Here is a 107,063-nt window from a genome sequence, read left to right as displayed (position 1 = left end):
AACTAGTGATGAGCGGGCACTACCATGCTCGGGTGCTCAGTACTGGTAACTAGTGATGAGCGGGCACTACCATGCTCGGGTGTTCAGTAATGGTAACTAGTGATGAGTGGGCACTACCATGCTCAGGTCTTCTGTACTGGTAACTAGTGATGAGCGGGCACTACCATGCTCGGGTGCTCTGTACTCGTAACTAGTGATGAGCGGGCACTACCATGCTCGGGTGCTCAGTACTCGTAACTAGTGATGAGCGGGCACTACCATGCTCGGGTGCTCTGTACTGGTAACTAGTGATGAGCGGGCACTACCATGCTCGGGTGCTCTGTACTGGTAACTAGTGATGAGTGGGCACTACCATGCTCAGGTACTCAGTACTCATAACTAGTGATGAGCGGGCACTACCATGCTCGGGTGCTCAGTACTGGTAACTAGTGATGAGCGGGCACTACCATGCTCGGGTGCTCAGTACTGGTAACTAGTGATGAGCGGGCACTACCATGCTCGGGTGCTCAGTACTGGTAACTAGTGATGAGCGGGCACTACCATGCTCGGGTGCTCTGTACTGGTAACTAGTGATGAGCGGGCACTACCATGCTCAGGTGCTCAGTACTCATAACTAGTGATGAGCGGGCACTACCATGCTCGGGTGCTCAGTACTGGTACCTAGTGATGAGTGGGCACTACCATGCTCGGGTGCTCAGTACTGGTAACCAGTGATGAGCGAGCACTACCATGCTCGGGTGCTCAGTACTGGTAACTAGTGATGAGCGGGCACTACCATGCTCGGGTGCTCAGTACTGGTACCTAGTGATGAGTGGGCACTACCATGCTCGGGTGCTCAGTACTGGTAACTAATGATGAGCGGGCACTACCATGCTCGGGTGCTCAGTACTGGTAACTAGTGATGAGCGGGCACCACCATGCTCGGGTGCTCAGTACTGGTAACTAGTGATGAGCGGGCACTACCATGCTTGGGTGCTCAGTACTGGTAACTAGTGATGAGCAGGCACTACCATGCTCGGGTGCTCTGTACTCGTAACTAGTGATGAGCGTGCACTACCATGCTCGGGTGCTCTGAAGTGGTAACTAGTGATGAGTGGGCACTACCATGCTCGGCTGCTCAGTACTGGTAACTAGTGATGAGCGAGCACTACCATGGTCGGGTGCTCAGTACTGGTAACTAGTGATGAGCGTGCACTACCATGCTCGGGTGCTCTGAAGTGGTAACTAGTGATGAGTGGGCACTACCATGCTCGGGTGCTCTGAAGTGGTAACTAGTGATGAGTGGGCACTACCATGCTCGGGTGCTCAGTACTGGTAACTAGTGATGAGCGAGCACTACCATGCTCGGGTGCTCAGTACTGGTAACTAGTGATGAGCGAGCACTACCATGCTCGGGTGCTCAGTACTGGTAACTAGTGATGAGCGGGCACTACCATGCTCGGGTGCTCAGTACTGGTAACTAGTGATGAGCGGGCACTACCATGCTCGGGTGCTCAGTACTGGTAACTAGTGATGAGTGGGCACTACCATGCTCAGGTGCTCAGTACTGGTAACTAGTGATGAGCGGGCACTACCATGCTCGGGTGCTCAGTACTGGTAACTAGTGATGAGTGTGCACTACCATGCTCGGGTGCTCAGTACTGGTAACTAGTGATGAGCGTGCACTACCATGCTCAGGTGCTCAGTACTGGTAAGTAGTGATGAGCGGGCACTGCCATGCTCAGGTGCTCAGTACTGGTAACTAGTGATGAGCGGGCACTACCATGCTCGGGTGCTCTGAAGTGGTAACTAGTGATGAGTGGGCACGACCATGCTCGGGTGCTCAGTACTGGTAACTATTGATGAGCGGGCACTACCATGCTCGGGTGCTCAGTACTGGTAACTAGTGATGAGCGAGCACTACCATGCTCGGGTGCTCAGTACTGGTAACTAGTGATGAGCGGGCACTACCATGCTCGGGTGCTCAGTACTGGTAACTAGTGATGAGCGGGCACTACCATGCTCGGGTGCTCAGTACTGGTAACTAGTGATGAGTGGGCACTACCATGCTCTGGTGCTCAGTACTGGTAACTAGTGATGAGCGGGCACTACCATGCTCGGGTGCTCAGTACTGGTAACTAGTGATGAGCGTGCACTACCATGCTCAGGTGCTCAGTACTGGTAACTAGTGATGAGCGGGCACTACCATGCTCGGGTGCTCAGTACTGGTAACTAGTGATGAGTGTGCACTACCATGCTCGGGTGCTCAGTACTGGTAACTAGTGATGAGCGTGCACTACCATGCTCAGGTGCTCAGTACTGGTAAGTAGTGATGAGCGGGCACTGCCATGCTCAGGTGCTCAGTACTGGTAACTAGTGATGAGCGGGCACTACCATGCTCGGGTGCTCTGAAGTGGTAACTAGTGATGAGTGGGCACGACCATGCTCGGGTGCTCAGTACTGGTAACTATTGATGAGCGGGCACTACCATGCTCGGGTGCTCAGTACTGGTAACTAGTGATGAGCGAGCACTACCATGCTCGGGTGCTCAGTACTGGTAACTAGTGATGAGCAGGCACTACCATGCTCGGGTGCTCAGTACTGGTAACTAGTGATGAGCGGGCACTACCATGCTCGGGTGCTCAGTACTGGTAACTAGTGATGAGTGGGCACTACCATGCTCTGGTGCTCAGTACTGGTAACTAGTGATGAGCGGGCACTACCATGCTCGGGTGCTCAGTACTGGTAACTAGTGATGAGCGTGCACTACCATGCTCAGGTGCTCAGTACTGGTAACTAGTGATGAGCGGGCACTACCATGCTCGGGTGCTCAGTACTGGTAACTAGTGATGAGTGTGCACTACCATGCTCGGGTGCTCAGTACTGGTAACTAGTGATGAGCGTGCACTACCATGCTCGGGTGCTCTGTACTGGTAACTAGTGATGAGCGGGCACTACCATGCTCAGGTGCTCAGTACTGGTAAGTAGTGATGAGCGGGCACTACCATGCTCAGGTGCTCAGTACTGGTAACTAGTGATGAGCGGGCACTACCATGCTCGGGTGCTCAGTACTGGTAACTAGTGATGAGCGGGCACTACCATGCTCGGGTGCTCTGTACTGGTAACTAGTGATGAGCGGGCACTACCATGCTCGGGTGCTCAGTACTGGTAACTAGTGATGAGTGTGCACTACCATGCTCGGGTGCTCAGTACTGGTAACTAGTGATGAGCGGGCACTACCATGCTCGGGTGCTCGGTACTGGTAACTAGTGATGAGCGGGCACTACCATGCTCAGGTGCTCAGTACTGGTAACTAGTGATGAGCGGGCACTACCATGCTCGGGTGCTCTGAAGTGGTAACTAGTGATGAGCGGGCACTACCATGCTCAGGTGCTCAGTACTGGTAACTAGTGATGAGCGGGCACTACCATGCTCGGGTGCTCAGTACTGGTAACTAGTGATGAGCGGGCACTACCATGCTCGGGTGCTCAGTACTGGTAACTAGTGATGAGCGGGCACTACCATGCTCGGGTGCTCTGAAGTGGTAACTAGTGATGAGTGGGCACTATCATGCTCGGGTGCTTGGTACTGGTAACTAGTGATGAGCGGGCACTACCATGCTCGGGTGCTCTGAAGTGGTAACTAGTGATGAGCGGGCACTACCATGCTCGGGTGCTCTGAAGTGGTAACTAGTGATGAGTGGGCACTATCATGCTCGGGTGCTCAGTACTGGTAACTAGTGATGAGCGGGCACTACCATGCTCGGGTGCTCAGTACTGGTAACTAGTGATGAGCGGGCACTACCATGCTCGGGTGCTCTGAAGTGGTAACTAGTGATGAGTGGGCACGACCATGCTCGGGTGCTCGGTACTCATAACTGACACACCCGCGCCGGGGCTGTGGGGCACTCGTTACTGGGTCGCGGTTCTGCTTCTGGGACACTGCGGTGGTGGCAAGGCCCGGTTCCTTGACGGGATAAAGCCTCTGGGGCAGATGGTGACGCAGCTTGGTTGGTAGAGCTCTTCACAGGTAGAGCTGTGCCCCAAGGCGGATGGGGGTAGTAGTGGGCGATGGCGGGGGTGAATAACGGAGCGACACAGGGATGCAGTCTCAAGGTGTTTCCTCACTGTAGCAGGTTCCAAGGTAACACGACTAGTCAGTGACCGCCTTTGGAGCGCTGGGTTACACAGTGATGGGCTCCAGTCGATCCCGGGTAGTTCGGAGATCAAGACCGGTGCACCTTTATGTACCTTTCCTGGTCGTCTTCCTGCGCTGACTTCTTGCCCTCCTGGCTGCAACTTTGGAACTGGTGTTTGTCCTTTTTTGTCTACCGTGCCTTGTGAAAGTATTCAGCCCCTTAATTTTTTCAACCTTTTCCCACATTTCAGGCTTCAAACATAAAGATAAAATGTTAATGTTCTGGTGAAGAATCAACAACAAGTGACACAATTGTGAAGAGGAAGGAAATTTATTGTTTATTTTACACTTTTATAAACAATAAATAACTGAAAATTAGTGCGTGCAATATTATTCATCCCCTGTAAGTGAATACTTTGTAGCGCCCCCTTTTGCTGCGATTACAGCGGCAGTCTCTTGGGGTATGTGTCTATCAGTTTTGCACATGGAGAGGTGAAATTCTCGCCCATTCTTCCTTTGTAAACAGCTGGAGCTGAGTGAGGTTGGATGGAGGCGTTTGTGAACAGCAGTTTTCAGCTCTTTCCACAGATTCTCGATTGGGTTCAGGTCTGGACTGTGACTTGGCCATTCTAACACCTGCATACGGTTATTTGTGATCCATTCCATTGTAGATTTTGCTTTATGTTTGGGATCATTGTCTTGTTGGAAGACAAATCTCCGTCCCAGTCTCAGGTCTTTTGCAGACTACAACAGGTTTTCTTCAAGAATGGTCCTGTATTTGGCTCTATCCATCTTCCCATCAATTTTAACCCTCTTCCCTGTCCCTGCTGAAGAAAAGCAGGCCCAAACCATGATGCTGCCACCACCATGTTTGACAGTGGGGATGGTGTGTTCAGGGTGATGAGCTGTGTTGCTGTTACATATCGTTTGGCATTGTGCCCAAATAGTTTGATTTTGGTGTCATCTGAGCAGAGCACCTTCTTCCACATGTTTGGTGTCTCCAGGTGGCTTGTGGCAAACTTTAAACAACACTTTTTATGGATATCTTTGAGAAATGGCTTTCTTCTTGCCTCTCTTCCATAAAGGCCAGATTTGTGCAGTGTACGACTGATTGTTGTGCTATGGACAGACTCTCCCACCTCAGCTGTAGATCTCTGCAGATCATCCAGAGGGATCATGGGCCTCTTGGCTGCATCTCTGATCAGTCTTCTGCTTGTGAGAGATGATAGTTTGGATGGACGGCCGGGTCGTGGTAGATTTGCAGTGGTATGATCCTCCTTCCATTCAATATGATCGCTTGCACAGTGCTTCTTGGGATGTTTAAAGTTGTGGAAATCTTTTAGTAACCAAACGTCTCCACAACAGTATCACGGACCTGCCTGTTGTGTTCCTTGGTCTTCATGATGCTCTCTGCGCTTTACACAGAACCCTGAGCCTATCACAGAGCAGGGGCATTTATACGGAGACTTGATCACACACAGGGGATTATATTTATCATCATCAGTCATTTAGGACAACATTGGATCATTCAGAGATCCTCAATCAACTTCTGGAGGGAGTTTACTGCACTGAAAGTAAAGGGGATGAATAATATTGCACAACACAATTTTCAGTTTATTCTTTTTTACAAAAGTTTAAAATAAGCAATAAATTTCATTCAATTTCACAATTCTGTCCACTTGTTGATTCTTCAACATAAAATTTAAATTTTTATCTTTATATTTGAAGCCTGAAATGTGGGAAAAGGTTGAAAAATTCAAGGGGGGCGAATACTTTCGCAAGCCACTGCATGTTCCCGTCTGTCTTCTTTCCCGTGTCTTATTATTCCAGTGGTGTCGTTTAGTGCACTCACCGGCCATTGCACTATCCAGGGAAAGTGGAGGGACAGCTAGGGACTAGGCACGTGACGGCAACGGAGGGGAAGGACCCGTATACAGACGTTGGGGAGCTCAGGGTTCAGACACAGGTTAGTGTCAGGAGGTGACCCGTGCCGGTGATCCCTACCGTTAGGGCCTTCCTCTCCATTCCTGTTGTAACCTCTTAGTTGCGCCACGTGCCGGCGATCCCTACAGTTATGTCTTCCTCTCCATTTCTGTTGTAACCTCTTAGTTGCGCCCCGTGCCGGCGATCCCTACAGTTATGTCTTCCTCTCCATTTCTGTTGTAACCTCTTACTTGCGCCACGTTTCGGCGATCCCTACCGTTAGGGCCCTCCTCTCCATTCCTGTTGTAACCTCTTAGTTGCGCCCCGTGCCGGCGATCCCTACAGTTATGTCTTCCTCTCCATTTATGTTGTAACCTCTTAGTTGCGCCCCGTGCCGGCGATCCCTACAGTTGTCTTCCTCTCCATTTATGTTGTAACCTCTTAGTTGCGCCACGTGCCGGCGATCCCTGCCGTTAGGGCCTTCCTCTCCATTCCTGTTGTAACCTCTTAGTTGCGCCCCGTGCCGGCGATCCCTGCCGTTAGGGCTTTCCTCTCCATTCCTGTTGTAACCTCTTAGTTGCGCCACGTGCCGGCGATCCCTACCGTTAGGGCCTTCCTCTCCATTCCTGTTGTAACCTCTTAGTTGCGCCCCGTGCCGGCGATCCCTGCCGTTAGGGCCTTCCTCTCCATTCCTGTTGTAACCTCTTAGTTGCGCCCCGTGCCGGCGATCCCTACCGTTAGGGCCTTCCTCTCCATTCCTGTTGTAACCTCTTAGTTGCGCCCCGTGCCGGCGATCCCTGCCGTTAGGGCTTTCCTCTCCATTCCTGTTGTAACCTCTTAGTTGCGCCACGTGCCGGCGATCCCTGCCGTTAGGGCCTTCCTCTCCATTCCTGTTGTAACCTCTTAGTTGCGCCCCGTGCCGGCGATCCCTACCGTTAGGGCCTTCCTCTCCATTCCTGTTGTAACCTCTTAGTTGCGCCCCGTGCCGGCGATCCCTACCGTTAGGGCCTTCCTCTCCATTCCTATTGTAACCTCTTAGTTGCGCCACGTGCCGGCGATCCCTACCGTTAGGGCCTTCCTCTCCATTCCTGTTGTAACCTCTTAGTTGCGCCCCGTGCCGGCGATCCCTACAGTTATGTCTTCCTCTCCATTTATGTTGTAACCTCTTAGTTGCGCCCCGTGCCGGCGATCCCTGCCGTTAGGGCCTTCCTCTCCATTCCTATTGTAACCTCTTAGTTGCGCCACGTGCCGGCGATCGCTACCGTTAGGGCCTTCCTCTCCATTCCTGTTGTAACATCTTAGTTGCGCCACGTGCCGGCGATCCCTTGCCCGAGCGTCACATTGTGAAGGCACATATGATGTTGTGATCTCCTCTGATTGCATATTGTGTGCGCGACGCGGCACCAAAAAAAAAGCAATTTTGGTGTTTTCAATTTTCTTCTTTGGTGTTTACAATTTACTGTGTGAAATTGATCACGGATTTCACCCTTTGTAATGCAAAAGGAGGCAAATCTGCACGTGGCGTGTGGCACTTCTGTGTGTGTGCTGGGCTGCACAGGACGGGGGTTCACTAGAGAAGAAGCCGAGGTGACAGGAAAGACACGTCTACTTTTGTAATTGGAAATCCACCTCTAATAACTCGTATCTATTTTTTAAGAACCACAGGACCCAGAATTTCCACAACATTTTAATTGATATTTGTTTATGTCAAACACAGTAAATGAATAATATCTACTAGTAAGAAGATGTGTATTGTATAGTGGGGGAGGGGCGACAATGCAAAGAGGCCGATAAATAGAGAGTAACGAGAACCAAAGGCTCAAATCAAAGAGTACAGACAGCAGCGGAGAAAGCCGTATCTGGAAGAAGCCCACCACCACAGAAGGAACCGGAATCTACAAGGTGGCCACCACAGAGCAGGACTCCTACACCTGAGGGTGGCCACCACAGAGCAGGACTCCTACACCTGAGGGTGGCCACCACAGAACTGGACCTTTATATTTTATGGTAGCCACCAAAGAAGAGCACCTTTATATCTAATGATGGACATCACACAACAGAACCCTTATACCTGATGGTGGCCACCACAGAACATGACCCTTATACCTGATGGTGGCCACCACAGAACATGACCCTTATACCTGATGGTGGTCACCACAGAACATGACCCTTATACCTGATGGTGGCCACCACAGAACATGACTCTACCTGATGGTGGCCACCACAGAACATGACCCTTATACCTGATGGTGGCCACCACAGGACATGACCGTTATACCTGATGGTGGCCACCACAGAACATGACCCTTATACCTGATGGTGGCCACCACAGGACATGACTCTACCTGATGGTGGCCACCACAGAACATGACCCTTATACCTGATGGTGGCCACCACAGAACATGACTCTACCTGATGGTGACCACCACAGAACATGACCCTTATACCTGATGGTGGCCACCACAGAACATGACCCTTATACCTGATGGTGCCCACCACAGAACATGACTCTACCTGATGGTGGCCACCACAGAACATGACCCTTATACCTGATGGTGGCCACCACAGAACATGACTCTACCTGATGGTGGCCACCACAGAACATGACCCTTATACCTGATGGTGGCCACCACAGAACATGACCCTTATACCTGATGGTGGCTACCACAAAACATAACCTTATACCTGATGGTGGCCACCATAGAAAAGGACCCTTATACCTGATGGTGGCCACCATAGAAAAGGACCCTTATACCCAATGGTAGTCCAAACAAAACAAGACCCTTATACCTAATGGTGGAGACCACAGAATGGAGTCTTGATACCTGACAGTGGAGACCACAGAAAGGAACCTTTATATCTGATGGTGGCCATCACAGAAGAGGACCCGTATATCTGACGGTGGACATCACAAAAGAGGACCTTCTTATCAGATGGTGGCCACCATAGAACGGGATCTTTATATCTGATGGTGGGGTCATTGTATCTTATGGTGGTCACCACAGAAGGGGATCTTTATATCTGATGGTGGCCACGACAAAACATGACCCTTATACATGATTGTGACCACCACAGAACGGGACCCTTATACTTGATGGTGGCCAGCAGAAAACAGGACCCTTATACCTGACAGAACGGGACCTTTATATCTGTTGGCGGACACCACAGAATGGGACCCTTATACCTGATGGTGATCACCACAGAACGGGACCCTTATACCTGACAGAACGGGACCTTTATATCTGTTGGCGGACACCACAGAACGGGACCCTTATACCTGATGGTTACCACCACAGATTAAGATCTAGATATCTGATGGTGGCCACCACAGCATAGGACCTTTATATCTGATGGTGGCCACCATAGAACAGGACCCTTATACCTGATGGTGGCCACCACAGAACAGGACCTTTATATCCCATTGTGGCCAACACAAAACAAGTCTCTTATACCTTATAGAGGCCACCACAAAAAAGGACCATTACACCTGATGGTGGTCACCGTAGGGGCTATGATATAGGGAGCTGTGGTCTCACACATCTTAAGGGTTCATATATAATGTTGATGCCACCAGACACAGGATCCATATTGTACAGTGACCACCGCAGGAGACGAGGCGCGAACTCTACACTGAAAAGGGACAAGATCCAACGTCCACAGTGAACACAATATAGGTGACATAGCTTACATCGAAACCCCCTGCAGGACCAGATCCATGGTCAGAGATGACCACCCCAAGAGAGGAGATCCACACACCACAAAGGCTACAGTTCAGCTTTTTCTTGTGTTTTTCAGACCTAAGTTTTTTCCATAAATTATCATCAAGTGTCCAATTCTTAGGACGACTGCAAACATGGCTGCTCTTTAGTGTTATGACAGAATGGGGGGGTAGGTGTGCTGAGAAACCCCTGCACTGAGTCCAGCTCTATAGTTTAGGTTGACCAATACAGTATATATCTCATAAGGCCCAAAAATACAGATTGGTGGTCCAGACAGAAAATCAACTAGAGCCCATGGCAACTGCAGCTCATAGCAATCACAGCCCATAGCAACCAGAGTTCTAAGCAACCGTATCCCATGGTAATCAGATCTCCTGGCAACGACAGCTTATAGCTATCACAGCCCATAGCAACCAGAGTTAGAAGCAACCTGATCCCATAGTAATTAGATTCCATGGCAACCACAGCTTATAGCAATCACAGCCCATAGCAACCAGAGTTCGAAACAACTGGATCCCATAGTTATCAGATCCCATGGCAACCACAGCTCATAGCTACCACAGCCCATAGCAACCAGCGCACAAAGCAACAGGATCCGATAGTAATCAGATCCCATAGCCATCACAGCTCAAAGCAACCAGAGTCTAAGGCAACCCAAGTCCATAGCAACAAGAGCTTATAGCAACCAAAGCCAATAGCAATCCAAGTCCATAGCAACCAAAGCCGATAGCAATCCAAGTCCATAGCAACCAAAGCCGATAGCAATCCAAGTCCATAACAACAAGAGCCCATAGCAACCAAGTCCCATAGCAATCCAAGTACATAGGTACACGAGCCCTAACAACCAAAGCCGATAGCAATCCAAGTCCATAGCAACAAGAGCCCATAGCAGCCAAAGCCCATAGCAACTAGAGTCCACAGCAACCAAATCCCTTAGCAACAAGAGCCCATAGCAACTACAGTCCATAGCAACTAGGATCTATAGCAATCAAGATCAAATTAATCGGAGTTCAATGCAACCAGTTACCACGGCGACCAAAGCTCAAAGGAACCAAAGCCCATAGCAACCAGAGTAATGCCTCAAGCTGGACCGGTTGATACGGTTGTCGAAATGATGAATCTGATCTCTTTAATCTACAAGGAAATGTCTCCTACTTGGAATGGATTGATTCTCTTCCTTGCCCTGACTATTGACAAAAAATACACATGAAGTGAAAAACCGTCACAATCACGGCCCCCTCAGGTATCGTAGTGTAGTACTGTGTAGTGTGAGGTTGTAGTTGTTCTTTCCCAACATAATAAAATGGAAATGTTAGTGGACCTTTTTTATTTACACGACCAGAGGGGATAACTGACCTTGCGCCCGTAGCAACCTCTTAGAATTTAGTGTTCGGTTGCTATGGACAAAACCAGATGACGAGCATAGCAACCCATCGCTCCGATGACGGTGATTTATTTTTGCTTTTAGTGTATTTCCCCGTTCACTAATAACTTAAATAAATTAGGAAGATAATAAATTTAGGGGAAACTTTTTAAGCCACTCGTTAGGGAAACACTCGAGGAGGAGGAGAACGAAGCGATGAAGGAGCAGCGCCGGACTCTGGAATCTACGGATGAGAGGTGAAAACCTTGATATGATGTGGCGGCAGCCATTGTTCTGGCGGCTTGAAAGGAAGGAACGCACAAGTAAAGACGAATTTTCCTAAAGGACCTTTGCGGGATAAAGGACCTCTACGTCTTACCTACTCTACACATGTTCTGTAGGAGTCTCTCCTGAAGGCACGCTGCTTAGTCCACCTATCCCGTACTCGTGGTAGGAGGTCCTCTCCAAAAATATGGGGTCATTGAAAGGAGCTAATTTCCAGTTTTCACCACTGGAACGTTTTGTTTTTTTTTCTATCCTGAGAATTTAAGTTTTATGATATCTGTACACACAATAACATAAGATATAAGACGAAACGAGCAGCTTCCGAAACGTAAACCCATGACCACCACTGACCTACGGGACCAGTGAATGATTAATCATATTGTGAGGGAATGTGAAAACGCATGGGTAATGTAAACATTTCAGGGAGGATTTCTGTTTACGTGGCGGCAGGTTGACGTTCCACCGCAAAAAAAATGAACGTGGAATCTTGAGGATTGAAAAAAAAAAGGGTAAATGGAAGCTTTAACCATTTGTTCCCACATCCTTCCCTTACTGTGCCTCCTCCATTTCCAGCGTTATCGCAAGCCACCGTTCCCCCGGACATGCTCGTCTAAACCTTTCCTTCCATAAAACCCTAGTTGTTTTATCAGTTTTACCTTACTGCTAACCCACCCACCCCCTGCGCCGACATCCCCCCTCCCCGCGTTCACTGGTCGTCTTCTCCGTAAACGTCGTTCTGCTTGCGCTTCATGTTCTCGAAATCAAAGTCTGTTCCGGTCATTCTCTTGTAGATGTCTTTGATGTCGTTGCACGTGGTCTCGAAGTGCGTGGTGGCGTCGTAGGAGCGGGAGCAGAACACCTGTGATAGAGAGGATAAGAGCTGATGACAAAAAAATAGGACAGTATCCACAGCCCCCTAGTAAAATGCCACTTTTCTACCCCTTCCCCAAAAAAAAATCTATACAGTCCTATTGGTCAATGTTTTCCCTGTTGTGAATACGTTTTCCAGTTTGAGGCTCCCTCTTGTGGTCAGTGGTGGCGGTGCAGTTGACTTGTGGAATGAAAGCCACACACCTGTAGAGGACTGGCATTCAGGGTCAGATTGGGCTATATAGCTGTTACTTGCCGGTGCTCAATGTATCTCCTGTGTGTTAAGGACATTCTGTAACCAGCCCTGCTCTCTACCAGAACTCCTCTCTGATAAGTTGGTCTTGTACCTCTGCTGATTGTTTCCACTTTCTTGTTGTTTTTTCTGCTTTGATACTAATGCTTGATTCCTATTTTGCCTGTGTGGAGTTCCTGGTGGAATTGGATCATTCCCTGCTGGGAGTGCCTGTATACCCAGCTCCATGATTGTGCAATGTATTGTGTTTTGTCATGCTTGGTATTAATTCAGTTCCTCATATATATTAGTGTTTTTGGATCCCAGTAACATCAGAGTGCTGATATAGTGGGGGAGAGGCCGTTTGGTCTCAGGGTTATTCTATATCAGACGTGCTGGTATTTATTAGGGTTTTTACGGCTGCAGACAGTGCTCTTTCCTATCCTTTCCTATATGGATAGTTTAGGCCTCATCTTTGCTGAATCTGTTTTCTAGCTTTGTATTGTGTTTTCCTATATCACCATAGTTTTTACATGTGGGGGGGCTAGCTATATCTTTGGGGATTGCTCCGAGGCAGATTAGCTTTTCTTATATTGCTATCTGTAAGAATATTTAGTTCTCCGGCTGTGTCGAGACGACCAGGTCATCGTAGGCTCGTCCCACGCCTACTTCTAGTTGTGTGTCAGGATTAGGTCTGCAGTCCGTTAAGGTTTTAGCCACTCTGGTTACTTTTTTCATTTACATTTTTCGATCCTCCTCGGTCCCTGAATCATAACATTCCCCCCACATATTTTTGGTCCGTGCTTCCTCCATGTGGAAAACGGAAAGCGCATGGTCCCAATGCTAGCTGATATGCTACGTTTCATATAGAACTCAGGTCCTTGTGAAAAACAATTGCAGCGAGATTTTGCCCGGCGATGTTGATGAAGTGGGTGATGTCATCCACATCACCAGGCAAAATCTTACGCCTTGGTTATGTATCCACAAGGGGTGGGTTGTGACCTATGTCCCCTCTTTTTATAGGTATTATGGTCTACTTTCCTTCACTATTAGGGCACAAAAAAAATGTCACCGTTTTCTCATTAGGTTAAGGTCTTTTTTGACAGTTGTTTTGGCAATTGCCCTTTATTAAGATGGCGTTTTTGTCTTGCGCACGCATACTGTATATGGCCTCTACATTATCTATGTTTTTGTGACTATTTTGCGGGGGTCATTAGCTTATGTCTTTTCTTGACATGGCCTTCTGCCCCTCACTATAATGTTTTTATTTTTTCCCCTACCATTTAGCAGCTGGGTGGTTGCCTGCTGTCCTATCCGGGCTATGGGCATTTGCCCTTCTGTAAGATGGTGGTTCAGCTGTGTGCATGCGAGTTGGAGCATATATAAACTCAATGTGTCACACAATGTGTCATGGTTCCCCGAGGAAGCCCTACGCGAAACGCGCGTTGGGGTCGGTGACTCACTGAACGGTACAGGGACAGCAAGAAAAAAACTTGTTGATACTTTGTATTACCATTTTACCAGCTGCTTTACTTTATCCTTAAGAAATAGGAGATCTTTGGAGCTCTTGTGGCCATGTGGAGGTCGCCTGAGCTGTAGTTTGTTTGTTTAAACGTAATAAGAATATCTGTGTATGTAAATAATCAAAATGTAGATGTAGTTGTATAATAATCTGTCTGTCTATGTAGCAATTGCACAGATCTATAATACTCCCTGTTCAAAGATGTATAGTCATGAAGGGGTTACCAAGGATAAGTGAACAGATGTACAAATAATGGAAGTTTTCCAATAATGAGCAAAAGTCTTATCAGTAATGTTCACACAGAAAGAATATGCAAGGAACAAAGATGTGTTTTACAAGATGCTGTGAGAAATTAAGGAGTGGAGAACTCCCTGTTTAGCTTCAAGGCCGAAGTAGCTTTTCTGTATAATTGGGTGTCTTCCAATACACAAGTTCAGTTGGTGATGCTGGCTCAAGGAGAACATGTCTTATGTATTCATTGTCTGATACATTGATATATCGGCACTGGTATACAGCTAATACGGCACCGTCTCTGGATATCCCAAACGAAGACTTCATTAGCAGTCTTCACCCAAATTCCTCCCTTGACAGCCATATTAGGATCAACTGTATTGTCAGCAGCATTGGTATTATACTCAATATGTAATGATCAGCTCTTTGTGGCCATCTGCTTCACATTTCCCCTTATTATATTTTGTACCCGTGTCATGTATTTCATCTTTGGTGTATCACACCTGTACCTCCATATGTATGGTTATATCACTTTTTAGAATCCTTTTTCTGATTTAATAAAGCTAAATATATTTTCACATTCATAATGGATTGTGAACTCAGTTTTTTTATAGGATACAAAATCTCGCGCCTACGCAGAGAACTCGCCGATTCACACAGACGCAACTATGTTTTCGGCTTTGCCCGCAACAGGGCAGAGCAAAGTGTGCCTGTGCTAGCCGGGAATATTGAGATTTTGCCCGCCTACGTGTATGGCGTCCGAAGCGTCATCCATGTCAGTCAGCACAGGAGGAGCGCAAAAGGAGGGACAGGAGGCGCAGATTAGGATGCCCATCGGACTGGACAATTTACATACAGGGCAGGAGATTTTATAAAGGTATTTTTGGGGGGGGTTAATGTGCACCTTTATAGAATGCAGCACAAGCGCTAGTTTTAGCTTAGAAGGCCAAAACCTAATGACAGGTTCCCTTTAATGAAAAATGATCATTTGGGTGTTTTTTGTGATAAAAAAACAAAACAAAAACTGGACGTCAGGATGAAGCCTTGGTTGGTCCGTGTGAGGTAAATCCGGAGATATGACGATAAATCATGATATTCAAGTTATGTCAGGAAGCCCTCTCCTGGTGTCACCCCCCCTTTCCTTCACACAACTCCTTCAATCAGAAAATTTACCACAGGGATAAACGGTTTGTTTAGCAGATAGGTGTCAAAGGAACTGGTCTGTGTTCCACTTACACCTCCATGGCCATCTCCTGTGATATGGAGATTAGATGATGTGGGAACAATGGACACAGGATGACTCCCTGCCGTGACCCTGTGGTAGGGGCTGCTATCTAATTAGCAAGCTTGGAAGTATCCAGACAGAACGACTCCAGTAAAATATGGTTCATATCTCGCAAGCCATATTTCCGATAAATATGGCAACCATAAAAATGGTGTCTCTGCATGCGGACGATGCTGGCACACCTTTTTTATGGGAGTAGGACATTGGGAAGTACCCCAGGCGTGATATCTGCCAATGGGGAACTAGTAGACAAGTCATGAGTCCTCTCGTTCTGTAGCTAAATTCATAACTGTCACAATGAGAGCGTTGGCGTCCGCCTACGACGCTCCCAGGCAAAGTTATGGCCCATATTCCATGTTGTGGATATTGTCCATAACTCCAGCCAGGGGTGGAGCAGTGCTCCCTCTGAGGTCACTAAGGTAGGAGGGGACCTGGATTTGCCCAGGTTGATAACCCTACTTCGGCCATTTTCCAGTGTTCTTTCGCCGGGGGTCACGTGCAGGAAACATCTGTGGGAAGGATCCTAGAAACCTGGTCTACAGCGCCCCCCTGTGGCCAGACGCACAAGGTAACTGCTGGAACTGTGTATGCCTGTTTGTAAACCATGCTTTATCTGTAACTGTACTCTGACATATGTATATTCTGTAGATTCCCTATTGTATATATTGTAGTTCTAGTGTGCTTTAGGCTGATTAAATTATATAATTAATCTTGGGCTGTTCTGTTATCTCGATCTTGAATCCCACGTCCGTGTGTTCGGCTAATAGTTACCGTGAAGCGGTTGGTAGCAGCGAGTTGTGCCAAGGATTATTGTGGGGAGGCCAGTGAGATTCGGGGAGGTTTTATATATTCCGCCCGCGGAGGTCGGGGGAATATATACCCTACTCTCACCGGGGACCCTTCAATAATCGGCATAAGTAGTATAGCGGCCTCCTTGCTTATTGTCGGGCAATTCCATAATTGGCCTGACTATAAGAGGGGCGCTAGAGAGCGCGTCACGTGCTCTGTCTGTCGGTCGGGAGGTATAAAGGAGGGGTGACCCCCACTTGTTACCCCCCGATTGTGACGTACTGGTAGCCAGCGCGGGGGATTTCTGAGGGACCCCCCCGGTGGTTCGTGACATATTGGTGGCATAGCGGTGGGATCGAGATAATAGTGTGTGTGAGTGTGAGACCCATACTCCCAGACACTAAAGACTGCCTGCAGCAGCTGTGGCTGCTGGGATCTTCAGACCAGACCAACACTAGAGTGTCAGAGTGCAGATACTGTAAGGTGTGTGGGTGCATCAGGTGTCAGTTCCGTGTCAGTGACCAAAAGTCTGCAAGAATGGCTGATGGCACCAGGAGCAAAGCCAAAGGAATGGCCGATGCTCAGGCCAGAGACGATGAGGAGGTTGTCCACGAGCCCTCCAAGAGCCCGACGCCAGAGAACAGCTCTGCAGAGGACATCGCACAACCTGGCACTGCTGGACAAAATGAGGAGGAGCTCGCCCAAGGGTCCTCAACGAGCCAGATGCCAGTCCTCTGCTCTGAAATGGACAGTGAATCACCTGGCTCTGCAGCGTGCCGCAGATCACCACTTGCCAATCCCTCCGGCCTGAGAGGTGCAGAGGCCCTCCTTCAAGCTGCCTTGGCCAGGCTTATGGCTGGAGACCGGGATACCTACGAGATACTCATGGCCGAGCGTGAGCGACAGGCAGCGCGTGACGCTGAGGCTGCGGAGCGGCAAGCAACGCGTGAGGCTGAGGCTGCGGAGCGGCAGGCAGCGCGTGAAGAGCGACAGCAACAGGCAGAGCGTGACCACCAGCTGCAGCTAGCTCAGCTCCGGCCCTCATCAGCCACACGTGACCTTCAAGACACCAAACTTCCAAAGGTCCGTGTTGAGGACTTCCCAGTGCTGGAGAAGGATGGAGACTTGGACTCTTTCCTGACTGCTTTTGAACGGACTTGCTTGCAGCACCATCTGGACAAGGAGCAGTGGGCCAAATACCTGACCCCCCGTTTAAGGGGTAAGGCCCTGGAAATCCTTGGGGACTTGCCTACTGAGGCAGATCAGGGCTACGACACCATCAAGCGGGCCCTGATCCAACAGTACAACCTCACTCCGGAGTCCTACCGCAAGAAGTTCCGGACCCTGCAGAAGGGACCAAAGGACTCCTGGGCTGACCACCGGCGGGCACTTGCCCGAGCTGCCGACCACTGGACCCAGGGCCTGCAGCTTTCCACCGGACCGGAGATCCTGGACTTGTTCATCACGGAGCAACTCTTGTGGAACTGCCCTGAGGATCTCCGCCAGTTCATCCGAGACCAGAAGCCAAAGGGGTCCACGGCTACAGCTGCCCTGGCCGATGACTACACCAACAATCGGGCTCCTGAGGCCAGGAGAGCAGCCACCAGCAGCACCTGGAGAGGGGGTAAGATGAACTCTGCGACTGCCCCACCTGCCCCTAGACTGCAGGGGGTGTCCCCCTCACCTCCCCTCTCCAGGCCCGTGGCAGAACCAAGACGGTGCCACCAGTGCAACTTACCTGGACACTTCAAGGCCATGTGCCCTCAGCGTCCCAAGGCCCCGGCTCCGTCCCCGTCCCAAGGGCCGCCCAAGGTGTATTGTGTGGGTGGGGGTGGTGGTAGGTCCCTGGACAGCTTCCAACCTGTCACCGTCGGCCAGTCTGTGACCATAGGACTGCGAGACAGCGCCTCGGAGGTGACTCTGGTGCGGCCTGAGATGGTGTCCCCCCAAGACTTGATCCCTGGAAAAACCCTCGCTGTCTCCGGGATTGGAGGCATTGACCCGGCGCTGCCTGTTGCTGGCATTTATGTGGACTGGGGCGCAGGGCGAGGGGTGAGAGAGGTGGGGGTAACTGATCGGATCCCTGCAAATGTGCTACTTGGGACAGATTTGGGGCAGATAACCTCCCAGTTTGGGCCCCCCCCAAAGGCTGAACCTTCAGCCAGTACTGACATGACTCCTGACAATGTTAATGTGTTCTCTATGAATGATGTAAGGGAGGAGGGAGTGAACTCTGATATTTCTGCTTGCATAGACACCATAGACACACACTCAGCTGCAGCTGTGACAGGGGAGGGGGTCAGAGAAAGGTGTGACAATGCCTCTACAAGTGATCAGCCAGTGAGCTGGGATCTGTTGCCCTCTGCAGGGATAAGCAGAGAGCAGGGTGCTGCAGGGGGAGGACCAGTGTGTGGGGTGGGGGCTACCACAGCAAATGTGGGGTCCCCAGAGATTTCACAGCGGGGTTCTGTTGCTGCAGGAGGGGAACAGGCAGGTGAGATTGGGGCCGGTCCCGGAGCGGAAGTGCTCCCAGGTAAGATCTCGGTACATGGTTCCCCCACAACCGGGGTGTCAGGAAGCCAGGTAGGTCTGCCTGAACCGGCGACTTGGTCAGGAACGGAGGAGGAGCAGGCACGACCCACGGTCGCAGCGGCTGTGGCCGCTGTCACCCGCAGTGGGAGTGCTGGAAGCCAAGGGGCCTCCCGGAGGTCCGATAGCTCTTCCCCTTCTGACCAAGTGGCAGCCGAGTCGATTCTGGCCACATCTAGTCAGGGGTTTCAGGCAGCGTTAGAAGCTGACGACAGCCTGAAAGCTCTAAAGGAGCAGGCGGCACAGCCTCCCTCGGACCCGGAGCGAGTGGTCTGGGACCAAGGACGGCTGTACCGGGTCACGGTCCAGCAGGGTTCACCGGAGGCGTGGCCCAGGGACCGACAGTTGGTGGTACCCTATCCGTTCCGGACGGAGTTGTTGCGGATCGCACATGAGATTCCGATGGCCGGACACCTAGGGATCGCTAAGACCAAGGCCAGGTTAAACCAGCATTTCTACTGGCCAAAAATGGGGGCCGATGTGGTTGCCTACTGCCGTTCGTGTGAAACCTGTCAGAGAGTGGGGAAGGCGGGGCCACACCCCAAAGCCCCACTGGTATCTCTGCCAATCATCGATGAGCCTTTCAGGAGGGTGGCTGTGGATCTGGTCGGCCCGCTGGCCATCCCCAGCAGCTCCGGGAAACGCTTCATACTAACGGTAGTGGACTATGCCACCCGGTACCCAGAAGCAGTGGCCTTGTCGTCCATTCGGGCTGACAAGGTGGCCACCGCATTGCTGGAGATTTTCTCCCGAGTGGGTTTTCCCCAGGAAATGCTCACTGACCGGGGGACCCAATTCATGTCCCAGCTGATGGAGGCCCTCTGTAAGCAAGTCCAGGTGCGACATCTGGTGGCCAGCCCGTACCATCCACAGACTAATGGCCTGTGCGAGCGGTTCAATGGCACCTTAAAGCAAATGCTTAAGATGTTGGTCGACTCCCACGGGCGTGACTGGGAGCGGTATCTCCCACACCTGTTATTTGCTTACCGGGAGGTTCCACAGGCCTCAACAGGATTCTCACCGTTTGAGCTCCTGTACGGGCGACGTGTGCGGGGCCCCCTGGCTCTGGTGAAAGAGGCTTGGGAAGGGGATTTAGCCACCCCTGGAGTGTCGGTTATCGAGTATGTCATGCGCTTCCGGGACAAAATGCAGGCCTTGACGCAACTGGTACACGACAATATGGCTCAAGCCCAGGCCGATCAGAAGCGTTGGTACGACCAGAACGCTTGTGAGAGGACCTACCAAGTGGGTCAAAAGGTGTGGGTACTGGTCCCCGTACCACAGGACAAGCTTCAGGCAGCCTGGGAAGGCCCATACCTCGTGTACCAGCAGCTCAACCCTGTGACGTACCTGGTCACCCTGGACCCTGCCCGTGGAAGGCGGAAGCCCTTCCATGTGAACATGATGAAGGCACATCATGAGCGGGAGGCATGTGCACTCCCTGTGTGCAACCTGCCCGAGGAGGGAGAAGCGGAAACCCTCTTGGATATGCTAGCCCAGGTTAGGGCAGGCGGATCCATTGAGGATGTGGAGGTTGGCCACCAGCTCTTGGAGGACCAACGGTCCCAGCTGTGGGCCACCCTACACCCCTTCCGGGGGTTGTTTACCAACCAGCCCGGAAGGACTGACTTGGCTGTCCATCACGTGGACACTGGGGATCATCCCCCGATCCGGCGTTCAGCATATCGGGTCTCCCTGGAGGTGCAGCAACACATGCGCCAGGAGATTGACGAGATGCTGAAGCTGGGGGTGATCCAGGCATCCAACAGCGCTTGGGCCTCGCCTGTAGTCCTCGTCCCTAAGAAGGACCGAACCACTCGGTTCTGCGTGGACTACAGGGGGCTCAATGCTGTCACGGTCGCCGATGCGTACCCAATGCCACGCATCGATGACCTGCTCGATCAGTTGGCCGGGGCTCAGTACCTGACCATCATGGATCTGAGCCGGGGATATTGGCAGATCCCCCTGACTCGCAAGGCCAGGGAACGCTCTGCCTTTATTACCCCATTTGGACTGTACGAGTCCACGGTGATGCCATTCGGGATGAGGAATGCCCCTGCCACTTTCCAGCGGATGGTCAACACCCTGCTCAAGGGACTTGAAGGGTACGCGGCCGCGTACCTGGATGACATTGCCGTCTTCAGTCCCACCTGGGAGGACCACCTAGAGCATCTAGCACAGGTGCTCAGGCGGATCCACCAGGCAGGTTTGACCATCAAGCCGGGAAAGTGTCAGCTGGCCATGAGCGAGGTCCAGTACCTCGGTCACCGGGTAGGCGGGAGAACACTGAAGCCCGAGCCTGAGAAAGTGGAAGCCATCGCATCCTGGCCCACCCCCAGGACCAAGAAGCAGGTGATGTCCTTCTTGGGGACCGCTGGGTACTATAGGAGGTTTGTTCCATGCTATAGTAGCCTGGCAAAGCCCTTGACGGACCTCACCAAGAAGAAGCTGCCCTCTGCAGTCGATTGGACAGTGGACTGCGAGACAGCCTTCCGGGCCCTAAAGGACGCCCTGTCCAGCCCGCCCGTGCTACAGGCAGCCGACTTCACGCGGCCGTTTGTAGTACAGACCGACGCCAGTGACTTCGGCCTCGGTGCGGTGCTCAGCCAGGTGGACTCTGCGAGCCAAGAGCACCCAGTCTTGTACCTGAGCAGGAAGCTGTTACCAAGGAAAGTGGCCTATTCCACGATGGAAAAGGAGTGCCTGGCCATAGTGTGGGCCCTGCAGCGTCTGCAACCCTATCTATACGGGCGCCACTTCATCGTGGAGACGGACCACAATCCCCTCAGCTGGTTACACACTGTCTCCGGGACGAATGGCAGGTTGTTGCGATGGAGCCTGGCGCTCCAGCAATACAACTTCACCATTCGACACAAAAGGGGCCGTGACCACGGTAACTCAGACGGGCTGTCCCGACAAGGAGAGGTCGCGGACGGGCGCACGGGGGAACACCGGAGTGTGCTGCCCCCTAGCGCCCTCAAAAGGGGGGAGGTGTGAGGTAAATCCGGAGATATGACGATAAATCATGATATTCAAGTTATGTCAGGAAGCCCTCTCCTGGTGTCACCCCCCCTTTCCTTCACACAACTCCTTCAATCAGAAAATTTACCACAGGGATAAACGGTTTGTTTAGCAGATAGGTGTCAAAGGAACTGGTCTGTGTTCCACTTACACCTCCATGGCCATCTCCTGTGATATGGAGATTAGATGATGTGGGAACAATGGACACAGGATGACTCCCTGCCGTGACCCTGTGGTAGGGGCTGCTATCTAATTAGCAAGCTTGGAAGTATCCAGACAGAACGACTCCAGTAAAATATGGTTCATATCTCGCAAGCCATATTTCCGATAAATATGGCAACCATAAAAATGGTGTCTCTGCATGCGGACGATGCTGGCACACCTTTTTTATGGGAGTAGGACATTGGGAAGTACCCCAGGCGTGATATCCGCCAATGGGGAACTAGTAGACAAGTCATGAGTCCTCTCGTTCTGTAGCTAAATTCATAACTGTCACAATGAGAGCGTTGGCGTCCGCCTACGACGCTCCCAGGCAAAGTTATGGCCCATATTCCATGTTGTGGATATTGTCCATAACTCCAGCCAGGGGTGGAGCAGTGCTCCCTCTGAGGTCACTAAGGTAGGAGGGGACCTGGATTTGCCCAGGTTGATAACCCTACTTCGGCCATTTTCCAGTGTTCTTTCGCCGGGGGTCACGTGTAGGAAACATCTGTGGGAAGGATCCTAGAAACCTGGTCTACAGCGCCCCCCTGTGGCCAGACGCACAAGGTAACTGCTGGAACTGTGTATGCCTGTTTGTAAACCATGCTTTATCTGTAACTGTACTCTGACATATGTATATTCTGTAGATTCCCTATTGTATATATTGTAGTTCTAGTGTGCTTTAGGCTGATTAAATTATATAATTAATCTTGGGCTGTTCTGTTATCTCGATCTTGAATCCCACGTCTGTGTGTTCAGCTAATAGTTACCGTGAAGCGGTTGGTGGCAGCGAGTTGTGCCAAGGATTATTGTGGGGAGGCCAGTGAGATTCGGGGAGGTTTTATATATTCCGCCCGCGGAGGTCGGGGGAATATATACCCTACTCTCACCGGGGGCCCTTCAATAATCGGCATAAGTAGTATAGCGGCCTCCTTGCTTATTGTCGGGCAATTCCATAATTGGCCTGACTATAAGAGGGGCGCTAGAGAGCGCGTCACGTGCTCTGTCTGTCGGTCGGGAGGTATAAAGGAGGGGTGACCCCCACTTGTTACCCCCCGATTGTGACGTACTGGTAGCCAGCGCGGGGGATTTCTGAGGGACCCCCCCGGTGGTTCGTGACAGTCCGCCTATTTCGGGGGGCACTTACCTGACTTTCCGATCCATCTTCAGTTGGTTCAAACAGATCACTGATCGCGACAAACCTGAAATGAGAAATAGCAGTGAGAATTCAAGAGCAGCACATATGGATCTGTGACTCTCCGGAGTTTTCCTATAGAAGTGTTGTTCAGGGTCCAGGATCTCCTTATCCTCACAATGGTTAAGTTTAAAAAGACTCATTTTCACCCATTTATGTGCACAATTTGCAACCTAAAATTCCTACATTTATGTCCTTCCGCACCCCTATACACATACAGTTGATTGTGCCATCCCTTACTTCTGATCTATAGGCTCCAGGAGCTCCAGCGCCGGCTCAATCTCCTTCTCGGGCTCAGTCGTCTCCACTGTGGTGCTGATGATAGCAATGTACTTGCCTTGTGCCGCCACGTTGTGTGCATATGAAATCATGCAGACGTAGATATCTATGCGGGGAGATGTACGCAGGGTTAAAATCATCACCAATAATGAGATATTCACAGTTCCACAACCAGTCAGATACCATGGTACTACCGTATATAACATCCCCACGTTTTTCTTATTTTTGTCATGTCCCTCTCACCTGATTTTCTATTGACCTGGTTCTGTGGAATGATAATTTGGCAGGAGTTGGCATCGTTGGTGTTCTTGATGGGATGGCTGAGGATGCAGATGACGCGGATCACCTGACCAGCCTTGCGCACTCGGTCGGGAATATAGCTGGGGTCACAGATTAGCTGCTTGCAACGAGCCACCTGAGCAGGGAACAGAAGAGGAAGGGCATAAGTGGAAAAAAAACAGGACCTTGTTCTTATCAAAAGTTTATTTTAGGCTTTGGAAGGAATTTGGGAACACGGCAGACACCATATTGCAAAAGAAGGAGAAACATATACACCGTGTGCAGAATTATTAGGCAAATTGTATTTAACCCCATAGCGACGGCCTAACGTCTCAAGACGTCGGAAAAACAGGGTACTTATTCTGTTTCGACGTCTTGAGACGTCAGGCCGGAAAAAGCTTGTAGCGCCCCACAGTGACGGAAAATCACGGGGGTTTCAGCTACCGTGGGTAGCTGAGACCCCCAAGATTATGAATCGGGGTGGTTTTTTTGGACCCCGATAATGTGATCACCGGTATACACCGTATACCGCCGGTCACATTAAAAAAAAAAAAAAAAAAAAGGCAAATAATACTGATTTCTTTCTCATATGACATGATCAAACATGTCAGATGATAAAGAAATATAAGCCCCTAGTGCCCCCAAAGCCCCCTGTACCGGAGAAATCAACCCCCACCACCCCCACCGGACATCCAAAATGGCGCCGACGCGCGCCGAAAACTGCCGCCGCCGCCTCTGCATTAATTTCCCTCTGATCTGAAATGATGAAACATTTCAGATCGGAGGGAAATGTCCTCCCTCTGAGCCCTCCTCCGGTACACCGGAGATCTCTGGTCCCCCGGAGCCCCATCCAGTTCTCCAGAGCAATCCCCCCTCCCCTCCGGAGCATCCAAGATGGCGACGCGCACAGTAGCGCGCGGCCGCATTTATCCTCCTCTCATTTCTGTCGCATGTGACACGTCACATGCGACAGAAAAGTCGTCCCCACGTCCTGCCAGGTCAACCCCCCCCATCAGCCCCAGCCCCCGGTCTTCCCCGGTACCTGGCTGCCGCTCCGTCTCCGCGATCACTCCGCCTCCCTCTGAAAAGCGGGAAGCGCATGCGCAGACAGCGGCTGTCAGCTGGCTCCCTGCAAGCAGGGACGCTGAGCTCACTACCGCAACTGCTGTACTGTGGACCGGGGGAGTGTGAGTGCAGTAATCTGCAGCCACACTCCTCACATGGAGGGCCTGCTGTTCCAGAAAATGGGGGATACATTCTCTCAGCGTGCCCCTCATATTCTGGAATGAGGTTACTGCAGGTCACTCTGCCCTAGGTTGGACCGGGGCAGTGTGAGTGCAGTATTCTCAGATTACTGCACCCACACTGCTCACAGGAAGAGCTTGCTCTTCCAGAAAATGGGGGATACGTTCCCTGAGCGTGCCCCCCATATTCTAGAAGGTCCAGAACCTCCAAAATGGATTACGGTGGACCGGAATTTTTTTTATTTTCAATAAATTGGTGAAAGAGGGAAAGTTTTGGGGAGTGTTTTTTCAAATAAATTTTTTTTGTCGTCTTTATTTTTTTTCTATTACTGACTGGGTTAGTGATGTCGGGTATCTGTTTAGATGCTGTGACATCTCTAACCTCTGGGCTTGCTGCCAGGTGACATTACACATCTAGCATCAACCCCATTTATTACCCCGTTTGCCACCGCTCCAGGGCAACGGGATGAGCTGGGGCGAAGCGCCAGAATTGGCGCATCTAATGGATGCGCCACTTCTGGGGCGGCTGCGGCCTGCTATTATTAGGTTGGGAAAGGCCAAACAACTATGGCCCTTCCCACCCTGATAATACCAGGCCACAGCTGTCTGCTTTACCTTGGCTGGTAATCCAATTTGAGGGGGATCCCACTTTTTTTTTTAATTATTTATAAATAATTATAAAAAAAACAGCTTGGGGTGACCTCCAAATTGGATCACCAGCCAAGGTGAAGCTGCCAGCTGTGGTCTATAGGCTGCAACCGTCTGCTTTACCCCAGCTGGCTGTCAAAAATAGGGGGGGACCCCACGTCATTTTTTTTTAATTATTTATATTTGGGCTAAATACAAGGCACAACACAATGAAAGTCACTAACGGGCATCAGCTTAGAATATGCAGGGGGTAGGACATTATATATGTGTTAAGCCCACTTTACACGTTGCAATTAGTTGTACAATCGCATTTGCGATGTGACACGCCCAGGTTGCATACGGGATCTATGAGATTTCACGTTGGTCGTTCATTTGCTGTCACACGAGCGTTAGTAGTCTATGTTAAATTGGTCAATTTTGTGTGCGATCCTTTAGATCATGTGTTCTGTGACGTATGCATTGGGCACCTTTTTTTTTTTTATTTATTGACTTGCCAGGCGTGTGTAATGTGTAGGGATGCGTTTTTACTATGTCATCTGCCATTCAGCTCTGCTACATGGCCGCTGACAGCAGACACAGACAGCCATGTAGCAGCGGTGAATGGCAGATGACAGCAGACACAGACAGAGCCGCACTGTCAGAATGAACTCGGGTGAACTTCACCCGACTTCATTGTGATGCTGCGGCTCTGTCTGTGTCGCGTCCTGATTAGCGGTCACCAGTGAAGACTCACCGGTGACCGCTAATCTCCTGAGTAACTGAAGTTAGCAGCCCTCTCTCATATACTCACCAATCCCCGATCCCCGGCGCTGCACGGCTTTCTCACTGCTCCGGCGGCTTTTACTGTTTTGAAAAAGCCGGCCGCCCATTAAACAATTTCGTATTCCCTGCTTTCCCCGCCCACCAGCGCCTATGATTGGTTACAGTGAGACACGCCCCCACTCTGAGTGACAGGTGTCACACTGCACCCAATCACAGCAGCTGGTGGGCGTGTCTATACTGTGTAGTGAAATAAATAATTAAATAATTAAAAAAAACGGCGTGCGGTTCCCCCCATTTTTAAAACCAGCCAGATAAAGCCATACGGCTGAAGGCTGGTATTCTCAGGATGGGGAGCTCCATGTTATGGGGAGCCCCCCAGCCTAACAATATCAGCCAACAGCCGCCCAGAATTGCCGCATACATTATATGCGACAGTTCTGGGACTGTACCCGGCTCTTCCCGATTTGCCCTGGTGCGTTGGCAAATCGGGGTAATAAGGAGTTATTGGCAGCCCATAGCTGCCAATAAGTCCTAGATTAATCATGTCAGGCGTCTATGAGACACCTTCCATGATTAATCTGTAAATAACAGTAAATAAACACACACCAGAAAAAAATCCTTTATTAGAAATAAAAACACACACATATACCCTGGTTCACCACTTTAATCAGCCCCAAAAAGCCCTCCTTGTCCGGCGTCATCCAGGATGGTCCAGCGTCGCATCCAGCTCTGCTGCATGGAGGTGACCGGAGCCGCAGCAGACACCGCCGCTCCGGTCACCTCCACACAGCAAATGAAGACAGCCGCGCGATCAGCTGAGCTGTCACTGAGGTTACCCGCGGCCACCGCTGCATCCACCGGTGGCCGCGGGTAACCTCAGTGACAGCAGCTGATCGCACGGCTGTCTTCATTTGCTGCATGGAGGTGACCGGAGCGGCTGTGTCTGCTGCGGCTCCGGTCACCTCCATGCAGCTGCGGTGGAAGCGACGCTGGATCATCCTGGATTACGCCGGACATGGAGGGCTTTTTGGGGCTGATTAAAGTGGTGAACCAGGGTATATGTGTGTGTTTTTATTTCTAATGAAGGGAATTTTGTTACTTACCGTAAATTCCTTTTCTTCTAGCTCTTATTGGGAGACCCAGACAATTGGGTGTATAGCTACTGCCTCCGGAGGCCACACAAAGTATTACACTAAAAAGTGTAAGGCCCCTCCCCTTCTGGCTATACACCCCCGTGGAATCACGGGTTCTCCAGTTTTAGTGCCAAAGCAAGAAGGAGGAAAGCCAATAACTGGTTTAAACAAATTAACTCCGAATAACATCGGAGAACTGACAAACCGTTCAACATGAACAACATGTGTACCCGCAAACAAAACCAAAAATCCCGAAGGACAACAGGGCGGGTGCTGGGTCTCCCAATAAGAGCTAGAAGAAAAGGAATTTACGGTAAGTAACAAAATTCCCTTCTTCTTCAGCGCTCTATTGGGAGACCCAGACAATTGGGACGTTCAAAAGCTGTCCCTGGGTGGGTAAAGAAAAACCTCTTGTCAGAGCTGCAAGACAGCGCCCCCCTACTGGGAAGCCACCGCCGCCTGCAGGACTCTTCTACCTAGGCTGGCATCCGCCGAAGCATAGGTATGCACCTGATAATGTTTGGTGAAAGTGTGCAGACTGGACCAGGTAGCTGCCTGGCACACCTGTTGAGCCGTAGCCTGGTGGCGTAATGCCCAGGACGCACCCACGGCTCTGGTTGAATGGGCCTTCAGCCCTGATGGAACCGGAAGTCCAGCCGAACGGTAGGCTTCCAGAATTGGTTCTTTGATCCATCGAGCCAGGGTGGCTTTAGAAGCCTGCAATCCCTTGCGCGGACCAGCAACAAGGACAAAAAGTGCCTCGGAGCGGCGCAAGGGCGCCGTGCGGGAGATGTAGATTCTGATTGCTCTGACCAGATCTAACAAATGCAAATCCTTTTCATACCGGTAAACCGGATGAGGACAGAAAGAAGGTAAGCAAATGTCCTGATTTAGATGGAAATCAGATACTACTTTAGGAAGAAATTCTGGAGTGGGGCGCAAAACCACCTTGTCCTGGTGGACCACCAGGAAAGGAGCCTTGGATGACAGTGCTGCCAGCTCAGACACTCTCCGAAGAGACGTGATCGCCACTAGAAACACCACTTTCTGTGACAGGCGAGAAAAGGAAACCTCTTTCAAAGGCTCGAAAGGCGGCTTCTGTAGAGCAACTAGTACCCTATTCAGATCCCATGGATCTAACGGCCGCCTGTACGGGGGTACAATATGACAAACCCCCTGTAGAAACGTGCGCACCTTAGACAGACGCGCCAGATGCTTCTGAAAAAACACTGATAGTGCCGAGACTTGCCCTTTAAGTGAGCCAAGCGACAAGCCTTTTTCTAACCCCGATTGTAGGAAGGAAAGAAGAGTAGGCAATGCAAATGGCCAGGGAGACACTCCCTGAGCAGAGCACCATGATAAGAAAATCTTCCACGTCCTGTGGTAGATCTTGGCAGACGTGGGCTTCCTAGCCTGCCTCATGGTAGCAACAACTCCTTGAGACAATCCTGCACACGCTAGGATCCAGGATTCAATGGCCACACAGTCAGGTTCAGGGCAGCAGAATTCTGATGGAAAAACGGCCCTTGGGACAGTAAGTCTGGCCGGTCTGGAAGTGACCACGGTCGGCCGACCGTGAGATGCCACAGATCCGGGTACCACGATCTCCTCGGCCAGTCTGGGGCGACGAGTATGACGCGGGTGCAATCGGATCTGATCTTGCGCAACACTCTGGGCAAGAGTGCCAGAGGCGGGAATACATATGGGAGTCGGAACTGCGACCAATCTTGGACCAAGGCGTCTGCCGCCAGAGCCCTTTGATCGCGCGACCGCGCCATGAATGCCGGGACCTTGTGGTTGTGCCGAGACGCCATGAGGTCGACGTCCGGCACCCCCCACCGGCGACAGATTTCCTGAAACACGTCCGGGTGAAGGGACCATTCCCCTGCGTCTATCCCTTGGCGACTGAGGAAGTCTGCTTCCCAGTTTTCTACGCCCGGGATGTGTACCGCGGATATGGTGGATGCTGTGTCCTCCACCCACGTCAGAATCCGCCTGACTTCCTGGAAGGCTTGCCGACTGCGCGTCCCTCCTTGGTGGTTGATGTATGCCACCGCTGTGGAGTTGTCCGACTGGATTCGGATCTGCCTTCCTTCCAGCCACTGCTGGAAGGCTAGAAGTGCCAGATACACTGCTCTGATCTCCAGAACATTGATCTGCAGGGTGGACTCTTGCTGAGTCCACGTCCCCTGAGCCCTGTGGTGGAGAAAGACTGCTCCCCACCCTGACAGACTCGCGTCTGTCGTGACCACTGCCCAGGATGGAGGTAGGAAGGATCTTCCCTGTGACAATGAGTTGGGCAGAAGCAACCATTGCAGAGAGTCCTTGGCCGCCTGAGAAAGGGAGACTTCTCTGTCCAGGGATGTCGACTTCCCGTCCCATTGGCGAAGAATGTCCCATTGAAGAGGACGCAGATGAAACTGCGCAAAGGGAACTGCTTCCATGGCTGCCACCATCTTCCCTAGGAAGTGCATGAGGCGCCTCAAGGAGTGCGACTGGCCCTGAAGAAGCGACCGCACCCCTATCTGTAGTGACCTCTGCTTGGTCAGCGGAAGCTTCACTATCGCTGATAGAGTATGGAACTCCATGCCAAGAAACGTTAGAGACTGAGTTGGTGACAGATTTGACTTTGCAAAGTTGATGATCCACCCGAAAGACTGGAGAGTCTCCAGCGTAACATTCAGGCTGAGTTGGCATGCCTCCTGAGAAGGTGCCTTGACAAGTAGATCGTCCAGATAAGGGATCACGGAGTGTCCCTGGGAGTGCAAGACTGCTACCACTGCCGCCATGACTTTGGTGAAAACCCGTGGGGCTGTCGCCAGACCGAATGGCAGAGCTACGAACTGAAGATGTTCGTCTCCTATTACCAAACGTAGAAAACGTTGGTGCTCTGTAGCAATTGGTACGTGGAGATACGCATCCTTGATGTCTATTGATGCCAGAAAATCTCCTTGAGACATTGACGCAATGACAGACCGGAGGGATTCCATCCGGAACCTCCTGGCGTTCACATGCTTGTTGAGCCTTTTTAGGTCCAGAACAGGACGGAAGGAGCCGTCCTTTTTTGGAACCACAAAGAGATTGGAGTAAAACCCTCGCCCTCGTTCCTGAGGGGGGACAGGGATTACCACTCCTTCTGCTCTTAGTGAGCTCACCGCCTGCAGAAGGGCATCCGCTCGGTCGGGATGTGGGGAGGTTCTGAAGAACCGAGGTGGAGGACGGGAACTGAACTCGATTCTGTACCCGCGCGACAAAATGTCTGTCACCCACCGGTCTTTGACCAGTGACAGCCAAATGCCGCAAAAACGGGAAAGCCTGCCACCGACCGAGGATGCGGAGGGAGGCGGCTGAAAGTCATGATGAAGCCGCTTTGGAAACGGTTCCTCCGTTTGCTTTCTTGGGTCGTGAGTGAGCCCGCCATGAATCAGAGCTCCTTTGTTCTTTCTGCGTCCCTTTGAATGAGGAAAATTGGGCCTTGCCTGAGCCTCGAAAGGGCCGAGACCTCGGCTGCCACTTTTTCTGCTGAGGTTTGTTTGATCTGGGCTGGGGTAAGGACGAGTCTTTACCCTTGGACTGTTTGATGATTTCAGCGAGCTGCTCGCCAAACAGTCTATCTCCAGATAATGGCAAGTTGGTTAAACATTTTTTGGAACTAGCGTCTGCTTTCCAGTCCTTTAACCACAATGCTCTGCGCAACACTACGGAGTTGGCGGACGCCAACGACGTACGGCTCGTAGATTCCAGAACCGCGTTGATAGCGTAGGTCGCAAACGCAGACATTTGTGAGGTTAGGGTCGACACCTTTGGCACTGCTGGCTGCATGACAGCCTCTACCTGTGCCAACCCAGCTGAAATAGCTTGGAGTGCCCACACGGCCGCGAATGCAGGGGCAAACGACGCGCCGATAGTTTCATAGATAGACTTCAACCAAAGGTCCATCTGTCTGTCGTTGGCGTCTTTAAGTGAAGCGCCATCCTCTACCGCGACTATAGATTTTGCCGCAAGCTTGGCAATAGGGGGATCCACTTTTGGACACTGGGTCCAGCGTTTGATCACGTCAGGGGAAAATGGATAACGTGTATCCCTAGCGCGTCTGGAAAAACGCTTGTATGGCTGAGCGTGGTGTTTCTGGATAGATTCTCTGAAGTCAGAGTGGTCTAAAAAGGCACTCAATTTACGCTTGGGATACAAGAAATGGAATTTCTCCTGCTGTGCAGCAGCTTCCTCTGCTGAGGGAGCTGGGGGAGAAATATCCAACGCACTATTGATGGCCGAAATAAGGTCATTGACCATAGCGTCACCATCAGGGGTATCCAAATTGAGAGTGGTCTCATGGTCCGAAACCTGACCACTTTCTTCAGTCTCATCATAGAGAGACTCATCCCTGTGAGACCCTGAACAATGTGATGATGTGGAGGGTCTGTCTAAGCGAGCTTGCTTGGGCTGGCTGGGGCCGTCATCTGAGTCAGAGCCATCAGCCTGTGATACATGAGAGCCCCTTGAAGTACAGACTCGCTCCAATTGAGGGGGACCAGGGGGCAAGGACACAGCCGTGTCCGGAGCCTGAGTAATTGGCCTGGTTTGCAAGGCCTCAAGGATTTTTGTCATAGTGACAGCCATCTGACCAGCCAAAACTGCAAAATCTGTCCCTGTTACTGGGGCAGGACTTACAGGCGTCTCTGCCTGGGTTACTACTGCCACCTCCGGCTGACGAAGCGTTACAGGCACGGAACATTGCACACAATGGTGGTCAGTGGAGCCTGCCGGTAGATCAGTCCCACAAACAGTACAGACAGTGTACACAGCCCGCGCCTTGGGACCCTTGCGTTTTGTGGAGGACATGTTGCTGTCTCCTCAGCGCAATATGGGGTCTATAGCCAAGAAGCGCCCTACAGTGCAAATATATATACAATATCTATATGGCACCAGAAGAAAGTACACAAATAGAATCACTGTGGCACAAGAGGGGCTTTCAGCCTGCTTACCGCCCGCCTCAGAGCGGGTGTGTGGCCGCCAGACGCCCTGTCTGAGTCTCCCAGAGCCTGCCTGCCTGTCCCCAGCCGGACCGCATGAATAATGGCTGCCGGCGTCCTGTGAGGAAGAGGGGCGGCTCTGGGCGTTCCTAAACGAAGAGCGGGAAAGCGTGCTCTCACTGTGCCTCGTGAGGGGGCTGGAGCATGTAAATCAAGCTCCAGCCCCCGGCGCTGGCCATTGCACAGCGTCTCTCCTCCGCCCTGATTGACAGGGCGGAGGCGGGAACGAAGCGGCGCTAGGCCGCAAAAGCCGGGAAGTAAAGTTAGGAGCGCCGCCGCCGTAAAAGCGCGGTCGGCGCTCTGTCCCCGGCGCCCTGCATGTCGCAGTTGCGCCCCGCCGCCGGAGCGGTCGGCGCTAGTTCCCAAACACATAACCCGTCACCCAGCCATAACTAAGGTGACACAACCCCATTGCTTATGTCCCCGGCGCACTATAACGCCCAGCAAGTCTGGAGCGTTCTGTGCCTGCCGGGGACACCGAGTACCTGACAGATGCAGGGCCATGTCCCTGACTGTACCAATGCTCGACATCCATCAGGTTCGTTCTGGGTCTGTGGATGGAGCCCGGCCTCAGGGCTTTGTGGCCGGAAGGATCCCACTTCCACAGAGCCCTCCAGGGGGATGTGGAAGGAAAAACAGCATGTGGGGCTCCAGCCTCTGTACCAGCAATAGGTACCTCAACCTTTCAAGCACCATCTGGTGAGAAGGGAGCATGCTGGGGACACTATATGTGCCCACTTTTCTTCCATCCGAGTAGTTAGCAGCTACTGCTGACTACACACCGTGGAGCTATGCGTGGATGTATGACCTCCTTCACACACAAAGCTAAAACTGGAGAACCCGTGATTCCACGGGGGGTGTATAGCCAGAAGGGGAGGGGCCTTACACTTTTTAGTGTAATACTTTGTGTGGCCTCCGGAGGCAGTAGCTATACACCCAATTGTCTGGGTCTCCCAATAGAGCGCTGAAGAAAAAGGATTTTTTCGGGTGTGTGTTTATTTACTGTAACTTACAGATTAATCATGGAGGGTGTCTCATAGACGCCTGACATGATTAATCTAGGACTTATTGGCAGCTATGGGCTGTCAATAACTCCTTATTACCCCGATTTGCCAACGCACCAGGGTAAATCGGGAAGAGCCGGGTACAGTCCCAGAACTGTCGCATCTAATGTATGCGGCAATTCTGGGCGGCTGTTGGCTGATATTGTTAGGGTGGGGGGCTCCCCATAACGTGGAGCTCCCCATCCTGAGAATACCAGCCTTCAGCCGTATGGCTTTATCTGGCTGGTTTTAAAAATGGGGGGAACCGCACGCCGTTTTTTTTAATTATTTAATTATTTATTTCACTACACAGTATAGACACGCCCACCGGCTGCTGTGATTGGGTGCAGTGTGACACCTGTCACTCAGAGTGGGGGCGTGTCTCACTGTAACCAATCATAGGCGCCGGTGGGCGGGGAAAGCAGGGAATACGAAATTGTTTAATGGGCGGCCGGCTTTTTCAAAACAGTAAAAGCCGCCGGAGCAGTGTGAATGCCGTGCAGCGCCAGGGATCGGGGATCGGTGAGTATATGAGAGAGGGGGATAGACTGACATGGACTGAGAGTGAGGGACAGAGATAGTGACGGACTGACAGAGATTAGTGCATGACAGACATTGTGAGGCGCTTCAGAACGCAGCTTTTCAGCTGCGCTCTGAAGCAGACCTTTTTTAAGCTGCGGTGCAGAGCGCACACCTGCGCACATAGCATCAGACAACAAAATCGTATGAGGGATGTCACACGTTACAATTGACTAGGTTCGTGCAACAAAACGCTCAATTCTAGAGAATGATACGATGTGTTTGCGATCAACGGTTTTGCGTTCAATCCTGATCGCATGTAGCTGTCACACGCAGATACCTCACAAACGATGCCGGATGTGCGTCACTTACAACTTGACCCCAACGACGGATTGTGAGATATATTGAAGCGTGTGTAGCGGGCTTTAGACATCTATCCATCCATCGATCCTAGCTCTTTAGGCTATGTGCCCACAATCAGGATTTGCAGCGTTTTGGAGGCAGAGTGTTTTCCCTGCATCCATAGCGCTGCGTTGTGCAGTACAAGCACAGTGGAAGGATTTTTAGAAATCTCCTGACCACGTCACTTCTTTTCTCTGCAGCATAAACTGACCTGCGGTGCGGCTTCCTGAGCAGCAGGATGTCAATTTATGCTGCAGAGACTAAAGTGTTCTTCGAAGGAAGAATAAAGTCTGCAGCGGTCTGAACCCGTAGTGTATACACAGGTAGCTGCGTTCTCCCGTGGACAACACTCACATCTCTGCAAGGAGGGCTCGCACTGCATCCTAGACAGTGTCGCCAGATTGTGGGCACATAGCCTAAAAGTGAGAAATTTGGCGCAACAGCAACATTTTTGCGAAGTATCTGTAGATTTAAAATTCTCACTATACACCTGAATAAAGTGCTTGAAGGGACTAGTTTCCAAAATGGGGTCACTTGTGGGGGTTTCTGCTGTATAGGTGACCTAGGGGCCCTGCAAATGCGACATGGTGCCCACAATTTGTTTCAACTTTTACAAAATTCAAATCATGCTCCTTCCGTTCAGAACCCTACTGTTTGTCCAAACAGAGCTTTTTTCACCACATATGGGGTATCACTGCGCTCATAAGAAATTGGATAACAAACTGCGTGCTCCATTTTTTGGTATTTCCTCTTGAAAAAGTGAGGAATTTTGTGCTAAAGCAACATTTTTCTGAAAAAAAAAAAAAAAAATCAAAATTTTCAATATGACTACCTAAGGTTATGAAATTCTATGAAGTATCTGTGGGTTCAAATGCACTATACCCCTAGATAAAATCCTTGAGGGATCTAGTTTCCAGAATGGGGTCACTTGTGGGGGAGCTCCACTGTTTAGGCACCTCAGGGGGTCACCAAATGCAACATGGCGTTCGCTAATAATTCCTGCCAATTCTGCAGTCAAATGGTGCTCCTTTCCTTCCGAGCCTTGCCGTGCACCCAAACAGTTGATTTCCACCACATATGATGTATCAGCGAACTCAGGAGAAATTGCACAATACATTTTATGGTGCATTTTTTTCCTGTTACCTTTGTGAAAAAAAAGCTACCTGGTTAAAGAAGGGAATTTTGTTTACTTACCGTAAATTCCTTTTCTTCTAGCTCCTATTGGGAGACCCAGACAATTGGGTGTATAGCTTCTGCCTCCGGAGGCCACACAAAGTATTATACTTTAAAAAGTGTAACCCCTCCCCTCTGCCTATACACCCTCCCGTGCATCACGGGCTCCTCAGTTTTGGTGCAAAAGCAGGAAGGAGGAAACTTATAAATTGGTCTAAGGTAAATTCAATCCGAAGGATGTTCGGAGAACTGAACCATGAACCAAAAGAACAATTCAACATGAACAACATGTGTACACAAAAGAACAAACAGCCCGAAGGGCACAGGGGCGGGTGCTGGGTCTCCCAATAGGAGCTAGAAGAAAAGGAATTTACGGTAAGTAAACAAAATTCCCTTCTTCTTTGTCGCTCCATTGGGAGACCCAGACAATTGGGACGTCCAAAAGCAGTCCCTGGGTGGGTAAAAGAATACCTCAATAAAAAGAGCCGAAAACGACCCCCTCTTACAGGTGGGCAACCGCCGCCTGAAGGACTCGCCTACCTAGACTGGCGTCTGCCGAAGCATAGGCATGCACCTGATAGTGTTTCGTGAAAGTGTGCAGACTAGACCAGGTAGCTGCCTGACACACCTGCTGAGCCGTAGCCCGGTGCCGCAATGCCCAGGACGCACCCACGGCTCTGGTAGAATTGGCTTTCAGCCCAAAGGAAGCGGAAGCCCAGAAGAACGGTAGGCTTCAAGAATCGGTTCCTTGATCCACCGAGCCAAGGTTGACTTGGAAGCCTGCGAACCCTTACGCTGGCCAGCGACAAGGACAAAGAGCGCATCTGAATGGCGCAGGGGCGCCGTGCGAGACACGTAGAGCCGAAGTGCTCTCACCAGATCTAACGAGTGCAAATCCTTTTCACATTGGTGAACTGGATGAGGGTAAAATGAAGGTAAGGAGATATCCTGATTGAGATGAAAAGTAGATACCACCTTAGGGAGAAATTCCGGGACCGGACGCAGAACCACCTTATCCTGGTGAAACACCAGGAAGGGGGCTTTGCATGACAGCGCTGCCAGCTCCGACACTCTACGGAGCGATGTAACTGCCACTAGACATGCCACCTTCTGCGAAAGACGTGATAAAGAGACATCCCGCAGCGGCTCGAAAGGTGGTTTCTGAAGAGCCGTTAGCACCCTGTTAAGATCCCAGGATTCCAGCGGACGCTTGTAAGGTGGGACTATGTGGCAAACTCCTTGCAGGAACGTGCGGACCTGCGGAAGCCTGGCTAGACGCTTTTGAAAAGAAGGGAATGTTGTTACTTACCGTAAATTCCTTTTCTTCTAGCTCCTATTGGGAGACCCAGACGATTGGGTGTATAGCTACTGCCTCCGGAGGCCACACAAAGCATTACACTAAAAAGTGTAAGGCCCCTCCCCTTCTGGCTATACACCCCCAGTGGGATCACTGGCTCACCAGTTTTAGTGCAAAAGCAAGAAGGAGGAAAGCCAATAACTGGTTTAAACAAATTCACTCCGAAGTAACATCGGAGAACTGAAAACCATTCAACATGAACAACATGTGTACCCGAAAACAACCAAAAATCCCGAAGGACAACAGGGCGGGTGCTGGGTCTCCCAATAGGAGCTAGAAGAAAAGGAATTTACGGTAAGTAACAAAATTCCCTTCTTCTTCGGCGCTCCATTGGGAGACCCAGACGATTGGGACGTCCAAAAGCTGTCCCTGGGTGGGTAAAGAAATACCTCATGTTAGAGCTGCAAGACAGCCTTCCCCTACGGGGAGGCAACTGCCGCCTGCAGGACTCTTCTACCTAGGCTGGCGTCCGCCGAAGCATAGGTATGCACCTGATAATGTTTGGTGAAAGTGTGCAGACTCGACCAGGTAGCTGCCTGGCACACCTGTTGAGCCGTAGCCTGGTGCCGTAATGCCCAGGACGCACCCACGGCTCTGGTAGAATGGGCCTTCAGCCCTGATGAAACCGGAAGCCCAGTAGAACGGTAGGCTTCAAGGATTGGTTCCTTGATCCATTGAGCCAGGGTGGATGTTGCAGCCTGCGATCCCTTGCGCTGACCAGTGACAAGGACAAAGAGTGCATCCGAGCGGCGCAGGAGCGCCGTGCGGGAATGTAGATTCTGGGTGCTCTACACCAGATCCAACAATGCAAAGCCATTACATATCGATGAAATGGATAAAAGGAAGGTAAGGAGATATCCTGATTGTGATAAAAAGGGGATACCACCTTAGGGAGAAACTCTGGGATCGGACGCAGCACTACCTTATCTTGGTGAACACCAGGAAGGGAGCTCTGGATGACCGCGCTGCTAGTTCTGACACTCTCCGAAGAGACGTGACCGCTACCAGAAAGGCCACTTTCTGTGAAAGTCGAGAAAGTGAAAACAACCCTCAGAGGCTCGAAGGGCGGCTCCTAGAGAGCAATTAATACCCTGTGCAGATCCCATGGGTCTGACGGCCTCTTGTACGGAGGGACAATGTGATAATCCCCCTGCAGGAACGTGCGTACCTGAGGAAGTCGTACTAGGCGCTTCTGAAAGAATACCGACAGCGCTGCGACTTGTCCTTTAAGGGAGCCGAGCGACAAACCTTTTCCCAATCCAGATGCAGGAAGGGGGGAAAAAGGAGACAATGCAAATGGCCAGGGAGACACTCCCTAAGCAGAGCACCAAGATAAGAATAACTTCCACGTCTTGTGGGAGATTTTGGCAGACGTCGGCTTCCTAGCCCGTCTCATGGTGGCAATGACGTCTTGAGATAATCCTGAAGACGCTAGGATCTCGGACTCGATGGCCACACAGTCCAGATCAGGGCCGTAGAATTCAGTGGAAAGAACGGCCCTTGGGACAGTAAGTCTGGCCGGTCTGAGAGTGCCCACGGTTGGCCGACCGTGAGATGCCACAGATCCGGGACCACGACCTCCTCGGTCAGTCTGGGACGACGAGGATGGCGCGGCGGCAAGCGGAGCTGAGCTTGCGTAGCACTCTGGGCAACAGTGCCAGAGTAGGATCCTGAACTAGGACGCCTGCCGCCAGAGCTCTTTGCTCGTGAGACCGCGCCATGAAAATCGGGACCTTGTTGTTGTGCCGAGACGCCATTAGGTCGACGTCCGGCATCCTCCAGCGGCTACAGATTTCCTGACACCATACTGGGTGCAGAGGCCATTCCCCTGCGTCCATGCCCAGGCGACTGAGGAAGTCTGCTTCCCAATTTTCTACGCCCGGGATGTGAACTGCGGATATGGTGGATGCTCTGTCCCCCACCCACATCAGAATCCGCCGGATTGCCTGGTAGGCTTGGCGATGCGTGTTCCGCCTTGGTGGGCGATGTCTGCCACCGCTGTGGAATTGTCCGACTGAATTCGGATCTGTTTTCCTTCCAGCCACTGCTGGAAGGCTTGCAGGGCAAGATGCACTGCCCAGATTTCCAGAACATTGATCTGAAGGATGGACTCCTCTGGAGAGAGTCCTTGACCGTCTGAGAAGGGAAACGTTCCTTTCTAGGGACGTCGACTCCCCAACCCATTGGCAAAGCATGTCCCATTGAAGTGGACGCAGTGAAACTGCGCGAAAGTGACTGCCTCTGCATGAGGCGTCTTAAGGGGTGTGACTGGCCTTGAAGGAGAGACTGCACCCCCGTCTGTAGTGAACGCTGCTTGTCCAGCGGAAGCTTCACTATCGCTGAGGGAGTGTGAAACTCCATGCCCAGATATGTCAGCAATTGGGTCGGTGCCCGATGTAACCTTGAAAAGTTGATGATCCACCCGAAACTCTGGAGAGTCTCCAGCGCCACGTTCAGGCTGTGTCGGCATGCCTCTTGAGAGGGTGCCTTGACAAGTGGATCGTCCAGTAAGGATCACAGAGTGACCCTGAGAGTGCAGGACTGCTCCCACTGCTGCCCTGAACTTGGTGAAAACCCGTAGGGCTGTCGCCAGACCGAAGGGCAGGGCTACGCACTGAAGATGCTCGTCTTCAATAACGAAACGTAGCAAACGCTGGTGCTCTGGAGCAATCGGCACGAGGAGATAAGCATCCTGATGTCTATTGATGCTAGGAAAATCTCCTTGAGACATTGAGGCAATGACGGAGCGGAGGGTTACATCCGGAACCGCCTGGCCTTCACGTGCTTGGTGAGCAGTTTTAGGTCCAGAACGGAACGGAAAAAACCACCCTTTTTTGGCACCCCAATAAGATTGGAGGAAAAAACCGTGTCTTGTTCCTGAAGAGGAACAGGGATTACCACTCCTTCTGCCTGCAGAAGAGCATCGGCTCGGTGGGGGGGGGGGGGGGGTTCTGAAGAATCGAGCCGGAGGACGAGAACAGAGCTGTATCCTGTACACGTGAGACACAATGTCTCTCACCCACCGGTCTGTGACCTGTGACAGCTAAATGTACCCAGAAGCGGGAGATTCTGCCACCAACCGCGGATGCGGGGAGAGAGAGCTGAAATACATGAGGAGATCGCCTTGGTAGCGGATCCTCCTGCTGCCTTCCTTGGGCGTGAATGAGCCCGGCCGGAATCTGAGCCCCTCTGAGCCTTTTGAGCCCTTTTAGACGAGTACAATTGGGACTTGCCCGAGCCTGGGAAGGACCAACCTCGACTGTCCCCCCAGGACAGCATTACTAGGGTAAGTCGCAATGCAGACATTGCGAGGTTAAGGACACCACCTGCGGCACAGATGTACATGTGCTCAAGACCAGCTGCGCAAGACCAGCTGAAATAGGTTAGGGTGCCCATATGGCTTCGAATGCCGGAGCAACCGACACGCTGATAGCTTCACAGACAGATTTCAACCAGAGGTCTATCTGTCTGTCAATGGCATCTTTAAGTGAATTCCCATCTCCACTGCAACTATGGATCTAGCCGCAAGCCTGGAGATTGGGGGATCCACCTTTGGACCCTGGGTCCAGGGCTGTACCACATCAGGGTAAAGGGATAACGTGCATCCTTAATACGTTTGGAGAAAACGTTTATCTGGTAAGCGTGGTGTTTCTGAACTGCGTCTCTGAAGTCAGCGTGGTCAGAAAAAGTACTCAATCTACGCATGAGTACTGAAAAAGGATTTCTCCTGCTGTGAAGCTGACTCCTCCACTGGGGGAGCTGAGGGAGAAATATGCAACATTCAATTGATGGACGCTATAAGATCATTCACTATGGCGTCACCATCCGGTGTATCCGGATTGAGAGCGGTGTCAGGACCAAAGCCCTGATCAGCTACGTCTGCCTCATCATACAGAGAGTCGTCCTGCTGGGACCTTGACCAGTGATGAAGCCGAGTGTCGTACCCAGCGAGCTAGCTTAGGCTGTCTGGGACTGCCGTCCGTGTCAGAGCCTTCACCCTGGAATGCCTGGGACCCCCCCGGAGTACTGAGTACGTTCCAAATGAGGGTGGCCAGGGAGCATTAATCAAGATTGCCCATGGCCTGTCTGGAGTGCAAAGTCTCCATCCCATGACAATCTCCGTCCCTGTCCCTGGACAGGGTTCACAGGTGGTTTCTTTGGCCACTTCTAGTAGAGACCCCGGCTGACCAAGTGCTACAGGGGAGCATTGCCCACAATGGGGGTCAGTGAAACCTGCCGGTGGAACAGTATCTGCAGGAAAAAGCAGCATAGAAAGCCTGTGTTGCTTTTTTGCTGCTGTATTCTAGTCATCTATGCAATGTACAACATACAAGCATAAACACTTCAGCACATGCAATACAAGCAGCATAGAAAGCCTGTGCCTTGGCACCCTTGCTTTTTTGCTGCTGTTGTCCAGCCATCTAGGAGAATATATCCCAGAGTAGCGACCGTACAGTGCAATGTATAGCATACAAGCATATATACAAATGAACACTTCAGCACATGCAGTACAAGCAGCCTATAAAGCCTGTGCCTTGGCACCCATGCTTTTTTGCTGCAGTTGTCCAGCCCTCTAGGAGAATATAGCCAAGAGTAGCGACCGTACAGTGCAATGTATAGCATACAAGCATAAGTACAAATGAACACTTCAGCCATGCAATACAAGCAGCCTATAAAAACTGTGCCTTAGCACCCTTGCGTTTTTGCTGCTGTTATCTCGCCATCTAGGAGGGCATATAGCCAAAGATAGCGACCTACAGTGCAGTGTATAGCATACAAGCATAAAATACAAATGGACACTTCGGTATTTAGTGGGGTCAGCACTTCAGGTGCTGCTTACCGCCCGCCTATAACGCGGGTGTGTGGTCGCCAGAGCCCTGTGTTGGTTGCCCAGAGCATGTCTCCGTTCCCCAGCTCGGACGGCGTGCAGGAATGGCTGCCGGCGTCCTTCTCCAGCTCGTGTGACGAGGGGCGGGCCGTGGGCGTGCCCCAGACAAGAGCGGGAAACTGGCGTCCCACTGTGTCCAGTGAAGGGGGCTGGAGAATGCAAAGCAGACTCCAGCCCTCGGCGCTGACTGTCTGTACAGCGTCCCGCCTCTCCCCTGACTGGCAGGGCTGGAGGCGGGAACGAAACGAAAACTAGGCCGCAAAGCCGGGGACTCGAGTAATAAGCGCGGCCGTCCATGTGCACGGCCAGCGCGGAAGTCCCCGGCGCACCACAAGTCCCAGCCGCGCCACAGTGTAAAAAACACCCAGCAACGGCCGGCGCGGCAGTTCCCAATACATAAAGTCACTCAGCAAAGCTGTAGTGACTAATAGCACGAGCGCTCTGCGCTGTTGCCCCCGGCGCACTAACACTCCCAGCAATGCTGGTGTGTGTGTGCGCGCTTGCCCGGGGACACAGAGTACCTTAATGTAGCAGGGCCTGTCCCTGACGATACTCAGCTCCATATCCAGCAGGTTCTCTGGGTCTGTGGATGGAGCCCGGTCTCAGTGCCTGGAGACCTGTAAGATCCCACTTCACCCAGAGCCCTGAGGGGGGATGGGGAAGGAAAACAGCATGTGGGCTCCAGCCTCCGTACCCGCAATGGGTACCTCAACCTTACAAACCGCAAGTGGGGAGAGAAGGGAGCATGCTGGGGACCCCATATGGGCCCACTTTTCTTCCATCCGACATAGTCAGCAGCTGCTGCTGACTAAACAGTGGAGCTATGCGTGGATGTCTGACCTCCTTCGCACAAAGCAGAAAACTGGTGAGCCAGTGATCCCACTGGGGGTGTATAGCCAGAAGGGGAGGGGCCTTACACTTTTTAGTGTAATGCTTTGTGTGGCCTCCGGAGGCAGTAGCTATACACCCAATCGTCTGGGTCTCCCAATGGAGCGCCGAAGAAAATACAGATAGCGCCGATACTTGTCCCTTGAGAGAGCCGAGAGACAAACCCTTGTCCATTCCGGATTGAAGGAATGAAAGAAAGGTGGGTAAGGCAAAGGGCCAGGGGGTAAAACCCTTGTCAGAGCACCAGGATAAGAAGATCCTCCAAGACCTGTGATAGATCTTGGCGGACGTTGGTTTCCTGGCCTGTCTCATAGTGGCAATGACATCTTGAGATAACCCTGAGGACGCTAGGAGCCAGGACTCAATGGCCACACAGTCAGGTTGAGGGCCGCAGAATTCAGATGGAAAAACGGCCCTTGAGACAGCAAGTCTGGGCGGTCTGGGAGCGCCCACGGTTGACCCACCGTGAGGTGCCACAGATCCGGGTACCACGACCGCCTCGGCCAATCTGGAGCGACGAGAATGGCGCGACGACAGTCAGACCTGATTTTGCGCAGCACTCTGGGCAGCATCGCCAGAGGGGGAAATACATAAGGCAGTCGAAACTGCGACCAATCCTGAACTAATGCGTCCGCCGCCAGAGCTCTGTGATCTTGAGACCGTGCCATGAATGCCGGGACTTTGTTGTTGTGCCGTGACGCCATGAGATCGACGTCCGGCGTTCCCCAGCGGCGACAGATCTCTCGAAACACGTCTGGGTGAAGAGACCATTCCCCCGCGTCCATGCCCTGGCGACTGAGAAAGTCTGCTTCCCAGTTTTCTACGCCCGGGATGTGAACTGCGGAGATGGTGGAGGCTGTGGCCTCCGCCCACAGCAGAATCCGCCGGACTTCCTGGAAGGCTTGACGGCTGCGCGTGCCGCCCTGGTGGTTGATGTACGCGACCGCCGTGGCGTTGTCCGACTGTATGCGGATCTGCCTGCCCTCCAGCCACCGATGGAACTCCTTTAGGGCTAGATACACTGCCCTTATCTCCAGAACATTGATATGAAGGGAGGACTCTGTCGGAGTCCAGGTTCCCTGAGCCCTGTGGTGGAGAAAAACCGCTCCCCACCCTGACAGACTCGCATCCGTCGTGACCACAGCCCAGGATGGGGGCAGGAAGGATTTTCCCTGCGACAGAGAAGTGGGAAGAAGCCACCACTGAAGAGAGTTTTTGGCTGCAAGGGAAAGAGAGACGTTCCTGTCTAGGGACGTCGACCTCCTGTCCCATTTGCGGAGAATGTCCCATTGGAGTGGGCGCAGATGAAACTGCGCGAAGGGGACTGCCTCCATTGCTGCCACCATCTTCCCCAGGAAGTGCATGAGGCGCCTCAAGGGGTGTGACTGGCCCCGAAGAAGAGATTGCACCCCTGTCTGCAGCGAAAGCTGTTTGTCCAGCGGTAGCTTGACTATCGCTGAGAGAGTATGAAACTCCATCCCGAGGTAAGTCAGTGATTGGGTCGGTGTCAACTTGGACTTTGGGAAATTGATGATCCACCCGAACCGCTGGAGAGTCTCCAGAGCGACGGTCAGGCTGTGTTGACACGCCACCCGGGAGGGTGCCCTGACTAGGAGATCGTCTAAGTAAGGGATCACCGAGTGGCCCTGAGAGTGTAGGACCGCCACAACGGATGCCATGACCTTGGTGAAGACCCGTGGGGCTGTCGCCAGGCCGAAAGGCAGTGCCACGAACTGAAGGTGTTCGTCCCCGATGGCGAAACGCAGGAAGCGTTGATGCTCGGGTGCGATCGGCACATGGAGATAAGCATCCTTGATGTCGATTGATGCTAGGAAGTCTCCTTGTGACATCGAAGCGATGACCGAGCGGAGAGATTCCATCCGAAACCGTCTGGTTCTCACGTGTCTGTTGAGCAGTTTGAGGTCCAGAACGGGACGGAATGATCCGTCCTTTTTTGGCACCACGAACAAGTTGGAGTAAAAACCGCGACCACGTTCCTGAAGGGGAACGGGGATCACAACTCCTTCTGTCTTCAGAGTGTCCACCGCCTGAAAAAGTGCATCGGCTCGCTCGGGGGGCGGAGATGTTCTGAAGAAACGAGTCAGAGGACGAGAGCTGAACTCTATCCTGTAACCGTGAGACAGAATGTCTCTCACCCATCGGTCTTGGACATGTGGCCACCAGGCGTCGCAAAAGCGGGAGAGCCTGCCACCGACCGAGGATGCGGTTTGGGGAGGCCGAAAGTCATGAGGAGGCCGCCTTGGGGGCAGTGCCTCCGGCGTTTTTTTGGGGACGTGACTTAGACCGCCACACATAAGAGTTCCTCTGGCCCTTCTCTGGCCTGTTGGAAGAGGAGGATTGGGACTTGGCTGAGGGCCAAAAGGACCGAAACCTCGATTGTATTTTCCGTTGCTGAGGTCTCTTCGGTTTGGACTGGGGTAAGGACGAGTCCTTTCCCTTGGATTCCCTAATAATTTCATCCAATCGCTCGCCAAACAATCGGTCGCCAGAAAACGGCAAACCGGTTAAGAACTTCTTGGAAGCAGAGTCTGCCTTCCATTCGCGTAGCCACATGGCCCTGCGGACTGCCACCGAATTAGCGGATGCTACCGCTGTACGGCTAGCAGAGTCCAGGATGGCGTTCATGGCGTAGGACGAAGAAGCCGACGCCTGAGAAGTCAAAGACGCAACTTGCGGAGCAGAGGTACGTGTGACCGCATTAATCTCAGACAGACAAGCTGAGATAGCTTGGAGTGCCCATACGGCTGCAAAGGCCGGGGCAAAAGACGCGCCCGTGGCTTCATAGATGGATTTCACCAGGAGCTCTATCTGCCTGTCAGTGGCATCCTTGAGCGATGAGCCATCTGCAACTGATACTACAGATCTAGCTGCCAGTCTAGAGACTGGAGGATCCACCTTGGGACATTGAGCCCAACCCTTAACTACGTCAGAGGGGAAGGGGTAACGTGTGTCATTAAGGCGCTTAGTAAAGCGCTTGTCCGGAAATGCTCTGTGCTTCTGGACAGCATCTCTGAAGTTAGAGTGATCGAAAAACGCACTCCGTGTACGTTTGGGAAACCTAAACTGGTGTTTCTCCTGCTGCGAAGCCGACTCCTCTATAGTGTCAGGGCCGGGCGGTCGGGCAGACCCAGGAGGTGGATCCACTGGACCGAACTCTAAGATGGTGGTAGGGAGTCCGGTAGCTGAAGCACTGATGGGCAGCAGAACAGTCCGTGCAAGTGAAGGTAGCGAAGGAGTCCCTGGGACCACGGAGTCACAGATGGTAGTCCGGGTGACGTAGCTCAGGTTCGGAGGCCGAGATGATGTCAGGCGGGGTCCGGAACCTTGGGAGCGAGATGACAGGTCACCGCAGGGATCCGAGATGGTACGGACTGTCAGATGGCAGACGGACAGCGTGCGGGGCTCGGGATTCAGCAGGACTGGATGGCGAGGCGAGATCAGCTCTAGAAGAGAGATACGTAAGTATGGCAGGAAAACACAAGGAGACCTGACTCCTAGCTCAGAAAACACGAAGATCAGGCCCCGCCCCCTTGGACAAGAACCCCCTTTATACCCCGTACCTGTCTAACCTCATTTCCTGTTAATGGGCGCTGGCCCTTTAAGAAAGGGTCAGTGACCGCGCGCGCGCCCTAATGCGCGTGCGCGCGGCCCGGGTGCCAGAAGCCAGGGAAGGAGGCTGAGAGGAGGACGCAGGGGAGCCGAGCAGGGCCTGGGAGGCCGTCGGGCGCCGGGATCGGCGGCCAGGAAGCCCAGGAAGGACGGGCACAAGGGACTGGGACGCGGGGAGCGTGGCAGGTGAGCCGGGAAGCGGGGCAGGGGACCCGGGAAGGGGAGCCGAGGACCCGGGGAGCGTGACAGTACCCCCCCCCCCACGCCCCCCTCCCCGCAACCGAGACATGAAGGCACGGATCAGAGGAGTGCCCACATTCTCCCTGGGTTCCCAGGATCTATCCTCAGGACCATACCCCTCCCAGTCCACCAGGAAGAACTGCCGGCCACGAACAGTCTTCATGGCCACGATATCTCTTACCGCGTAGATGTCGTCCTCAGCAATAGGAGGAGGAGCCGGGCTGGCAGCAGCGGAGAAGGGACCAAGGAATACCGGCTTGAGGAGAGAGACGTGGAAGGAGTTGGGTATTCTCATCGTGGCCGGAAGCTTCAGTTTGTAGGAGACCTCATTGATCTTGCTGAGGACCTTAAACGGCCCGATGTAGCGAGGACCCAGCTTGTAGGAAGGAATCTTCAGTCGGATGTACTGGGAAGCAAGCCAGACCAGGTCACCAGGAGAGAAACACGGAGGGTCTAGACGCCTTTTGTCAGCGTGTTTCTTCATCCGCTGGGAAGCGCGCCCAAGGGACGCCTTGACAGAGTCCCAAATGGTAGCGAAGTCACGGGCTACAGTATCAGCAGCAGGGACATCCGAAGAAGGGGATATAGGCAACGGGACGGAAGGCTGTAGTCCGTAAACGACATGGAAGGGAGATTTGGAGGACGACTCACTGACGTGGTGGTTATGGGAGAACTCAGCCCAAGGCAGAAGCGTGGACCAGTCGTCGTGATGGACGTTGACATAGTGACGTAAGAAGGATGTCAAGATTTGATTGACCCTCTCCACTTGGCCATTAGACTGAGGATGGTAAGCGGAAGAAAAGTCCAGAGTCACTCCCAGATGTTTGCAGAGAGCCCTCCAGAAGCGGGAGGTGAACTGAGTTCCTCTGTCGGACACGATGTGGGAAGGAAAGCCATGTAAGCGAAAGATGTGTTGTATATAGGCTTCCGCGAGTTCCTGAGCAGAGGGCAGTCCGGGCATAGGGACGAAGTGAGCCATTTTGGAGAACCGATCCACCACGACCCATATGACTGTGTGTCCGGAGGATACTGGCAAGTCCGTAATAAAGTCCATCGCTATGTGTTGCCATGGAACTGAGGGTATCGGCAGAGGCAGAAGACGGCCATAGGGCCGGTGTTTGGGCTACTTGTTCCTGGCACAAGAGGGGCAGGCAGAGACAAAGGCGGCAACGTCCGTGCGAAGGGATGGCCACCAGTAATGGCGTACAATCGCACCCCATGTTCTCTTCTGGCCTGCATGGCCGGCTGTTTTCGAGGCATGACCCCAGTGTAACACTTTTTCCCTGTCGGTCTCAGAGACATAGGTCTTCCCGGGTGGTATCTGGGCCAGAGTGACAGGAGCCACCGGAACAATCTTGTTAGGAGAGATGATAGGTTGGATAGTCTCTTCCTCCTGCTCCAGGGGCATGAGAGACCTAGACAAGGCATCAGCGCGTATATTCTTGTCCGCGGGTCGGAAATGAAGCTGGAAGTCAAACCTGGCAAAGAATAAGGACCACCTGGCTTGCCGTGGGTTCAGTCGCTGAGCGGACCGCAGGTATTCCAGGTTCTTGTGGTCCGTGTAGATAATCACGGGGTACACTGCTCCTTCCAGGAGGTAGCGCCACTCCTCCAGAGCCAGTTTGACCGCTAATAGCTCTCGGTCACCGATGGTGTAATTACGTTCAGGTGCTGAGAAGCTTTTAGAGAAGAAACCGCAAGTCACCATCTTCCCGGAGGAGGATTTTTGCATGAGCACTGCTCCGGCTCCTGAGGAGGAAGCATCCACCTCTAAGGTGAACTGGCGGTTTAACTCTGGTCGGTGGAGTACAGGAGAGGAGGCGAATGCTCGCTTCAGGGAGCAAAATGCGGCGTCGGCCGCAGGTGACCAGTCCTTTGGATTAGCCTCCTTTTTGGTCAGAGCGGAGAGAGGAGCAGTCAGGGCGGAGAAGTGAGGAATAAACTGGCGGTAGTAGTTGGCAAATCCCAGGAACCGTTGGATTGCCTTCAGCCCAGCAGGGGGGGGCCAGTTGAGAATGGCGGAGACCTTCTTGGGATCCATCTGCAGCCCAGTCCCCGAGATGATGTATCCCAGGAAAGGAAGAGAAGACTGCTCAAAGACGCACTTCTCATATTTGGCGTAGAGACGATTCTCTCTCAGTCTTTGTAGAACCAGCTTTACGTTCTCTCTGTGGGTCTGGAGGTCCGGAGAGAAAACAAGAATGTCATCCAGATAAACTACTACACATACGTAGAGGAGGTCCCGAAAAATGTCGTTCACCAGTTCTTGGAATACGGCAGGAGCGTTACACAGACCGAAGGGCATCACACAGTATTCATAGTGCCCATCGCGAGTATTAAACGCGGTCTTCCATTCGTCCCCAGAGCGGATACGAACTAGGTTGTAGGCACCCCGAAGATCCAGTTTGGTGAACACACGGGCTCCTCTGAGCCGATCGAACAGTTCGGGGATGAGCGGTAGGGGGTACTTGTTTTTTATAGTAATCTGATTCAAGCCCCGGTAGTCAATGCATGGGCGAAGGTCACCCTCTTTCTTCTTAACGAAGAAGAAGCCTGCTCCCGCAGGAGAGGAGGATCTCCGGATGAATCCCTTTGCCAGGCTTTCCATGATGTAGGTGGACATGGCCCTGGTTTCGGCTGGAGACAACGGATATATCCGTCCTCGAGGTGGTGTTGTTCCTGGGAGCAGGTCGATGGCGCAATCGTAGGGACGATGTGGCGGAAGTACCTCAGACTCCTTCTTGTCGAAAACGTCCGTGAAGGACCAATAGGCCGAGGGCAGACCCGGTAGGTTCTCAGGAACCGGAGGTCGTCGGACTGGTTGTATAGACTTTAGACATCTCTCATGACAGGCAGAGCCCCAACGGGTGATTTCGCCAGTACCCCAGTTGACTGAGGGTTCGTGTGTTCGCAACCAAGGAAGTCCCAGCAGGACTTGGTGGGACATGTGTGGAAGGACGTAGAGAGCGATGTTCTCGGTGTGCAGAGCACCGATACGCAGTTCCACCGGCTTCGTGATCCAGGAGATGGTATCAGAGAGGGGTCTCCCATCCACCGAGGCAATCAGTAGGGGCTTCTCGAGTAGAGTAACAGGCAGCTGGTATTTGTCCACCGTGGCCTGCTGGATAAAATTGCCTGCTGCTCCGGAGTCGAGGTATGCCTCAGCCGTGAAGCGCGTCTCTCCTGTTGATACTTGTACCGTCCACATAACTGGGTCGGAGAGAGTCCCAGCACCTAGGGTGGCCTCTCCTACCAACCCTAGGCTTTGGAGTTTCCCGGCCTTTCCGGACAGGAGCGTAGGAGATGTGTGTCCCCTCCGCAGTAAAAGCAGAGGCCCTTGGCGAGCCGCTCTGCTCGACGTTGGTCAGACTGTCGTACTCGATCAACCTGCATGGGTTCGTGGACAGGAATCCCAGCTGTAGATGACTGTGGCACAGAGGACTTCTGTGGCGGAGAGGAGTGCCTTACCGCACGTCGCTCACGAACCAGCTCTTTGGAGCGCTCCTGAAAACGAATGTCCACTCGCGTGGCTAGGGCAATCAGGGCATCTAGGGTGGAGGGCATGTCACGACCCGCCAACTCATCTTTGATGCGACTTGACAGTCCTTCCCAGAAGGCGGCTGTCAGGGCCTCATTATTCCACCCGAGTTCAGAAGCCAAAGTGCGGAAACGGATGGCGTATTGGCCCACCGTCAGTGTTCCTTGACGTAGGCGGAGAAGTGAAGAAGCAGACGCAGAGGCGCGTCCCGGCTCGTCAAAGGTACTGCGAAAGGCCTGCAGGAACTCTTGAAGATCCTTGGTCATGGGGTCCTCCTTCTCCCACAAGGGGTTCATCCACGCCAGTGCCTCGCCCTCCAGGTGAGACATTATAAAGGCGACCTTGGCTTGGTCGGAGGCGAACAGATGGGGCAGCTGCGTGAAGTGAAGGGAGCATTGGTTTATGAAGCCCCTGCAGGTCTTGGGATCTCCAGCATAACGAGGAGGTGACGCCAAACGGAGTCGGGAAGCATCCGACGCGGCTGCCACTGGTGCGGGAGCCGTGGATTGCCTAGTGGGAGACCTGGGTGCTGCAGGCGTCATTGATGCTTGTAATGTGTACAGGCGAGTGTCCACGGAGGTCATAAATTGCAGCATGCGGGTCTGGACTTCACGCTGGCGTTGGAGTTCCTCTTGCAGGGCCAATAGTGCTGCAGCGGGATCCATGGCCTGATCTTACTGTCAGGGCCGGGCGGTCGGGCAGACCCAGGAGGTGGATCCACTGGACCGAACTCTAAGATGGTGGTAGGGAGTCCGGTAGCTGAAGCACTGATGGGCAGCAGAACAGTCCGTGCAAGTGAAGGTAGCGAAGGAGTCCCTGGGACCACGGAGTCACAGATGGTAGTCCGGGTGACGTAGCTCAGGTTCGGAGGCCGAGATGATGTCAGGCGGGGTCCGGAACCTTGGGAGCGAGATGACAGGTCACCGCAGGGATCCGAGATGGTACGGACTGTCAGATGGCAGACGGACAGCGTGCGGGGCTCGGGATTCAGCAGGACTGGATGGCGAGGCGAGATCAGCTCTAGAAGAGAGATACGTAAGTATGGCAGGAAAACACAAGGAGACCTGACTCCTAGCTCAGAAAACACGAAGATCAGGCCCCGCCCCCTTGGACAAGAACCCCCTTTATACCCCGTACCTGTCTAACCTCATTTCCTGTTAATGGGCGCTGGCCCTTTAAGAAAGGGTCAGTGACCGCGCGCGCGCCCTAATGCGCGTGCGCGCGGCCCGGGTGCCAGAAGCCAGGGAAGGAGGCTGAGAGGAGGACGCAGGGGAGCCGAGCAGGGCCTGGGAGGCCGTCGGGCGCCGGGATCGGCGGCCAGGAAGCCCAGGAAGGACGGGCACAAGGGACTGGGACGCGGGGAGCGTGGCAGGTGAGCCGGGAAGCGGGGCAGGGGACCCGGGAAGGGGAGCCGAGGACCCGGGGAGCGTGACATATAGGTGGAGTTGGGGGAGAAAGATCTAGCACCTGGTTGATGGACGCTATAAGGTCATTTACTATGGCGTCCCCTTCAGGTGTATCAAGATTGAGAGCAACGTCAGGGTCAGAGCCCTGAGCTGCGACCTCCGCTTCATCCTCCAGATAGTCCTCAAGCTGAGACCCCGAGCAGCGTGAGGAAGTCGGGGAAGATTCCCAGCGAGCCCGCTTAGCCGGTCTGGGACTGTGGTCCGTGCCGGAGTCCTCCACGTGAGACCTAGGGGCCACCCCGGGAGCACGCTGCGGCGCAGACCGAGAGGGGCCTGGAGGCGATGATCCAACAGTGCCCGGGGCCTGTGTAAGGACCGATCTGGACTGCAAGGCTTCTAGTAGCTTAGCAGACCATTTGTCCATAGACTGAGCCATGGATTGTGAAAGCGACTCAGAGTTTCTCAGCAAAAACTGCAAACTCTGTCCCTGCCACCTGGACAGGGGGAGCAGGCGGTTCTGCCTGAGCCGAGGGTCCCACTAGTGCCCGAGGCTCCGGCTGAGCGAGTGCAACAGGGGCCGAGCATTGCTCACAGTGAGGGTAGGTGGAACCTGCAGGTAACATAGCCGCACAAGAGGTACAGGTTGCAAAATAACCCTTTGCCTTAGCGCCCTTGCTCCTTGCGGACGACATGCTGTTGTCTCCTAGGAGAGTGATCACTGAGGGTATATAGCCAAAAGCAAAACAACTCGTCCGAACAGAGAAAATATATACAAATATATATATATATATATATATATACTTCGGCACCCTAGGGCATACCTCCCAACCGTCCCGGATACAGCGGGACAGTCCCTCTTCTGAGCCTTTGATCCCAGGTCCCGCCCGTGAGGCTGTTTGTCCCGGCTCCACCCACCCACTGTAGCCCCGCCTCGCTGTTTCTCCCTTCTACTATTCATTACAGAGTCGAGCGCGCACCTACTCCTGTGACTGCTGCTGAGGTATGAATCACCCCCTGCAGCAGAGCGACCCCCCTGCAGCAGAGCCGCCCCCCCCCTGCACCAGAGCCGACCCCCCCAGTCCCGGAGCCTGCGTTTGTCTGCAGCTGTTCTCTGATTCCCTGTGTGCGGCTTCTCACTGCTGCAGACACGCGGGGAGTCAGGAAGCTGAGGAGACCGTGCAATCAGCACTTCTCTCTCCTGCAGATAGCACTGGCCAGTAATAACCTATGCAGAGTGACATCTGCAGGCTTCTATTAGCTTACCGATCAGTGGTCTCCTGCCTGTGGAGCACAGCTGCTGGGTCCTAGCTTCCCAACAGCTTCAGCTCTGCTTTATCCTGGCTCCCCTACCAGTTAAAGGGAAACTGTCAGCAGAAATTTCACAATAAAAATAAAAGATTCCCCTCTGCAGCTCCTGGGCTGCTTCTAGAAAGGTTCCTGTTGTTATTGTGCCCCCTTTGAGACCTACAAAAATACTTTATGAAGTCTTACCTTTTTGTATGCAAATGTGTTTTTATGGTCACGGGGGCGGGCTGTCTGGCGTCCGTTATTCCCCCTCCTGCCGCTTTACGCAGTCCCCCATTGCTCATTTACATACACAAGGACGCCTTCCTCATGTAACTGTCCTCCCGAAGTTTTGCGCATGTGAACGCTTTTTCAGGTGATTGCGCAGGCACGAGATTATGGGCGGCGCTGTGATTGTCATCAGCAGCGTTAACCAAGTACCCGCCCATAATCTCGTGCCCGCACTTTTCCCTCTGACTCCACCGTTATGCGCAAGTGCTGGCCATATGAACCATGTTACCTATTACTGCTTGCACGAGATTATGGGCGGGTACTTGGATGACTTTGCTGATGACAATCACAGCGCCGCCCATAATCTCGCGCCCATGGTAATAGGTAACGTGGTTCATATGGACAGTGCTTGCGCATAACGGTGGAGGCAGAGTGAGAAGCGTGGGCACGAGATTATGGGCAGGTACTTGGATGACGCTGCTGATGACAATCACAGCGCCGCCCATAATCTCGCGCCCATGGTAATAGGTAACGTGGTTCATATGGACAGTGCTTGCGCATAACGGTGGAGGCAGAGTGAGAAGCGCGGGCACGAGATTATGGGAAGGTACTTGGATGACGCTGCTGATGACAATCACAGCGCCGCCCATAATCTCGCGCCCATGGTAATAGGTAACGTGGTTCATATGGCCAGTGCTTGCGCATAACGGTGGAGGCAGAGTGAGAAGCGCGGGCACGAGATTATGGGCGGGTACTTGGATGACGCTGCTGATGACAATCACAGCGCCGCCCATAATCTCGCGCCTGCGCAATCACCTCAAAAGCGTTCACACTTTGCACAGTGCTTACTCCCGCGAGAGTGGCACTGGGCATGCACAAAACTTCAGGAGGACAGTTACATGAGGAAGGCGTCCTCATGTATGGAAATGAGCAATGGGGGACGGCGTACAGCGGCAGGAGGGGGAATAACGGACGCCAGGCAGCCCGCCCCCGTGACCATAAAAACAGATTTGCATACAAAAAGGTAAGACTTCATAAAGTATTATTTTAGGTCTCAAAGGGGGCACAATAGCAACAGGAACCTTTCCAGAATGCAGCCCAGGAGCTGCAGAGGGGAATCTTTTATTTTTTTTGCTAAATTTCTGGTGACAGGTTCCCTTTAAAGGGAACCTGTCAGGTGCAATCTGCACTCAGAGCCAGGAGCCGTTCTGGGTGTATATTGCTAATCCCTCCCTAACCGTCCCTGTATACACTAGCATAGATAAAGGCATCTATAGAAAAAGTATTTTTAAAGAGCTTATATCTTATGCTAATTAGCGCGGGGACTAGTCCCAAGGGCGTTACTTCACTTGGCAGGTCGGCTCACATAGCGTGTTAGTACTCACACAGGGGCGTAATAACATGCTAACATGCTATGCGAGCCGACTAGCCAAGTGAAGTAACGCCCTTGTGACTAGTCCCCGCGCTCATTAGCATAAGATATAAGATCTTTAAAAATATTTGTTCTTGATCTCTTTATCTATGCTAGTGTATACAGGGACGGTTAGGCAGGGATTAGCAATATACACCCAGAACTGCTCCTGGCTCTGAGTGCATATTGCACCTGACAGGTTCACTTTAAAGGGAACCTGTCACCAGATTTGGGGCCTATAAGCTGCGGCCACCACCAGCGGGATCTTATGTACACATTCTAACATGCTGCATACCTCCCAACCGTCCCGGATACAGCGGGACTTTCACGCTTTACGTTGTTTGTCCCGTTGCCACGGGCGGGACGGCCGGCTCCCGGGCTCCGCCCACCCACTCTCTCTCCGCCTCCCTGCTTTTCCCTCCTACCATCCTAGTAGACGTGGCATAGAGAGGAGCGCTGCCTGTGCTGCTGCTGGTACAGTAAACTAATCTCCCCAGCGCTGATTTCCCTCCCTCCCCCCTCACCCCCGGCCGGAGCCTGTCTGTGCGGTCGGCCGGCCGCCTGTCTGTGCGGTCGGCCCGCCACCTGTCTGTGCGGGCGCCCCCCGCCGCCTGTCTGTGCGGGCGCCCCCCGCCGCCTGTCTGTGCGGGCGCCCCCCTGCCGCCTGTCTGTGCGGGCGCCCCCCTGCCGCCTGTCTGTGCGGGCGCCCCCCTGCCGCCTGTCTGTGCGGGCGCCCCCCTGCCGCCTGTCTGTGCGGGCGCCCCCCGCCGCCTGTCTGTGCGGGCGGCCCGCCGCCTCATTGTGCGGGCGGCCGGCCGCCTCTCTCTGCGGGCGGCTGGCCGCCTCTCTGTGCGGGCGGCCCGCCGCCTGTCTGTGAAGGCGGCCGGCCGCCTGTCTGTGAAGGCGACCGGCCGCCTCACTGTGGCTGCCTGCGTGTCCGTGCTGGAGGCCCGCCGGCTGCCTGCGTGTCCGTGCTGGAGGCCCGCTGGCTGCCTGCGTGTCCGTGCTGGAGGCCCGCCGGCTGCCTGCGTGTCCGTGCTGGAGGCCCGCCGGCTGCCTGCGTGTCCGTGCTGGAGGCCCGCCGGCTGCCTGCGTGTCTGCGTTAGGGGGCGTGGCCTAAAAATTTGCCGCGGCGCGCTACACGCGCCGCAAGCTTTGTCCCTCTTTTCCTTCTTTAAAAGTTGGGAGGTATGCCCTAGGGGGACCAGCACCGGGTGACCGGTGTGGCTTACCGACCGCCCAAAGCGGTGTGTGTCCACCAGATTCCCTGCCTTGGGCCTCCCAGAGCTGCAGAGCTCGTTCCTGAAATCCTCCACCGGCAGAATGTGTTGTAAAAATGGCTGCCGGAGCTCTCAGGGGGAGGAGGGAGCCGTGGGCGGCGACTAGTAAAGTGCGGGAATCTGGTGCCCCACAGTGATCAGTGAGGGGGGGAAGAAACCTAAAGTATGCTCCAGCCCTCACTGCCGACGTCAGGTCGACCGTCCCGCCCTTACCCCTGACTGGCAGGCCCGGGGGCGGGAGTTATGGTACTAGGCCGCATGAAGCCGGGGACTAAATTTAATACCGCGGCCGACAAACAGGCGCGGTCGGCGCGGAAGTCCCGGTTGTCACAAAACCAGCAGCAGCTGCAGCGTCTGTGAAACAAGCGCTCCATGCACCGTCCCCATGGGGACACAGAGTACCTTTAGATGCAGGGCCCTGTCCCTGATGATACAAAGTCTCCTGTCCGGCAGATTCCCACAGGGGCTGCGGAGGGAGCCCGGTCCCAGTGAATGGATGACCGGTTAGGATCCCACTTCTCCCAGAGCCTCTAAGGGATGGTGAAGGAAAACGGCATGTGGCTCCAGCCTCTGTACCCGCAATGGGTACCTCAACCTTAACAGCACCGCCGACTGAGTGGGGTGAGAAGGGAGCATGCCGGGAGCCCTGTGGGGGCCCTCTTTTCTTCCAACCGATAAAATCAGCAGCTGCTGCTGACTAAAATGGGAGCATGAGTGGATGTGTGCCTCCTTCCACACAAAGCATAAAACTGAGGAACCCGTGATGCACGGGAGGGTGTATAGGCAGAGGGGAGGGGTTACACTTTTTAAAGTGTAATACTTTGTGTGGCCTCCGGAGGCAGAAGCTATACACCCAATTGTCTGGGTCTCCCAATGGAGCGACAAAGAAATAACAACTTTGTGGTAAAAAAAGAGAATTTTGTTTACTTACCGTAAATTCTTTTTCTTATAGTTCCGTATTGGGAGACCCAGACCATGGGTGTATAGCTTCTGCCTCCGAAGGACACACAAAGTACTACACTAAAAAATGTAGCTCCTCCCTCCGAGCATATACACCCCCTGGATAACCAAATATAGCCAGTTTAGTGCAAAAGCTGAAGGAGAATAGCCACCCACAAGTAGAGATAGAGCAAAAAAACGGAACAACCGGAGCCTCTGTCTACAACAACAGCCGGTGATAACACACGGAACAAGAAACTGCCAACAGGCAACAGGGAGGGTGCTGGGACTCCCATTACGGAACTATAAGAAAAAGAATTTACGGTAAGTAAACAAAATTCTCTTTTTCTTCATCGTTCCTATGGGAGACCCAGACCATGGGACGTCTCAAAGCAGTCCATGGGTGGGAAATAAACAGAAAACTGAGAAGTAGGCGAAACCTAACTTCACAAGTGGGCGACAGCCGCCTGAAGGATGCGTCTGCCCAAGCTCGCATCTGCCGAAGCATGAGCATGCACTTGGTAGTGCTTCGAAAAGGTGTGCAGGCTAGTCCAAGTGGCAGCCTGACAGACCTGCTGAGCCGTAGCCTGGTGCCTGAAAGCCCAAGAGGCACCGACAGCTCTGGTCGAGTGTGCCTTGATCCCCGGCGGGGGAGGCACTTGAGTACACTGGTAGGCATCAGAAATGGCCGACCTAATCCAACGAGCCAGGGTCAGTTTAGAAGCCGAGAGGCCCTTACGCCGACCTGTGGTCAGCACAAAAAGAGAGGTGCACCGCCTAAGAACAGCGGTACGTGACACATAGATCCGGAGCGCCCGCACCAGATCTAAAGTATGCAACGCTTTTTCAAAGCGATGAACAGGAGCCGGACAAAAGGAAGGCAATGAAATGTCCTGGTTAAGGTGGAAAGGAGATACCACCTTAGGGAGAAAGTCCGGAGTCGGACGGAGAACCACCTTGTCTTGATGAAAAACAAAAAAAGGTGACTCCGAAGAGAGCGCAGCTAAATCAGAGACTCTCCTGAGGGAAGTTATGGCCACTAGAAAGACGACTTTCTGTGAAAGACGAAACAAGGAAACCTCCCTAAGAGGCTCAAAGGGAGGTTTCTGCAAGGCCGTGAGGACCAGATTAAGGTCCCAGGGGTCTAAAGGCCACCGGTAAGGCGGAATGATGTGAGATGCGCCCTGCATAAAGGTGCGCACCTGAGCCAGCCGGGCGATACGCCGCTGGAACAACACTGACAGAGCCGAGACCTGTCCCTTGAGGGAATTGAGGGATAGTCCTAGCTGCAGACCGGACTGTAGAAAGGACAGGATGGTCGGCAAGGAAAAAGGCCAAGGGGCATGGCCGGAAGAACGACACCAGGACAGGAAAATTTTCCAAGTCCTGTGATAAATTTTGGCCGAGGAAGACTTCCGAGCCCGAGTCATAGTGGAGATGACTTCAGGAGGAATTCCAGAAGTCGTCAAGATCCAGGACTCAAGAGCCACGCCGTCAATCTGAGAGCCGCAGAATTCTGGCGGAAAAAAGGACCTTGTGAGAGAAGGTCTGGGTGGTCCGGGAGATGCCACGGCACCTCTCCGGACAGATGGAGCAGGTCTGGGTACCAAGCTCGCCTGGGCCAGTCTGGAGCAATGAGGATGACCCGACGGCCCTCCATTCTGATCTTGCGCAGAACTCTGGGCAAGAGAGCTAGAGGGGGAAACACGTAAGACAGACGAAACTGGGACCAATCTTGAACCAGCGCGTCCGCTGCAAAGGCCTGAGGATCGTGGGAGCGAGCCACGTAAACCGGGACCTTGTTGTTGTGCCGGGATGCCATTAGATCCACTTCAGGAGTGCCCCACTTGCGGCAGAGTGACCAAAACACTGCCGGATGCAGAGCCCACTTGCCGCTGTCCACGGTTTGACGGCTGAGATAATCTGCCTCCCAGTTTTCTACGCCTGGGATGTGGACTGCGGATATGGTGGACTTGGAGTCCTCCGTCCACTGAAGGATGCGTTGAACCTCCAACATTGCCAGGCGGCTGCGAGTCCCGCCCTGGTGATTGATGTAGGCAACCGCTGTCGCGTTGTCTGACTGGACTCGAATGTGCTTGCCCGCCAACAGGTGGTGAAAGGGTACGAGAGCTAGGAGCACAGCCCTGATTTCCAGCACATTGATCGAGAGGGCTGATTCGGACAGAGTCCAAGTGCCCTGTGCTCGGTGGTGGAGATATACTGCTCCCCAGCCGGAAAGACTGGCATTCGTGGTGAGAATCACCCAGGACGGGGCCAGGAAGGAGCGTCCCTGAGACAGAGAGAGAGGCCGAAGCCACCACAGAAGGGAGCCCCTGGTCTGTGGCGACAGAGCCACCAACCTGTGCAAGGAAGAGGTCCGCTTGTCCCAACAGCGGAGAATGTCCAGCTGCAGAGGACGCAGATGGAACTGGGCAAAGGGAACCGCTTCCATTGACGCCACCATCTGACCCAGCACCTGCATTAGGTACCTGATGGAATGACGGCGGGGCCTCAACAGAGAGCGCACCGCCAGATGGAGGGACTGCTGTTTGACCAAGGGCAGCTTGACAAGTGCCGGCAGAGTCTCGAATTGCATCCCTAGGTACGTGAGTTTCTGGGTCGGAGTCAGAGTGGACTTGGGCAGATTGACAAGCCACCCGAATTGAACAAGAGTGGCGAGAGTGAGCGAGACACTCGCTGACAGTCTGCACTGGATGAAGCCTTGACTAGAAGGTCGTCCAGGTAAGGAATCACTGCCAACCCCTGGAGGTGCAGAACCGCAACCACTGCTGCCATGACCTTGGTGAATACTCGAGGGGCCGTGGCTAACCCGAAGGGGAGAGCCACGAACTGGAAATGTTCCTCTCCGATTGCAAAACGTAGCCAACGCTGGTGTGACACTGCGATTGGCACATGCAGATAGGCATCTCTGATGTCGATGGATGCCAGGAAATCTCCTTGGGTCATTGAGGCAATGACTGATCGCAGAGACTCCATGCGAAAATGCCGCACCTGAACATGCTTGTTGAGAAGCTTGAGATAATAATAATAATAATAATAATAATAATTTTATTCATTTATATAGCGCTATTAATTCCACAGCGCTTTACATACATTGGCAGAGATCCAGGATGGGCCGGAAGGAACCGTCCTTTTTGGGGACTAGGAAGAGATTTGAGTAGAAACCTCTGAACCGTTCCCGGGCGGGAACCGGTACAATTACTCCGTTGGCCTGCAAGGATGCCACAGCCTGAGAGAAGGCGGCGGCCTTGGAGCAGGGGGGAGTTGACAGAAAAAATCTGTTTGGCGGGCTGGAAGAGAATTCTATCCTGTAGCCGTGGGAGATGATATCCCGCACCCACTGATCAGAGACGTGCTGAAACCACACGTCGCCAAAGAGGGAGAGCCTGCCACCGACCAAGGACGTTGTTGGCTCGGCCAGATACTCAAGAGGAGGCTGCCTTGGTGGCAGCAGCTCCTGCGGACTTCTGGGGACGCGGCTTTGTGCGCCAGTTGGGCTTCTGGTCCTTGGCTGAGTTAGTGGACGAGGCCGAGGGCTTAGAGGACGACCAGTTAGAGGAACGAAAGGAACGAAACCTCGACTGGTTCCTGCCCTGGACAGGTTTCCTGGCTTTAGTCTGTGGCAAGGAAGTACTCTTCCGCCAGTAGCCTCCTTAATAATCTCATCCATTTGTTCACCGAACAGCCTGGACCCAGCAAATGGGAGCCCAGCAAGGTACTTCTTTGAAGAAGCGTCTGCCTTCCACTCTCGAAGCCACAAGATCCTGCGTATAGCGAGGGAATTAGCCGAAGCCACCGCAGTGCGGTGAGAAGCCTCCAGCATGGCAGACATGGCGTAGGATGAAAAGGCCGAAGCCTGGGAAGTTAAGGCAACCATTTCAGGCATGGAGTCCCTAGTGAGGGAATGCATCTCCTCTAGAGAAGCAGAGATGGCTATGAGAGCCCACACTGCTGCAAAAGATGGGGAGAACGAGGCCCCTGCTGCCTCATATACAGATTTGGCCAGAAGGTCAACCTGGCGGTCAGTGGGATCCTTAAGTGAGGTGCCGTCAGCCACTGATACAACTGTCCGGGCTGAGATTCTAGACACCGGAGGGTCTACCTTTGGTGAGTGAGCCCACTCCTTGACCACCTCAGGTGGAAAAGGAAAACGGTCATCAGAACCACGCTTTGGGAAGCGTTTGTCAGGACAGGCCCTGGGCTTAGACACAGTGGCTTGAAAACTGGAGTGGTTGAAGAACACACTCCTTGTTCTCTTAGGCAAGGTAAACTGGTGCTTTTTTGCCAGAGAGGGTTGCTCCTCTGATACTGGCGGATTGAGGTCCAGTACAGAATTAATGGACGCAATCAAATCACTAACATCTGCTTCACCCTCGGTCAGATCAATGGGGCACATGGAGGTAGCGTCCGAGCCCCCTGTAAAGGCATTCTCGTCCTGCGAGTCAGCTCTGGAATCAGAGCCGCGGGACGAGGAAGGCGAGGGGACCCTGCGTCTCCTTTTAGGAGGACGGGGTCTGGGAGCAGGTGAAGAATCCTCTGTGAGCTCTGCAGAGCGAGCCGTAGTAGCAGAGGCGCCCTGAGAAGGGGGCTGATGCATGCTCAGCAGAGTCCGGGACAACTCTCCCATGGAGTCGGCAAAAGACTGGGAGATAGACTTAGAGAAGGATTCCACCCAAGCCGGGGGTTCAGCCACCGGGGCCGGAGCAGCCAGAGGGACCACTGGGGAGACTCCAGGCTGAGGCACCACCATGTTAGAGCAGGCATCACAATGTGGATATGTGCTCGGTTCAGGCAGTACCAGCTTACATGCAGTGCATATTGAGTACAGCCTTGCAGCCTTGCTCCTAGTGTGAGACATGCTGCTGAGGTGGGGGCTCTGAGCCAGAATGACCCCCAGAGAGTGTATAAGAAAGGTCCACAACCGGAGGTTGTGGCTTACCAGATCGTTTGTGTGCCCTCCGGATCCCACAGCTCGGACCCCCAGACAGATTAGCAGAGATGCTGCAGCCAGCGCCGATCAGTATGAGAACGCTGATAAAATGGCGCTGGAGCGAGTAAAGGGGGCGGGGCCTAGTCAAAAGAGCGGGATCCGGAGGGCTAAGGAGATATACAGGGGAGGGAAACATCTCCTCAGAGAGGAGTGTCCTCCCCTATGCCGAACGGCCGCTGGGCGGAGCCGCACTGTCCCTCTGCATGACTGACATGCAGGGGCAGTGAAAACGAAAGTAGGCCGCAGGCGAAGCCGGGGCCTAAATTTTACAATGCAGCCGACGCGCAGGCACCCTCGGCGCGGTTCTCAGGTGAAAACCAGAGAACCGGCCGGAAATCTCACCAAAGTTAAATAACACACTCTCCCCACAATAAAGTGCAAGGGACCCCCCGACAATAACGTCTCAAATACTTAGCTTGTGAGACGCAGGGCCAGGTCCCTGAGGGATGAGTGCTCCGTCCGGCAGGGTCCTGAGAGGGCTGCGGATGGAGACCGGTCTCCTGCAAGGCAGTGAGAACCGTGCTGGCTCCCACTTCAAGCCAGAGCCCGAGGGATGGTGAAGGAGCACGGCATGTAAGGCTCCAGCCCTGAAATCAACCTTAACAACACCGCCGACACAGTGGGGTGAGAAGGTACATGCCGGGGGTCCAGGCTTGGACCCGCTTTTCTTCAAACTCTTTAAAATCAAAAATCAGATGAGAATGCATGTGTGGATGTGTGCCTCCTGAACACAAAGCATTGAACTGGCTATATTTGGTTATCCAGGGGGTGTATATGCTCGGAGGGAGGAGCTACACTTTTTAGTGTAGTACTTTGTGTGTCCTCCGGAGGCAGAAGCTATACACCCATGGTCTGGGTCTCCCATAAGAACGATGAAGAAATATTTTTTTTTATTTTCACGGCCTAACATTATAAAGAAGGGAATTTTGTTACTTACCGTAAATTCCTTTTCTTCTAGCTCTTATTGGGAGACCCAGACGATTGGGTGTATAGCACTGCCTCCGGAGGCCACACAAAGCAATTACACTAAAAAGTGTAAGGCCCCTCCCCTTCTGGCTATACACCCCCAGTGGGATCACTGGCTCACCAGTTTTAGTGCAAAAGCAAGAAGGAGGAAAGCCAATAACTGGTTTAAACAAATTCTCTCCGAGTAACATCGGAGAACTGAAAACCGTTCAACATGAACAACATGTGTACCCGCAAACAAACCAACAATCCCGAAGGACAACAGGGCGGGTGCTGGGTCTCCCAATAAGAGCTAGAAGAAAAGGAATTTACGGTAAGTAACAAAATTCCCTTCTTCTTCAGCGCTCTATTGGGAGACCCAGACGATTGGGACGTCCAAAAGCTGTCCCTGGGTGGGTAAAGAAATACCTCATGTTAGAGCTGCAAGACAGCCCTCCCCTACGGGGAGGCAACTGCCGCCTGCAGGACTCTTCTACCTAGGCTGGCGTCCGCCGAAGCATAGGTATGCACCTGATAATGTTTGGTGAAAGTGTGCAGACTCGACCAGGTAGCTGCCTGGCACACCTGTTGAGCCGTAGCCTGGTGTCGTAATGCCCAGGATGCACCCACGGCTCTGGTAGAATGGGCCTTCAGCCCTGATGGAACTGGAAGCCCAGCAGAACGGTAGGCTTCAAGAATTGGTTCTTTGATCCATCGAGCCAGGGTGGCTTTAGAAGCCTGCGACCCTTTGCGCTTACCAGCGACAAGGACAAAGAGTGCATCCGAACGGCGCAAGGGCGCCGTGCGGGAAATGTAGATTCTGAGTGCTCTCACCCGATCTAACAAATGTAAATCCTTCTCATACCGATGAACTGCATGAGGACAAAACGAAGGCAAAGAGATATCCTGATTAAGATGAAAAGAGGATACCACCTTCGGGAGAAACTCCTGAATAGGACGCAGCACAACCTTGTCCTGGTGGAAGACCAGGAAGGGAGCCTTGGATGATAGTGCTGCCAGCTCAGACACTCTCCGAAGAGATGTGATCGCTACCAGAAAAGCCACTTTCTGTGATAGTCTAGAAAGTGAAACCTCCTTCAGAGGCTCGAAGGGCGGCTTCTGGAGGGCAACTAGTACCCTGTTCAGATCCCATGGATCTAACGGCCGCTTGTACGGGGGTACGATATGGCAAACCCCCTGTAGGAACGTGCGCACCTTAGGAAGGCGTGCCAAACGCCTCTGAAAAAAGACGGATAGCGCCGAGACCTGACCTTTAAGGGAGCCGAGCGACAAACCTTTTTCTAACCCAGATTGCAGGAAAGAAAGAAAGGTAGGCAATGCAAATGGCCAGGGAGACACTCCCTGAGCAGAGCACCAGGACGGCTGCAATCGGATCTGATCTTGCGTAGCACTCTGGGCAAGAGTGCCAGAGGTGGAAACACATAAGGGAGCCGGAACTGCGACCAATCTTGCACTAGGGCGTCTGCCGCCAGCGCTCTTTGATCGCGAGACCGTGCCATGAAGGTTGGGACCTTGTTGTTGTGCCGTGACGCCATTAGGTCGACGTCCGGCACCCCCCAGCGGCGACAGATTTCCTGAAACACGTCTGGGTGAAGGGACCATTCCCCTGCGTCCATGCCCTGGCGACTGAGGAAGTCTGCTTCCCAGTTTTCTACGCCGGGGATGTGAACCGCGGATATGGTGGAGGCCGTGGCTTCCACCCACATCAGAATCCGCCGGACTTCCTGGAAGGCTTGCCGACTGCGTGTCCCCCCTTGGTGGTTGATGTATGCCACCGCTGTGGAGTTGTCCGACTGAATTCGGATCTGCCTTCCTTCCAGCCACTGCTGGAAGGCTAGTAGGGCAAGATACACTGCTCTGATTTCCAGAACATTGATCTGAAGGGTGGACTCCTGCTGAGACCACGTACCCTGAGCCCTGTGGTGGAGAAAGACTGCTCCCCACCCTGACAGACTCGCATCTGTCGTGACCACCGCCCAAGACGGTGGCAGGAAGGATCTTCCCTGTGATAATGAGGTGGGAAGAAGCCACCACTGCAGAGAGTCTTTGGCCGTCTGGGAAAGGGAGACTTTCCTGTCCAGGGATGTTGACTTCCCGTCCCATTGGCGGAGAATGTCCCATTGAAGTAGACGCAGATGAAACTGCGCAAACGGAACCGCCTCTATTGCCGCCACCATCTTCCCGAGGAAGTGCATGAGGCGTCTTAAGGAGTGCGGCTGACTTTGAAGGAGAGCCTGCACCCCAGTCTGTAGAGACCGCTGCTTGTCCAGCGGAAGCTTCACTATCGCTGATAGAGTATGAAACTCCATGCCAAGATACGTTAGTGATTGGGTCGGTGACAGATTTGACTTTGGGAAGTTGATGATCCACCCGAACGCCTGGAGAGTCTCCAGTGCAACATTCAGGCTGAGTTGGCATGCCTCTTGAGAGGGTGCCTTGACCAGTAGATCGTCCAAGTAAGGGATCACAGAGTGTCCGTGAGAGTGCAAGACTGCTACCACTGCCGCCATGATCTTGGTGAACACCCGAGGGGCTGTCGCCAGACCAAATGGCAGAGCTACGAACTGAAGATGGTCGTCTCCTATCACGAAGCGTAGAAAGCATTGGTGCTCTGTAGCAATCGGCACGTGGAGATAGGCATCTTTGATGTCTATTGATGCTAGGAAATCTCCTTGAGACATTGAGGCAATGACTGAGCGGAGGGATTCCATCCGGAACCGCCTGGCGTTCACATGCTTGTTGAGCAGTTTTAGGTCCAGAACAGGACGGAAGGAGCCGTCCTTTTTTGGAACCACAAAGAGATTGGAGTAAAATCCTCGCCCCCGTTCGTGAGGGGGGACAGGGATCACGACTCCTTCTGCTCTTAGAGAGTCCACCGCCTGCAGCAGGGCATCTGCTCGGTTGGGGTGTGGGGAGGTTCTGAAGAACCGAAGTGGAGGCCGAGAACTGAACTCGATTCTGTACCCGCGAGACAGAATGTCTGTTACCCACCGGTCTTTGACCTGTGACAGCCAAATGTCGCAAAAGCGGGAGAGCCTGCCACCGACCGAGGATGCGGAGGGAGGAGGCCGAAAGTCATGAGGTAGCCGCTTTGGAAGCGGTTCCTCCATTTGTTTTCCTGGGGCGTGAGTGAGCCCGCCAGGAATCTGAGCTCCCTTGTCTCTAGATAATGGCAAGCTGGTTAAGCATTTTTTGGAACCAGCATCTGCTTTCCAGTCCTTTAACCACAAGGCTCTGCGCAAAACCACAGAATTGGCGGACGCCATAGCGGTACGGCTCGTAGATTCTAGGACAGCATTGATAGCATAGGTCGCAAACGCAGACATTTGCGAAGTTAGGGACGCCACTTGCGGCACTGCTGGATGTATGAAAGCATCCACCTGTGCTAAACCAGCTGAAATAGCTTGGAGTGCCCACACGGCCGCGAATGCTGGAGCAAACGACGCGCCGATAGATTCATAGACAGATTTCAACCAAAGGTCCATCTGTCTGTCGTTGGCATCTTTAAGTGAAGCGCCATCCTCTACTGCGACTATGGATCTAGCCGCAAGCTTGGAAATTGGGGGATCCACCTTTGGACACTGGGTCCAGTGTTTGGCCACCTCAGAGGGAAAAGGATAACGGGTATCCTTAGAACGTTTAGAGAAACGCTTGTCTGGATGAGCGTCGTGTTTCTGGATCGATTCTCTGAAGTCAGAGTGGTCCAAAAAAGCACTTAATTTACGCTTGGGATATAGGAAATGGAACTTCTCCTGCTGTGCAGCTGCCTCCTCTGCAGAAGGGGCTGGGGGAGAAATATCCAACAGCCTATTAATTGCCGATATAAGGTCATTAACCATGGCGTCACCATCAGGGGCATCCAGATTGAGAGGGGCCTCAGGATTAGACTCCTGGTCACCGTCCTCAGTGTCATCACAGAGAGACTCTTGTCGCTGAGACCCTGAACAGTGTGAAGATGTGGAGGGTCTTTCCCAGCGAGCTCGCTTAGGCTGCCTGGGACTGTCATCTGAGTCAGAGACTTCAGCCTGTGATGCTTGAGACCCCCTTGAAGTACGGATTAGTTCCAACTGAGGGGGACCGGAGAGCATAGACACAGCAGTGTCCATGGTCTGAGTAACTGGCCTGGACTGCAAGGTCTCCAGTATTTTTAACATAGTCACAGACATTTTGTCAGCAAAAACTGCAAAGTCTGTCCCCGTCACCGGGGCAGGGTTCACAGGCGTCTCTGCCTGGGCTACCACCACATTAGGCTCTGGCTGACGGAGTGCCACTGGGACTGAACATTGCATACAATGTGAGTCTTTGGAGCCTGCCGGTAGATCAGCCCCACATGCAGTACAAACAGTGTACACAGCCTGTGCCTTGGCACCCTTGCGTTTTGCGGATGACATGTTGCTGCCTCCTCAGAGCAGTACAGGGTGTTCAGCCAAGAAGCGACCTTACAGTGCACTATATAAATATATATATATATATGGTACCAAGAAAAAAGTACACTAATATAACACTGAGGCACTAGAGGGGCCAGCACTACTGTGCTGCTTACCACCCGCTTAGGAGCGGTGTGTGGACGCCAGAAATCCCTCTAGTCTGGGTCTCCCAGAGCCTGCTGCCTTTCCCCAGCCAGCCGCATGTGTAATGGCTGCCGGCGTCCTTGTGGAGAGGGGGGGCGGGCCCTGGGCGTACACCGACGAAGAGCGGGAAGTCTGCTTCCCCCTGTGCCTAGTGAGAGGGCTGGAGCATGTAAATAAAGCTCCAGCCCTCGGCGCTGTTAATTGAGCAGCGTCTCTCCCCTACCCTGATTGACAGGGTGGGGGCGGGAACGAAGCGGCACTAGGCCGCAGAAGCCGGGGGCTAAAGTTAGAAGCGCCGCCGCCGTAAAAGCGCGGTCGGCGCAAAGTCCCCGGCGCACTACAAGTCGCAGCTGCGCCGCCGCTCCAGGAGCGGTCGGCGCAGTAGTTCCCAACATGAAACGTCACTCAGCAAAGCTGCAGTGACCTAACCCCGGCGCACAGCGCTACTGTCCCCGGCGCACTATAACGCTCAGCAAGCCTGAGAGTGTCCGTGCCTGCCGGGGACACAGAGTACCTGAAAGTTGCAGGGCCTTGTCCCTGAACGGCACTCCCGCTCCAAATCCAGCAGGTTCTATGGGTCTGTGGATGGAGCCCGGCCCCAGGGCTTGGGGGCCGGCAAGATCCCACTTCCACAGAGCCCTCCAGGGGATGTGGAAGGAAAACAGCATGTGGGCTCCAGCCTCTGTACCAGCAATAGGTACCTCAACCTTACAAGCACCACCGCGGGTGAGAAGGGAGCATGCTGGGGGCCCCATATGGGCCCTCTTTTCTTCCATCCGATATAGCCAGCAGCTACTGCTGACTACAAACAGTGGAGCTATGCGTGGATGTCTGACCTCCTTCGCACAAAGCAGAAAACTGGTGAGCCAGTGATCCCACTGGGGGTGTATAGCCAGAAGGGGAGGGGCCTTACACTTTTTAGTGTAATTGCTTTGTGTGGCCTCCGGAGGCAGTGCTATACACCCAATCGTCTGGGTCTCCCAATAGAGCGACGAAGAAATTCTGTGAAGCACCTGGGGGTTCAGGGTACTCACCAAACATCTAACTAAATTCTTTGAGGGGTCTATTTTCCAAAATGGGGCCACATGTAAGGTATTGCCAAACTCAGGAGAAATTGCACAATAAATTTTATGCTGATTTTTTTCCTTTTACTCTTGTAAAAAAAAAGCTACCTGGTTGAAGTCACGATTTTGTGGCAAAATGTTATTTTTTTATTTTCATGGCTCAACGTTACAAAATTCTGTGAAGCACCTGGGGGTTCAGGGTAGTCACTAAACATCTAGATAAATTCCTTGAGGGGCCTAGTTTCCAAAATGGGGTCACTTGTGGGGGGTTTCTGCTGTTTAGGTACCTTAGGGGACCTCCAAATGCGACATGGTGCCCGCAATCTTTATCAGCCAAATTTCCTTTCCAAAACTCAAATACTGCTCCTTCCGTTCCAAGCCCTCCCATTTGTCCAAACAAAGGTTTCAGACCACATGTAAGGTATCACCGCGCTCATAAGAAAGTGGGTAACAAACGTTGAAGTCAAATTTTTGGAATTACCTCTTGAAAAAGTGAGAATATTGATGCTAAAGCAACATTTTTGAGAAAATTATTAAAATTTTCAATACGACAACGTAACGTTAACAAAATCTGTGAAATACTTGTGGGTCCAAAATGCTCACTATACCCCTAGGTAGAGGCCTTGAGGGGTCTAGTTTCCAAAATGGCATCACTTGTGAGGGGTTTCTTCTGTTTAGGTTCCTTAGCGGACCTGTAAATGCAACCTGGTGCCCGCAATCTATTTCAGCCAAATTTGCTTTCCAAAATTCAAATATTGCTCCTTCTGTTCCGAGCCCTCCCATTTGTCCAAACAGAGGTTTCTGACCACATGTGGGGTATCGGCGCGTTCATAAGAAAGTGGGGAACAAGTTTTGGGGTCCATTTTGTTGTGTTATTTCTTCTAAAAGTGAATAAATTTGGGTTAGAGCAGCATTTTTAGGTAAAATTTAATTTTTGCTTTTTTTCATTCCACATTGCTTTTGTTCATGTGAAGCACCTGAAGGGTTAATAAACTTCTTGAATGTGATTTTGAGTACTTTGGGGGGTGCCGTTTTTAGAATGGGATCACTTTTGGCTATTTTCTGTCACCTCGGCCTATCAAAGTCACTTCAAATATGATGTGGTCCCTAAAAAAATGGTTGTGTAAATTTTGATGTAAAAATGAGAAATCGCTGATAAACTTTGAACCCCTCTAACTTCCTAACAAAAAAAATGTTGGTTTCAAAATCGCGCTGATGTAAAGTAGACAAGTGGGAAATGTTATTTATTAACTATTTTGTGTGACAGAAATCTCTGGTTTAACGAGATAAAAAATCAAAAGTTGAAAATTGCTAAATTTTCAAAATTTTTGCCAAAATTAAATTTTTTTCATAAATAAACACAAAAAATATTGTCCTAAATTTGGTACTAACATGAAGTCCAATATGTGACGAAAAAACAGTCTCAGAATCACTGGGATCGGTTGAAGCGTTCCAGAGTTATAACCTCATGAAGTGACACTGGTCAGAATTGCAAAATTTGGTCTGGTCATTAAGGTGAAAATTAGCTCCGTCACTAAGGGGTTAAGAGGATTTTTTTTTATTATTGATCAACAACGATGTTCTCAATCAGCACAAAAGACTCATAAATATCAAAGCTTAATATTTTTGGCAGTTGGAGGGTTTTTAGATTTGTCTATCTTAGGAGGATCTGTTTGTGCAGGTAAGTATTACTGTGCAGAATTATTAGGCAACTTAATAAAAACCAAATCTATTCCCATCTCACTTGTTTATTGTCACCAGGTAAACCAATATAACTGCATAACATTTAGAACTAAACATTTTTGACATGCAAAAACAAAACCCCAAAAAGTGAGTGCCCAATATAGCCCCCTTTCTTTCTGATGACACTCAGCAGCCTCCATCCATAGATTCTGTCATTGCTTGATCTGTTTACGATCCACATTGCGTGCAGCAGCCACCACAGCCTCCAGACACCACAGCCTCCAGACACCACAGCCTCCAGACACCACAGCCTCCAGACACTGCTCCCAGAGGTGCACTGTTTTCCCTCCCTGTAGATCTCACATTTTATGAGGGACCACAGGTTTTCTATGGGGTTCAGATCAGGTGAACAAGGGGGCCATGTCATTATTTTTTCATCTTTTAGACCTTTACTGGCCAGCCACGCTGTGGAGTAGTTGGATGCATGTGATGGAGCATTGTCCTGCATGAACATCATGTTTTTCTTGAACGATAGCGACTTCTTCCTGTAACACTGCTTGAAGAAGTTCTCTTCCAGACACTGGCAGTAGGTCTGGGAGTTGAGCTTCACTCCATCCTCAACCCGAAAAGGTCCCACAAGTTGATCTTTGGTGATCCCAGCCCATACCAGTGCCCACCTCCACCTTGCTGGCGTCTGAGTCGGAGTGGAGCTTTCTGCCCTTTACTGATCCAGCCTCTGGCCCATCCATCTGCCCATCAAGAGTCACTCTCATTTCATTCGTCCATAAAACCTGGGAAAAATCAGTCTTCAGATATTTCTTGGCCCAGTCTTGACGTTTTATCTTATGTTTCTTGGTCAGAGGTGGTGGTTTTCAGCCTTCCTTACCTTGGCCTGTCCCTGAGTATGGCACACCTTGTGCTTATTGATACTCCAGTAACGTTGCAGCTCTGAAATATGGACACACTGGTGGCAAATGGCATCTTGGCAGCTTCACGCTTGATTTTCCTCCATTCATGGGCAGTTATTTTGCGCCTTTTTTTGCCCAACACGCTTCTTGCGACCCTGTTGGCTATTTGCCATGAAACGCTTGATTGTTTGGTGATCACGCTTCAAAAGTTTGGCAATTTCAAGACTGCTGCATCCCTCTGCAAGACATCGCACAATTTTGGACTTTTCAGAGCCCGTCAAATCTCTCTTCTGACCCATTTTGCCAAAGGAAAGGAAGTTGCCTAATAATTAAGCACCCCTTATATAGGGTGTTGATGTCATTACACCGCACCCCTCCTCATTACAGAGATGCACATCACCTGAGTTACTTCATTGGTAGTTGGCTCTCAGCCTATACAGCTTGGACTAGGACAACATGTATAAAAAGGATCATGTGATCAAAATACGCATTTGCCTAATAATTCTGCACAGTGTAAGCACCATGAAGCTGTTTCCAAAACTGCATTCAAGCCCATGACAGCAGAACGGATCACCGAACCCACACGTTACTGCTCGTATGCAGGATATTCAGACGATGCTACAGATCTTACCAGATAGGAAGGAACTTACCGACTTATCTTATGCCCGTACTCTACTTCAATGGCCCAACGTCATGATTCCCTAAGAACTTACCTCTCCCTCTGACTTTACTCCAACCACTTTCCCTTTCTCCACTACAATCTCATCCACGCTCTTGTTTAACATGTACGTGCCACCGTAGATAGCGCTGAGCCTGCAAAGGGCGGAGGAGAAAGGAGCAGCATCAGCTTCACCTGTATAAGGGTGAAGGACTGGAGTATGACCCCGACCATAGGACGAGTCTATCTTACAGGACATTAGGTCTGCCCCGAAATATATCACGTTTAGACTGTTCCTGTGACCTAGGGTTACTCTGAGAGAAAACCGTTTCCTCACCTTGCAAATCCCTGAGGCAGCTCGCCCAGCCCATACAGCGGGTACAGATAGGGGCTCTTTCCGTATCTTGCCAGGGACTCGCTGTACAGCTTGATGCGATTGATGGTTTCCAGACATGGCTGATCCAGATACCTATAAAAGAGATAAAGCAGCTGTTACACGGCTGTCTCCACAACCTCTGCTACCTGTCTGCAGTTTCCAGTACATTCACTACCTGTCTGTGGTCTCCAGTACCTCTGCTACCTGTCTGTGGACTCCAGTACCTCTGCTACCTGTCTGTGGACTCCAGTACCTCTGCTACCTGTCTGTGGTCTCCAGTACCTCTGCTACCTGTCTGTGGACTCCAGTACCTCTGCTACCTGTCTGTGGACTCCAGTACCTCTGCTACCTGTCTGTGATCTCCAGTACCTCTGCTACCTGTGTGTGGTCTCTAGGACCTTTGCTACCTGTCTGTGGACTCCAGTACCTCTGCTACCTGTCTGTGATCTCCAGTACCTCTGCTACCTGTCTGTGGTCTCCAGTACCTTTGCTACCTTTCTGTGGACTCCAGTACCTCTGCTACCTGTCTGTGATCTCCAGTACTTCTGCTACCTGCCTGTGGTCTCCAGTACTTCTGCTACCTGTCTGTGGTCTCCAGTACCTCTGCTACCTGTCTGTGGTCTCCAGTACCTCTGCTACCTGTTTGTGGTCTCCAGTACCTTTGCTACCTGTCTGTGGTCTCCAGTACCTCTGCTACCTGTCTGTGATCTCCAGTACCTCTGCTACCTGTGATCTCCAGTGCCTCTGCTACCTGCCTGTGGTCTCCAGTACCTCTGCTACCTGTCTGTGGTCTCCAGTACATTCACTACCTGTCTGTGGTCTCCAGTACCTCTGCTACCTGTCTGTGGACTCCAGTACCTCTGCTACCTGTCTGTGGACTCCAGTACCTCTGCTACCTGTCTGTGGACTCCAGTACCTCTGCTACCTGTCTGTGGTCTCCAGTACCTCTGCTACCTGTCTGTGGACTCCAGTACCTCTGCTACCTGTCTGTGGACTCCAGTACCTCTGCTACCTGTCTGCGGTCTCCAGTACCTCTGCTACCTGCCTGTGGTCTCCAGTACCTCTGCTACCTGCCTGTGGTCTCCAGTACCTCTGCTACCTGTCTGTGGTCTCCAGTACCTCTGCTACCTGCCTGTGGTCTCCAGTACCTCTGCTACCTGTCTGTGGTCTCCAGTACCTTTGCTACCTGTCTGTGGTCTCCAGTCCCTCTGCTACCTGTCTTTGGTCTCCAGCACATTCACTACCTGTCTGTGGTCTCCAGTACTTCTGCTACCTGTCTGTGATCTCCAGTACATTCGCTACCTGTCTTTGGTCTCCAGTACCTCTGCTACCTGTCTGTGGTCTGCAGGACATCTCCTGTCTGCCTGTAGCTCCAGTACCTCTGCCATCGCTCTGCAGTCTCCAGAATGTCTCCTGTCTGCCTTCGGCTTCCAGTACCTCTGCTACCTGTCTGCAGGCTCCAGGACCTCTGCTAACTGTCTGCACTCTCCAGGACATCTCCTGTCTGCCTGTGGCTCCAGCACCTCTGGTACTTGCCGGCAGTGTCCAGGATGTGTCATATCTGTATGCGGCTTCCAGTACCTCTGCTCCCTGTTTGCAGTCTCCAATACATCTGTTACCTGTCTGCAGGCTCCAGTACCTCTGCTACCTGTCTGCACTCTCCAGGACATCTCCTATCTGCCTGTGGTTCCAGTACCTCTACTACCTGTTTGCAGTCTCCAGTACCTCAGCTACCTGTCTGCAGTCTCCAATACGTCTGCTACCTGTCTTCACTGTCCAGTATTTCTGCTATCTGTCTGCAGTCTCCAGTACCTCAGCTACCTGTCTGCACTCTCCAGGATGTCCCCTATCTGCCTGTGGCTCCAGCACCTCTGCTACTTGTCTGTAGTCTCCAGGACGTCTTCTGTCTTCCTGCAGCTTCTAGTACCTCTGCTACTTGTCTCCTGTATGCATCATCTGATGCCCCTGGGCTGTGTGCCCACTCGAACCTTTGGCTTAGAGGATCCACTTCACCAGGTAAACCTAACAGGAACTGAGTGGCTACTGAAACCAAACCATGACCACCTGAACGGAGACCACAACCTTTCATGTAGAAAAGATATACATTATTCCTGGTCAGGGTCTTTAGAGTGAATCCGTTCCCTTTACATCAGGCCACATGCAGGAAGCTCTCCTAAAGCTAGACTAGTGGATGCAAATACTGTTTAATATAGGCCTTGGCCAAGCTGGGAAGGTTTGTTCAGCCTGGGCAACCTGGTTCATTTGCTTGGTAGTTGGAGAGAGGAAAGGTCCAGGCACTATAGTTCTTTAAGAGACCCTCTCTCATTTCTCTGGACCTGAGTAATGAGGTTCAATTGTTTTTTTGTGCTGTGCAAAGGTGGGAACGATTTCTGTATCTCGTGGCAATAACGTGACTGAAAAGCTTACAATCCCTCTAAGCTTCAATCTCCGATTTACCCAATGCCAAGTACGTCCACATCATCTTCAGCAGATCTTGTGTTACTCATCTTCATGGAACAGCTATTGCATCTTTCCCATAAACTCACAACAACTGGGAAAAGTCACATCACCAGACGTAACATGCGCGGCTACTTTATATCCCGAGCAGCAAATACTCACTCGTCAGTTCTGTAAAGTGCCAGGGCATGGCCTGTGAAATCGATGACATCCTGCCCTAAGTCAAATTTCTTGTACACATCTCGCATGGTGGTGCTTTTGGGATCCACCCCTTCGAATGTCTTGGAGTCGTTCTCGTCAAAGTTAGCTACGAAGACCAAAAACTTGCGGAAACGCCGTTTCTCAAACATCCCCATGAGATCTACAAAAAAGAGACTGAAGGTAAAAATCAGAAAAAAACAGCAAATAAAACCTAATTGCTATTCTCAGGCAATGTGTAGGGCACCTTAATTTAAAGGATCACATCTTAACATGCACACTCAGCTCGACTGAGCATACATGTGTTATAAACAATCTTGTAGTGTCACAGTTCTGATTTGCGGTGCATTTTTTGTGCAGTGACGTTCTGTTATGCTCTCCTGCGGAGTCGGTGTTTACCTGTTTCAATTCATGTAAATCATACAATCAATGTAAATCATAGTATATAGAGAAATTAAGCATCAATATATTACCAAGTATTGTAACATCATAGTATATAGAGAAATTAAGCATCAATACATTACCAAGTATTGTAACATCATAGTATATAGAGAAATTAAGCATCAATACATTACCAAGTATTGTAACATCATAGTATATAGAGACATTAAGCATCAATACATTACCAAGTATTGTCCCCGCCTGCTCCTTGCATCCCATACTGTGATTCGAATGAGACAAGTATGAGTGTGTGACTGGGTTAAGATAGGTATCCAGTCTTCAGAATAGGTGATTATGGAGGTCATGCTGTCCATATGCTACAATCTTAGAGCGTTATGCTGTGATCATGAAGAGTTAACTTTATGAAAACAACATACCGGAGAACTTTGAAATGTTATACTATAATCAGTAGCACACAAACCTTGGGTTGTTATGTTGCAATTAGTAACAAACAACCTTGAAGCACTCTTCTGTCATCATAAAACTTTCGTAAAAAACAACATACTGCACAACTGCAAGAAACTGATGATCTGGCTAAAACATACTGCGCAGCCATGATGAAGGAGGATGTGGCAGCTGTGTATAAAAAGGGGGGCCCTGCTCAGTGAGTTAGGGACGTTCCAGACCATATAGTGGACGCACTTCTTCTGTGATGATAAGACCAAAGTATTCTCCTTCTCGCTGACACTGAGGTCCCTCCGGTTGAGAAGTGATGTTACAATACTTGGTAATGTACTGATGCTTAATTTCTCTATATACTATGATCTACATTGATTGTATGATTTACACTAATTGACTCAATAGAACAGGGTAATATTGTTTCTGCCATTCCATAATTGAACATTATTCTGATGCAATCTTAATAAATTGTTACCTTATTGTTTTACCATAAAACTGTATTCAGTGTGCCTAATCTGTATATTAGTGAGTGCTACGTAAGTCACTTTGACGTGATAAGACACATACGTACTCTCCTGGTATCCTGACCCCCGGCTTGTATCTTGACCTCGTTTCTGCCTGCTTGCTGAGTTCTGTCGTGTCCTCTTGGTTACTGATCCCAGCTTGTTAGACTTTCCCTCTGCTCTCTCAGTACACTACTGCTTCCAGCGCCATCTAGCTATTAACTTCCTACTATGCCACATAGTGTTTAGCTTCCCATCCAGCGCCACCTAGTGGCTGTATCACTACTCGGTAGTGCCATGCATTACAGGTGGCATATTATCTTTCCTAAGAACTAAGGGGTCGGGTATTCTGAAATTCAAGATTTCCGATGTGCCGTTTGCCTAGTAGATGGTGGGTCTTGACGCCATCATACACATTATATATACTCACTGGAGGCCAGGGCCTCAGTTTCGGTTGACGGGACTTTGTATATCTTCCCTCCTTTGTACACAAAACTTCCTTCTACCACTTTGAAGTCCAGGTAGCGAGTGACCTCGGTGTAGAGCAGCATCTTCACTAGCTGGCCTGCGAAAAAAACGGAAAAGTTAAAGGGTTATTACTGCCATAATTCCTAAAATTCAATAGCCAGATATCCTGTTGCTCAGATTATTGTCAGGTCACCCATCTTAGGCTATGTTAACATTTCCGTTGTTTGCTTCCGTCAGGTCCGTTGTTGCGACCAACGACGAATCTGTCGTTTTTGAGATGTCAACTGACGCAACGGATGAGTTACTTTGAACGGAATCCTGTGAAAAAACTGATTTGTCGCGTCCGTTACATCCGTTGGGTGTTCGTTTTTTTACGGATCCGTTGTGATCCGTTTGTGTTTGGGACATCCCAATGGGTGTGCCAGACATGCTCAGTAAAGCATGACGGAATCCAGCACTGGATTCCATCGTGTGACGGATAACGGCGGAATCCAGCACCATAGACATCCATTACAGCTCTTGACGGATGGCGACGGACACCTGCGGAGTGCGTTTTTTTGCCGCACCAAAAAACGTTACGTTCAGCGTTGCTCCAGCCTGATGGTCAGTCACTAAACGACTGATCCGTCACACGGCGGATGCAACGCAGGGCCATCAGTCACAATCCGTCGCTAATAGATGTCTATGGGGATAAAACGGGTTCCTGCAAAATATTGCGCAGGATACCTTAATTCCTCTAGGCGACGGAAGCAAAACAACGGAAGTGTGAACACAGCCTTAGGGTAGTTTCACACTTGCGTTGGGCGAAATCCGCTGGGTCCGTTGCTGCGTCGTTTTGACGCATCCGTTATTTTTGTGGTGTCAACGGATGCAACGGATCCGTTATTTCACAGTAATCCGTTAGCTGATTCCTGTGAAATAACGGACCGTTGCATCCGTTTGGAATCCGTTAGGCGTCCGGCTAACGGAATCCGTCGGCTCTGTTTTTTTTCTTTTTTCATTTGTTTTCATTCTGGGCATGCTCAGTAAAAATTAGCGGAATCCAGCAGCGGATTCCGTTGTTAAGCACTTAGCAACGGAATCCGCTACCATAGGGAAACATTGAAAATTTTAACGGAAGCAACGGAATCCGCTGGTCGGCGTCATTTTGACGCAAGCATTTAACGTTACAGTCAGCGTTGCTTCCGCTGGGCGGAAGCAACGGAGCGTCGGCCAACGGAAGCAACGCAGGTACTTTTGGCACAATCCATCATCAATGCAAGTCTATGGGAAACAGCGGAATCCGTTAACGGATTCCGCTGTTTCCCAAGACAGCGGATTGCGCCAAAAAGAAGGGAATTTTGTTACTTACCGTAAATTCCTTTTCTTCTAGCTCTTATTGGGAGACCCAGACGATTGGGGTATAGCTACTGCCCTCTGGAGGCCACACAAAGCACTACATTAAAAGTGCAAGGCCCCTCCCCCTCTGGCTATACCCCCCCGTGGTATCACGGGTTCTCCAGTTTTAGTGCCAAAGCAAGAAGGAGGAAGCCAATAACTGGTTTAAACAAATTAACTCCGAATAACATCGGAGAACTGAAAAACCGTTCAACATGAACAACATGTGTACCCGCAAACAACAAAAAAACATCCCGAAGGACAACAGGGCGGGTGCTGGGTCTCCCAATAAGAGCTAGAAGAAAAGGAATTTACGGTAAGTAACAAAATTCCCTTCTTCTTCAGCGCTCTATTGGGAGACCCAGACGATTGGGACGTCCAAAAGCTGTCCCTGGGTGGGTAAATAAATACCTCATGTTAGAGCTGCAAAACAGCCCTCCCCTACGGGGGTGTCACTGCCGCCTGCAGGACTCTTCTACCTAAGCTGGCATCCGCCGAAGCATAGGTATGCACCTGATAATGCCTGGTGAAAGTGTGCAGACTGGACCAGGTAGCTGCCTGGCACACCTGTTGAGCCGAAGCCTGGTGACGTAATGCCCAGGACGCACCCACGGCTCTGGTGGAGTGGGCTTTTAGCCCTGAAGGAACCGGAAGCCCCGCAGAACGGTAGGCCTCTAGAATTGGTTCTTTGATCCATCGAGCCAGGGTGGCTTTAGAAGCCTGCAACCCCTTGCGCGGACCAGCGACAAGGACGAAAAGTGCATCGGCACGGCGTATGGGCGCCGTGCGGGAAATGTAGATTCTGAGTGCTCTCACCAGATCTAGCAAACGTAAGGCCTTTTCATACCGGTGAACCGGATGAGGGCAAAAAGAAGGCAAGGAAATATCCTGATTAAGATGAAAAGAGGATACGACCTTAGGGAGAAACTCCGGAATGGGGCGCAGCACAACCTTGTCCTGGTGGAACACCAGGAAGGGAGCCTTAGATGACAGAGCTGCCAGCTCAGACACTCGCCGAAGCGATGTGATTGCAACAAGAAACGCCACTTTCTGCGACAGCCGAGAAAAGGAAACTTCCTTCAGAGGCTCGAAGGGCGGCTTCTGGAGAGCAACTAGTACCCTGTTCAGATCCCATGGATCTAACGGTCGCTTGTACGGGGGCACAATATGACAGACCCCCTGCAGGAACGTGCGCACCTTAGGAAGACGTGCTAGACGCTTCTGAAAAAACACGGATAGTGCCGAAACTTGCCCTTTAAGGGAGCTGAGCGACAAGCCCTTTTCTAACCCCGATTGCAGGAAGGAAAGAAACTTGGGCAATGCAAATGGCCAGGGAGACACTCCCTGAGCAGAGCACCAGGACAAGAAAATCTTCCACGTTCTGTGGTAGATCTTAGCCGAAGTCGACTTTCTAGCTTGTCTCATTGTGGCAATGACTCCCTGAGATAATCCAGCAGATGCTAGGATCCAGGACTCAATGGCCACACAGTCAGGTTCAGGGCCGCAGAATTCTGATGGAAAAACGGCCCTTGGGACAGTAAGTCTGGTCGGTCTGGCAGTGACCACGGTCGACCGATCGTGAGATGCCACAGATCCGGATACCACGACCTCCTCGGCCAGTCTGGAGCGACGAGTATGACGCGGCTGCACTCGGATCTGATCTTGCGTAGCACTCTGGGCAAGAGCGCCAGAGGTGGAAACACGTATGGGAGCTGAAACTGCGACCAATCTTGAACCAAGGCGTCTGCCGCCAGAGCTCTTTGATCGCGCGACCTCGCCATGAATGCCGGGACCTTGTTGTTGTGCCGGGACGCCATTAGGTCGACGTCCGGCACTCCCCAGCGGCGACAGATTTCCTGAAACACGTCCGGGTGAAGGGACCATTCCCCTGCGTCCATGCCCTGGCGACTGAGGAAGTCTGCTTCCCAGTTTTCTACGCCTGGGATGTGAACCGCGGATATGGTGGATGCTCTGTCCTCCACCCACATTAGAATGCGCCGGACTTCTTGGAAGGCTTGCCGACTGCGCGTCCCTCCTTGGTGGTTGATGTATGCCACCGCTGTGGAGTTGTCCGATTGGATTCGGATCTGCTTTCCTTCCAGCCACTGTTGGAAGGCCAGTAGAGCAAGATACACTGCTCTGATCTCCAGTACAGCCCTTTTTGCCTTGGCCGCCTTGCGTTTTGAGGATGACATGTTGCTGCTTCCACAGAGCGATCTGGGATATGCAGCCAGAAGCGCACCTCACAGTGCAAGAAATACAATATCTATATAACTGTATCCAGTACACTGATACACAGTGAGGCACTAGAGGGACCAGCACAGAAAAAACGCTTACCGCCCGCTTAAAAAGCGGGTGTGTGGTCGCCAGATAGCCCCTAGTCCAGGTCTCCCAGAGCCTTGCGTCCTTCCTCCAGCCAGGCATGCATGTAATGGCTGCCGGCGTCTCGAGAGAGGAAGGGGGGCGGGCCCTGGGCGTTCCTGGCCAAGAGCGGGAAGCCTGCTTCCCTCTGTGCATAGTGTGAGGGCTGGAGCATGTAAATCAGGCTCCAGCCCTCGTCGCTGCTTGCGAACAGCGTCTCTCCCCTACCCTGAGTGACAGGGTGGGGGCGGGAACGAAACGGAGCTGCCGGCGTCCTAGGCCCAAAAAGCCGGGGACTAAAGTTATAACCGCCGCCGCCGTAAAAGCGCGGACGGCGGATCCCCGGCGCACCACAAGTCACAGCAGCGCCGCCCGGTCCAGAGGGGGTCGGCGCTGCGTTCCCATACACAAAACATCCCCCAGTAATCTGTAGGGACACTAACTCCAACATTGCGGTCCCCGGCGCACTACAACACCCAGCCAGCCCGGAGTGTGTCTGTGCCTGCCGGGGACACAGAGTACCTGTAAGATGCAGGGCCCTGTCCCTGATCGTACTCCTGCTCCGAATCCATCAGGTTCTAATGGGTCTGTGGATGGAGCCCGGCATCAGAGCTGAGAGGCCGGCAGGATCCCACTTCCACAGAGCCCTACCAGGGGATGTGGAAGGAAAACAGCATGTCAGGCTCCAGCCCTGTACCAGCAATAGGTACCTCAACCTTACAACACCATCCAGGGGTGAGAAGGGAGCATGCTGGGGACACTATATGTGTCCTCTTTTCTTCCATCCGAAACCGTCAGCAGCTACTGCTGACTAAAATCTGTGGAGCTATGCATGGAATGTCTGACCTCCTTCGCACACAAAGCTAAAACTGGAGAACCCGTGATACCACGGGGGGGTATAGCCAGAGGGGGAGGGGCCTTGCACTTTTAATGTAGTGCTTTGTGTGGCCTCCAGAGGGCAGTAGCTATACCCCAATCGTCTGGGTCTCCCAATAGAGCGCTGAAGAAAAAAACAACGCAAGTGTGAAAGTACCCTTACTGAAAGAAATTGGGCAAAAGCAAGAAAAGGTTCAGCTGTGATTTCCCGGAGCAACCTATCACATACATCGCCAGAGAATTCCCATAAAAACAGTAGATAAAATGCGAAGATTGACATTCCCACAGGGTTTTAGTGTCACACACATCTTATATATAACTTATTAGTTCCCCGCTGCAATAAGAGCCACTCCACCTGCTTAGTACATGTTACACCAGTTCTGTAGTACTGACAGATTAGTGTGAGCAAATAAAGCCAAATGGAAAGGACGAGGGCGGAGAGGTTGACGTGGTTGGTTTGCAAGTGCTGGTCCTTATCGATATGTGGGAAAGCTGGGTGGCAGTGAGCGATCTGTATATACCTGATTATGGGGCGATACATCTGGAACCGCCATACCAAGCCCACCGGGCAGTTAGCTCTGAGCAGTAATCCCAGCGAGCACGGACTGTGTTTTTAGGATATGTGAAACCAGTCTAACTTTGACAACTTACTGCTCTTTAATTCTTAAAGAGGTTGTCCCATACACAACATATATCACCCTTCCTCAGGATCAATGTATAACCATTGGGCCCAATCACGGGTTAGGCAGTAGAGTCCATGCATGACCACACCATTCATTGTACATGGAAGCAGTGGTCAGGAATGGGTACTACCGCCATATATATCCATAGATGTGAATGGGAAAGGTCTGTCTGGAAGGGGCTCGGATGGAAAATCCGGAGACCATAGTTGTTTTATTATTTCTATTATTGAAGGATCACTATTCTTCTCTTTTCTCTCCGGAGCAGATGAGAACTATTCCATGTTTACGGCTCTTTTCCTCTACGCACTGATTAGAGGACACGCGGAGGATGCTGCTTTCCCCGGCTCGTGTAGACGCAGGAAGCAGCTGGACCCGGCGCACAATCCTCCTCATTGCTATAGATTTACACACAATCAAAAAAAAAAAGAAACGGCCATCACAATAACAATGAAAAATTAACCGTGGGATCATTGCCCGACCAGTTTATCAACGGCCCCCACTTTCCACTGCATTTGCACTAGTGTCCTGCGGTGCTATATAATAACGGCATACCGTATTTTTCGGTTTATAAGACGCCCCCCAAATTTAGAGGCGGAAAGAATAATTTTTAATGTTAAAATGAGGGTCCGTCTTATAATCCTAGTGTGTCTGCTTACTGGGGGGAGCAGCTCAGAATGGTCACAGGAGGCAGGGTCGGCGATGCTGCGGTCTCAAAGGAGGGGGTGTTGCGTCTCAGGAGGGTGAGTGGATGCAGGGTTAGCGATACTGCGGCCTCGGGGGCGTTGCGTCTCAGGAGGGTGAGTGGATGGAGGGTTAGCGATACTGCGGCCTCGGGGGTGTTGTGTCTCAGGAGGGTGAGTGGATGGAGGGTTAGCGATACTGCGGCCTCGGGGGTGTTGCGTCTCAGGAGGGTGAGTGGATGGAGGGTTAGCGATACTGCGGCCTCGGGGGTGTTGTGTCTCAGGAGGGTGAGTGGGTGGAGGGTTAGCGATACTGCGGCCTCGGGGGTGTTGTGTCTCAGGAGGGTGAGTGGGTGGAGGGTTAGCGATACTGCGGCCTCGGGGGTGTTGCGTCTCAGGAGGGTGAGTGGATGGAGGGTTAGCGATACTGCGGCCTCGGGGGTGTTGTGTCTCAGGAGGGTGAGTGGGTGGAGGGTTAGCGATACTGCGGCCTCGGGGGTGTTGTGTCTCAGGAGGGTGAGTGGGTGGAGGGTTAGCGATACTGCGGCCTCGGGGGTGTTGTGTCTCAGGAGGGTGAGTGGGTGGAGGGTTAGCGATACTGCGGCCTCGGGGGTGTTGCGTCTCAAGAGGGTGAGTGGGTGGAGGGTTAGCGATACTGCGGCCTCGGGGGTGTTGTGTCTCAGGAAGGTGAGTGGGTGGAGGGTTAGCGATACTGCGGCCTCGGGGGTGTTGTGTCTCAGGAGGGTGAGTGGGTGGAGGGTTAGCGATACTGCGGCCTCGGGGGTGTTGTGTCTCAGGAAGGTGAGTGGGTGGAGGGTTAGCGATACTGCGGCCTCGGGGGTGTTGTGTCTCAGGAGGGTGAGTGGGTGGAGGGTTAGCGATACTGCGGCCTCGGGGGTGTTGTGTCTCAGGAGGGTGAGTGGGTGGAGGGTTAGCGATACTGCGGCCTCGGGGGTGTTGCGTCTCAGGAGGGTGAGTGGATGGAGGGTTAGCGATACTGCGGCCTCGGGGGTGGCGCAACGGCGGGCGCCATTAATCTGCTGGCGTGCTGCGGGGGTGTCACTGCAATGGAGGACTTAGGAGGGTCACAGGACGGGGTGTTGCTGCAGGCGCCTGATCTGACTGCGGACTCCATTGAATCGCTTGCAGTTGACATGATAGACTTCAAGAAAATGGCCGCAAAGGCAGACCGTTAAAAGAAAGGCCTACGCGGCCATTTTAGTAAAGTCCATCATGTCAATCTGCACACGCACCGCCTCCGCGGCCTTTTTCTTGAAGTTCATCGCGTCATCCGCAGGCCATTCAATGGAGCCCGCAGTCAGCTCAATGCACCCGCGACACTGCAGTGACTCCTCAGTATCACCGACCCTGCTTCCTATGACCCCGCCCCACTATCGGCATTGTAAGACGCATCCCTGTATTACCCCCAGTTTTAGGGGAAAAAAGTGCGTCTTAAAATCCGGAAAATATGGTAAATGGGATTGGACACATGCACCTCTATTAATGACCATGTTGAGGCCCAGAGTGCCGTGTACACAGGGGAGACTATACTAAATAAGGAGCAGGACACTCAGCACTTTCCCATCACAGCTCCGATTTAAAGGGAACCTGTCATCAGGTTTCCCGTCATTAAACTGATGGCGGCATATTTTGTTCTTCCTAATTAGTATCCTGTAGATGCAGTCCTCTAAAGCTGATCTTTATTCTCTGGCATATGGTCCGATGGGAGTGTACGGAGCAACTTCATCGCCCACAGTGAGTACTCTGCAAGCTCCCAGCAGGTGCTGAGGTTGGTCCATACACTTCCATCGGACGGTACGGAGCCGTGTAACATGCAGGAGAGCAGAGAATAAAGATAAATCCTAGAGGTCTGCAGGGAAAATTAGTAAGGAGATAATTTGTCGGCATTAGCTTAAAGTGGGCCGGGACTTCAGATCAGTGTTAACAGCGGAAACAGGTACTCGGTAGAGCATGAGACTCTTAATCTCAGGGTCGTGGGTTCGAGCCCCACGTTGGGCGCCAAACTGTCAAGGGATGAATTTGGGTTGAAGACTGCTAATGGAATCTTTGTTTGGGATATCAGAGACGGTGCCATATTAGCTGTATACCAGTGCCGATATATCCATGTATCAGACAATGAACACACAGACATGCTCTTCTTGAGCTAGCATCACCAACTGAGCTCGTTATATTCTATTGTTCAAGCATTAAACACATCACTTCAGCCTGAAAGATATTTACAAAAACTTCTCCATTTGCTCACACATACTGATAAAGAATAATTAGGGGGGAGTGCGTATGGGCAGTATTGGGAGAATGCATGAGATCATACATCATCCCAAATAGTCTATAAGCATATAAATCTATATGTACACTTCTGCACTAGTGGGGCCAGCACCTCAGGTGCTGCTTACCGCCCGCTCAAAGCGGTTGTGTGATCACCAGAATCCCTGCCTGGGTCTCCCAGAGCTTGTCTCCCCTCTCCAGCATCAGAAGAGCTGACAGGAATGGCTGCCGGCGTCCTGAGGAGAGGAGGGGGCCGTGGGCGTGCCCTAGAAAGTGCGGGAATCTGGTGCCCCACTGTGCACAGTGAGGGGGGTGGAGTATGCAAAGCATGTTCCAGCCCTCAGCGCTGACGTCCTGTGCAGCGTCCCGCCCTTCCCCTGACTGGCAGGCCTGGGGGCGGGAAAAAAGTGAGACTAGGCCGCAAAAGCCGGGGACTAAAGTTATAAGCGCGGCCGGCATATAAGCGCGGTCGGCGCGGTAGTCCCCGGCGTACTAACACTCCCAGCCGCGCTGCAGTGTGAAATGGCAGCGCGCGGTCAGCGCGGTAGTCCCCAGTAAACTAACACACCCAGCCACGCTGCAGTATGTGATGGCACAAGCGCGGTCAGCGCTGCGGTCCCCGGCGCACTAACACACCCAGCAATGCTGCAGTGTTTGTGTGCGCGGTCCCCACGGGGACACAGAGTACCTCAAAGTAGCAGGGCCTTGTCCCTGACGATACTCGGCTCCTTGTCCAGCAGAGTCCCCAGGGGCTGTGGATGGAGCACGGTCTCAGTGCCTGGAGACGGATTAGGATCCCACTTCACCCAGAGCCCTAAAGGGATGGGGAAGGAAAACAGCATGTGGGCTCCAGCCTCCGTACCCGCAATGGATACCTCAACCTTAACAACACCGCCGACAAGAGTGGGGTGAGAAGGGAGCATGCTGGGGGCCCTGTTATCGGCCCTCTTTTCTTCCATCCGACATAGTCAGCAGCTGCTGCTGACTAAGCTGTGGAGCTATGCGTGGATGTCTGCCTCCTTCGCACAAAGCATGAAAACTGAGGAACCCGTGATGCACGGGGGGTGTATAGGCAGAAGGGGAGGGGCTTTACACTTTTAAGTGTAATACTTTGTGTGGCCTCCGGAGGCAGAAGCTATACACCCAATTGTCTGGGTCTCCCAATGGAGCGACAAAGAAATTGAAGACAGTAAGCGACGATGAGATTCTGTAGAAATGATACATCGGAGTATGGGGTCACCCGCCTCATCCTACATATACTACATTCCTTTTCCTGTGAATTTTACTGATAAGGCTCCCAATTAACTTAATGAATATCTCCTTTGTTCATTTATACTTTGGCTAACTTTTTCAATATACAGCTTAGAATTATACTATGGGTCCATGCGATGGCTACATAGCCAGACAGATAATTATGCATCTACATCTACATTTTGATTATTTATATACACAGATATTCTTATTATGTTTAAACAAACATACTACAGCTCAGGCGACCTCCACCGTACGCACATCACCGCTGATGACACTAGTTAGTATACCCCTGTGGGTGTGCTACCACGCTAAGAGGGCGGAATGACCGCAGGATCTAACGCCCTTGTGACTAGTCCCAGCGCTCATTAGCATATCATAAAAGATCTTTAGAAATACTTTTTCTATAGATCTCTTTACCTATGCTACTAGATACAGGGTCTGTTAGGCAGGGATTGGAAATCTGCACCCAGAACTGCTCGTGGTGCGGGGGCATATTGCACCTGACAGGTTCCCTTTAACAATGGGAAAGCCTAATCTTCATAGCTGACTGTGTACATGGGAGCGGATACACAGCTGCAATCCCGGGATTTCCTCTTCATGTTCTACAATTCCACTTCCTGTTTTTGAATGGGGAAATCAAACATTCATCCCTCTGAGTTTCACGCCGTGTTTTATACCCTTAGGTCAGGATAACATGTGCAATCTTCTGGATATTGACAGTGCTACCTTGAATGGGAGATGAGGTCTGACCGTCCAATACAAAGTGCGGTCAGGACGCAGGAAAGTGATGGGAAAGACATGAATGCTTCTTTTTAGAATAGCGCCCCACCTCTGCAATGGTGGCGGAGCATTATTAATTCTGTTTTTTTTTTTGTTCCAACATAAGGCTATGTGCGCACTGAGCGTTTTTGCACGTTTTTCGGGTGTGTTTTTGGGCTCAAAACTGCATGACTTTGCTTCCCCGGCAAAGTCTATGACTTTTCATTTTTGCTGTCCACACACAACTTTTTTTTTAGCTGTGTTTTTGAGCTAAATAAAATGGACATGTCAATTCTTTCCTGCGTTTTATTGCGTTCTTCACCCATGCAATGCATTGGAAAAACGTAGCAAAATGCACCAAAACGTGATAAAAACGCAAGCATTTTTTACTGGTGCGTTTTTTCCGCGGGTGCGTTTTTTGCGGCCAAAAACGCACAAAAACGCTGTGTGCGCACATAGCCTATGAAGTGTTCCATGGCACATGAAGGCAAAGGTAGGACCCCTTAACAGAAGGTGAAGAGTGGATTTGTGGTTTGGATTCTGCACCACAAATCCACTCCAACTTAAAATAAATGTGGATGGCGAAGGAGAAGGGAATTTTGTTTACTTACCGTAAATTCCTTTTCTTCTAGCTCCAATTGGGAGACCCAGACAATTGGGTGTATAGCTATTGCCTCTGGAGGCCACACAAAGTATTACACTTAAAAGTGTAAGGCCCCTCCCCTTCTGGCTATACACCCCCAGTGGGATCACTGGCTCACCAGTTTTAGTGCCAAAGCAAGAAGGAGGAAAGCCAATAACTGGTTTAAAGACCAATTCAATCCGAGGAAACATCGGAGAACTGAACCATACCACATGAACAACATGTGTACCCGAAAAAACAGAAAAACCCCGAGAAAACAGGGCGGGTGCTGGGTCTCCCAATTGGAGCTAGAAGAAAAGGAATTTACGGTAAGTAAACAAAATTCCCTTCTTCTTTGTCGCTCCATTGGGAGACCCAGACAATTGGGATGTCCAAAAGCAATCCCTGGGTGGGTAAAAGAATACCTCATGATAGGGCCGTCAAACGGCCCTCTCCTACAGGTGGCCAACCGCCGCCTGAATGACTTATCTACCTAGGCTGGCGTCTGCCGAAGCGTAGGTATGCATCTGATAATGCTTGGTAAAAGTAAGTAGACTCGACCAGGTGGGTGCCTGACACACCTGCTGAGCCGTAGCCTGGTGCCGTAATGCCCAGGATGCACCCACGGCTCTGGTAAAATGGGCCTTCGGCCTTGAAAGAACCAGAAGCCCAGTAGAACTGTAGGTTTCAAGAATTGGTTCCTCGAGCCCCCGAGCAAGGGTGGATCTGGAAGCTTGCGACTGTTTACGCCGACCAGCGACAAGGACAAAGAGTGCATCCGGGTGGCGCAGGAGCGCCATGCGGGAAGTAGAACCTGAGTGCTCTCACCAGAACCAACAGATGCAAATCTTTCTGAAATTGATGGACTGGACGAGGACACAAAGAAGGTGAGGTGATATCCTGATTGATATGAAAATGGGATACCACCTTAGGGAGAAATTCCGGAACCGGACGCAGAACTACCCTGTCCTGGTGAAGGACCAGGAAGGGAGTTTGTATGAGAGCGTTGCTAGCTCGGAAACTCTCCTAAGAGACGAGACCGTTACTAGAAGGCCACTTCCCGTGAAAAACGGGAAGGGAGACATCCTTCAAAGGCTCGAAAGGCGGCATCTGGAGAGCAATTAGAACCTTGTTCAGATCTCAGGGCTCTAACGGCCGCTTGTACGGAGTGCTGAGAAGACAAACTCCCCGTAGGAACGTGCGTACCTGAGGAAGTCGTCGTTTCTGAAAAAATACAGATAGCGCTGAGACTTGTCCCTAAAGGGAACTGAGCGACAACCCATTTTCCTACCTAGATTGCAGGAAGGAAGGAAACATAGACGATGCAACCGGCCAGGGAGAAACACCCTGCGCCGAGCACCGAGATAAGAACATCTTCCACGTCCTGTGGTCAATCTTGGCGGACGTTGGTATGCTAGCCTGTCTCATGGTGGCAACCACGTCCTGAGGTAATCCTGACGACACTAGGTTCCAGGACTCAATGCCACACCATCCGGTTGAGGGCCGTAGAATTCAAATGGAAGAATGGCCCTTGAGACAGCCAGTCTGATTGGTCTGGTAGTGCCCCCGGTTAGCCTACCGTGAGGCACCACAGAACCGAGTACCACAACATCCTCGGCCAATTTGTAGCGACGAGGATGGCGCGGCCGCAGTCGGTCTTGATCTAGCGCAGTACTCTGGGCAACAATGCCAGAGGTGGCACCTAAGGTAGCTGGAACTGCGACCAATGCTGAACTAAGGCGTTTGCCGCCCGAGCTCGATGATTGTGAAACCGTGCCATGAAGCTGGCACATTGTTGTTGTGCCGTGACGCCATTAGATCGACGTCCGGCCTCTGTCAGCGGCGCCAGATCTCCTGAAACCCGTCCGGGTGAGGAGACCATACTCTTTCGGCCACACCTCAGCGACTTAGGAAGTCAGCTTCCTAGTTTCCACACTTGGGATGTGAATTGTGGATATGGTGGATGCCGTGTCTTCCACCCACATCAGAACCTGCCGGACTTCCTGGAAGGCTTGCCGGTTGCGCGTTCTTCCTTGGTGGTTGATGTATGCCACCGCTGTGGAGCTGTCCGACTGAAGTCGGATATGCTTGCTTTCCAGCCGCTGTTGGAAGGATTGTAGGGCAAGATACACTGCTCTGTGTTCAAGAACATTGATCTGAAGAGTGGACTCTTGCTGAGTCCACGTACCCTGAGCGCTGTAGTGGAGAAAAACTGCTCCCCACCCTGATAGACTCGCGTCTGTCGTAACTATCGCCCAGGACGGGGATAGGAAGGACCTTCTTTTTGACCAAGAGGTGAGAAGAAGCCACCACCGTAGAGATTCCTTGGCCGCCTGAGAAAGAACGACGACTCTGTTGAGGGACGTCGACTCCTCGTCCCATTGGCGGAGAATGTCCCATTGTAGTGGACGCAGTAAAACTGCGCGAAAGGAACTGCCTCCATTGCTACCATCTTACGTAGGAAGTGCATGAGGCGTCTCAATGTGTGCGACTGGTTCTTAAAGAAGAGCTTGCAGCCCGTAGTGAATGCTGTTTGTCTAGCGGCAGCTTCACTATCGCTGAGAGAGTAAGAAACTCTATGCCTAGATATGTTATCGATAGGGTCGGGGTCGGATCTGACTTTAAAAAGTTGATGATCCACCCAAAACTCTAGAGAGTCTCCAGCGCAACGTTCGGGCAGTGTTGGCATGTTTCCTAAGAGAGTGCCTTGACAAGTAGATCGTCTAAATACGGGACCACAGAGTGACCCTGAGAGTGCAGGACTGTGACTACTGCTGCCCTGACCTTGGCGAAGACCAGTTGGACTGTCGCTAGCCGGAAGGTAGAGCTACGAACAGAGGGTGTTCGTCTCCTATAACGAAGCGTAGAAACGCTAGTGCTCTGGATCAATCGGCACGTGTGGATAAGCATCCTTGATGCCTAATGATGCTAGGAAATATCCTTGGGACCTTGAGGCGATGACATGGCGGAGGGATTCCATCCGGAACCGCCTGGTGTCCACGAGCTTGCTGAGCATTTTTAGATCCAGAACGGGACGGAACGGCCCGTTGTTATAGGTACCGCAAAGAATTTGGGGTAAAAACCGTGACCTTGTTCCTGAAGAGGAACGGGGGTCATCACTCTTTCTGCCTATAGAGTGCACCCTGTTTGCAGAAGAGCAGCGGCCCGGCCGGGAGGTGGAGAAATTCTGAAGAATCGAGTTGGAGGACGAGAAGTGAGCTCTATCCTGTACCCGTGAGACAGAATGTCTCACACTCAATGGTCATTGACCTATGGCAGCTAAATATCGCCAAGGCGGGAGAGCCTGCTACCGACCGAGGCCGCAAGTCATGAGGAAGCCGCCTTGGAAGCGGGTTTTCAGACTGTCGCTTTTTTGGGCGAGACTGAGCCCGCTAAGAATCTTAGCTCCTCTGATCCTTTTGAGTCCACATTGGACGAGGAAAAATGGGACCTGCCCGAGCCTCGAAAAGGCCGAAAACCCCGACTGCCTCTTGCTCTGTTGGGGTTTGTTGTGTCCGGGCTGAGGAAAGGATGAATCCTTACCCCTGGACTGTTTGATGGTTACATCCAACGCTCACCAAACAGTCGGTCAGCAGAAAAAGGCAACTGGTTAGGCAACCTTTTTTGGAAGCAGAATCTGCCTTCCATTCACTTAACGAGCAGACCAGGCTCTGCTTAAAAACACGGAGTAGCGGAGGCTACCGCCGCACGGTTCGCAGAGTCCAGGACAACCTGAATCGCGTAAGAAACAAATGCAGACATTTGAGAGGTTAAGGATGCCACCTGCGGCACAGATGTACGTGTAACCGTGTCAATCTGTGTAAGACAAGCTGAAATAGCTTGGAGTGCCCCAAGGGAGAGAATGCCGGAGCCAACGGTGCGCCGACAGCCTCATAGATGGCTTTCGACCAGAGATCCATCTGTCTGTCAGTGGCATCTTTGAGTTTGCAGTTCCATCTCCCACTGCAACTATGGATCTAGCTACAAGCCTGGAGATTGGAGGATGCCGCTCGGGACATTGGGTCCAGTCCTTGACCAAGTCAGGGGACAGGGATAACGTGTATCCTAAGCCGTTTGGAGAAGCGCATATCTGGATAAGCGTGGTGTTCCTGGACTGCCTCTCTGAAGGCAGAGTGGTCCAGAAAAATACGTGAAGCTGACTCCTCCACTGGAGGAGCTGTGAGAAATAACCCACATTCTATAGATGGACGCTATAAGATTATTTACTATGGCGTCACAATCAGGTGTATCCAGATTGAGAGCGGTCTCAGGATCAGAATCCTGAGCCGCTACTTCCGCCTCATTACACAGCGAGTCCTTCTGTTAGGACCCTGATGAAACCGAGGCCGCTCATAGCGAGCCCACTTAGGCTGTCTGGGACTGACGTCCGTGCAGAGCCGTGACTCTGGGATGCGTGTGACATTCCCGGAGCTGTTAGTTATTCACACTGAGGGGGGCCATGGATCAATGATTCAACAGTGCCCATATTGTGAGAGACATGTCCGGACTGCTAGGCTTCTAGTATCATAGCCATAGTCTCAGAAAAACTGTCAGTAAATACTGCAGACACCGTCCTCATCCCCTGGCCATTAGTGCATACAATGGGAGTCTATGTACCTGCCGGCCGTATAGCCGTACATGCTGTACCAGCTGTATAGAAAAACATGTGGTTCTGCACCTTTGTTTTACACAGAGAATATGCTGATAACTCCTCCGCATAATCCAGGAGGGTATATACAACGTGCGACCAAACAGTGCAATGTATATAGTACAAGCATATCTATAAGTGCACTTCTGCACTAGTGGGGTTAGCACCACAGGTGCTGCTTAACGCCTGTTGCAGCGATTGTGTGACTATCAGAATGCCAGGGTCTTCCACACTTGTCTCTGTATCGTACAGAAACTGACACTAATGGCTGCCGGTGTCCTTGTAGAGAAGGAAGCCGTGGGCGTGCCTGAGAAAGTGCGGGAATCCGGATTCACAGTGCACACAGTGAGAGGGGTGGAGTATGCAAAACATACTCCAGCTCTCAGCTCTGCTCTATGCAGCGTCACGCCCCTACCCTGACTGTCAGGGCTGTGGGCGGTAACGAAGGGAGACTAGGCCCAGAAGCCGGGGACTCGAGTTAACAGCGCGGCCGCCGTAAAAGCGCGGGCCGCGCTGAAGTCCCCGGCGCACCACAAGTGCCAGCCGCGCCGCAGTTCCAGCGGCCGGCGCGACCGATTCATAGAAGTGGCCAGCGTCCCGCCCCTCTCCTGACTGGCAGGTCTGGGGGCGGGAACGAACGGAAGCAGGCCGCAAAAGCCGGGGACTCTAGTTATCAGCGCGGCCGCCGTAAAAGCGCGGGCCGCGCTGAAGTCCCCGGCGCACCACAAGTGCCAGCCGCGCCGCTGCCAGCGGCCGGCGCGACCGATTCCTGGAAGTGGCCAGCGTCCCGCCCCTCTCCTGACTGGCAGGTCTGGGGGCGGGAACGAACGGAAGCAGGCCGCAAAAGCCGGGGACTCTAGTTATCAGCGCGGCCGCCGTAAAAGCGCAGGCCGCGCTGAAGTCCCCGGCGCACTACAAGTGCCAGCCGCGCCGCAGTCCCAGCGGCCGGCGCGACCAATTCCCATAAGTGAGCCTGCTTCAGCAAAGCTGAATGAGGCCATGGCACAGGCGCCGCAGCGCTGATGTCCCCCGGCGCACTACAACACCCAGCATGCTGCGGTGTGAGCGCCAAATGCACGGGGACACAGAGTACCTTGAGGAAGCAGAGCCATGTCCCTGATGTACTCCGCTCCATCCAGCATCTTCTCCAGGGGCTGTAGATGGAGCACGGTCTCAGTGCCTGGAGACCGGTAAATCCCACTTCACCCAGAGCCCTGTAAAAAGGGATGGGGAAGGAATCAGCATGTGGGCTCCTGCCGCCGTACCCGCAATGGGTACCTCAACCTTACAAACACCTCCGACATACAGTGGGGTGAGAAGGGAGCATGCTGGGGACACTATATGTGTCCTCTTTTCTTCCATCCGACATAGTCAGCAGCTGCTGCTGACTAAAAAGTGGAGCTATGCGTGGATGTGTTGCCTCCTTCGCACAAAGCACAAAAACTGGTGAGCCAGTGATCCCACTGGGGGTGTATAGCCAGAAGGGGAGGGGCCTTACACTTTTAAGTGTAATACTTTGTGTGGCCTCCAGAGGCAATAGCTATACACCCAATTGTCTGGGTCTCCCAATGGAGCGACAAAGAAAGACATATTTTATGACACTCACCATTAGCCATAAGAAATTTGGGGATGAGATCCACGTTCCAGTCCCGGCCCCTTCCCATGCTCTCCGCCGGACCATCGGGGATTTCAAACCTTTTGTAAAGCTGAAGAGAAAACACAATGGTCTTAGCAAAAGAAGAAACTGTGCAAAATTGCAAATTATCTATATGACTTAAAGGGTTTCATTAGATGCAATATTTCTTTAAACCAGCATAAATGGGAGAAAAAGGAAACGTCCCCACTTCTGACGTTGCCAAGTTCCCCCGTCTTACTGTCACAATGTCATGTGACTCTGGAACATGTGACCAGCTGCAGTCAATCACTTGTTATTTTCTGCATGTCGGGGAACTGGACACCATCGGCTGAGGATCACGCCTTTAAAAAAACAGAATGTCGAGGTGCCCAAAAATGACTGATTTTTGAGCATAGGTCTGTACCTCTTCCAGGGGGGTGATGGAGGAACTCTCTCCCCCATAGTACGGGTTCCTGTCCATATGTAGAACTTTCTTTCCGTTAACAGACATGATCCCGGACAAAATGCATTCCTGAAAAGAGAACAGAAAAAGAGGAAGAAATGAGAATCCATAAACTACACAGGTAATATTCAGCGTTACTAGTGAATGTCTGTGAAGCCATGCTGCTACCGCTTAGCAACAAAAGGCCGGGCGTCTGGGACTATCACATCTACATGATTATAGGTGGTACTGCGATACTAAAGTCACCAGCAGACAAAGAAAGTCATGTTACTGTGTGATTCTTTCTAGTAATCACCATGTTACTGTGTAATTCACTATAGCAGGAGCTATGTGTAGGCTGATACTGTATATAGAGAGGCTGTGTGGGTCCATACTTAATGTAGGAGGGTTTTGTGGTCCTATACTGTATATAGGGGGCTGTGTGGGCCCATACTGAATGTAGGAGGGCTTTGTGAGCCCATACTGTATAAAGGGGGCTGTATAAACCCATACAGTATGTAGGGGGCTTTGTGGGCCCATACTATATATAGGGGGCTGAGTGGGCCCATACTGTATGTAGGGGGCTTTGTGGGCCCATACTATATATGGGGGACTGTGTGGGCCTATACTGTATATAGGGAGCTGTGTGGGCCCATACTGTATATAGGTGGTTGTGTGGGCTCATACTTTATATAGGGGGGTTGTGTAGGCTGATACTGTATATAGGGGGTTGTGTGGGCTGATACTGTATATAGGGGGGCTGTGTGGGCTCATACTGTATATAGGGGGCTGTGTGGGCTCATACTGTATATAGGGGGGCTGTGTGGGCTGATACTGTATATAGGGAGCTGTGTGGGCTGATACTGTATATAGGGAGCTGTGTGGGCCCATACTTTATATAGGGGGGTTGTGTGGGCTGATACTGTATATAGGGGGGTTGTGTGGGCTCATACTGTATATAGGGGGGCTGTGTGGGCTGATACTGTATATAGGGAGCTGTGTGGGCCCATACTTTATATAGGGGGTTGTGTGGGCTAATACTGTATATAGGGGGGTTGTGTGGGCTCATACTGTATATAGGGGTTTGTGTGGGCTCATACTGTATATAGAGGGGCTGTATATAGGCCCCTATTCTATATAGGGGGCTGTAAGGGCTGACACTGTATATAAGGGCTGTGTGGGTTCATAATGTATATGAGGCGCTATGTGTGGGCTCATACTGTATATTGGGGGCTGTGTGGGCTTATACTATATAAAGGGACGTTGTGTGGGCTCATGCTGTATATAGGGGGCTTTGTGTGGGCTCATACTGTATATAGGGGGGTTTGTGGGCTCATACTGTATATAGGGACTGTGGGTGGGTTCCTACTGTATATAGAGGGGCTGTGAGTGGGCCCATACTGTATATAGGGGGCTGAGTGGGCCCATACTGTATGTAGGGGGCTTTGTGGGTCCACACTGTATATGGGGGACTGTGTGGGCCTATACTGTATATAGGGAGCTGTGTGGGCCCATTCTGTATATAGGGGGTTCTGTGGGCTCATACTGTATATAGGGGGGTTGTGTGGGCTCATACTGTATATAGGGGGGCTGTGTGGTCTGATACTGTATATAGCGAGCTGTGTGGGCCCATACTTTATATAGGGGGTTGTGTGGGCTCATACTGTATATAGGGGGGTTGTGTAGGCTCATACTGTATATAGGGGGGCTGTGTGGGTTGATACTGTATATAGGGGTTTGTGTGGGCTCATACTGTATATAGGGGGCTCTGTGGGCTCATACTCTATATAGGGGGGTTGTGTGGGCTGATACTGTATATAGGGGTTTGTGTGGGCTCATACTGTATATAGAGGGGCTGTATATAGGCCCCTATTCTATATAGGGGGCTGTGTGGGCTGAAACTGTATATAAGGGCTGTGTGGGTTCATACTGTATATGAGGCGCTGTGTGTGGGCTGATACTGTATATTGGGGGCTGTGTGGGCTTATACTATATAAAGGGACGTTGTGTGGGCTCATACTGTATATAGGGGGCTTTGTGTGGGCTCATACTGTATATAGGGGGGTTTGTGGGCTCATACTGTATATGGGGACTGTGGGTAGGTTCCTACTGTATATAGAGGGGCTGTGTGTGGGCCCATACTGTATATAGGGGGGCTGTGTGAGCCCATACTCTATCTAGGGGGCTGTGTGTGGGCTCATGCTGTATATATGGGGGCTGTGCGTGGGCTCATACTGAATATAGGGGTCTGAGTGTGGGCTCATACTGTATATAGGGGGTGTGTACACTCATACTCTGTATATGGGGGCTTTTTGGGATTACACTGTATATATGGGTCTGTGTGAAGGCTCATACTGTATATAGGGGCTGTGTGTGGTTTCATACTGTATATAGGGGATTGTGTAGGCTCATACTGTATATATGGAGGCTCAGTGGGCTCATACTGTATATAGGGGGGCTCAGTGGGCTCATACTGTATATAGGGGGGCTCATCCTGTATATAGGAGGATGTCAGCATAGTTAATTCTGCTCAATATTAAGTGATACAAAATACTTATAATGAATAGATATTAATTTTGAGCAGAATTAATATCAGTTTATTGCTTCAGCCTTCACACCAGTCACAGTCACTCATGTGGCCCCTCGGGAAAATTAATTGCTTACCCGTGCTCTATAGTAATCACTATGTCACTGTGTGATTCTCTAGTAAACACCTTGTTACTATGTGATTCTCTATAGTGATCACCATGTTACAGTGTTTTTTTTTATAGTGATCAACTTGTCACTGTATGATTGTCTATAGTGATTTCAATAATAATGAATAATTATTGTGATTACTGGGCTATTGTGTGATTCTCTAGTGATCACCTTGTTAGTGCGTGATCCTCTATAGTAATCGTCGTATGACTGTGATTTTTTACTACAGTGATCTGTGTGTCACTGTGATTTTCTAGTGATCACATTGATACTGAAATTATCAAAATTATTGATCAATTATTTGCCAAAAATCTCATTGAATTGTTACAGGAGGAATGAATTTGTGAATATTACACTTTTTACTTTTTCATTGTTGCATGCCACTCACAAGCAGTGCTGGCTCCCCTCCATTTTTCATTGATACTGAACGGTTCTTTTTAGTGATCGCTGAGACTGTGTGATTCTGTATAGTGATCGCCATAATCACCATGTTACTGAAATTCACTAGTGTGTTACTGTGTGATTCTCTACAGTAATAGCCCTGTTGCTATTATTCTCTACAGTGAAGGGCATGATACTGTGATTCACTATAGTGATGGCCGTGTGGCTGTTAAGCGGGCTTTACACGCGGACGATATTGCTAGCAATTTCTAGCGATATCGAGCATGTAAGCACCCGCCCCCGTCGTGCAAGCGAAATCGTGTGATCGCTGCCGCAGCGAACATTATCGCTACGGCAGCGTCACACACACTTACCTGGTCGGCGTTGGCGCTGTGACTGCCGAACAATCCCTCAAGGGGGAGGGACGTTCGGCATCACAGCGACGTCACCGCGATGTCACTAAGCAGCCGGCCAATCAAAGCGGAGGGGCGGAGCTGAGCGTGATGTAAACATCCCGCCCACCTCTTCCTTCCGCATAGCGGCCGGCGGCAGGTAAGGAGACGTTCCTCGCTCCTGCGGTGTCACACATAGCGATGTGTGCTGCCGCAGGAGCGACGAACCACAACGAAAAACAACCCTTACCGATTTTTGAGTTTGGGACGACCTCTCCATGGTGAACGATTTTCACCATTTTTGAGGTCGCTGGTAAGTATCACACGCTGCGATATCGTTAATGACGCCGGATGTGCGTCACTAACAACGTGACCCCGACGATAAAACATTAACGATATCGTAGCGTGTAAAGCCCCCTTTAGTCTCTATAGTGATAGTCATGTCGCTGTGATTCTCTATAGTGATCGTGTTTTGCTTATAATGGCCATGTAGCTCTGATTCTCTGTAGTGATGGCCATGTCACTATAATTCTCTATCGTAATGGCCATGTCGCGGTGATTCTCTATAGTGATGACCGTGTTGTTGTGATTCTCTATACTGATGGTCATGTTGCAATTGATTCTCTGTAGTAATGGCCTTGTCGCTGTGACCCCCTATAGCAGGGGTGGGGAACCTCCGGCCCGCGGGCCGTATACGGCCCGTGACGACTTTTTATGCGGCCCCCGGGCACATTCCCGGGGACCATTGTGCTTTGGTGGCAGCCGCGCTTTTCCCGGCTGCCGGCCCTTTAAATCCCACAGCCTGATGCCCTGTGGGTAGATGCTAGAATGTACGGGCTCTCTCCAGATCCTGACTTCCAGGACCTGACTGCAGCCCATACATTCTAGGCTTATCCCCGGCCTGTGTGCTCTGGTGGGCGGGTAAGCAGCAAGCTGCGATAAAGTCACACAGAAGAGCTGCAGCAGGTTTACCAGCCTCCCGAAACTGTGCTGTGTGTGTGTGTGACTCTCCCTCCCCCTCACTGCGAGTACTCAACCCATCGCTGCCCCCCCCCCCCGCTCAGTGCTGTGTACACCCTCGTACTGTGTGTACCCCCCAATGCTGTATGTACCCCCCAATGCTGTGTGTACCCCCTCGTGCTGTGTACCCCCTCGTGCTGTATGTACCCCCCAATGCTGTGTGTACCCCCTTGTGCTGTATGTACCCCCTAGTGCAGTGTGTACCCCCTAGTACAGTGTGTACCCCCTAGTACAGTGAGTACCCCCTAATGCTGTGTGTACCCCTTAATGCTGTGTGTACCCCTTAATGCTGTGTGTACTCCCTCATGCTGTGTACCCCCTCATGCTGTGTACCCCCTCATGCTGTGTACCCCCTCGTGCTGTGTACCCCCTCGTGCTGTGTGTACCCCCTCGTGCTGTGTGTACCCCCTCGTGCTGTGTGTACCCCCTCGTGCTGTGTGTACCCCCTCATGCTGTGTACCTCCTAGTACAGTGTGTACCACCCAGTGCTGTGTACCCCCAGGTGCTGTGTGTACCCCTAGTGCTGTGTGTACCCCCTAGTGCTGTGTACACCCCAGTGCTGTGTGTACCCCCTCGTGCTATGTGCCCCCTAGTGCAGTGTGTACCACCTAGTGCAGCGAGTACCCCCTAGTACAGTGAGTACCCCCTAATGCTGTGTGTACCCCTTAATGCTGTGTGTACCCCCTAATGCTGTGTACCCCTTAATGCTGTGTGTACCCCCTCGTGCTGTGTGTACCCCCTCGTGCTGTGTACCTCCTAGTACAGTGTGTACCCCCCAGTGCTGTGTACCCCCAGGTGCAGTGTGTACCCCCTAGTGCTGTGTGTACCCCCTAATGCTGTGTACACCCCAGTGCTGTGTACCCCCTCAGCGCGGTGTAACCCCTCACTGCTGTCCGTGCCCCCCCTAGTGCTGTCTGTACCCCCTGGGTGATGTCTATGCCCCCCCACCAGTGCTGTCCGCACCACCTAATGCTGTCCATGCTGCCACCAGTGCTGTCCATGCCACGGTGAGTGCTGCCTGTGTCCCCCTTATGCTGTCCATGCTCCCCAGTGCTGTGTGCCACCCCTCAGTGCTCTTAACTCGCTACTGCTGTCTGTACCCTCCCACTGCTTTCTATGCTCCCCAGTCCGTGCTCTCCTATTGATGTCTATGTTCCCCCAGACCTGTCTGTCTCCCTAATGCTGCCACCCAGTGCAGTCCGTGCTGCCACCCAGTGCAGTGCGTGCTGCCACCCAGTGCAGTGCGTGCTGCCACCCAGTGCAGTGCGTGCTGCCACCCAGTGCTGTGCGTGCTGCCACCCAGTGCTGTGCGTGTCCCCAGTCATGTCTGTGCCACCGCCAGGGCTGTCCATGCCCCCTACTGATGTATATGCCCCAGCCCCTCCTGTGATGTATATGCCCCAGCTCCTCCTGTGATGTATATGCCCCAGCCCCTCCTGTGATGTATATGCCCCAGCCCCTCCTGTGATGTATATGCCCCAGCCCCTTCTGTGATGTATATGCCTCAGCCCCTCCTGTGATGTATATGCCCCAGCCCCTCCTGTGATGTATATGCCCCAGCCCCTCCTGTGATGTATATGCCCCAGTCCCTCCTGTGATGTATATGCCCCAGCCCCTCCTGTGATGTGTACTCCCAGTGTCTCCTGTAATTTATGCGCCCTGGCCCCTCCTGTGATGTGTATGCCCCCAGCATCTCCAGACAGAGACAAACCTGGAAAAGCAGCTGTGAGAAACAAGATGATCAATATCACCGAACATTACAATCGCACCAAAGAGAAGCAGCTCCGGCCACCACAATAGGGGTGAGTTAATCGTTTGACCAAATATAGCAGGGTTATTTTTCAGGTTGATAATGTTGTGCGGCCCCCAAAGGTTAGTAGGAAATTCCAAATGGCCCCCGGCAGTAAAAAGGTTCCCCACCCCTGCCCTATAGTGATGGCTGTGTCACTGTGATTCTCTATAGTGATGGCCGTGTCGGTGTGATTCTCTATTAAAGGCCGTGTCGATGTGATTCTATGTAGTGATGGCCATGTCGTTGTGATTCTTTATAGTGATGGCCATATCAGTGTGACTCCCTATACTGATGACATGTCTCTGTGGTGATGGCCATGTCTCTGTGATTCCCGATAGTGATAGCCATGTCGGTGTGTCTCCCTATAGTGATGGCCTTGCCTCTGTGATTCTCTGCGGTGATGGTCACGTCGGTGTGACTCCCTATAGTGATGGCCGGGTCGGTGTGACTCCCTATAGTGATGGCCGTGTCGGTGTGATTCCCTATAGTGATGGCCATGTCGATGTGATTCTCTATAGTGATGGCCGTGTCAGTGTGATTCCCTATAGTGATGGCCGTGTCGGTGTGATTCTCTATAGTGATGGCCGTGTCGGTGTGATTCTCTATAGTGATGGCCGTGTCAGTGTGATTCCCTATAGTGATGGCCGTGTCGGTGTGATTCTCTATAGTGATGGCCGTGTCAGTGTGATTCCCTATAGTGATGGCTGTGTCGGTGTGATTCTCTATAGTGATGGCCGTGTCGGTGTGATTCTCTATAGTGATGGCCGTGTCGGTGTGATTCCCTATAGTGATGGCCGTGTCGGTGTGATTCTCTATAGTGATGGCCGTGTCGGTGTGATTCCCTTTAGTGATGGCCGTGTCGGTGTGATTCCCTATAGTGATGGCCGTGTCGGTGTGATTCTCTATAGTGATGGCCGTGTCGGTGTGATTCCCTTTAGTGATGGCCGTGTCGATGTGATTCCCTATAGTGATGGCTGTGTCGGTGTGATTCCCTATAGTGATGGCCGTGTTGGTGTGATTCCCTATAGTGATGGCCGTGTCGATGTGACTCCCTATAGTGATGGCCATGTCAGTGTGACTCCCTATAGTGATGGCCATTTCGGTGTGCCTCCCTATAGTGATGGCCATGTTGGTGTGACTCCCTATAGTGATGACCGTGTCGGTCTGATTCCCTATAGTGATGGCCGTGTCGATGTGACTCCCTGTAGTGATGGCCATGTCGGTGTGACTCCCTATAGTGATGGCCATTTCGGTGTGCCTCCCTATAGTGATGGCCATGTTGGTGTGACTCCCTATAGTGATGGCCGTGTCGGTGTGATTCCCTATAGTGATGACCGTGTCGGTGTGATTCCCTATAGTGATGGCCATGTTGGTGTGACTCCCTATAGTGATGGCCATTTCGGTGTGACTCCCTATCGTGATGGCCGTGTCGGTGTGACTCCCTATAGTGATGGCCGTGTCGGTGTGACTCCCTATAGTGATGGCCGTGTCGGTGTGATTCCCTATAGTGATGACCGTGTCGGTGTGATTCCCTATAGTGATGGCCATGTTGGTGTGACTCCCTATAGTGATGGCCATGTTGGTGTGACTCCCTATGGTGATGGCCATGTTGGTGTGACTCCCTATAGTGATGGCCGTGTCGGTGTGATTCCCTATAGTGATGGCCGTGTGGCTGTGATTCCCTTTAGTGATGGCCGTGTTGGTGTGATTCCCTATAGTGATGGCCGTGTTGGTGTGATTCCCTATAGTGATGGCCGTGTCGGTGTGATTCCCTATAGTGATGGCCATGTCGGCGTGATTCCCTATAGTGATGGCCGTGTCTCTGTAGTTCTCTGCGGTGACCTCCATGTTACTCCTGCCACTGTAGTGGTCACAGGCCCTGCTCCCGTCGCTGCGTTACAGTGTGTCAGGCAGATTTGCATGATTTGATGTGTACAGCTGGAATTCCAGGATGTGAAATCCTCCCTGATGGAGAAACCTGAGCCCAGCAATCAGCAGAACGAGGGGCCGGGCCTTGTGCACAGCTCCGAACCCTGGCACCCCCTGTAAACTGCACCCTGGCACACCGCACCCTGATCCACACCTCACTCTATGCCCACCTGATGCCACCCTTGTGGGGGCACCATAGTCAGAGGGTGGGTCCTGCTTTATGATGCAATTAACCTATTCAGCACCAAGGAGAGAGCCTGACAGGTCCTGCTGCATCCGGTAATACCTTAAAATGCAAAACTATGGAAATGCAAATCCCAGATATCTGCATGTACCTCCCTAATTACATGATAAAATGCAAAATGCATGACACAAATCCTGGACACGTCACCATGGGTGCATGCAAGCCTCCAGTATACAGAATGCATGGTATAGTCATGGACGTAGCTAGTGCACAGTGGTATATGTGGTAGGGCAGGGCACAAGGTAGTGCCCTGGGGCTGCAATAACATGATAAAAGCCTATATGCCAGTGAATGGCAGTGCCCACAGCCTGCTGCACAATGACAATGGCTGGCACAGCCCCTGCCCGCGGCCATACTCACTGTCAGGCCGGTGCCCAGCACGATGACATCGTACTCCTCATCCATGGTGCAGGTGTCTCTGTGCCCAGCACAACTCAGCAACGCTGCAGTCCAGCAATGAGAAGGACCAAAGATGGCTGCACAGAGCGCCGCCCTGTGCGCCTCCGCGACGGCAAGAAGTCCCTGCCTGCAGCCCCGGACACACGGCTGTAATACGGGCGGGCAGGCGAGGAGGAATGGGAGATGACTGGGGGGAGGTCAGGCAGTGCCGGGGGGAGAGAAGGCTTCTGCTGCTGTCTTCTATATGGAGGGGAGAAGTCTGTCATGTGAGGATGGACAGGGAGGATGACCTGGTGATGCGGCCCGGATCACTGCGCGCCTGCATCATCTGCTGTGGTGATGCTGTAATGTCGTGTATCCGTCCTGTGCTGAGCCTTATATAATGGCCTGACAGGAATCTCACACCAGAGCACATAGCCTGTGTACACGAACAATATACGTGTGTGCTCTCAAAAAGTCAAAGAAAATATCCCCCTCCTAGCTCCTCACCTCATAAATCAACAAAAATGTCCCTTTCATAGCCCCTCACCTCATAAATCAATCAAAATGTCCCTTTCATAGCCCCTCACCTCATAAATCAATCAAAATGTCCCCTTCATAGCTCCTCACCTCATAAATCAATAAAAATATCCCCCTTCATAGCTCCTCACCTCATAAATCAATAAAAATATCCCCCACCTCATAAATTAATACAAATTTCCCCCTCATAAATCAAAAGACCCCCTTATAGCCCCTCTCCTCAGAAATGAATAAAAAATGTCCCCGCTCATAGCCGCTCACCTCATAAATCAATAAAAGTATCCCCCTCATAAATCAATAAATGTCCCCCTCATAGCCCCTCACCTCATAAATCAACAAAAATGTCCCCTTCATAGCCCCTCACCTCATAAAGCATTCAAGAAATGTCCCCCCCTTACCTCATAAATGAATTAAAAAAAATGTATCCCCTCACCTCACAAATCAATGAAAGTATCCCCCCTCATAAATCAATAAATGTCCCCCTGATAAATCAATAAAAATGTCTCCCCTTTAGCCCCTCTCCTCATAAATCAATAAAAATGTCCCCCCTCATAGCCCCTCACCTCATCAATAAAAAAAAATGTCCCTCCGGATAGCCCCTCACCTAATAAATCAATAAAAAAAGACCACCTTATAGTCCCTCACCTCATAAACGAATAAAAAATGTCTCCCTCATCTGATAAATTAATTAATAATGTCCCCCCTCATACCCCTCACCTCATACATCAATAAAAAATGTCCCCCCTCACCTCATAAATCAATAAAAGTATCCCCCCCACATAGCCCCTCACCTCATAAATCAACAAAAATGTCCCCTTCATAGCCCCTCACCTCATAAATCAACAAAAATGTCCCCTTCATAGCCCCTCACCTCATAAAGCATTCAGGAAATGTCCCCCCCTTACCTCATAAATGAATAAAAAAATGTCCCCCCCTCACCTCACAAATCAATGAAAGTATCCCCCCTCATAAATCAATAAATGTCCCCCTGAAAAATCAATAAAAATGTCTCCCCTTTAGCCCCTCTCCTCATAAATCAATAAAAATGTCCCCCCTCATAGCCCCTCACCTCATCAATAAAAAAAAATGTCCCTCCGGATAGCCCCTCACCTAATAAATCAATAAAAAAAGACCACCTTATAGTCCCTCACCTCATAAACGAATAAAAAATGTCTCCCTCATCTGATAAATTAATTAATAATGTCCCCCCTCATACCCCTCACCTCATACATCAATAAAAAATGTCCCCCCTCACCTCATAAATCAATAAACGTATCCCCCCTCATAACCCCTCACCTAATAAATCAATAAAAAATGGTCCCCCCCATAGCCCCTCACCTCATCGATAAAAAAAAGCCCCGCCTCATAGCCCTTCACCTAATAAATCAATAAAAAAGACCACCTTATAGCCCCTCACCTCTTAAATCAATACAATAAAAAAGTCCCCCTTATTTCATAAATCAATAAAAATGTCCCCTCTTACCTCATAAATCAATAAAAATGTCACCCTTTATAGCCCTCACCTCATGAATAAATGAAAAATGTCCCCCCTCATAGTCCTCACCTCATAAATGAAAAATGGCCGCCCTCACTCCACACACATATACAAATTGCCTCACCCCAATAATACGCCATTTTTTACCTCACGCACATCAGCAGTTTGATGACAAATAGTAGCGGGCGTTACTTTTTTTTTGTCAGATCAGTCTCCCACTAAAAATGGGGGCGTAAAAAAAGCGGGTGTCACTGTCTGTACGACGTCCATGCCCAGATATATTGCATTATAGGAAGCTGTTTGGCTGTAGAATATTTTAGCGGATGTCGTACCAAGGACGATGCAAAGGATAAATCCTCCATTTTTAAGGAATGATTTTTGACTCAGAGGGCTGTAATTAAAAAATTGTGGATTTGTGCGCTTGGAGCGTGATTTTTTTGGCCATTATGGGTGCGTGTGCGGTTCGTGGCGTACAGACTGATTATGCGCCAGTGTGAACGAGCCCTTAGGCAGGTTTCACATGTCCCTGATAAATGTGTCGTGCCTGGATCACACAGCATGTCTGAATACCGCCTTACATTGTTTCCACCACAATGTATAATGCCCCATACGTTATGACGCATCCATAGCGTCCCTCATACCCGAGACACCGCCACAGTGCCCCCCGCTCACCCACAATGGGTTAAAGAAGCAAAAAACATTCCCACAGTGTTTGGCGCAGGCTTGCACCACTCTATACTCAGGTTTTAGCATCATGACAAGTGCCAAATGGAGCAGATAGCACGTACAGATGCATGGTGGAGCAGGGAGCCGATGGATGGTGGAGCAGGGAGCCGACGGCTTTCTGCACCACTTTAATCATACCAAGGACTCAGATATAGTTGAAAATTGGATCAACTTGTGTCCCTCTGGATCCTGGAGACATTTTATTTAGTAAGTTTGAGAAGCAAAGGGGTGCCCTAAGACTCCATTCACATGGCATACCGTATACCAGCCAATATAGGCATAAGGGAACTGTTCTGGCCTCTATTGGTATATAATGGCACTTGTCCATAGAAAACTGTTATACTTTCTGTATGACATGGTGGTCCTACTAGTAAATGGCTGTCTGGGGGCTTACAGAGCGTCTCCTGGTTCTTGCCCACAGGGAGGGTTTAGGAGGATACATCCCCCTTTCTATACCATCCCTAATGAGTTGGACATACAAGAGATCTCCTTATAAACTCTATATCACTGTGTAGCCATAATTTCCTCGAAAACAAAGCACCATCCACCGAAGCCTAGACTGAAGGGCAGGGTCACCCCTCATCCGGCACGGGACAGGGCCATCCCTCATCCAGCACTGGCGGGAGACCCAAACCCCTCATCCGGCACAGGGGGGGGGCACCACCCTTCATCCGGCACGGGAAAGGGACATCCCTCATCCAGCACTGGCGGTAGATCCAAACCCCTCATTCGGCACACAGGACAGGGCCATCCCTCATCCAGCACTGGCGGGAGACCCAAACCACCCCTCATCTGGAATGGGACCCAACAATAATTTGGCAAAAAGGGAATCCCCCCTCATCCGGCATGAGATCTCCTTATAAACTCTATATCACTGTGTAGCCATAATTTCCTCGAAAACAAAGCACCATCCACCGAAGCCTAGACTGAAGGGCAGGGTCACCCCTCATCCGGCACGGGACAGGGCCATCCCTCATCCAGCACTGGCGGGAGACCCAAACCCCTCATCCGGCACAGGGGGGGGCACCACCCTTCATCCGGCACGGGAAAGGGACATCCCGCATCCAGCACTGGCGGTAGACCCAAACCCCTCATCCGGCACAGCGGGGGGACCACCCCTCATCCGGCACGGGACAGGGCCATCCCTCATCCAGCACTGGCGGGAGACCCAAACCCCTCATCCGGCACACAGGACAGGGCCATCCCTCATCCAAC

General features: G+C 51.8%; 1 protein-coding gene across 2 annotated transcripts; it reads right to left on the bottom strand.

Annotated features, from left to right (window-relative positions):
• Positions 1-7,713: 7,713 nt before the first annotated feature.
• Positions 7,714-103,393, bottom strand: GDI1 (GDP dissociation inhibitor 1). Of its 2 annotated transcripts, XR_012725320.1 has the most exons (12): positions 103,070-103,393; positions 94,237-94,344; positions 93,804-93,903; positions 76,614-76,748; positions 74,805-75,003; positions 72,147-72,278; positions 71,865-71,964; positions 23,864-24,035; positions 23,582-23,726; positions 23,294-23,348; positions 8,554-12,265; positions 7,714-8,521 (listed from the first exon to the last, which is right to left on the bottom strand). XR_012725320.1 is itself a non-coding variant. In XM_075324607.1 (11 exons), the coding sequence occupies exons 1-11, from the start codon at positions 103,112-103,114 to the stop codon at positions 12,113-12,115; spliced, it is 1,344 nt and encodes a 447-aa protein (XP_075180722.1). In that variant the 5' UTR covers positions 103,115-103,393; the 3' UTR covers positions 7,714-12,112. The 2 variants fall into 2 exon arrangements, 1 of the variants encoding a protein (XP_075180722.1); XM_075324607.1 differs by having other exon boundaries at positions 7,714-12,265.
• Positions 103,394-107,063: the final 3,670 nt, after the last annotated feature.

This window comes from Anomaloglossus baeobatrachus, chromosome 9 (assembly GCF_048569485.1).
Source record: "Anomaloglossus baeobatrachus isolate aAnoBae1 chromosome 9, aAnoBae1.hap1, whole genome shotgun sequence".
Taxonomy (NCBI): domain Eukaryota; kingdom Metazoa; phylum Chordata; class Amphibia; order Anura; family Aromobatidae; genus Anomaloglossus; species Anomaloglossus baeobatrachus.
This window is presented reverse-complemented; position numbering and strand designations above follow the sequence as displayed.

Excerpts from the sequence above, each read along its gene's own strand:
- GDI1 (XM_075324607.1), bottom strand. The coding sequence starts at position 103,114 with ATGGATGAGGAGTACGATGTCATCGTGCTGGGCACCGGCCTGACA. Across the intron at positions 71,965-72,146 it reads CTGCCTCAGGGATTTGCAAG|GCTCAGCGCTATCTACGGTG; the intron begins GTGAGGAAACGG and ends CGCCCTTTGCAG. Across the intron at positions 23,349-23,581 it reads CTGGAGCCTATAGATCAGAA|GTTTGTCGCGATCAGTGATC; the intron begins GTAAGGGATGGC and ends TTCTCATTTCAG.